A 144,179-nucleotide genomic window follows, 5' to 3' on the forward strand; every position below is an offset into this window, starting at 1 on the left:
TTAAAATCCTTTCCAAATTGGATGTCTGTTTACATGAAGGAGCACTTCCCTCAGGCCTCTAGTGCACAAACTAAATGGCTTTAAAAACCACTGACTTTCTTACAAAGTCAGAACCTTCCCTCATAAATGGCTAAATGTCTGAAAGGTTAGATGTAATTGCATGCTAAAATTTAAAAATTACTGACTGAATTCTGTCTCCATTAGGATTGTAGGTTTGAGCCCTGCATTTGCAATAGACATGGATTTTCTCTCCCCCTTCCCCCCCCCCCCCCCAGTTACTTATCCAGTGCTCTGTTGACAAACATTTAAAAGGTAAAGTTTGAAACATGAACTATCCCCTATTTTAAAGCAGAGGGCTTTCATCATTTTACCAGTCAGTCCAGACAAAGATCCCCACTACCACCATTGAGACTGCAGAAGCTGCATTATCTTGAGTGCCTGAAATTTCATGTGTTTAAAATGCCACATGTACCTCTGATGCAACTCTGCACTGCAATAAGCTGACCTCTACATCCATGGCAACCCTATTCCAAGCATGTCAGTTTTGATGTGTTTGTCACTTTTAAGAACCAACGTGGAACAATATCTCACTTTATGTAGGATACCAACTAGTCATCAAATGACCAAGACTTTTGGTTACTAGTGATTTGGGCTTGACTTAAACTAACATCATTCATGTAGCCTTTTGCCAGTCCCTGAGCCATCCACTCCCTGCACAGTTACTAGCTATTTAAAAAGAAAAAGTGAACAGCAATATTACTAATATATGAATTCTGTAACTGGTTTGTATTATAGTTTGTATTTTGTTTAATCTTTCATCATATAGGCTAATCACTTTCATGGTCTGGGAGCCTGAGGCACTACATACAATACTGTCCAAAGTGGGTAGGGAAGACCTGGTACGGTTAGAGCATGAACAGGTGCAAGACAGATGTGTTGCAAAGTCTGGTTAATCAAATAACTATCTGCATATATGATAGTTAGCATAGTAATATTAAGATATTTTTATAGACCAAGTCAAAAAATGGATGGACTGATTGGAAGTATCCTGCCTCAGCACTAGCACTGACTTTGTCTGCCCTCTGGTCAAATATACTCTTTTTTTTTTTTTTTTTTTTTTTTTCCCCCCCCTGTGTGTGCATCTCTGTGAATTCACAACCTTGTTCGTTTTTTGCCAGTGTGTGTGCTTAGCTCTCTCTCCCTACTTACAGTTAAGGTTAGGACAGAAATGTCTTCTCTTTGTCTGTAAAGCGCTATTCTGTATAAATAACTGAATCAAACAGCCGGAATCGTTAATTGTCTTTATACTTAGTACAATGCAAAACCAACTAAACTTAAATATATTGAACAAGATAGTGTGCCTGTCTATGCATGTGGACCTCAGTTGTGCAGGGGAAATGAGTGGTTAAGGGGGGAAAAAAGCCATGAACCCAAACCCCCTGATTTATAGAAGCAAATGCTAGCCTGTCTGCCCCAGCAAGGAACACTTAAGCATTTCAGAGCAATGCCCCATAAGATGTCACTACAGCCTCATACAGCAAATGCCTGACAGCGAGGATATGGCTATGAGGCCTGCTTAAGTGACAGCATTTACAAATGGAGGACGGTCACCCTGTGCACTCAGTGATGGCACAGCACTGCCTTGTGCTGTACAATTCTTGTGGGGGGCCAGCCCCCTGCTGTGACCTTGCAGGCCCAGACATGAAGACTCCCTGGCCAAGTGGGGGCAGGTCCAGTGCGTCTCCTTGTGCCGCCATTGGCCGCTGTGGTCCTGATGCGAGCACACCTTGGCCATTACGGTCTCAGCCTAAGGGGAGGAGCCCCTCCCACTCCGGAAAAGGAGCCTGGGCGGGGCAGGGATCAGTCACACCCCCTGCGCTTGGTTACCTAGGCAACTAAAGGAACCTGCTGGGCACCAGTATGGGCCTCCGTGATTGGCTCCAGCAGCGAGGGGCGGAGGCGGGAGCTCGTTGGCTGACGAGGCTGCTGATTGGCTGCGGCGGAGCGCCTTCCTGTCAGCTGTGATTGGTGTGGGGAAAGTGGGGGGGCTAGGCTGAGCTGGAGGCGCGAAGGCTCGAAGAAACTCAAGGGCCGCTGGAGTTGCCCCCTGAGGTAACCGGCCCGGGCGGTGGGATAGGCTCCCGCCACCCTGTGGACACGGGCCGGGGGGCGGGGCCAGCTGCCGCGGGGGAGCATTCAAAATGGAGGCGGGGCGGGCGTTCGCTGTGGGGGGGCTGTAGGAGACCGACTTCCTTTCACTCTCGGGGGAATTTCCCCTTGCCCCGGCCCGGGGAGAGCTCACGGCGATGGGCCGCTGGTGCGGGTTGGGGGAAGTATGTAGCGCCCCAACAATATCTTCCCCCCGGGGCGGGGGTCGTACGGGAGAGACCCCTGGGTCTATCTCCCCTCTGGCCAGGGAAGGGGGGGAGGCCCCTGCACACTTCCTTTTGCTGGGTGGAGGGAGGACCGTGCGGGGGAATCTCTGCAATCTCTCTCCACCTCTCCCCCCCATTTGCCATGTTTTTTTTGGGGGGGGGGGGGAGTGTGTGAAGTGAAGAAGAAAATAAAAAAGCAAAGAAACGTGTGAATCCTCCTGCCCCCCCAAAAGCTGCGCCAGGCTCAGTTCGGATGGGCCGGACACAAACTTTTCACGAGAGCGTCAGTATCGATACAAAACTTTTTACTGTTTGTCAATAGCAAAAACAAAAATATCAACAGAGAGCGGGGCTGAATAAGCCGGGGACCAGCGTCCTGCTAGGTTCGTTTCCCTTTCTACACCCCGCTCCCTGCAGTCTTCGGCTGTGTGTTTGTCTAGTTAGAGCTGAAGCGCTTCAGCTAGGGACCTTGTTTCCTTGCATAAAGCAAGTTTGGCAAACTTTGGGCACAATAAAAATAATTGGTTTTGCTTAAGAGGGACGGTGGGACTTTCTGAGTATATTTGAGGAAAAGCTTTCTAAACTTGGGACAAGGGACTGTCCCTTTTGGGGGAGCAAGGTTAGGTTGTAATTTGAGGGTAACAGTCCTCCTTTTTTTTTTTTTTTTTTTTTAAGTTAGATTCCTTCCTCTGGGATTGTTTATGATGATGCGGCATCATAACAATTGTCATGGTGGTCCACTGAGACCTTTCAGTTAGGGAATTAATCAGTGAAAGGGATGTTGCTAAATTTGGTCCCAAATATTAACTTTGTAAAAAGAAGCTTTTTGTATAACCTAACACCAGTGGGAATTGTTTCCTCAACCTTAAAAAAAATATAGTGAACAGTTATTTTTAAATAAGCTACCCTATATTTCCCCTTAATGTTTGAAATCCAAACATTGCATCTTTTGAACATGAAAGCGAAACTGACTATATACAATTTTCAACTCTTATTTTTCATTGTCCAAAGTGAGCGATGTGCAAGAAGTTATCACTGTAAATAGTGACAAGTAAATCATATTTTCTCTTTTAATAATTACATTATTAGTAACATAAATAAGAAATGTTTATTTAAAACATTTTATTTTTAAATGTATAGTGTCCCTTGTAATGTTTATAAATTGCTATAAAGATAGAAAATCTTATCTGGAAACCATTCTTCTCAGCCATATTACCACAGGATGCACTGTTTTGGGGTTCAAGCTAACTAGGGTGGGTTTGTAAAACTGAGGAACTGATTGTGACTATTAAAGATCCCAAAGTGCTATTCACAGGACTTGGGGTGCTAATCTAATATCCTGGCCAAAGTCCAGTTTGAGTGATTATATTCCAAAAGATAATACATATAGTATGTTAGTAATTATTATTATATCACTTAAGTTACAGAAAAATCATCAGATGGTAATAACTTGCTGTCATTACTAAGATGGGCTAAATTTGAACTGGTGACCTATAGGTGTAAAGCACTATATTCCTGCCATAGCCAATATCCTGAACCACCTAATCCCCAAATCACCTTAACAGTTTATACTCAGTTTTATCTGGTGCCTTATGTTATTTGCAGATTTCTGATAACTGCTGAGGTAGAACTGATTTGTCAAAATTTTTCATTTGTATTGCAGACATAAACTTGAAATAAATAAGGGAAAAGAACCCTGACAATGTCTTTGGTAGTGTCAGAATATACCATTGGTGGGGTGAAGATTATCTTTCCTTGCAAGGCTTACCCTTCGCAGCTTGCTATGATGAATGCAGTAAGTAGACTTGTCATTAAAATCTATTGATTTAATAGTTTATGTAGTGTTATAATTTTGAACCTGTAGTAAATTAAAAGTTTAAAAGGGAAGTTAGATATGAATTCAGAACCTTCAATACCTCCAGTGTTTCCATTACAATACAAGCAACAACATGCTGTATTTACATATATGTGGGGGAGAGCTCAGTTATATTTTTGGAGTATTAGGGTGAATACATACTCCTAAACTTTTATACTAAATATATTGTTAAATAGGTGTGCCCATAATGTATGCCTATTTAACTAGAGATTATGTATTAAGAGTTATTTGATATTGCAAATGCAGAAAGGGAAGGCTTCAGCAAAATGCCTGCCATCTTTTGATCAAAAGATACCGTACCAACCCAGTAAGTTTTCATTTTATTGAGGGAGTAGATGTTTTATCTTCCACATGTTATTAAATATAAAACTTCAGTTACGACAAGGAAGTATTTAATGGCCTGCCATCATTCTTTGCTCCTATGACATTAAGGATAAACAGATTCTGACTTGGGCCTGATCTACACAAAAAAATTAGGTTGACCAGCTACATCGCTCAGCGGTGTGAAAGATCTACATCCCTGAGCGACGTAGTTAAGATGACCTAACCTCGGTGTAGATAGTGTAGGTTGAAGAATTCTTCATTTACGTAGCTACCGCCTCTCAGGGAGGTGGATCACTTACTCGAGTGGGAGAATCCCACCCATTGGCACAGGTCGTGTCTACAGTGGAGCACTACAGCGGTGCAGCTGCAGCATTTCAAATGTAGACAAGCCCTTGATCAGGTGTTGCTGCTATATGGGGAGGAAGTTGACAGTCCCATCTGAGTCACTACTGAACCTATGTTCCAGTATAGTGAGAGATGTTGCAAATGTCTGTAGCTGAGAGAAAACCAAGACCAATTGACCACTTGTGGTCTTGTGAGTTTTTTTTCTCAAAAGTATGAACTTCTGAGCACCTCGTCAAATTCCATTTAGGAAATTACTTTCAGCTTGCCTTAAAAAAAAAAAATAAAAAAAAAAATCCCTGTGGTTTCAGCTAGAGATGTTCTTCACCTTCTTTCTTAGTTACTGTCTTGTTGCTGACACAGAAGATTTACTGCACTTTGCTAATGGGAGTGTGATATATATACACTCCTCCTCTTCCCAGAGACATGAAAATTTACTTGTTAATTCTTCTGAGCTGTTAACTTTTTATTTTTTTCCTTACAGATTGTTAAGGGGTTAAATTCCAGGCAACATTGTTTGTTGGAGAGCCCCACAGGAAGTGGTAAAAGTTTGGCGTTACTTTGTTCTGTATTGTCATGGCAGCAGTCTCTGCATGGTAAGTTATCTCAAAATGCCAATATGCCCAGTTTCAGTTAGCAAGGATTGTCTGCATTAATAGATACATTAGTTCTGTGGACAACCTCAGAAATCTAGTTTTAGGAATGGACCCAAATCTTGTCAGTCCTTATGCCAATGGTTGATGCCAGCTTTATGGAGAATGAAGATGGTAGACCTAATCAGTGTTATTTTCATATTAAAATGGATATGGCTTTGAATGTTATATTAAGGTGGTAATATGAATATCAGCATATTTAAAGAAAATGTTATTGCTTTTCTGAAATTATATGACATTTTGAACTGGAAAATGTGTGTTTTCCAGCTCTGTAAATTATTGTAATTGTTTTTGACTATTATTCTTTATTGAGTTTTCATAGTATGCTTAGTCTGTACAATACATAGAGGATGACGAAGTCCCTAGCCAAAAGGCTTATAATCTAAGTAAATTACACAATACAGACTGCACCCATAATTTACTAATGGACCAGATCAAAATGCAAGCCCAAATTAGTATATAGCAATATTAAAAAAGTCTTCCTCTGTTTTACTGTTTGAAAGAGTTTGTGCTGCCTTCATTGGGGAAAACTGAGTTTACATGTGTTTTCTTTATGCAGTGGAGATAATGTCCTTATTTCTGGCTAAGACTCAAAACCTGCTAAATTAGATAATTTTTCAGTTTTTCTTATACTAGCGTACAACCTTATATATTATGGTTTAGTATGGCTGGTATACCCATTCACAGGAACTGCGATGGATCTTAACTATATATGTGCGTCTTTTTCCTTCCTGTATAATGCTTACTCTATTGATTAAGATTGTGGTTAGTATTAACTCAAAGGGCCTATTGTACTCTTTTTGTAGCTGAATGGGTAGGGTTTCTGTAAATGACTTCCATATATCTGTTTTGTAAAGGTGTGCAACTGTTGTGGACCCAGTGACTACAAGTTATAGTGCTGACAAAATCTACTGTTATCTAATTATTCCTACAGTATGGAGAGAGCCTACTTCTGCAATATGGCTCTGTAGTTATGCTTTTATAACCGAAGATGAATGACCTTCTCCTGTCCTATTTTTAGAGAAGTCACTGGATGAGTTCTCATGTGAAAAGGAATGCAAAAAAACAGAGACTTCATTGCCATGTCACTGTAGATGCCATTCCCAGGCTGTGACTAATGACACTACTGCAGATGTGAACCAAGGTGCTTCTTGTTCTTTCACTAATTGTAAAGCAGCAACTCCCATAAAAAGTGAAACACCATCAACAGACAAAGGTAACTTCCTATTTTTTGGGGGGGGTGGACATCTCATATGGCTGCTCTCATTTCTCCTATGATTGCCAATGCCACACGAGTCAACAACTTATCAAGAGTGCTACTTTCATCATGCTTTCACCCGCCACCTTTTTTCTGGGTCATTAATGGCTCCTGGCTTTAAAGTTCCCCCTTCCTTCAAAGTATCCAAATCAAAAATATGTCATAGGATAGCCCTACAGATGAGCGTGTTTATGGTCTCTTATGCTCAGTAGTGGTTGCAAGTGTTCTCCTGCATTGCTTCTTACTAGTTTGAAGTTCAGGAGCCTATAGTCAGCTCCCCATGAGGTCTCTAGCACTGCACTATAATCCAGTCTACCAAAAGAAACCTTGACTCAGAAACGAGTACCTTACAGTTTTTACTAACTGTTAAATATTAACTTCTGGAATTTGGAATGCTGGGGAAGTAGATAATTGGGAGTTTGCATACTGGGAAAACCCTCATTTGAAGCCTCCTCTTCTTTTCCCTATGTGATTCACAGGATTTCAGTGAAGGAGTACTATTGTGCTTTTGCAATGAAGTATTTTACCCATGGCTTTTGCTATTGAGTGTAATCCACTATGTCCATGTGATCTTGCCAGTTTTTCTCAGCAGCAAGTACCAGGGTCATTGTATAAATAGATGGCACATTTTTTTCTTTTGATCCTAGCCTTTGGTGTAAAAGTCAGCTTTAAACTGCACTTCTCCCTGAAAGTGTTTTGCCCATTGTTGTGAAAGGATACACCTAAGCTAGCTTTAGCTGAAAGGGGGTGACGGGAATGTCTCATTATTTTCTCATTTTGTTTTCTTTATGCATTTGACAGCACTCTTACATGGTCAGTTGGCAGCGCTTTTCCTGTGTAGGCATTTTTCCTTTTATTACTGTGGGACTTTCACTTAGCAACAGGGAGTAGAAGAGCATTGAGAAAATATGAAGATGTGATTTGTAAAACCATGAAAAATTGGCAGGGGACTAGGATAGGTGTAGTACCTGAACATAATTTTTTTTTTTTTTTTTTTAAAGAAAAAGTGACTAGATTTCAAGTTGGCGGTATCCCTTTTAATAATAATAATAATAAACAAACCTGACTGACAGAGATGAGAGATTTATTGGAATGAGGTTGCCATCCCAGGCTTCTCATACAATTTCTGTGCTAAGTACAATATTGACTAACAAAATCTTAGATTAAATCTCAGTAAAAACTTCTGAATTGTAACAACAGTAGGACAATTGTACAGACTGCCTAAGCAGGTTGTGGAAACTCCTTCTCTGGAGGTTTTCAAAAGGAGGCTGGAGCCATCTGTCTTGGATGGTTTGGACACAACAAATCCTGCATCTTGGCAGAGGGTTAGACTAGATGACCCTTGTGCTGACTTCTGCTGCAGTCTAATCTTTCTTTATGCCTAATTCTACAATGAAGTCACATTTCTCTGTTACTGATGGTAATCTGTGGCCATTTCAATGATTTTGCTGTTGCAGTTCTGCATTATGATTTTAGTCATAGGTGCCAACTCCGTGGGTGCTCCGGGGCTGGAACACCCATGGAAAAAAAAATAGTGGGTGCTCAGCACCCACTAGCCATCTGCTGATCAGCTGTTTGGCGGCAGGCGGGAGGCACTGGGGGGAAGGAAGCAGAGTAGGGATGGAAAGGGGCAGGAAGAGGTGGTGAGAGGGTGGGGCCTTGGAGGAAATGGCGGAGCGGGGGTGGAGCACCCATCTGGAAAGAAGAAAGTCGGTGCCTGTGATTTTTAGTGTAAGGATGTGAGCTATGAACAGGATATAATCATTGCTGTTTGAAAGTAAAAATCTCTTGCGTTTGGCCACAATAGCAGGGACAATGATAAAAGATCAGTGGAAAGCTAAGAGAGATGTTTACATATAAGAAACTTTAAAGCTTTATCTGCTGTGACAGACCCTCTAAAAATATTGTAAGGATTAAATAGCTGGTTTTTCCTTACCAATATAGCCAAAATCAATTTTAGAAGGGAAACTAATAGCTAGTGCAATGCTTGTTACATTCCTTCTGTTAGGAGGCCTCCCTTAGACCAACCATTTTTTCCATGTTGCATAGTAGTAAAATCCTAAAGTAATGGTTCTTCCTATTTAAATTTGTCTGCATTGCAATGAGGGAAGATGGGGTCCAGAAAGGACTACCAATATTATAGTCCACCTTGAGTCTAAACTATTTTTTCTGAATAAGCTTCATGACTGGAAATATTATTTACATTTATTTAATACACTTTTAGTAATGAATACTCCTGTTACAGAACATAATGCAAAAGTCACACTGTCTTCAAAATTATCTGCAAAGAAATGGGCATCTTTACATAGAGATGAAAATGACGACTTTCAAGTGGACAGGAAAAGGATACGTTTATTAGAAACTGAGCAGCAGGTGAGCAAAGTTTATTGGCAGTAAAATAATCCAGGCATAGCCGAACAAGGTTGTCAAATATCAATCAACATTTCAATGCTAGAAGTAGAGATTAGTTGGTCACGTCACAGCCATAAATTAGATTATTACTTTTTTTCTTCATTTTTACTAATACTTGTTACAAAGGAATCCATTGTTGTATATGATTTTCACAATAACTTGTTATGCAGATAAATAACTTGATGTATGCTAGTAAATGGAGAATTTAAACACTCTGTCTCTATGAAGCCTACTCACCAATAGTTGTTCTTAAACGTTAAGACAAAAAAAAGAATTCTTAGGCATGAAAATGCCCTTCCACATATGTGCTAAAAATCTAATGCCTCTTGATATCCTGCCAAATTCTTAGCACTAGCTTTTTACATGGGATGAAATTTCTCTAAAGTTTGTGTTACATTGTCAATATTGGTATTACAAGTTCCTTAATTGTTTTTTATATTACTGAGGTGCACTCTAGTCATCATTGTATTGTGTTTTAATTTTGTATCAGAGAACTACTTTTAACTTTTTTGAAGAGTAATTACCATAGGTTGGATTTTTTCCTTGCCATTCATATTATGGATATTTCTATTGTATGTCTGTACAATAATTATACTAGTTTTATCAAAACCTATAACAATGGGAAATAATCACTGATATCTGTGTCATTAATTACTAAAGAAAAACTAAGTGTAGCTATGGAGTATTCTATTTATTTCATATATTATTCATTTTTCTGCTGGAAATTTCAGCAATAGAACCAGCTGCTGCATTTATGAATTACACAATATCTGTGTATTGGTTTCAATTTTTTTTGGCAATTTAGGATTTTTGAAGCTCTCTTCATACCCCACCATTCTCTTCTGCAGTCATTTCTTCCTTTGCCATGGAAGTCTTCTTAGTCTGGTGTAATGTATAATAGAAACTTGTAATAATTTATGTAATAATTTTCAGTAACTTTCATTTGTAAAACCACCTGCTCTTCTTGGCCCCAATCCTGCATTGGAATCCACTAGTACAGGTACCTATGCCCAGATACCTGTTTAAATCAGTAGGATTTAGGATTTACATCTCTTTGTAAGATTGTGGCCTAATTCTGCAAGAAATGTGTCCAGCTTCTATGATTAACAAGTATCAGGGGGTAGCTGTGTTAGTCTGTATCTACAAAAACAACAAGGAGTCTGGTGGCACCTTCAAGACTAACAGATTTATTTGGGCATAGGCTTTCGTGGGTAAAAACCTCACTTCTTCGGATGCATCCGAAGTGAGGTTTTTACCCACGAAAGCTTATGCCCAAATAAATCTGTTAGTCTTTAAGGTGCCACCAGACTCCTTGTTGTTATGATTAACAAGTACATCAACATAAACATCCATTTTCATCTTTGAAACTAGATGTACATTTTGCTTACCAAAGTCCTTGTGTGACTGAGGAGTCTGTAGGGGTGGTGCTGGTGGTGGTATAGTGTTATTTCATTAACTGTTTTGTCCAAAGAAGGCTCAATAAAATATCACTCCAAAATTATAGAAATTGATCATATTAATTTATTGCTTTTATTTAGCAAAACAAAATGATTTTTTAAAAAAAGCATTTTTAAGCTGTGTATTTGTCTTGATAACTAAGATGTACAAATGTTATAGTAACTTTTCTTAAATTATTAATTTTTGGTTAGCTTATGCTAGATGTGGTTAAACTGATGGGTATTAACAATGCACTGAGTTTCTGAAACAGGCACAGAATGAAGAAAAAATTAAAATTATAACAGTAACGTTTGACCACTAGTTTAGCTCTGATTTAATGCCACATCTTTGTCTGTTGTTGTACATTTGAGTATTGCATGTTTTCCTAACAGGTAAGAAAACGTCATTGTTTTGCAAAGGGAGTGCAGTTTGTTGATGCTTTGGAAGTTTATCAACAGCGAAGAAATGGGGAACTGACTGTTCACTCAGAAAAAATTGCTGCTTTCTCTCCAAAAACGGTAAGTAGCATGGGTCTTGTAGGCCACTTATTAGTTCAAGTAACAAAGACAAATTTTGTTGCTATAAAGAAATTGTGCATGAAAGGCCAGTTTACAAGATGATTTTCAGAAAGCATCCTGCTGCATCAGGATCTAGAATCTTTAAGTTATTTTGCTGGTTCATCCCATGATGCAGTCTAGAAAGGACTGGAGGGAAAGTCTTCTGGTAAATGCCTGCATCTCTGGAATGCTCTTTCCTCTCACTGTTAGTCTGAGTACTTCTGTGGAATCCTTTTGGGCAAGGCTGAAGGCTTTTTTGTCTCCCTTTTTGTTTGTGTGCTGGAGGTAGGATGTTGCTGTCTTGTCTTGCTTTTATCTGAAAAAGTAGCCCACTTAAAAACATAAGAAATTGCTATATTGGGTCAGACTAATGGGCCGTCTTGCCCAGTATCCTGTCTTCCAACAGTGGCTGGTGCCAGATGCTTCAGGGGGAGTGACCAGAACAGCGCAATTTATTGAGTGATCCATCCCCTGTTGTCTGGTCCCAGCTTCTAGCAATCAAAGCTTTAGGGACACCCAGAGAATGGGGTTGTGCCCCTGACCACCTTGGCTAATAGCCATTGATGGACCTATGTTCCATTAACATATCCAATTCTTTTTTTGAACCCTGTTATACTTTTGACCTTAACAATATCCCCTGACAACAAGTTCCATAGGTTGACTGTGCATTGTGTGGAGAAGTACTTCCTTATGTTTGTTTTAAACCTGCTGCTTATTAATTTCATTGGATGGCCCCTGGTTCATGTGTTGAGTGAAGGTGTAAATTACGCTTCCTTATTCACTTTCCATACCATTCACGGCTTTATAGACCTCTATCACATACCCCCTCAGTCATCTCTTTTCCAGGATGGACAATCCCAGTCTCTCTGTAATCTCTCCTCATATGGAAGTTGTTCCATATCCTTAATAATTTTTGTTGCTCTTTTCCAGACCTTTTCCAATTCTCTCTTACTGCATTATGAAATTTTCTGTCCTATTAACTATCCCTTTTCTAAAGGTTCCTAACATTCAGTTAGCTTTTTTGATTGTTGCTGCACATTGAACAGATGTTTTCAAAGAAATATCAATGATGTCTCCAAAATCTTTTTTTTTTTTGAGTCGTAACAGCAAATTTAGATCACATAATTTTGTTTGTACAGTTGAGATTGTTTTCCAAAGTCCATTGCTTTGCATTTATCAACACTGAATTTCATCTCCCATTTTGTTGCCCCGCCACCCAGTTTTGAGAGATCCCTTTGTAACTCTTCACAGTCTGCTTTGGACTTAACTATCTTGAGTAATTTTGTATCATCTGCAAACTTTGCCAACATGCTGGTTATCCCTTTTTACGGATCATTTATGAATATGTTGAACAGCACTGTCCCTGCACAGATCCTTGGGGCACTTTTGAAAACTGGCTGTTTATTCCTACCCTTTGTTTCCAATCTCTTAACCAATTACTGATCCATGAGAGAACCTTCACTCTTATTCATTCCTTGCTTTGCTAAAGAGCCTTTGGTTAGGGAACTTGTCAAAAGCTTTCTGAAAGTTCAATTACACTGTATCACCCTTGTCCGTGTTTGTTGACAATCTGAAAGAATTCTGATGGATTGGTGCGGCATGATTTCCCTTTACAAAGCTGTGTGGACTCTTTCCCCCAACAAATCATGTTCATCTGTTTGTCTGATAATTGTTCTGTGTCTGATAAAACTTGTTTTGTAAAGAGGCACAGGTGCGTAAAAAGTTAAAACTGATTACTGTTTTCTAACATTGTTACAAATTGTCACTTTTCCTAGCAGAACTTCCAAGAAAATGCAAGTTTCTTAAAGCAAACAGACTCAGAAATATCCAGTGGTATTTGCAGAGTTCCCCACTGGAAAATTGTTGCAATTTTTGGTGTTTGAGTTTTCTTCATTGTTTATTAGGAGGGAGGTGGTGGAGGGCGGGGAAGTAATAACAACATTGTTCAAGCTAAACCAAAATAAAAGGAATATGAGACATTCCTAAAGTCAGTCCTACAGCGCTGATGCAGGAAAGTTGGATCACCTCAATGATATGTGAGGCTTCTTAATAGCATTCGCATGACTTCTTATTGAAGGGCTATGCCAGAGTGGTCGCTACCAGTGCTAAAAAGTCGGATGAGAGTGAAGAGCTGCATGGGTTTGGCAGACAAACACGAGAGGAGAGGAGAATCTTTCCCTTGTTCAAAACTCCCATGGATACTCTCTCCTTCCCATTTGTCTTTTGGACTTTTAAGTAATTCCCAGGTAATATGCATCTCTAGGTAATCCAGCACTAGAATAAAATAGTCCTTTGCATTTCATAGTGTATTAAAATCCTGATAGAAGAATCAGTCAGTCTTTGGAAACACCCCTGAGCTGATGACCAGCTGGAGCCTCTTTTCTCTGTCTGATACACTCTCGGACCCTTTGTATACATCTTTATGAACAATGACTTAAACATTATTTTTTATTTTAACTGTACACTTCTGGGTCCAGTTTGCACCTGCCTTTTTGAACTACAAAACAAACCAAAAGTTGTAATACTAATGTAAAATACTGGTAGTTAATTATTTTCTTTTTTACAAAAGAGAACCAGTACTCTTGTTCATTTTAACGGGCAGTACATTTTATTATTGTTTTGGAAAGCTTCAGAGGTTTTCACGTGGCATTTTTAAATGCCTCATGCTACTGAAATCAGTTGGCATTGTGAAATCTGAAGGCCAGCAGAGTGTGCTGTTGGTTTTCAAATAAAAATCTTTTCTTGCTTTATTGACCTTCACATTGAAGGGGACAGTGTTGTGGATTTGCTTAAAAAATTGAAAGATGGTTTAGAGGTTCTAGAATTTTTTATAAGTAGTGACAGTAACTAAGAATTTGTAGTGTTTGAGGAGCATTTTGCAACTCATTTTTAAGATAATTTACTACTTACATTAAAATAATTTTAAAAAATCCACACTGAATAAGAGAATTATCTATTATTTTCCTTTGCATCAGAAGGAAATCTATATTACTTTTGGGTTAACATTTGAGCAGTGCATTATAATATGCCATCTATAGGCCTCCTCTTGCAAATACTTACAGAAATAATGCTTAGTACCCGAATAATCTTGTTGATGTCCGGAAGGCTACTCAAGCAATAATAATGAAGCCCAGAAACTTTGGGCCCATGTTTGTGGCTATGCTTTCCAGATTTGGTAACAATTTGCGTAGTCTCACTCTTGGGCGTTGATGAAGTCTGATACATTTATGCCTCTGGTCTTCTGTGGTGGTGAAAAAACTAGTATTGGATACAAATTTGGCACCTCCTAAAGTCAGGAAAAGTAAGATCATCTAAAACAAGACAGAGGATGTGTTTGGGATTAACAGTGAAGGGGGAAAATTCATGGGTGCAAAGTTTGAAGACCTATTTGGACACATCTTATGTAATATAAAAAAGAAACCATTAAATGTATTTTGGCATGGCAAATATGAAAAACTTTCTCTCATTGTACTTTTCTGGGAATGTCATTGGCACTGGAAGCAAATACTGCAATTTTTGTGTTCTATTCCTGAAAGAACAAAGCTGAACCCTATGAAGTTGGTCTCAGTAAGTCTTTTGAAATTCTTAAGTTTGCAAGACACAGGTGTCTCAGATTTTAAAGTCTCTGTTTAACTTCCTCCTAAATAATTTTTGGTTTTAAAATAATTTATAATCCAGTTCACAATTGCCACCTTGGAGTTTGATTATTTTAGTTCAGGACTCTGGAAGGCAGGAAAAAATGATGAACTAAGTTAGATAATGAATAAATGCACAATAGCAGCATTATTAACGAATTAATTATTTAAATGTCAAGCTCTAAAAAGTAAAATTAATATGGAAAATGAGACATCCATATCAGATGATGGGGTTTTTGGAGGAGACAAAAGGGTGAAATGCTGTATAGTGGAAGGATTCCAAAAATTTGAGAATTATGTAATTGTGTTGTAGCACATCATATTTCTGGATAAATGTATCAACTTTTCCTCCACATTTCTTATGGTTCTTCTAGAAATCAAAAGCGAAAAAAACAAATTCTGAAGCTGCTTAGAAGTCTGTATTTGGGCTCAAAGTTTGAGGCTATATATATATTTTGAAATCTAAGGTGCAGCTCTGAACTACTAAAGAAATAGAGTCCATTATGGTTGTTTAAAACAGATGAGATTTGAGTTTGCAGGATCGGGGATATGTGGAACAATTTCTCTTCCTCATTAATATGATTGTGCTAAAAATAATGGTATAAGTAGTTATCAGCTGTGAATGAGAAGTTGCAATCTATTTTTAGAGAGAGATTTGTGTTAATGGATAGTAGTAGTGATACTATAATGAATAGGAAGAGGGTGGGCTCTTCAAAAATATTGACATAAAAACAATAGAATGTTTTATGATGGCAAGAAAAGGAAGTGTAAACTATTCCTTGATAAACATTATTATTTATTTAGAGAATAAATAATATTACACAGTGCCTTACAATAGGCAGAATGTACCACAGAAATGATGATACCTCTGCTCCAAGAGCTAAAAATATCAAGGCATATGCAAGTAAAGTACATAGCAAACAAATTGACAAATGGTCATTATAGCATCATCTGAAATGGCTGCAGATGTTGGTAAACTGCATTAAATATTATAATAAAAGCACATGGAAACTGAGAACATTTCTTCCCTAACTATCAGTGTATACAGATCAACATTGCTTGGGAAGATGCTGATGATTGTTCCACCAAGTAGCAACACACATACTTACCCTTTTATTTCCTTACATTCAGGCAATGAGAGGCATACCATTCAACCCCCCGGGCCACTGTAAAGCAAAAAACACAGTTGAGAGCCTCTAATCATGTAAGAGTGAGATTATCAAGCAATAAACCCCTTTTGCCATTAGGATCTTTCAAGTTTTACATGTGGATAAATTAATGTGAAGTCTGCAGAAATTTAATTAACTCCTTTTTTGAACAGCCAGTTAAGATGCTCCTTGAATCACAGATATTTTGCAGTACAGAATTCTGTGAAAACTGCTTAGTGTAATTGATTGGGTGGTTAATGCATTGGTGAAAATGTTTCAAAACAGGCTAGGAAAGGTGCGTGTGTGTTTTTGTTTTTTAATTGAAAGATGACTTGCCTAAAGAGAATCTGAATCTCAAATCTGGTTGGCCAACAAGATCATGTGGCTTATTTTCATTACATAAAATATATTTTTAATTAACCTGTATTTGACAGGCTGCTAATCACACACAATTCAGAATCCTGGGTATTTTAGTAGACTAGAATATCTGACCTGTGGCGGAAAAATGGTTATCTATGTGTATTCTTGTTACAGTACAGTCCTCCAGGTAACCTACTGAGCAGAGCCAGAAGAATTTAGAAATGTAGTAGAGTAAACAGACAGAATAGTGAGATCACCCTCTCTCCCCCCTGCCACTTGGCATTTACAAGGGAGGCCAGATTTCCTGTCAGCCTCAGCTCAGGCATAGTGGTCAGTCAGCATATCTAGGATTTTTAAGTACAGGTAACCAATATGTTTGGTGGACAGTAAGTAAAGGTATCTCTACACTGCAGTTAAACACCCACGGCTGGCCCAGATCAGCTAACTCAGGCTCGCTGTGCTAAGGGGCTGTTTAATTGCGGTGTAGAGGTTCAGGTCCGGGCCTGCAGCTTGAGCCCCAATGTCTACACTGCAATTAAACAGCCCTTTAGCCCGAGCCCCACGAACCTGAGTTAGCAGACACAGGCCAGCTGTGGGTTTTTATTTGCAGTGTAAACAGACCCTAAATGTCACTTGGCTGTCTCAGGCTTTTCATTATATTAGGCTATACAAGACAACATTTTCCTGGCATTGTTTCATAAATGAAAAATACCACGGTTACTTTTAAAGCTCTTTGAGTCTAATATTTTTCCTTTCTTTTCTCATTCTGAGAATAGCGGGATGGGGAGATGAGGCAGTCCTCTGAGCATTGAGGATCCCTATTTATTTCCCCTCTGTTTTATACTCATTGACTGCAGGGCTGGCCTTAAGCACAAACAACTGTTGTTGGAGTTCCATGCAAAATCTCAGGGATATGCAGCCCAATTTCCTCCACTTCTTACGCTTTCTGGTAACAAGGCCAGATGGAAAATCAACTCACTGAAGAGTTCCTTCTTCCATCAGAGAAACTAGAGGGGAAATTCACAGTCCTGTGTTTCTCTGTCTCTACCCCCTTGGGAGTTTGGGGGCTTACTCTTGCTGCAAATTTTTAGGCCAGCTCTACTTTACCATAATAATGATACATATTAGTGTTTTTCTGTAGCTCTGGGATAGAAAGATACTTCTTATGATGGTGGGTGAATGTTATTCCCGTTTTCAGATGAATAAACTGAGGTAAAGGGGAGAGTACACGATTTATCAAAGACTACAAGGATGCATGTGGCAATCAGCAATAGAACGCAGTCTTCCTTATTCCTAGTCCCCTGCTTTAATAAATAGCTGTGTAGTCTCCCAAAGACCCTACATCAGGCCACTATTATTCTAGCTATGGCTGACACTTAGAAGCCTCTCGGTATCACAGTCCAACAAAGTAACTATTGAGCAATGCAAGATAGTCACCGTTCTTAGGAACTGAATGCATAGTTTCAGAAAGACTTTTAGCATCTGCTAGCACAAGAATCTATCCTGCAGAAATTGGAATTGGTCTTGATTCTCCTGAAGGGGAGTGCAGAGCACTATAAATTGGCCAGTTTACCTAAATAAATAATTTCCCATCTTAATATGTGATTTTTTTTTCAATGTTGAAATGGTAAGAGATTCCCGGAAGTTCAATAACATGGCCTTGATCACAATCTTTGGGAAAAAAAACATTTTGGCTTTTGGAGGACGTAGTTACTCTGAAGAGTTTCCATTTGCATAGCTCTGAATTGTGTGGGGAAACCAATCTAGCAGAGGAGTTGTAAAATGCTTTCTCTATTATTAAAGGGAAAATTAAGGTAATTTCCTAAATATAATAGTTTCCCTTGATCCCACTGAAAAGGTCTTGAAAAAAATCACTAAAGTATCCTCCAGTTACATTCCTATTTTTGTTGAAGTACACTTCAGTCGGCAATGAATCTAAAACATACTTTGCTGCCCAGAAATAGAGACAAAAGTGAAAGGCGCTATAATGATCTAGATAGATTCTTCATTCTTACTGGCTTTCAACCATGTCTTGAAACTCCTCTGTAGAGCAAACATTTCATGTACTTGCTGTTTTTTATCTACATTATGGGTTTTATTGAAATCTCATCAGTAATCATGATACATTATGTGCTTTACTTTGTATTCTGATGAGAATGTGTCATACAATTAGAACCATGCCATGTAGCACTTTATAATACTTTTGCATATTTGTGGAATTGTGTGATCTCTCAAAGCAACATTAGAACAGTTTTTGAGCTACAGCTGAAGAGGGAGCAGAATGATTTTTTTTAAAGGACATTGGTTTATTTTTAAAAGTGGAAGGGCATGAAGTTATTTACCAACTATGACCTTTATTTTTTTTTTTTTAAATCAGGGGGGATATTTTAAGGGGGAATTTATGTTTGATAGCAACAGGCAGTTCTGGAATAGTAAGGCCTCATCTACATTTAAAAAAATTTCTGCTTTAACTTTGCCAGCGGAGTTAAATAGACAAAATCCCCCCGATGTGCACACAGATCAGTATAAAAGTGCTTATGTGGGTATAGCTTATTTCATTTTACCAAAGTGGAATAAGCTATACCAGCATAGAGCTTATACTAGTAGCATCTGCATTAGGGCTTTTACTGGATAACTGTTGGTAAAAAAACAAAAACAAAACAACACCAAAACTATTGATATAGTCATGCCTGTAAAACTTGTTAAATGTAGACCAGGCTTAAGATTTTAATTTCACTTCTGGGTGAATCTAGTACAGTTTTAGACCCTGATCCTGTAACTGTCACTGCATAGGTGCATGGGTGTCCCAGGATGGAGCTAGTTGCAGGAGCAAGACTTAAGTTTAACATAAGAATCTGTCATATTTAAATTTTTGGTGATGGGGAAGTTCTCTCTTTATTAATAAAGAAATTTAATACAACTCTAAAACATTTGTAAACTTAAGCATCTGTGCCATTAATTTAGAATCTTAAAATATGTCATGTATTACATGAAAAAATGTATAGATGAAAAGAACTGATAGTTATTATTTATTTTTGTTGTTGCACTTAAAGATCCCAACCAGGATTGAGGCTCTATTGTAATTGGAACTGTACAAACACATAGTAAGAGAAGTCGTACAATCTAAATATTCAAGCCAGTGAAGGCCTTAAAAACTAAATATATAAGAAAAAGGTGTAGGATTCAACAGACAAGCAGAGTGATCAGGATGATGGTTGGCAAACATCCTGTTAGTTCCATGATTTCTTTGAAATATCCTCTTTCTCCTCTTTCGCTCCACTTACAGAACTCTTGTTGCAGCTGTCTCATCAACTAGCCATAAGGGTTTTTTTTTGGTGTGTCAAAACCTAAGGTTATTTTTAGCATTGGGTAAGTGCTAATTCTGGACTGAAAATTAATTTATATATTTGTGACGGTGTTAATACAAGAATACATACCATATACTTATTCACCACTCACTTTCTTAAACAAATTTTCAACTGTCATTTTTGGTGGGACAGCTACAAAACAAGGTATGTATGTGCTGCCTTTGATAGGTATGGAGGAGCAGTTAACTAATAAACACTCTTCCCTAAGCATTGCTGATGTGGATGATATTAGTGCAAAATAAAGTTAATATAAAGAGCTATGTTAATTTCAACACCTTTTTGTCAATGCTCAAAAATAAGGGGTTTATTCATGCAAGTATTTCTCCTTAATGTTGACTACGTGTGTGCCTTGATTGGAGGCTAAACACCAAATGTTTCCAAATGACGAAGAAGATTTCTTACTTTTTTAATAGCTTAGTAAAAACAATGGAAAGTTTTTAAAATTATTTAATTTTATATATGTTTTAAAATTTGGATAGTGTCTTTTTAGAATAAGTGTTTCTCTGTTTCTTACAGAGTTATTTTTCTTAACCAGTGGGATAATGAAACTTTCTGTGTTTAATCTCAGTGTTTTATCCTACTTGATCATTCCTGCATGCAAGGAAATTTTTGAAGTTAATGAGCTGTAATTTTCTTGCCAAATAATCCCTCTTTGTGACCTAACAGAGAAGGAATAGATTGTCTGTAGCTTAGAATTTTTTAAGTAGGTACTTGTATTTCCATTCCAAATGTTGTTTGAAAGCAAGATATGCTTTCTTCTGGTCTTGTTTGTTGATGCAGTGTATTGTTAAGACAGGAGAATGTTACAAGTCTGACAAGGCTTAACTGCTGTTATAATAGTTTCATTTTATAGCTGATACTTGTGGTATAAGTCCAAAATTTTCAAATTTAGATGTCTAATTCTAAGCACCTAATTAAAAGTAGCTTTTCAGAGGTGCTGAACACAAGAGCTCTTACTCACGCCTACTGGAACTGTGGGAGCTCTGTGAAATGTGTCTCTTTTTTTTAAAAAAAAGGTGCCTGAAAATAGATTTTTAGTGCCTGTAAGGTAGTCTCAAAAATGTTGGACTTAATGTACATCTCAGAATAATTTTTGTTATATTATCTCAGTTGTTACATTCATTTTAAGACTTGATCCAGCTTGTAACATAGTCCTGCTCCTGCAAACCTTACTCATGTGCTTAATTTTATTCACACGAGCAGTCCCAGTGTGGCTAATGAGGCTACTTGCATGAGTGTTTGCAGGGGCTTTATAATGTACAGTGTAGTATGGTTATAGGTAGAATCAATATAATCTACACATTTTACTGAGAACTCTCTTCCCTTTAAAATTGCTCTTGGTTGTTTTGGTATTGTACTAACAAAACTAGATGTAATAACAGCGGATGTCCTAAATTCAATTCCTTTGTTTTTTCCTTTTAATAATTACCATAATATTGCAACATCATATTCCTGTCTCCAAAAAGCCCCCAACATGGTACTGAAAACTCTGCCCATTGATTTGCTTGGGGTCAGCAGTTTTAAAACCTATTCTAATATCATCCTTGATCCTTCATTTTTATGTCAGGCGTTGAAAACAATTTGGCCCTGTCAATATAAGTGGCCAAATTGTTTTCAATTACATTTGAGGAAGAAGTGTGTGACAGCTGATTTAAGGCATGGCACAGTCTGTGGTGTAGTGCATTAGATCTTCTTATGCACTTTGTAATTGCATTGAAATTCATACATGGTTAAGGGGCTTCCCGCCCCATTGTTTTAAAAAGAGAGATTCTTTTTGTATACTGAGAGAAGTATTGGTGCCTATCTGCCATTGCTTGTTGCTGAGGTAATTTTATAAATATCCCGATGATAATGTTCTTGGTTTTTTTTTAAACAGATTATGTGATATTTATATAGCAGTAGCATCCAGTAGTGGTCCCAGCCATGATCATAGCCCCACTTTTGTAGGCACAATCAAACACATATGAAGGGAGTCTCTGTCCTAAAGAGTTCAGTCTAAGGCAAATGACATACAAAGAATATAGAGATATGGCAATCAAACATACCATTTATATACACATTTCCTTTACACAATGTTATAATTATTAATTTATCCCCATCTGTCCCTCAACTTAACTATAGTTAATTAGCTAATTTCATATAAGCTTTATATTTAGAGATGGTTCTTGAGAAGGGATTTGAAGAAGGAGAGGGTGTAATGGTCTTACAGATCACTCTAGGGAGGGCATTCCATGCATCAGTGGCATTTTGGAAGAGGGGCATTGGAATCTTTGTAAGAGAAGTTGATAAATAGGTGGGCGACGCTGGCATTGTTGGCAAAATTTGGGATGCCAGGCTGGGGAGTTGCAAAAAGAGACAACTGCAGGGAAGTAGGGTGGAGCAGAGCTGTGAAAGGTTTGTTTTGATAGTTAAATAATCTCTAAGGGCAGGTCTACACTACAGGGTTAAGTCGACCTAAGTTACGCAACTCCAGCTACGTGAATAACATAGCCGGAGTCGATGTAGCTTAGGTCGACCTTTTGCGGTGTCTACACCGTGCTGGGTCAACGGGAGTGTGTCTCCCGTCAACTTACCTTATGCTTCTCGTTCCAGTGGAGTACCAGAGTCGATGGGAGAGTGATCGGCAGTCGATTTAGTGGGTCTTCACTAGATCCGCTAAATCGACCCCCGGTGGATAGATCGCCACAGCGTCAATCCAGTGTAAGTGTAGACAAGCCCAGAGTATTAGGGCTTCTGTGCCTGATCCTGATTAGTGTATGCCAATAAAAATCTCCAAGGCTGAGACTTAAAGAAGTCCTAAACTAAGGCCATGTCTACACTAGTGATCTTACAGTGGCACATTTGTACCAATGCAACTGCACCACTGGAAGTTCGCTTGTGTAGCCGCTTTATGCTAACAGCAGAGAGCTCTACCATCAACATAATAAAACCACCTCAACGAGCGGGAGAAGCTCTCCTGCAGACATAGCACTGTGCACACTGCCACTTATGCTGGCAAAACTTATGACGCTCAGGGGTGTGTTTTTTAATTTACAGTCATAACCAGGGTAAGTGAAGTGCTCCAGAGCAGCCCAGCCTATGTTATACATAATAATGAACCCTCTTAAAATGGAAAAAAGTTTGTGTTAGCTGCAGAGTGCTTGTCTGCAGTTTTGTAACATTCTTGTTAGACGTCTGTAATTTATTACAACTTTTGGTAATCTTCTTTCTCCCAGATTGTGGCTGAGGCTGTAGCTACACTAAAGAGCTTACAGTGGCGCAGTTGCACCCAAGCAAGCTCTCTAGTGTAGCTGCGGAGAGAGCTCTCCTGTCGACTTAGCTACCATTGCTCATTAGTGGTAGATTAATTATGTCAGTGGGAGCAGCTCTCTTGCTGACATACAGGTTGAACCTCTTTAGTCTGGCATCCTCGGAACCTGACTGGTGCCGAACCAGAGAATTTGCTGAACCATGGGAGGTCAATACATTATTGTAATGAGCGGGTCTCTTTTTATTTTTATTTCACTGAGGCAAATAAACAGAACAACATACCGATGTGCCCTTTTCCAATTTCGGCAACAATTCCACCTTTTCCTGTATCGATACTGACACATGCGTACGCCTAGCAGCATTACCAACACTTCCACTGCTTGCTGGTCTCTTAGAAGACATATTTAGGGATAAATTAGAGCTAAATAACACAGAACACTGAGAGCAAGGACTGGCGGCTGTAACCAAACTTTGCCGGACCGCGGGAAACTTGGACCCACTCACGATAAGCGGACATCCGGCTAACTAAAATCATGCTGGACCATGGATGTTGCCGGAGCAGAGAGTGCCGGACTAGGGAGGTTCAACCTGTAGCGCTGTCCCCACCGGGGCTTGGGTCAGTGTAACTCGGGGGTTCTCAAACTGGGGGTCGTGAGGTTATTATATGGGGGGTCGTGAGCTGTCAACCTCCACCCCAAACCCTTCTTTGCCTCCAGCATTTATAATGGTGTTAAATATATAAACAAGTGTTTTTAATTTATAAGGGGGGTCGCACTCAGAGGCTTTCTATGTGAAAGGGTCACCAGTAAAAAATAGTTTGATTAAATTGTGTGGTGGCCAGAGTTGCTCTCCTGATTACAAGACTAGCCAAAACCCCAGTTATATAGAGGAGTCAGTGGGGGGTTATATATGTGACCCAGAAATATGGAGTACCATCTTTTTAATTTAACTGTAATCAAAACACAGACAATATTTCCTCATCCAAAAGCCTTTTAAATTTAGGAATTAATTCATGCAAAAACTCAAGTGTTAAGAAACAAGTGGAGTTAATTATGGGCATAATGTAATGTAACAATGTGTGGACGTGGGGAGATGGAAGAACTAACCAAAAGGAGGTGGCATAATGGAAAACATTCTGTAGGAAGGCAGCTTGGTTCAAAACAAAAACATGGGAATCAGGGAACTTGAGTTTTATTCTCAGCTTTTGCTGCATGACTTTGGGTAAGTTGCTTTAAGGAAGACCTTTCCACTGTCCATAAGGGGAAAGGCATTCTTAGTTCCAATAGCAATGCATGATTATTCTGTTCTTTTTTTAATCTTTATAACAATTAGTGAGTTGTAATGCTAGAGGGGGTGCCGGACTGACTTCACTAGAGATAAGGTGTTTATCGACAGAGTGACTGTAGCAAGGGTGCTGACTGTCCTAGCTCAGCATCAGTGCACCTCTGCTTTAATGTGCAAGGCCACTTTTGGGCTGAAAATAGAGTTTTGCCCTTACACTTCTCAGTAACTTTGTCACAGCTGTGGGTTTAAAAGGCTTGGCTGGCTAGTCACTTTCTTTTTCGTTACAAGAAAACAAAACATAACATGATATATCAAATTGCTTAATACTCACTGCTGTGGTGGTGCTGGCCAACTGAAACATACTGTGAGGAGAAAAAGGCAGCTGTCAACTCTAAATGCAAGCCAGAAATGCTTCTGCTTTGGATGAGCAAGCTTGATACACTCTTAATAATAACTACTGTTGAAAGTATATTAAAACATATGTATTAAGCAGCTTGTGACAATCTTTTTTTCCCTAAAAGAAAACAAAATTAATGATAACCTGTGGTTTTGCGTGATGTGATGACACAAAGGACAAGGGAGGGCGAAACACAGGAGAGAAAACTATCCGTACAGAATCTGAACTGCCCTCCACTCAGTCTACAGCTATCTAGTCTAAAATGGGCCTATACATTTTTATTAGGGCTGTCGGTTAACCACAGTTAACTCACACAATTAACTAAAAAAAATTAACTGCAATTAAAAAAATTAATCGCGATTAATCACACTGTTAAACAATAGAATACCAATTGAAATTTATTACAATTTTTTGGATGTTTTCCAACATTTTCAAATATATTGATTTCTATTTCAACACCGAATACACAGGGTACAGTGTTCACTTTATATTGTTTTTGATTACAAATATTTGCACTCTAAAAATGATAAAATAAATAGTATTTTTCAATTCACTGCATACAAGTACTGTGCAGTGCCATCTCTTTATCGTGAAAGTGTAATTTACAAATGTAGATTTTTTTTTGTTACATAACTGCACTCAAAAACAAAATATTTAAAACTTCAGAGCCTACAAGTCCACTCAGTCCTACTTTTTGTTCAGCCAATTGTTAAGACAAACAAGTTTGTTTACATTTACAGGAGATACTGCTGACAGCTTTTTATTTACAATGTCACCTGAAAATGAGAACAGGCATTTGCATGGCGTTGCAAGGTATTTACTTGCCAGATATGCTAAACATTCATATGTCCCTTCATGCTTCGGCCACCATTCCAGAGGACATGCTTCCATGCCAATGATGATGCTTAAAAAAAATAATGCGTTAATTAAATTTGTGACTGAACTCCTTAGGGGAGAATTGTATGTCTCCTGTTCTGTTTTACCCTCATTCTGCCATATATTTCATGTTATAGCAGTCTCGGATGATGACCCAGCACATATTCGTTTTAAGAACACTTTCACAGCAGATTTGACAAAATACATAGAAGGTACTAATGTGAGATTTCTAAAGATAGCTACGGCACTTGACCAAAGGTTTAAGAATCTGAAGTGCCTTCCAAAATCTGAGAGGGATGAGGTGTGGAAAATGCTTTCAGATGTCTTAAAAGAGCAACATTCCAATGTGGAAACTAAAGAACCTGAACCACCAAAAAAGAAAATCAACCTTCTCCTGGTGGCATCTGACTCAGATGATGAAAATGATGGACACATGTCCCCTGGAATGGTGGTTGAAGCATCAAGGGACATATGAATCTTTAGTACATCAGGCACATAAATATCTTGCGATGCCGGCTACAACAGTGCACTGCGAACGCCTGTTCTCACTTTCAGGTGACATTGTAAACAAGAAGTGGGCAGCATGATCTCCTGCAAATTGTTACCAAACTTGTTTGTCTGAGTGATTGGCTGAAGTAGACTGAGTAGACTTGTAGGTTCTCAAGTTTTACATTGTTTTATTTTGAATGCAGTTATTTTTTGTACATAATTCTACATTTGTAAGTTCAACGTTCATTATAAAGAGATTGCATTACAGTACTTGCATTAGGTGAATTGAAATAGACTATTTCTTACAGTGCAAATATTTGTAATCAAATATAAATATAAAGTGAGCACTGTACACATTGTATTCTGTGTTGTAATTGAAATTAATATATAAATGTAGAAAACATCCAAAAATATTTAAATAAATGGTATTCTATTATTGTTTAACTGCAATTAATCGTGATTAACTTTTTTTAATCGCTTGACAGCCCTAATTTTTATAAGCCCTGTTGGACATTAACACAAGGTAAACACATGCTCTTGTGATACTAGTAGTGTTTTGATTAAATGAACTAATTTACAATAGTTATAATAGTTAAGTCACTTTTGAGGAAAATACTTTATTTTCTTGTTTCTCTCATTTATATTCCAAATGCGCGCATATATATATATATAGTATTCGCTTTAACGTCTTTTTTAAGACTGACATTTTATTTGTCAATAACTCTGTGTTGATCTTTATTTTCATTTATTTCAGGAAAATAGATACAAACAGTGTACTATGGTGCTGTCCTCATAGTCATGATTAATTAAACCATTCAGTTTTATACTATTTACTGTGTTTAGCTTTTGAGCCCCATTTATTGCCTATAATCAATATGAGAGAACTAGTGAGAAGCACCTTCCAGTGCTGTATCAAGGGAATGTCTGTAGACATAATGAAGGCCGGGCCCTTCCTGTCCAGAGCAATTGACTATCTTTAGCCTCTTTGTGCCTGGGAACCCATGTTTGTTCTTGAACTGGGGATTCTTACAAAACAGTGCAGTTCTAGTATAAATCTAGATGAGAAATTATACCCTTGTTGTACTCTCTTGGTGAATTATGCAGAAGCATTGACTTTGAGAAACTGGGGCAGCTGTGTTAAGGAATCCCCATTTACACTAGGTAAAAAAGTAAACAGTAAATGGAGAGTAGTGTAACAAACACTTGGAGTATCAAAAAACAACTGTGAAAAGAATCTGTCTTAATGTGCTAGCCCACTGCAGTTTAACATATTGCTTACAACCTTCACAATAGAGTTTGAGTGACTTCAGTTACACATTCCAGGAGACTGGCAGTCTGTTACAATCAGAGTCCAGACTCTAAAGCAGGCTAATTTACAGCAATGGGATGAAGAAAGTTGTGGATTTGTATTACACACTCTCACCTGACACCGTATCTGATCCCTTACCCGCTGATTGACATCTTGAATGAGCTCTTTGAAGCAAGTTCCAGCTTAATTAAAACGTTTGCTTGGTTAGCAGTGATCTGTGAAAGCCTGTGATAAATATTGAATCGGGTTCACCTGCTGGTTACTGTGAGTGGATAAACAGCTGCTTTGTGCAGTTTAATCAAGAGACTGTAGCAGCAGAATACTACTCCTTTTAAAAGCGTTTTAAAAAAGAATAGCTGAAAAGCTCTAGTAATGTCACTTCTGATATCTTACTAGGGTGTGCTTGTGTGAGATTTCACACAACAGGTATTCACCACTGTATCATTCAGATGGCTTTGTACCCAATGAAATATAGAAGAAGATATCAAGAAGTCCTCTTATCTCTGTGCTTCAAAGATCATAGCCTCAGTGTTTGTTTAACCTTATTTTACACTTAACTCTCTCAGTGCATTTGACTCTTCTTTTATTATTCATAGAATCTCAGAAATGCAGGGTTGGAAGGGACTTTAAGAGGTCGTCAAGTCCAGCCCCCTGCACTGAGGCAGGACCAAATAAACCTAGACTATCCCTGACAGGTGTTTATCCACCCTGTTCTTAAAAACCTCCATTGATGGGGATTCCACAACCTCCCTTGGAAGCCTCTTTCAGACATTAACTACCCTTAATAGTAAGAGAGCTTTTTCTAATATCTAACCTAAATCTCCCTTGCTGCAGATTAAGCCCATTATTTCCTGTCCTGTCTTCAGTTGGCATGGAGAACAGTTGATCCCCGTCCTCTTTATAACAGCCCTTAACATATTTTAAGACTGTTATCAGGTCTCCCTTCAGTCTTCTTTTCTCAAGACTAAATGTTCCCAGTGTTTTTAACTTTTCCTCCTAGGTCAGGTTTTGATATTTGTTGCTCTCCTCTGGACTCTCTCCAATTTGTCCACTTTTTTCCTAATGTGTGGCACCCAGAATTGAGCACAATACTCCAAGCAGAGGCTTCACCGGTGCCGAGTAGAGTGGGACAATTTACCTCTTAGGTCTTGCATACGACACTTCTGTTAATACACAGCAGAATGATATTACCCTTTTTTTTTTTGCTTGCAACTGTTGACTCATATTTGGTTTGTGGTCCACTATAACCCCCAGATCCTTCACAGCAGTACTACCATCTAGCCAGTTATTCCCCATCTTGTAGTTGTGTATTTGATTTCTCCTTAAGTGTAGTACTTTGCACTTATCTTTATTGAATTTCATCTTGTTGAATTCAGACCAATTCTCCGGTTTGTCAGTCATTTTGAATTCTAATCCAGTCCTCTAAAGTGTTTGCAACCCCTTCCAGCTTGGTGTCATCTGCAAATTTTATAAACACACTCTCCACTCTATTATCCAAGTCATTAATGAAAATATTAACTAGTACTGGATCCAGCACTGACCACTACACAACCCCTTCATTCCTTTGGACGAAGGAAAAGCAAGCCCTAGGAATAATTTCTTTTTGTTGTAGGAAAATGAGGCACATAAAAAGACATTGCACCCCCAAAAATCTCAAACTCTCAGAAGTGGGACTGGTACTATGGGGAAGCCAGGCTTCGCAGTGATAGGGAAACTTGGACTAGCCAAGGAAACTGCTTTGTGGACACCAATTTAGAGATGGGAGGTCAGCTGAGTTTCAAATTTCACTTTTCCTGAGGGAGAGACCCAGATTCTAGTCTCAGCCTGTGCAGAGAGAACTTGGGGAATGTACAGTTTTTTACAGGAAACAAACCAGACACAAGGGAGAAAAGCCCAATGAGATGTTCTGAGTGACAGAGGGATTCCTTGAGTGGGGGCAACAGAGAAAGGGTAGAACTTGTTTCACGGGTTTTGGAAGCTCAGGAACATGCTGATAACCAAACCCCTGATATGAGCACCAAACACCATGACAAACTACACAACCAGATGAAAGCACTCTGGCAGAAACTGGATGATAGGACACATGTAGCCCAGAGTGGCTGTCTGAGCAGCAAGAATGAAGCAAGCAAGTAGAGATCATCCTTGGAAAGATGAGGAGGCATCTATAAGTGAAAGGACCCCTTGTTTTGGATTTAAAACTCCTACTTCAGGAATAAGGCCACCAAGAGCTGGTCCACATCACTGCCGGTGGGCATAATTGGGCCAGGATACCTTGTGGCACAAATACAAAGGAAAAGGCAAGTTCTTCTTCGAGTGATTGTTCATGTCCATTCCAAGCAGGTGTGTGCGTGCCGCATGCACGCCAGCCAGAAGATTTTACTATAGCAGCGTCCGTAGGGTCGTCTTCGCCGCCCTCTGGAGTGGCACCTTCATGGCGCTGTATATAGGGGCCAGCCGACTCTCCACCCCCTCAGTTCCTTCTTACCGCCGATGACGGCTAGCTGGAACTGTTCGGGCACAAGGTATATTCAACGGGGGGCCTGCAGTTGCGCATTGCCAATCAGCAAGCCATAGTGAGCCGGTATGGACATAACACGTGCTCGGCTTTGTCTAGGTTCGTGGACCTCCTTCCACAGGAGTCACGAACTGAGTTTTCAGCCCTGGTTGAAGAGGGGAGATTGATTACCCGGGCTTCCCTCCAGGCGGCCTTGGACGCAGCCGATTCAGCCTCATGCACGTTGGCGACTGGTCTGGTCATGAGGCGCAGAGCCTGGCTTCAAGTTTCTGGCCTCCCTCATGAGGTCCAACAAACGATCCAAGACCTCCCCTTCGAAGGGCCCACGCTCTTCTTGGAGAAGACTGATAAGAGGCTTCATAGTCTAAAGGATTCACGGACCACTCTCCGTTCATTAGGCCTAGACACCCCGGTCACCCAGTGTAGACAGTTCAGGCCACCACAGGCCCCACGGCCGTACCAGCCTCAAAATCGAGGGGATGCCTTGCGCAGAAGGGGAAGGACAGGCAGGAGGAGGCAACAACAGCAGCCCTTCGGCCAGTCATCTGCCCAACCAAGGCCTACACAGGGGCCTGGACCACCATTTTGATAGCTTGGTTGAGGACGGCCTCCCAGTCAGAACCCTGGATCCATCCAACCTTACCTTCTCGTCACGTCTGTCCACCTTCTGTCGTGCGTGGGCCCGGATCACATCGGACGCTTGGGTGCTTCGCACGGTAGAGAGGGGATATTCTATCCAGTTCTCCTCCTCCCTCCCGCCCCAATAGCCCCCCTCCCCCTTCCTCTTCAGGGACCCCTCTCATGAGCAACTTCTCCTTCAAGAAGTTCAGTCCCTCCTCGCATCAGGGGCAGTAGAGGAGGTTCCTCAGGAGCTACGGGGCAGGGGCTTCTACTCTCGCTATTTCCTAATACCGAAAGCGAAAGGGGGCCTCAGACCTACTCTGGACTTGCGGCGTCTCAACAAGTTTGTAAAGAAGCTCAAGTTCCGCATGGTCTCCCTGTCCTCCATCATTCCTTCCATGGATCCAGGAGACTGGTATGCTGCCCTTGACTTAAATGACGCATACTTTCACATTGCGATAATCCCTCAGCACAGGCGTTACCTCAGGTTTCTCGTGTGCAATGCTCATCTACAATTTACGGTTCTGCCCTTTGGTCTGTCGCAGCCCCAAGGGTCTTCACGAAGTGCATGGCAGTCGTGGCAGCCTTCCTGCGCAGGCAGGGGATTCAGGTGTTCCCTTACCTGGACGATTGGCTCATCAAGGGCAGGACCGAGGCTCAGGTGGTCTTTACCAGGCAGACCTTCCTTGAGCTAGGCCTCTTACTCAACGAGGCCAAGTCTCCAACCCCAAAAATCGAATTCATAGGGGCATTTCTGGACTCGACACATGCCAGGGCATATCTCGCAGAGGCCAGATTCCAGACTATGTCCAACATTATCCTCGGCCTCCAACGTTACCCGACCACCACAGCAAGAAACTGCCTCAAATTACTAGGGCACATGGCGGCATGTACCTACATGGTGAGACACACCAGACTCAGACTGCACCCACTCCAGTCCTGGTTGGCAGGGGTTTATTGGCCGGTCAGGGACTCCCTAGAATCAGTGGTGACGTTACCTCGGCCGGTGTTGGACTCCCTTCAATGGTGGCTTGACCCGCGGGAGGGCCTTTCCTCGACCCCGAGCCCTCCCTATCCCTGGTAACGGTCGCATTGGATCGGGGATGGGGGTGCACAACTGGGCGGCCTCAGAACCCAAGGCCTTTGGTCATGAGAGGATCTTTCGTTGCACATCAATGTCAGGGAATTACGAGCGGTGCGCCTCGCATGCATAGCCTTCAAATCCCAGCTGGCAGGCAGGTGCGTTTCAGTCCTCACGGACAACACTCCAACAATGTTCTATATCAACAAACAGGGTGATGTTCTATATCAACAAACAGGGTGGTGCTCGCTCCTCTCCCCTGTGCCGGGAGGCCCTTGCATTATGGGACTTTTGCGTACAGAACGTAATTCACCTGACAGCATCCTACCTCCCAGAGACGCACAACGGGCTTGCGGACGCCCTCAGCCGCTCGTTCCAGGGTCACGAGTGGTCTATCCGCTGGGATATAGTACTCTAAATTTTCCGGCTCTGGGGTCATCGCCAGGTGGACCTGTTTGCCTCCAGCGAGAACAGGAAGTGTCGTCAATTCTGCTCCATCATGGGACGCAGTCCGGGGTCTCTAACAGACGCCTTTCTCCTCTCTTGGGCAGACGGGCTATTTTACACCTTTCCCCCAATTCCCATGGTTCACAGAGTAATCCTCAAGGCCCACAGAGATCACGATCAGCTCATCCTGATAGCGCCTGCGTGGCCGCATCAGCACTGGTACACGTCTCTCCTGCACGTGTCTATGCGGGTGCCCCTTAGGTTGCCCCTACTACCGGACTTGATCACACAGGATCGCGGTTGCCTCCTTCACCTGAACCTGGAGTCACTCCACCTTACAGCCTGGATGCTCCATGGCTAAACCCCGTGGAGATGCAATACTCCCATCAGGTCAGGCAGGTCCTTCTTGGCAGCAGGAAGCCTTCAACAAGGACCACATACTTGGCTAAGTGGAAGTGCTTCTCGCTTTGGGCCACACAACGGGGTCATGCTCCTTTGCTCGCCCCGATCCCTCTTATCCTGGACTATTTACTATATCTCAGACACCTGGGACTGACTCTCTCTTCGGTTCGAGTACACCTTGCTGCCATCTCGGCATTCCACCCTGGAGCGGGGGGTACCTCAGTGTTTGCGAACCCGCTCGTTGGTCGCTTCCTCAAGGGCCTTGACAGGTTGTTCCTGCACATTCGTCAACCCATCCCTGCTTGGGACCTCAATTTAGTCCTGTCCGTCCTCACAGGCCCCCCTTTTGAGCCGCTGGCTTCGTGTTCACTGTTATATCTTTCATATAAGGACGCGTTCTTGGTGGCTATCACATCAGCCCAGAGAGTGTCGGAAGTCAGAGCTCTAACATCTAAACCTCCATACACTGTCTTCCACAGGGACAAGGTCCAACTCAGGCCGCACCCAGCGTTCCTCCCTAAAGTGATTTCTCCATTTCACATGGGTCAAGACATTTTTCTCCCGGTGTTTTATCCGAAACCGCACTCCTCTGCGAAGGAGTGTAGGCTGCATTCCCTGGATGTTCGCAGGGCTCTCGCGTGCTATATCGAAAGGACAAGATCCTTCAGGAAATCAACCCAACCATTTGTCGCCATGGCCGATAGGATGAAAGGGGCTCCCGGTCTTGTCACAGCGAATCTCGGCTTGGATCAGAACCTGCATCAGGGAGTGCTACAGTCGGGCCAATATACCAGCCCTGCCTATCACGGCCCACTCCACAAGAGCGCAGGCCTCTTCCGCTGCATTCCTGGCCCAGGTCCCGACGCAGGAAATTTGTAGAGCGGCCGCCTGGTCCTCAATCCACACCTTTACAGCGCACTACGCCATCACGCACCAGGCCAGAGATGATGCTGCCTTTGGCCGCGCAGTACTCCAGTCTGCAGTGACCTCCGACCCCACCGCCTAGATTCGGGCTTGTGAGTCACCTGCTTGGAATGGACATGAACAATACTCGAAGAAGAAAAAACGGTTACTCACCTTCTCGTAACTGTTGTTCTTCGAGATGTGTTGTTCATGTCCATTCCAATACCCGCCCTCCTGCCCCTCTGTCGGAGTGTCAGCAAGAAGGAACTGAGAGGGTGGAGGGTCGGCTGGCCCCTATATACAGCGCCATGAAGGCGCCACTCCAGGGGGCGCCGAAGCAGACCCTACGGATGCTGCTACAGTAAAATCTTCCGGCTGGCGTGCACGCGGCGCGCACACACCTGCTTGGAATGGACATGAACAACACATCTCAAAGAACAACAGTTACGAGAAGGTGAGTAACCGTTTTTTGGAAGCTGCAGGAGAAGATGGCCCCAGATGATAAGGAGAAATCTAAGAACCACATTAAATGGAACAGGGCCGGCTTTAGGGCGATTCAGCCGATTCCCTGGAATCGGGCCCTGCGCCCCTAAGAGGGCCCCGTAACGTCCCAAAGGAGCTGCCGCCGAAGTCCCGGCACTGTCGTCGTCGTCAGCTCAATCGTTGCTGCTGTCTTCGGCAGCATTTCGGTGGGGGGTCCTTCCTCCACGGCAGCGATTGAGCTGCCGCCGAAGACAGCGGCAGAACTTTAGCGGCAGCGCCTTCAAATCGGGCCCTGCGGTGCCTAAAGCCGGCCCTGAAATGCAAGAACAAACACAAGATCATGATCACAGATGTGGAAGAGCACCTGTGTCACAAAGAACAGCAGCGGCTGGACTTGGGGATAACTTGCACGAAGCATGGGGAAGACTCCACCCATCCACATGACCAGATAGCTGAGCTGCAAACTCATGTTGGAGAACTTAAAAGACAGCTGGCCCAGAAGGAAGAGGAAACGTAAGCAGCCGTGACTAAGACGGAAGAGGAAGAAAGCCAGAAGAACACGGCCCAGAAAAAAATCTGTAAATTGGAATCTCAGATTAATGAACATCAAGGACACCTTGAGCGAGTACATAGGAACAGAGCAAAAACCCAGAAGCAGGAGCTGAGGAAAAAGCTGAAGGTACTGGGAATGGAGCTAGAAGACACAGTAGACTCCACTGCTCCATAGTGGGAACTCACATTAAAGTGGGAACAGAAAATGTCTTTCGTGAAGAAGACCCTGAATGATGAGACAAAGACTCATGAGGCACAAACCCAGCCGATAAGAGAAAGGCAATTACAAGCTATGAAGGAGCTGACAGAACAGCTGGAACACACAACGTGAGTGACAGCAAACTTTGAGAAGGCAAAGCAGGCTCTGGAGAGCGAGCAGGCAGAGCTGTTCAGTGAGGTGACGATACTTCAGCAGTGCAAAGAGGACTCTGAGTTCAAGTCCAAGAAAGTAGAAGTCCAGCGCCAAGATCTGCAGGTAAAATAAGTTGACTGTAAGAGAGTGTGGCGTGAGCTGGCTAGGAAAGTTACCAGACATCAGTGCAAGCTAAACAATGTCACAGGCCTTCTGAGCTGATCAGAAAGCACATCGCTCAAGTCCGTGAAAGCTGCTTCTGGATGCTCAGGAGTTGGTTGCAGGAGGAGAAGTGCCAGACGCTGAGCCTCAGCACGGAGCTGAGGCAGATGGAGGAGGAGAACAGCTCCCAAGAGCAGCAAAAAAAGAGCAGGAGACCATGAGATCCACCTCCTGAGTATCAGAGTTACTCAGTTCTAGGAATGGAGGAGCAAAAATGTGGAGAAGAGAAGGTAGTGAAAGGACACAGTGTGTCTGGAAGGGGTGGGGGAGGGCAATATTACTCACATACTATCATGGGTAGAAGAAGAACACAAGTGGATACAATTAAATGAAATCCTAAAAGCCTCAGGCAAGGCTGTGCAGACCTTTATAATTGACACCCCAGGAGGAAGCTAGATGTTGTCGTGGACGTTCTCAGTGTGTGTATGTATGTATGTATCTGACATTTGCATTATTTATCATGAGTATTGATGTGGAAAGGTGGTTTATTTTGAGTCCCTCTACCTAGGAACAAAGGAATTGCCAAACTGGATCAGACTCATAGTCATCCTGTCCAGTATCGTGTCTCACAATGGTTAGCATCAGATGCTTCTAAGGAAGGTGCAAGAGACCTGCAGGAGGTAGATATTTGATAATTCCCTCCCATCCCCTGAAAGTCTCATCCCACCTCCTACTAGTTAGAAATTGGTTTAAGCCCTGAAGCATGAGGATTTTATATCTCTTGCAAACATTTTTAAGCATTAACTACTATAATTTTGGAAATTCTTGTTATCCATATAAATGTCCATTCCCTTAAAATCTTGCTAAATTCTACAGTGAAAATGATAAAATTTAACCATAGATGGTGTAAACAGTTGTTAGCTCAACTATTTTTTTAGCTCAGTGTGGATGGAGCCAAACTGTGTTATAACCAGTTATTTTAAAACGTCCTTGTTTAAACCAGTATTTTCTACCAGGATTAAATCACTTGGTATTTTTAAACCAGTTATCATAGTTTGGCTCTCTGGGCCAAGCAGTAACACAGATGGAGCACAATCATATTTAACATCTCTGGGTAAACTTGTCTGTTTTCATACTGTGGAACAGGGCCTTATGGATAAATTAGGTATTGCCCTTCATCTTTCCTTAAAAAAAAGTATGTTCCTCTAATTCTAAATAGTTTAATGAGTTATAAAATGATGATGTAGATAAAGTTTTTCTTTATCCTAACAATTTAACTTTTTTCCCAGTTACTATCTTTGTGTGTATCTAGGAATTCTTTCAATAAAAAGATTTAAAGCCCAAAATAGGTACTATATAATTTGGGAAATGCAGGAGAAAGATATTTATTGAGCACGTGTGGTGTACCAGACTGTTCAGATGCAGATGTGCTCCCTGTCCCAGGGGGTTTACAAGCAAAATAAAATAATAGGCCATACAATTTATAACAAACTCAAGAACATTGTTGGAGCAGCAATATAAATATAACACAAACTCAACCACAGAAGTCCCATTTGAACCCTTTCTTCAACTTCCTGCCAAATACAGATTAAAACTTGGGTCTTGTGGTTAACAAACTTGGGTCCTGAAGGTTAAGAAATTTGGGCTGTTAGTAAAATAAGTTTTAGTATACAAGTTAACTTTCTTTCCTCACTATTTCTCAGTTGCCCTGAAAGGAATATGACAGATACTTTTGTAGCTTAGCAAGCTCCTCTGCTTCCTGAAATGCAGATTTATAATTTTTACTGCAGTACTCCCCAACTATACAGTAATTACCTCTTACAGTGAAAAGTAACTAGGACTCTTTTTCCTCTTTCTACAGTAATGGAAGACTACAATGTCATAAATTATGCTAAGTCGCAACTACAATGGTATAAATAGCTTCTGGTACAGAAATGCAGAACCCAAAGGGTCACTTACGAAAATGTTTAAAAGCTCAGCTATTTCATACCTAATCCAACTTTTTTCTTTTTTAACAAGAAAATCTCTGCAGAAATTTGCATAAGTGAGTATTGCAAGATGTAGGGAGAAGTTGCTGCTTTAACCATCCTATTGCCTTAATTATTCCTGCTTTATGTTGTTTGATTTCCAGAGATATTTGTCAGTTTGGGACTATTTTACTGTGTTTTAAGTCATAAAATGGGCACTTCTTTACTTTATGGTCTACCAGAAATCTACCCTGCTGAAGTCCCAAACGGTAACTTTTTTAAGGAAGGTAAATCCTATGATGACATTTAGAGTCTTTTTATTTTAAAAGGCTTGTTTGGGTCCTTTGCAACAGAAATATAAGTATTGATTGCTGAGGACCCCAAAATAATTTATTTTTAAATATAAAAAGTGTGTGTGTGTGTGTGTGTGTGTGCTTGCAGCTCACATGCAATGCATCCTCCAGGAATTTTGCCCGAAACTTACCTTCCTCAGTGAAAGCAAATTTTGAGGGCCTGAACTAGTTGAACAGTAATATCCTTTTTTAATTGTTAAGCTTAGAGGGGCTGAATTTTTTGACTCAAAAATGTGTTTTTAGAAAATAAACGTAAAAATAACCCATTAAACCATGAAATTATGTGGCTGTATGCAGCTGGGTCATAAATTAATTGTACTCAAGCAGGGTTGGGGAATAGCTTGCCTAAAACAGACAATCCTCTTTACTGATTGAACCTGTATGCTGTTTACTTTAACCCACTTGTCACGCAACTCATGGAAACCCGAAACTTAATTGTTTTATGAAGTGCTTCCTCATGTGTCAATGCCTAACCTATAGGCACTTCAGTTATATTATATACCGTATAATTGAAAGATCTTTCCCAAAAAATTTCTAACAAAGAGCATCTGAAAGTGTGAACCTCCAGTTTAATGCAAATAAAGGGCTCACCTTCTCAAATAAGAGCCTTCTTAATGTGTGGGGTTTTTTTGTTGTTGGGTTGTCGGTTTTTTTTGTTATACAGGCACCTCTTTAAAGTGTTTTTTTTTTTCTTGGCTGATGGCGTCTGTGGTTTTCAGAAATGTTATGACTACTGCAAAGCAGTTATATACTTTTACTGGTTACTATAAAATCAGCCTGAGTTTACAGCTTTCCTGATGTTGGTTTATTTTTTTATTTTATTTTATTTTATTTTTTAGTAAAAGGTAACATTTTAAAGCTGCAATAGTGAGTGAAGTGCTTCTTAAAGCCAGTATTATGCCAATTTTAATCCTTTTAAGAAAAACTTTAAGGTCACCTGTAAAATACTGTAATTTATATACACCCCACACATATGCAGGCATTATGGTTTTAATTTTACCTTTTTAAAACTTTTTAATAAAAAGTTTCTTTGAATTTTATTTTTTCCCCAAAGATACAGTAAAAGGAATTACCACTGTTGGTGTTGTACATAAAGAATTTGAATTGCATTTTCCAATCATCTTGATTTTATAAGTACAGTATAGGACAGCAAATATTACTGTGCTTTGGAAAATTGTTGGTGTACTGGTCTAGATTTCTCTAAAATTTACATTTAGTAAAGTAAATGTTTAGGCCTCACATTATCCTCCCATAAAGGATTAATGGTATTGCATCATCTCTGAGGGGGAAAAAATGAATTCAAATGAAAGGGGATAGATATGGGCAAAAAGGCCTGCACAGTAAGCAAAAGTAAACTGATTCTGCAGCTTATTTACATTAATTTTCTTAGTATGTTAATAAATATCATTATTTCAAAGACCAAAATAGAATATAGATCAAAATATCACGATATAATTTGCATTCCAATTTTCTGAGAGTATAAACTGAGTCGGATATTGCCGCATATGTAACGTACACCACATGTCAGCTGTTTCCTGCTTCACTGCTGACAAGAGCCCCATTCATAACTCTCTTCTTTTTATCCTTTCAGTGAATAAGTAATTATTCAATATAGAAGGCAGGATATTTGGAACTGGCTATTTAATGTGGCAGCACACCGTAATGAAATCTGCTGTTACTGGCAACCTGAGAGGGGAATGTAACAATTCCAGCATGGCTGTAACTTTATCTGCTTTGACGGCCTGTTTATTTGGCACATCAGTGAACCTTTTATCCCAGTGAGTGACAGCTCCAGGAGGGTCACATTTACATCCATTCTATCATGTATTGTAATATTTAATGGCGGACAAGGTTGAGTGGGACTCAGGGTAATTTGAACTTGCTTTTCCACAGAGTGGAGGCTAAGAGACAGCTTGATCCCCAGTATTGTGGTGTAACACATTCCATGACTTAGCATTTGTTTATGAAGGATAATCAATTAAAAGCAGAGGGAAAAACTTTCAGCTGTCAAGTACAGTTTGTTGCTACTTGCGCCATCAAACTAAAAACCAAGTGCAAACTATTTTACACTGTTAACACGTGCTGGTCGGTTTTTCACTATTGCATGTACTTGTACAGACAAGATACTCTTCTTACAGATCTCTTAACATTTTCTTTGTGTCATCTACATAAATCCTAATGATTAGTCTTCCCAATAGTTTATGTTGTGGAAGAGACTGAGGAGGATGAGTTTCTCTGTGACAAAGTAATTGGAGTGAAAAAAAAACAAAAACAGTTGTCCTGCTATTCCAAATATTTTTCCTGGATTCAGTACTGTTAGCTAAGAATTATGAAACTCTTAAGGCGAAATGAGAGTATTCACTAGAATTGACTAATGGCATAACACCATGATGAGTGTATTACTAATGGAGTATATGCTTTGAAGCCAATTTAGTGAAATTTGATTTGCAGATGAAACCATATTAAAACAAAGTTTTCAGTATTAGTTTTAATTTGGTAGCCCAGTCAGGTCTTGATCCTACAAGGTGCTGCAGAGTCGTGTCCTGATCCAGCAAAGCTCTTAAGCACATGCTTAAATTTATGTATATGAGAAGTCTCTCTGACTTCAGTTGCACTAGTCACATGTTTAAGTGCTTTACTGGATTGAGGCCAGAGTGCTCAGCACCTTATAGGATCAAGCCCTCAATGGAAAAGTAATTTCCTTTAGCTGGCAGTCAGTATATAAGTACTTGTTCAAATTAAGAAACATAATAAACAATCCTTTTCCCCCACATTAATGTTTCTCACTTTTTCTTCATTTGTCTGCTATGAAACAAAGGCTGCCATCTGGTTTGAAGACAGCGTGTGTCTCTTGTATAACATGCTTTTTTTTTACTCAGTTCTTAAGGCCTGGGAACTCCTAACTCTAGGCATCCTGCATAACTTGCTACTAAACTGTCCTGGCTTTTTTCATTGTAATAATTTGTCACAGGTAAATTAGAGGTAATTGGCCGTGCATGATGGCAGAAAATGAACCTAAAGTAGAAAAACTTTCCTAGTGCATTGTAAAAATTAGTTTAAAATTCTCTCTCTTTTCTGGCACAAAGGAATAAACAAATTAAAATGTCATGTACAAAATAATGTTATTTTACTGGCATAGCACTTGAGTTTAACCACAATCTGGTTTGTTTAAATCCTGGAGAGACAGTGAACGGTACCAGTAAACCTTTCTATATGTAAAATTAATAGATGGTATAACCAAGGACATGCATCAACTTTGCTACTAAATTTCGTATGTTGATTTCGATGGTAACATTTTAATTTCCATCAAAGTAATGGCATATTAACCTGGAAAATATTATGCTGACTGGCAAAGAATATATAAAGAAAAAGGCAGATGGAGAATTTGGTAATTACTTACATTTTTTTTACTTGAGAGATACTCTCTTTTCTACGATAACTTTTTAAAAAAAAATTAAACTCTCTTAGAAATTATTTTGAGATTTTGTAATGTTTTATGTATACTTTTAACTTGAGTCCACTATTCAGAGTTTGATAGATTAATTAATGGGACGTTTTGAACCACCCTAGAGGAAAACGCTCAATGGTCAATATGGAGATTTAGTATATGCAGTTTGCAGTGGTAATGTCCTAATAAACTTTCCGTGTTTTGGTTACAGTCTCCTGGCCCCTGCACACAGTGTTCCTGTTCTTCTGCAAAAGAAAATGGTAAAAATGTTAGTAATGCAAAGAGGAAGGAAAATGGAGGAAAGCCACACATCCCCAAAATATTTTTTGGAACTCGAACACACAAGCAAATAGCTCAGATTACTAGAGAGCTGCAGAGGACAGTGTACTCCAGTGTCCGTATGACAATTCTTTCTAGCCGGGATCATACCTGTGTTCATCCAGTGGTATCCAGAAGTAGTAACAGGAATGAAAAATGCGCAGACTTGCTGGAAGGAAAAAATGTGAGTAGTTTTGTTTCAGAAAATGAGTATTTAATTAAAAAATATTAATGAAAGATTTAGCTGCCTGAGCAGCTGGATTGAGTAACATTCTAACTTCTTAATGGCACACTGGTTGGAAGCCCTTTTGTAACTTCTAACTCAGTTTGCATTAGACCATTAATCTTCAGTAAATCTTGATTCACAGCATCAAAATTTAAAAAAGTGTAATAGATTATGACAATGTATGATTATAGTTTTAATTTGGGAGCTTAATTATAATTGCAATAACCTTTGCTTTCTCAAAACTTATTTATTTTTTAAATTAAATTAAATAATCCATTCAGGCCTGATTTCTCTCTGCTTATTCTTTTATTTTATTTTATTGAGTGTATCTGGGCATTGAAGATGATTAGAATGCATGGGGGTAAAATTATTGTAATAATTCTCTAGTTGCAAAATTAAGAGGATAGGGACTTAATTATCTGTGTTATGTAAGTAGTAATTTAGAGCCTTTTCTCATGTGGATAACCCACCACAAATCTGGAACAAATAATCTGCTAATGATGCTAGCAGAGATACACTGTGCTTGCTCACCCTATGATAATAAGTGTTATTGATAACATAATTTGTTCATCATCATCTTGGTTAACCAAGTTTAGGATTTCTGCTTGCCATTTCAGAGTTGTTTTAAGACTATCTTGTTTCCTTTCCACTTTGCAGCCTACATTTAAAATAAATAAATAAAACTAGACTGCAAAAGCACAGCAGAATTTATTTATTTACAGATAATCTGCAAAACCTAACAAAATTGCCATCTTTTGCTGCTTCATAGTGTATATAGAAGTTCTGAAATGAATGTTCCAAAAAGTAGTGTGTTTCTGCTTGTTTACGCATTTAAAATATCAGATCTGGACTTCCCTGTTTTTGCTAGAGGACAAGAAAATAGTTGGCTTGGCTGCACATCAGATTGAACAAGACTAAATCTTAAGAAATTGAGAGGGGACGGGATTTTGATATCACTGTTAACACCGTTTTGTTTTATAATACTTATTTTAATTCAAGCTGCTGACAAATACTTAAGAGAAAAGCTCTTTGTGCATGTTTCAATCCTTCCCTTATTCCCTGTTCCGTCAGTTGTGAGCTGAGCAACTCTTATTCCAGTTTTCTAGTCCTTCAAGAAGTCCTGCAGCAAAACCTTGATCTTGATAGTTGTAAGGCAAGTCGAAAATTTTTTCCAGCTGCCTCTATTCCCTGTAAGGAAGCTAAAAAGGGCGCACACACTTTTTTTTCCCTTTGTTGGTCACTTTTAAAATATATCAGCACCACACATACATTGATCATAAATGTAGGAAGATTAGTTGGGAGTCATTCTATGCCAAAAATAGTGTGTCTATAAGCAAATTAAAGGTTTTAATAATTGTGTGTATGTACATCCAGTAAAAGGTTTTTGCTGGTTTCCAATGTACGACTCAGACTGTAGAAAACTATTGAGGCTGATAGGAACAGCTTTTGTTGTCTCCATTGGCAAATTGTTTTGAAGGATATATGGTCATACTGTACCTAGTTTCTGTTTTGTCCTCTGGTTGGGGCTTCAAGTTTATTTTGTATTCATCAAGTATAAGTGAGCATTTGCTTTTTATGCTCCCAAGTTCTAAGGGTAAATAGTAGTGGTAATGAGAGCCAATTACACTGTCACTTTAGGTGTCTGTGTTAACCAAGACTATATTACAGAAGTGAGCTGATAAGCAGATAACTGACAATTTGTGAGCGAAAAGGCACTAAGTGTGATAACATTTCAACTGACAATCTGCCCCTTAGGGTTGTGTTACACTGTTAAAAAGGGATGGGCTTTCCTGTTCATGTTATCAATCTTCATATGACTAGGCAGCCTTAATTGCCTCTAGTCTAAAGTATATATTTCCAGGGATTTATTCTCTTCTTGCTGGTTTTGTTTACTTAAAAGTTTATCAAAGAAAAAAATAGAATTCACAGCAACTAATTTTATAGTTTAAAAAAAAAAAACTGTACTCAGATTGACTAGAACAGAGAAATAATAGTTGTTTAGTTATACCTTAGGGACACCAGTGTTAACCAGTATTCAAATTTTAAAATTCTCCACTCCTCCCTGTAATTCCAGGGTATCATCTCCAACCCATAAATTAAGATTTGCCTGTCCAATCTCTCTCCTACCCCTCCAGAAAAAACAACAACAAATAAACCCAAACCAACCTCGAAATGATGTACTTGTACACCAGTGGAAGGACTGCTGTCAAAGTCATGAGCAGAACAACTATTATTTGCTTTTATTGTTAAACATGACACCCTCCTGAGCTATTAGCGCAGAGGAGACATACAAATGAACAAGCTCAGGTGGATTCTAATGTGATTTAAATTCACTAGACATTTCTGGTTGGTAATTTGATGATATAAGAAAGTTGATATATTGGTGGGTGGATGTGAATGTGCCATATTATTTTATTTTCTATCTTTCCTAGTTGAATTAACTATATGTATTTGGATTTATTAATTAATTGCTCATGATTTAGAATCCATCCCACCCTCTTCCACTGCCAGGTTGCTATTTGTAAAATAGATTAAAATTTTCTTTGGGTTCACTGGGGCAAAACTCTGAAATGTACCTTACAGATTTATGTATGATAGGTTATAGATCCTGTCATATTTGCCTGCTTCGTTTCTGCCATTATATTTGTTGTTGTTAAAGTCCAAAAGATAACAAGCACTTTTTAAAATACCTCAGTGATTGAGATGAAGTAAAAGATTACAAAATAAGGGGTTTTTTTGTTTTGTTTTTTGTTTTACAAAAAAATGTAAGTTCACGTGCATCATTGTTCCTAGGACAATATTTTGTTTTCAAACTTGCACATATTTCCTTTTAGGGCGGGTCCTGTGTTTACTACCATGGTGTCCATAAACTTAGTGAACATCATGCTCTACAGTTTGCACGTAAGAAGTGTCAGGCTTGGGACATAGAAGATCTAGTAAGCCTGGGAAAGAAGCTACGTGCATGTGCCTATTTTGCAGCTCGAGAACTCATGGTGGGGGCAGATATTGTATTTTGTCCTTACAACTACCTGCTGGATCCACAAATAAGAGAGAGTGTAAGTATATTTGTAAGTAGGGCTTGGTCTAAACTACGAACTTATGTCGATATAATTATGTTGCTCAGGAAAATCCACACCCCTTTGCCGCATAGTTATGCCGACCTAACCCTTGGCGTAGACAGTGCTATGTTGACAGAAGGGTTTCTTCTATCGACCTTGCTATCGCCTGTTGGGAAGTGGATATCTATGCTGAAGGGAGAAACTCTCCTGTCGGCCTAAGTAGTGTCTTTACTAAGTATTATAGTGGTGCCTCTGCAGTGTTGTAAGAGTAGACAAGCCCTAGATTTTGGTTGTTGCATTGACTGAAGTTTAAAGCGAGATGAATAAAGAATGTGATAAAGGCACATGGTCAACTTAAAGCCACATTCCTGTCTGAATACTTGCTAGTGTTACAAGTAACATCTAAATTAAAGAGATTAAAGAATATTTCTTTTCTTTTGCAATATCCTTATTTTGTACATATGACAGTACCTCTGGTAATAGTCAGTTTCACTGTTTTTTCCATTGTAGCTAATCAGTTGTGTGGATTTCTTACACAACAACAGAAGAGAAACTTCTAGGATGGCGTAACTACGAAAAGTGGGCATGGTGGCTTAGGGAAGGTGTAAAAAGTGAAAATACTTTTATTTCATTAAAAAAAATCACATTTCAACCTGTCTGTCCTTTTTGCTATTAATTATACAGTACCATAAAAGTATATTTTACAAACTCTCTGCCCCTATGGTATTTACAGATAAGGACCAAATTCTGTCATTTATGCTTGCACCAGGTTTCAGTTTTGTGAAAAACCTAGCTAGTTCCTATGCTACAGCAATTCTGTCAAGCTCTAAAAAATCACTTTTCATTGCTTGTACAAGTGACACAATTTGGACAGATTTTTTTTAAACATGAACCTACTGGCTGTTGTTTACTCATTTTACTGGACAATTGTTGTCTTTTGCAGATGGAGATTAACTTAAAAGACCAAGTAGTCATTTTAGATGAAGCTCATAATATTGAAGATTGTGCACGGGAGTCAGCTAGTTACAGTGTTACAGAAACACAGCTGAGATTTGCTCGAGAAGAACTTGATATCATGGTCGTCAACAACATCAGACGGAAGGACCATGATCCCCTGCGGGCTGTGTGCTACAGTCTGACAAAGTAAGGCCTATTTAAAACAAACAATAAAACAAAAAAACCTACTGTTTATAGTCCTTTTATGAATATCATGTACTAGAAGACACACTGCATAATTGACAAGAAGACTTACAGATATACTTCAAACGCTATAGTCCACAAGCCAGACCTCTTGTTTTTCTCATTTTGGGCACCCAAGAAGGATTTGTGGCATTTATGACAATTAATTGTTTAATGGATCACGGGAATATTTTCAAAAGTCCAATTTCCAGAAGTAACTTAGGCTCCTAAGTGCCTAACTCACTTTTTTCAAAATGGGATTTAGGTTCTTAGGTCATTCAGGTGCTTTTGAAAATTTTACTCCAAGACTTTGGGCAAATCCATCTAAATTTTCTGTGCATTTCCCCATCAGGCCAATCACAGGGATTTTGTGAGACTTAATGTTTGTAAAATGCTTTGTGAGCCTTCTATGGAAGGTGTTATATCAGTACAAAGTAGTGTTAAGTCAGCATTAGAGAAACTTATGTTCCCAGAGGAAATCGTCCCCCTTAAGGTAGAGAAAAATTCTATGCAAAGTGTTTCAAGTGTTCTGAGAGTAGACATCCTCTGCTGGTTTAGTAAAAGACAATTGGAGTTTGCTTTAACTAAAGGCAGGGCAGGTAGCAACGCCTAGTTAAGGCTACCCAACACTTATCATTTGCCTGTAATTTTGCCAAACACAAATCATTTGGGCTGATAAAATTTCCCAGGCAGGATGTCTGCCTAAGGCTGATTTTTTTTTTTTTTTTTTAAAGTTTCACCTAAAATAACTCAGCCATTTTTGAGAGCAAGGTCAGGGAGAAATGTTCTTCAATCTTACAACTGTTTTGCTGAGACTGTCTAGTGCCTCCATGCTTCAGAACAGGGACTTGAAATTTGTCAAGTGGGGACACCTTGGTGTCAAGCATCTCTGTGAAAATTTGCCCAAATCTGGTATAAGGCTCTGAAAAATTGCAGTGTGCACATGCTCAGTAGAGACATCTTAGTGTTTGGCAGCTAAATTCTCCAAAGATTCTGTCTGCACTGATCATGTGCTACCCTCTCACAGCTTCTGTCTGTGGCCAGACAGTGCTTGTTTTGGCCCCACAGACCAACTAGGCATGCTCTCTCCCTTGGCTGCAGGAGCTACGTAGGACTTTCCCTGCAATTGTTCTTTCCGGTAGCCACTGTGAAGCCATGCACAGGAACTGAGAGCAGGGAGAATCCTGTTTTCTCATTGCTCTCCATGCGGGTGCCCATGTGTTGTGGAGTGGAAAGAGGCAGCAACCTATCTTGAATGCACAGTGGTGAGGAACAGGGGCAAGGCATAAGGGATAGGAGCCTGAGGGGAGCATGGTGTGGTTAGGAGCAAGAACTGGCAGGGAGGAACAAGGACAGAAGATAGGGGAGAGGAAATAAGAACAAAGGGGGGAGGCGAAGGACAGGAGCTATGGAGTGGAGAAGATCAGAATGGGTGAAGAAGAACATGGACAAGAGTTGGGGGCAAGACAAGGAGACAGAGCAGGCAGGAGTTGAGTGAGAGGGGGACAGGTGTAGGATCTGGACAAGGTGGGTATAGAAGCAGAAGGGGCAGGGAGAGGCTGGGAGAACAGTGGCAGATGGTCTATAGCCACTAGAACTTGGAACTGAACCCGTTATTGATGAGTCTTAACATTCCTTTGCTGTCTAGCAAATAGCTGTGAAACCCTCTGGTAAAATGTCTCTCTCTGTTTCCATCTCCTTGTGCCAGGTCCTCAGAGAAGTAATAGCCTTCTTCTGTTACCAGTTACTCCATTAGCTTAAGTGGTAGTGGATGGTGTTGTGGATCTAAAGATCCCAACCCTGCTGATGTTGTGGAGGATGCATGTGGTCAGCGGTGAAAGTAACGCTGAAGACTTACCGGTATGGGGGCAGGGTTGGAGGGGGGTCAGTGTCCCCCAGCCATCCCTTCCAAGCTTCCTGGCTCACGCCACCTGGGGCTCCAGTGGTGATTTAAAGGGCCCAGTGCTCCGGCCGCTGCCACAGTAGCAATAGCGGTGGTCGGAGCCCCGGGCCCTTTTAAATCATCGGTTCCGGGGCAGCTGTTTCCTCCCTCCCCCTCATCGGCAGCCGGGAGGGGCAAAAGGGGCAGTGACATTAAAGCCAGCTGGGTACGGGCCAGTACCAGTGGCCACTTTTTACCGGTACACCGTACCAGCTGGCTTTTACCCCTGCATGTGGTTCTACATGATGCAATTTTGTTTTTTCAGTGTTTAAGTTTTTTAAAAACTTAGGTAATTTTGGTTAAAATTTCCTACATTAAAAGAATGCTAAGGTTTCAGAGTCGAGCACTTGCCTGTATAATCTGGACTTTTTGAGGAGCCTGAGAATAAGGCCGCCTAGGCCCCCAGCAGCCCAGACTCCCAGCAGCCCACCTGCCTGAGAGCTGGGCAGCTTGTGGAATCTAGAACATAAGAATGGTCATACTGGGGCAGATCAATGGTCTATCTAGCCCAGTTTCCTCTCTTCCGATGGTGGCCAATGCCAGATGCTTCAGAATGAGTGAACAGAACAGGGCAGTTTATCAAGCGATTTATCCCAGTCGTCCTGTCCCAGCTTCTGGCAATCAGAGGGCTAGGGACACCCAGAGTTATGAGGTTGCATCCCTGACAGTCTTGGTTAATAGCCATTGATGTTTCTTTCCTTCATGAACACATCAAATTCTTTTTTGAAGCCAGTTATATTTTTGGCCTTCACAACATCCCCTGGAAGTGAGTTCCACAGGCTTATTGTGCATTGTGTGAAGAAGTATTTCCTTATGTTTGTTTTAAACCTGCTGCCTATTAATTTAATTGGGTGACCCCTGGTGATGATATAAATAACACTTCCTTATTCACTTTCTCTACTCCATTTTTATAAACCTCTGTCATATCTCCCCTTCGTTGTCTCTGGGCAGTTTGCAAGTCATGGAGACGTGGATGATAGTCTGACAGAATATTAAAATTTTCCTGCAGAAAGTTAATTTTCTGCCAGAAAATTATTCCACAGAAAATGCCCAACGAACTCGAAGGGAGAATGGAAATTTCTCTGCTCCTGCTACAGAGTTTCTATGTGATGTTGAGCAAGTCACATAAATCAAAAAGCAGCCAACCTCCACCACCATTTCATTCTCCTTTGTGTTTTGACTGTACAGTGCCATATATAGTAGCTGCTACTGTAATTTAAATAATAAATAACTGGTACCCAACTGTGCATGTCCAAATATTCCAATTAAGTAATTGCCTCCTTCATCAGAAACCTATCTGAAAAGTGGAATAACAATAAGAAATAACAAAAGTGGCTTTGTTTATATTAACTGAGCTTATCTTAATTACATTTGGGACAAGCATTTTGTTATAATATTGGTCTGGAAGTGTTGCTCATTTAGGAAGTCCCTGTTTATATTAGAGATTAGGTACACCTTCAACTTCACCCCTTTTCTTTTCCATTTGGTGCCAAGGGTTAACATTTGTGTGCCACTGAGACAGAATAATTTCCCTGTGGCTACTAATTCTCCTTTGTTGGGTCTTTCAAATGTTAAACTTCTTAGCAGCAGGAGAAGAGGAGAGCAACAAGGCTGGAGATTTGACCGCCTCTGGCTTTTTAACCTTATCAGAAAAACTCAGGTTGATTCTCTTGTCAAGTCTGCCAACCGTAGGGAAAGCAAGAGACTGAGTGTAAATGACCAATAATTAGTATTCTCTTTTTGCACAAACTGGCAGCTCTGGGCCCGTTAAGTGAGTAACCAGAAAAATTCTACATCCGTTTAAAAAAGTCTCTTATGTTTGATTCTAAAAAGCACTTAAGCACATGTTTTAGTGCCCTTTCCTACACTTGAAAGGATTTGCCAGTTCCCCTAGTGGAAACACAGCTTATACTAGCAAAAGAGTTCTTGCATCCTGTCTTTCTTCCTCCGTGGCTGGAATGAAGGGATGTGGTTTAATTAGGCTGATTTAACTCATCTTGGAAATACTTAGCAATGAGCTGTATGATGCAGGTTGTCACTCTTTCCTTGATCATACCAATTACAGAGGTAATGAATTGTCTGTAAAGCATAATAGCTTAAAATAAGGATTGGTGCATGGCTACACAAATGTTTCCTAGCATTCCTGACAAATTAAAGAAACAAGTTATATTTTTATGCCCTTTTAAAATAAAGTTAAAAAATAATATATGGGGCGGGGGGGCGGGGGGAATGTCAACACTAAGGGACAGATTTTTCTCTGACATCCACCAGCATACATCAGAAGTAGCTCTAATTAAAGTCAGTGCAGTTCAAAGGTGTAAAACTAGCAGAAGAGAGAACAGAATCAGACCCTAAATGCAGAGCCCTCACCTTTTGATTAAAGATATTAAGTTAAAATAAGTACTGTATATACTCGTTCATTAGCCCGTTCGTTTATAAGCCGACCCCCCCGAGATGGTTAGGTAAAAATAGCAAAAACTATGACCCTTTCATAAGTCGACCCTATATTTCAGGGGTTGGCAAACTTTGGCTCCTGGCCCGTTAGGATAAGCCTCTAGCGGGACTGGACGTTTTGTTTACCTGGAGCGTTCACTGGCATGGAGCCCCTCAGCTCCCAGTGGCCGCAGTTTGCCGTTTCCAGCCAATGGGAGTTGCGGGAAGTGGCACCTCTCTGGGAAAGGTGAACTGCAGCCACAGGGAGCTGAGGGACTCCATGCCTGTGAACTCTCCAGGTAAACAAAACAACAATGTATTAGATATTCAATTCAATGATTCCATAGAGTTTAAAATCATCAAATTTTAGTGTAGACCTGTTTATAAGCCGATCCCCGCTCTTTGATGTGTCATATTTTACCAAAAATATTAGGCTTATGAACGAGTATATAATATCACAGGAGTATGGTACAATTTGTGAAGCTTATTCAATTTTGCTTCCTGGAAACAATCATACAAGATCATTGAAATTAATGCAGGAATGATTTACAATTATTATTCCTCTCTTCATTTGCAGTTGGCTGCAGGAAAGCTCTGGTCAGCTTAAAGAAAGGGGATATGAAACCTCCTGTAAAGTTTGGAGTGGAAAGGAAATGCTCACCATTTTGCACAATATGGGAATAACAAATGCTACATTTCCTATCTTGCAGGTAGAGTTTTCTGTTACAGAATTTATTATAGAAATGCATAATATTATTTGGTTTCATGTTTTAAAATACGCTTACACTACTTGTACTTTTTTAAATTCAGTCCAGTTTCTCAAAGCTGTCTTTAAAAAGTGTGCATGATGAAAATCAAAGGTAAATCCACAGAAACTAGTACAGTCACACCTGTGTAAAAGACGTGCCAGTGGCGAATCAAGTTCTAAATCTACTAGAGTAATTTATTTTCAAAGTCGCAGACACTGACCTTGTTACGATGATCTTATAATTACTTTATTTCTGTTCTACCAAAGAATAACTGTGATCAGATAAAATTATTCAAAGTTGTGACAATGTAGTGACTCTTAGTTCTCTCTTTACTGACGATCTACATTCAGATTGATTGATTAACAAATCATATTTACTGCATGCTTCAGCCAGTCATTTCTTTCTGTATGGTACCAAGCACATTGAAAGCACTGAGTTAAGTACTAAGATTTTTATCTTCAGTCTAACTTCTCTAGCTGCATTGAGATAAGTTGTTTTAAAATACTGTGGTGAACACTTTATTTGTATGCATTTGTTTTGGGAAGATTTTTAGGATGATATTAATGAAGAGTTTGCCTGTTGCAGAAACATTTTGCAGCTGTCCTTGAAAAAGAAGAAAAAGTATCAAATCTTCATGAAGGAGATGAGCTTATTGAGGTTCCTATTGTGAGCCCTGCCACTCAAATTGTGCTAAAAGGGCTATTCATGGTTCTGCTATATCTTTTTAAAGATAACAACAGGTTGGTGGAAATATATAGCCTGAATTGTGGACTTTTTTCATTCTCCTTTCTATCAGATATATTTAAATTGCAAGTGACTGCATTTTTGTAAACATCTGATTGTTTATAGGAAGATGGAAAGACGGCAATTATAAATATTTTCCCTAAGACATTTGGGTAGTTTTGGTGCGCATGATAAAGAAAAAAAGAGCACTTGTAGGAGCCAAGCACAGTGGAGGCATGCATAGTACAAACATGTTCCTGCTTCTTTGCCAAGTTGTCTCTTTCTCAACTATTCAGCACCTCTGCTATTTATTTCAGTGTCAGGTTTCTCCTGAGCGAAACCTACCAATTAAACAGGATTGTGCCAAAAAATTCTCATGTGGGTAAACATCCAGTAAGTAGTAGGTTGATATCACCAAATTAATTTTCTTTTTTATATAACTAAAATGTTGAGTATGGTTTCTCTAAAGGTCAGACTAGAATATTTTCTTGGCATGTTGCTTAACTCCAGTATGCAATTTAATTCTTTTAAATTAACATTGAAGTGATCTAAACTACTCTTTTGATACCTTCACTCTTAAAGCCACTGTAGCTATTAAATATTTTGTTTTAGAACTAATTCTGTAATCCACGGCTTAGCGATTATAGGGGCTCTTTATGTTTCTTAAATGGGAAGTCATATAACTTTTGAACTTTGTATCTTAAATCATAATCTCTGTTTCTAGTGTAGAGTACGTTATTCCATATATTGTATGCACAGTTGCCAACTCATTTTATTATAGGCAGAGTTTGGTACAGCATTAGGCTGGATGCTTAAGGTGGAACCACATTGTGTCAACACTGGTTTTGTTTTTTCAGAGTTTAATGCTGAACTCACATGACAGATATTAGGAAATATATTTAACAAACACAAGTGCAGGTTACATCTATTTACCAGTTATATTAATTTACTTTTGTATAGATTTGCAGATGACTACAGAGTTGCTTTGCAACAAACATATGTTTGGACAAATGAAAAGCAACTTGATATTCCAGATAAAAATGCTTTTTTTGTACAACCAAAACATCAGAGAAGTTCACGGCAGAAAACAGAAGTCCATACGCTTAACTTTTGGTGCTTGAATCCAGCTGTGGTAAGCTAAGTACAAAGTGAACCAGCAACTCCTTCCTGACCCTTATTTGATCACAAATACAAATATAATGTATTGATTTTACAATTTTTTTTTTTAATTTTCCCTAGGCCTTTTCAGATTTAAGTGGGAATGTCAGGACAATTGTTCTAACATCTGGTACGCTCTCTCCAATGGACTCATTTTCTTCAGAACTTGGTGTGAAGTTTACTATCCAGCTTGAGGCAAATCATGTTATTCATAACTCACAGGTAAATGTTTGCAGCATTGCTTTCACTCCTGAAACTTTAATATTCATTATAAATGGCAAGTTAAAATGAAGACCATATAAACTCGTTCTATTTCTATAACTCAAAATGGAAAGAGTAAAATAGACATTTACTTGCATTGAGAAAATTGTCAACTAAGTGTTTAAATGAAACTATACTTGATATATAATAATCCTAAATAAAAGTAGTAATAGTAGGAAAATATTATTTCACCAGTACAGCTAAAAAGTAAACACTACTGGTAACAGCACCTCTCACTTTGGTGACTTGCTACACTCCATTCTCTCTCTCTCTCTCTCTCTGTTTATTCATTTTATATTCTTGTTCCTTAGCATTAATCTGTTCAGAAATAATCTTAATATTTTGTTTACTTCAGTTTTTACATTCCCCTATTAAGTTAGTGTAAATATGTATATAATACTGAAATATTAATACAACAGGTTTGGGTTGGCACCATTGGGGCAGGCCCCAAGGGTCGGAAGCTGCATGCCACATTCCAGCATACAGAGACCTTTGAATTCCAGGATGAAGTGGGAGCACTTCTGCTTTCAGTGTGTCAAACTGTTGGCCAAGGGGTCTTATGCTTTTTGCCATCTTATAAGGTAAGGAAATTTTAATTCGTATTCTTCTCTTTTAAAAACCCTACTTAAAGATTTACTCTGTAACTTTTTATCCCTATACATCAACATAGAGACAACAGCAGTGTCCATGTTGGAATTGCTTGGATCCTGTAGTTGATTGGTTACAAGTTTGCTTTTGTGCAAGGTATGTTTTGTTTCATTATAGGAATAATAGGAATATTATTGTTTTGATCACAGTTATCCAGAAAAGACTGGTTTGGGCCTCAGTGCAAGTGTGCTTATGTGCTTTTGGCATCTGTTAGAAAGGGATCTCGGTATGAAAATAAATCTTGGATAGAAAGTGTAACAGTTCAGGGCAACTTTGCCCATATTCCCCCTCCATGGTCCAGCAAGGACACCTACTCTTAGGCTTCCAGCTCCCCAGCTGTCTCCTTTCTTGGGCAGACACACTTCTTTGTTCTTCCAGACCAAGGTATTTCCAGGCTGCACAATTTCCTGCCTATACTGTGAATTCCCCAGTAAGACAGACTGCCTAGCAGACCTGCTTTGCCTTCTACTCAGAGACTCTAAACAGCATAATTGTCCACTGGTTTAAGTTACCACACAGCTCTTTCTAAGCAAGTGCATTTATTCTTAAGGTAAAAGCATATTAAAAACAATGAAAGAACCTACATGGATGCTAATAAGCTTACTAGAAATCATCACCCCCATCTCCACAAGGGCTCTGGTCAGTATCAGTCCTTCCAATCCTTACAGAGGGTCCTGTCCGTTTATTGAATCAGAAAGAAGGCCCTGAGTCAATTTAAAATCAGATTATTTATCCAAAAGTCCTTTCTTGTCTGCTGGTCTCTAGAGAATCCAGTTGGAACCAGTATATGCCTCTTTCAAGGTGGTGGTGCCTCTCGGGACATTACAACCTGAATGAATTTGCCTAATACCCCCCCATTCCTCTTCTGCCTTCCCTCCCCCTCTTAGTTCCTGGAGGGCTGTGTTCCCCCTCCCCCATGGAATTGCATACAATCCCTGGCCCACAGTGGTACATACACTTAATACAGTAAGATTTAACTTAATTCAATAAGGTTTGTTCTGGATATTGCAGGAAATTGCCATATCTGTTGCAGAAAGATGAGATGTTCAGTGTTTTTCTTTGAACTGTCTCCATGGTCTAGCTTTTTAAAACCAGTTTTTAAAAAACTCTTACCATTCAATTGCCTATCATCAAAGGCAACTTTGTCATGTGCATTGACTCAGCATTTAGGATGCCTTTTGCATTTTCTTTATATGCAGTTTGTATATAATATACAGCTGTTTCATTTCACTTCACTATGGATTTTAGCAGTGTTTTATTGAATCAAGTGGAAATTGCACAAAGCCCACTGTCCCAAGGGATCAATTTTCTTTATTTCAAAGCATGTATTACTAATTTTATTGTTGATAGGAGGGTGTATCTTATGGCTAAGACTATACCCCAGTGATAAAAAACGGAAGTTCATATTCTTTTCCCATAGTTCTTATTGTTGTACAGAACTCAGATCTGAGGAACAGTATAAATGTGCAATGTAATTAGGAGTACAGGTCTGTTTATTTCATCAAATTGTAACTGTGGTGGGATTGCAGTAAACAATTTAGTAAAATCAACAGTGGTTTAATGTAAACCTTTTAAAAATCAAAACTGGTACCACTGGAAAAACTGCACCAATTTGGAGCCGCTGATGTAGTTCAAGATTTCTGACCGCTTTGCTGATGTCAGAAGTCCCACAAGAAAGAGTAATTTAAAACCTGAAGGAATGGATAAAAAGAAAATGTCCTTTTGTGTGACACGCTACATACATTATGTATATTTTAGATCAAAAGGAATACCAGTTCTTTATCTTGCCCAATGTCCATAAAGAGCTGCAGTCATCAGTGCAGTTACTAGAAATAACCATTAGGTGACCACATTAGACCATACAATGTAGAATTGGTAGAAGGCGGCAGACTATGAACTATAATCCATCATTCTAACTCTCAAAACCACATGTATAATGTGCAAGACTAGCAAGCTGAAAATAAATCTTAAATTGTCTTCTAATTTGATATCTAAAATTGAATCCCAGGCATTATTTCAGTTTGTGATGTATTTATGTAGAGCAATAGTTGTGACAATGGTACTGTGTATGTTGCGTGGACATTGGTTTTTGTGTGTATAAACAAAAGATATTTGCTAAAAAATTATTTTTTGACAGTAAAAATTATCTCCATTGAAAATGCTTAGAGACCTTGAGCTCAGAGTAATAACTGGCATATTTAGTAAGAATGAAAGAAATTGCTGATCAGCTCAGGTTGTCCCCTCCCCCTTCAAAACTCCCGTTGGCCTTATGGTTCACTGAAAGGACCACTGACAAAAAAAACATTAACTGCATGTCTATGCTGCAATAAAACACCGGTGGCTGGCCCAGGTCAGCTGACTTGGGCTCAGGCTGCAGGGTTATAAAATTGCAGAGTAGGTATTTGGGCTCAGGCTCAGGGTCTCAGAACCTGGGCTGCTGCCCGAGCACAAATGTCTACACTGCAGTTTTAGAGCCCCACAGTCCAAGCCTTGTGAGCCCAAGTCAGGTGACCCAGGCCAGACATGGGTGTTTTATTGCAGTGTATAGATACCCTATGTGTTTTTTCTTTGTGGAGGCACTTCCATGAACTTAGTGAAGGTATTGATAAATATAAATTGCAGAATTACTTTAAACACCAAAATATAGACAGACACCTACAAAAGGCTTAAATATAAATACTGTGTTAATACATTCATATGGGCCAGATTTTAAATGGAAAAGTCAGGAAATTGAATGGTTTCCCACAGCAACTTGAATTCAACCACTTAAACATATCTAGTATTTTGTTATACTGTATGTGGGGTCAACTTTTAGGACTTTATAAACAAAATATGCAATAAAGGCATTACAGTTACTATGGAACAAGTGATTTTTTTAACTTTTTTCACATTTAGTATCAAAATCATCCATGGAGTGTGGTGCTCCAGATATACACTCATATCTATTTATATATGTTTTGATTTATTAAGAAGTGCCTGCCAATATCTCTAGGCACACAGACCAAATTCTTCCAACTGAGGAGCTTATCGCTTCCCGGTTCTCTGAGCTCTGGTCAAGTGAAAAAATTCTCTTAGTTATTGGATTTGGGAGATGACGGAACCATGCTACATGATGCAGTTTGTAACTATACAATGTCAAGTGACTAGAGCCAGGAAGTAAGGAGTAGTCTATTATCAGTACCCATGTGTTGCACCTTTATTACATGGTCTCAGAAATAGAAACCATTTGTGGCAAAAGTGGAGCAAATGAAACCACCTGAATCCCCCAGTCTGGAAAGAAATAATTAGGAGTCAGCTATAATGTAAGTACATTTCTCTCTGAAGATTTCAAATTACTTTACAAACATTAATGAATGTGTCCTTGCAAAACCTTGTGAGGTAGGAAAGTGTTATCCCCATTTTACTGCTGTGGAAATTGAGGTGCCAAGAAATACAGTGACATACTCCAGATCACATAAAAAGTCTATCAGAAAAGAAACACCCCAGACTTCTTGTGCCCTGACCTTAAGAACAAGTAGCAACAAGTTTGAAAATGTTGATGTGCTAATAAGGAGATGCCAGTCAAAGACTGCATTAAACTAACCATATAGAGAGGAAGCTGGCTGCTGCTGATAAAACATCTCAGGTGAAATTTATGTGACCAATGCTCGTTGCTATAGAAACTAGCATCATAGTTATTTACTGCTTCCAGTGCTAACAGGTGCAAAAAGCATCCATTAAAGGGCTCAATTTTTCTGTCAGTTGCAAGTTTCAATTTACGTATACTTTCCTTTGGGAGAAATCAGAATCTATTGCATATTTCTCCTACTTCCATTGGATTGTAGTGGTGATTTGCCCTCTTTCTACTCAAGACTGGCCCTTAAAAATAAATGTTTAGAATCTATAGTCGTGTTTCTCAATGACCGGTCTGTCGACTGGCACCAGCCCCTGAGATCTCCCTGACAGTTTAGGAAGGCAGCAAGCACGTCCCTGATATCAAAAAGGTTGAGAAACACTAATCTGTAGGACATTACCCAACCATACTATAACCATTTTAATGTATATAACATTTTGAGCCTAAACTACTTTATAGTAACCCATTTAAGAAGAAGTTTTTGACAAGCAGAGAAGAGAGTTTCCAAAGCCTGTAATATCAGCTGTATTTTCTCTCTCCCTTTCCATATATTTTGTCATATTAACTGGACTAATAAAAGAATAGATATAGTAGTTACATATTTTATTATTCAGTTTGCCAAGCTTGAGTCATTCTTTAACTTTTCTTGTATCATATTTCCTTGTAAAAGAAGCTTATAATATCCCACTAAAAATGAATAATTTCTGTAAATTACAGTTATCAATCACCAGTAATACTGTGAAAATTCTGTATAAATAATCTGTATTCTGATTCTTCCTTCTTAGTGATAGATTCTTGCCTACAGAAGGTAAATATAAATATATTAAAAGGAACAAACACTTTTTCATTCCTGAAGGTACCACTGCGATATGATGATAGAACACTATGCTTGCACAGAAAGTATGCTGTTGGTCTAACACAACATTGAGAATATAAAATCTGTATATATGTGTCACACAATTGAAGTATTTCAAACATATGTGAGACTTTAGTGTTTTGTCAGTTGTGAACAATGGGAAGTAGGGATTTCACGATGGCTATTCATTGTTCAGCATGCAGGCTATATATTTACAATGAAAAATTAAATTGAAATATATTTTGTCAATTATGCCTTTTTCTACTAACTATGATTTCATAAATTCTGGATGTTCAGACTCCAAGCTGGAAGAGCTCTTTTTGAATGAAACCCGAATGAAGCAATTATGTGCAAGATTTAGCAAATTCTATGGCAGAAGTACAATGCCCTTATTCAGTGGAAATATCCTCCTGCTCATCTAAAGGAGTGACATCCTTTTGTATTAAAAAAACGTACCTTTCACAGCCTTTAGAGAGACACATGCATTCATTGAGAATGTCAACTTGGCACTAAGCTGTAAATGAAAGTCCAACTCCCTGAATCGTCTTCCTGAAGCAAAAGTATGATCAGCAAACTAGGGCTTTTCTGTTCTCTGTTTGATTAGTGGGGCAAATATTTCAAGACTGTTGCTCCCTGCAAATCCTCATTGAGAAACACCCTAATTGCAATCCACCAGAGTAAATTTTGGGGAATTTTTTCTCTACATTTTTGGAATGGGGCATGAAGACAGAGATGGTTCATTACATAGCCAAGACCCAAACCACTTGTAGATATAACAGTCAGCACCTTGGATTGTGCCCAGAAACCAGTTTGAAGCCACAGACTCTATATAGAGTACTGTTGTAATATTCTCAGCAAAATGGGTGGAGAGCTGCATTTTGTACTAGCTCAAAGTGTGAGTGGTCTTCAAGAGCACATACAGCTTATTGCAGGAATCTATCTGGAAGCCACAAGTGCATTGATATCCATACTAAGTAGCTGGAGCAATGTGTTTCCCTCTTCCACCAGCACCACTGCTACCTTATCCAGACTGATCCTCCATCGTCTAGCTCTCATTCAAGCGTCAGAGAAAATATACCATCATCAGATTGAGGGCAATGCAGCCAAAATTGTTTTGCTGTTACCCACCCTCTTTTCCTTCTTTCCTCAGATAGGTGCTTTTAGAAATCTAATTACATAGATAAAGGATGAAAAAGAAGAGTGAGAATAGAAACTGCTTTAATACACATGAGAGAGCCCTCTGGGCAGATGTGCAATTGCCCAGTACCTCCCTCTGAAAGGAAAAAATGGAAATGGAACCACTCAAGCGCAACTCCCATCTATTTTCTGTTAGTATCTGCAGGTACATCAACAATATCTCCATTGGCAGTAGTATCAAAGGCTGCTGAAAGATCTAAAACAATGCATGGACACCTGTGATTTAATTGTTAACCAAGATCAGCACAATATTTGCACCAAGTTATGGTTTAAAATCAGACTCGAATGGGGTCAAGAGTATCTGAGAATTCCGGTTAATGTTTTACCTGCCATGTCTACCAGTTGTTCAGTAAAATTCCCTAAAAAGGAAGATTCAGAATTGACATCTAAGATTAGTGTGTGTTTATATGCTGCTTTTGTCCAATATACAAGAGCCATAAACAGTTGTATCGAAAAATCCCCACTTGATTTCTCGTAGCAGAAACAATTCACCCTATGAATATGAAGTTTCACTTTGAACATAATATTAAATACCAAGAACTTATACTCTTCATAGCTTTTTAGCTGTGAAGAAGAGGGTTGTGTGTGCGTGTGTGTGTGAGAGAGAGAAAGATACCACAAACACACAATCTGAATTGTCTTACAAAAATATAAGATATCATGCACCTGTATGGGTATGGAATAGACATTCCATCTGCTACATTTTTGTTACTGTACTGTGATCTATGATCCTATATAGGGAAATAACTAATTGACATAACATAAGTGAGCCCAGGTCTCTCACTCCTGCGAGGATAGCGAGACAAGAAATTATTAAGCTAGCACCTAAGAGGGGTTATGAGTTTTCTTAAATAAATAAAAATGTTTAAAGGATTTTTGGAGTCATCAAGTGGTATATATTGTTAGCTCATGAACACACATTATTATTGTTATTTCTTCTTATAATTACTGCTACTTTTGTCCTCCCTTGCTCTTCCCTCTTATTGTTTGTTATATTCACTTACCTCATCTTGTTTTCAATTATATGGTAGTTCTGTGAGGCAGGAACCATGTGAATCTGTATGTTTGTACAGAGCCTAACACAATGAAGCCTTTGAGCAATACTGTAACGTGTGTGTGTGTGTGTATATATATATATACACACACAAATAATGTACTAAGAATAAACATTGTATAAAATGTTAGTTTTTAATATAAAATTTAGAGAGATGCTGAAATAGTTTAATTTGGTTTATATATGAAATATCAATAAATACCTACTTACAGATTTAAAATTTTCTAAGTAAAATAGCCTTATAAAATGGCTTAACCTGAGGGAAGGAGTTGATTGGCTGGTAAGTAAGTTCAGCTTCTGTGTATTTCAGTAGATCACCATAAGTTTGACCTTGTTAGCTACAGAATTTTATATCAACATGCTCACAAAAAGAAAGGAAAATTAGTGTGTGTGTGTGTGTGTGTGTGTCTGGTGGTGGGGGAGGGGAGACACAGTTTTGTCTTATGTTGTATATTCAGAGAACTGTTACTGGATTTAAAGTGCGTTAGTCTTAAGGGTATGTCTACACAGCAATGTAAACCTAGGGTTAATGGGACTCGAGTCAGCTGACCCGTGTCATGGAAACCCTGGGCTGAGCATCTACTTGCATTTTAACCCTAGGTTAAGGATTTTCTCACCCATTCTCAAACCTAATGCTCTGGCGTCCACACTGCATCGCACAGACCAGAATCAAAGTAACTCTATCCCAAAGTGCCTAGTGCTCCCCCTCCACCTCAGTGTCGACGCTCTAGCCCTACAAATGTGTTGCACTGTGGGAAAACTCTAGTAGGGAGGTTTGATTTTTTTTTTACCCTATTAAAATAGTATTTCAATAAATAAAAACAAGCCTTTTCTTAATAAAACCACTATTTAAAAAAATGCTGTGTATTACATATGCCAGATATCTGAGATTAATAACCCACTATAGTAAAATATACATATGAGATGGAAACAATGCATCTCACACAATTCTCTCATAGCTTTGCATCCTGTTCTTACACATTGAACCTGCAGTAATGTACAGGCAATCAAAATTCTGTCACTTTTACTTTGAAAGTGTTTTTAAATTTGGATAAATTTTACATTAAAATGCAAGTCTAGACAATTTTTGAAGGTTAGTACATCATTGGAAAACAAACTGATGATATTATGCAACAAAAATGCATTTATGTTAAAATCAGTAGCAACTCTAGCAAAAACACTCTATAAAAGAGAATATCAGAAAGTGAAAAGATTACTCAGAAATCTAAGATGCTTTTAAACAAGATTAAGATAAGGGCCATTAGGGTTCATGTCGCCGACCTGTCTGCATTAAGATACATCTTGCCTGGTGCCTGCATCTGAGATGATTCATTCAATATGTGTCATATCAAAGTCAAAGTACCCCGCAAGGAGAAGAATGCTAATGCTTATAAATTTTAGTGATGATCCATCATGATGAGTTAACTGACCTTTCTTTGGGATCTATTTACAATAAATTGTAATATTTTAGTCCCTTCTATGAGCCCCTGTTGATTTCCTTTGAATGTTGATTTCATAACTTTTTTTAAATAAAATTTAAAAATAAGACAATTGTTCAGTGTGTTGAGTTTCTCAGTTTACAAGCTTCACCAATAAAAAGAAAATTATTAATTAATTGAAGCATGAGACATAGTTTTCTTTGTTTTCCTCTTTCTTCATTTCCTCCTTTACCTTTCAAAAGGCAAATGTCTTCCATTGATTCAGACTTTAATCATATTTCCTCTCCATGTGATATTCAGGACCTTTTTCAATATGTTTTAACTTTTCAGTTGGTCTGGCAAAGTTCTGCTTGACAGTTGTAGGGTGATGGTGTGTACTGTACAGTACACTGTACCAAATAGCTGTATATAGTATGTGTAGAAGAGATTTCAGCAAGGTCATGGGTTCTAATCTAAAATGATATAAAATAGTTTAGGGTGGTTTTTTTCTTGTGAGTCTCTTAGAAATTGTTGAACTTGATTCAGGCCTTAAAACTGTTTTATCTAAAACCTATTATGAATTTACATCTGTAATTGCTGCTTTTAAACTGTAATGTATTATTGTGCATTGCATTACAGAACTGATAATTCTTTGAGGTTCATTCTGTAACTATGGGTGCCACATGCAGTCATTTTGCTTTGACAGATCAATAGCAAAAGCAGTAGTGATCATGACACAAGTAGAATAGATAATATCTGAAAACCCACCAATCCTTTGTTATATTGGATTCACATGAGACCTTTTAGCCATATATAATTTCCAGCAATTGAACCGTTTTTTGTTTTGGGGTGTATTTTAAAATGGAAAAGAATGTAAAAGGCTTGCAACTGGTTCATGTTTTTCAAAACAGTTTTAAAATATTATCCACTCTACTCCACTCTGATTAGGCTTCAACTGGAGTATTGTGTCCAGTTCTGGGCACCATATTTCAGGAAGGGTGGGGACAAATTGGAGAGAGTCCAGAGAAGAGCAACAAAAATGATTAAAGGTCTAGAAAACCTGGCCTATGAGGGAAGGTTGAAAAAATTGGGTTTGTTTAGTCTGGAAAAGAGAAGACTGAGGGGGTACATAACACTTTTCAAGTATGTAAAAGGTTGTTACAAGGAGGAGGAAGAAAAATTGTTTTTCTTTAAACTCTGAGGATAGGACAAGAAGCAATGGGCTAAAATAGCAGAAAGGAAGGTTTAGATTGGACATTAGCAAAAACTTCCTAACTGTCAGAGTGGTTAAGCACTGGAATAAATTGCCTAGGGAGGTTGTAGAATCTCTATCATTGGAGATTTTTAAGAGCAGGTTAGACACACACCTGTCAGGAATGGTCTAGATAATTAGTCCTGCCTTGAGTGAAGGGGACTGACCTAGATGACCTCTTGAGGTCCCCCGAGTTCTATGATTCTATGATCATATGTTTGTCAACTGCTAGACAGTGTGATATGGAGTTGTCTGGAGATCCAGACCTCCTAATATATAATGTACTGACTCAGGTTAATAATTTGAAAAATTATTTTACTTTCTGAACCCTAACAACTACAATATAAAGAGAAAACAAAAATATCTGGCATAAACTGGGCCCTACATCCCTTCAGTTCGTGCAGTACCTTTCTCTCCCATAGCCTCCACTAGACTGAGATCTTTCTGATAAGGCTGGATGTTGCATCCTAGAGAAGATTCTCATCATATCTTAATCTTAAAGACCTTTTCCTGCTGGCATTCACCTAGCCCTTCACTAGACATTACAATTGGGGGGAAAAAAGGGAAATACATCAGAATAATGATCGTCAATATTTACAATTGTAAAGTAAAGGGAGAAAAAAAATAAACTGACTAATGCTACTTCTAGGATATAGGTAACTAATGAACTCTGGTTCCACCAGGGAGAAGCCTAGAAGGTAACCCAATTCTGAGCTGAACTCAGTTCTTGAAATAGTAATCTCCTTAACCAGATGAATTTAATAAACACACTTTTAGGTCACCATCACAGGTGGAATTAAACTTCGAGATCAAGCTATAAAGATAAAAATATTGTTGCGTGCAATTCACAGGAGGTGTGGATTTTTCTGAAAGTTCATACCACCTCAGGTTCCAAATGTACCCGGAAATTGCAATACCTGGAACTTGTACACAGGGAAGGGTAAGAGATACAGTAACTCTGAGAATGCATTCATTCCCTTATAGGTAGTTCATTTGAACAAGGTTTACAAATGTACAACTCACCAGTATTCTGGAAATTTCACTTATTAATTTGTTCATTAAAACTTTTAAAAGGGAGTCAATACTAGTCTGCAACAAGGTTTTGGAATAGTCAATTTCTTGAATCTTGACTAATTGTCTGACAGATTATAAAGAGGGTTTTTGTTAATACCTGTCCTGAATTCTACTCCTTTCTTTTTGTGGCTTATTGCAAAACCAAATGATCTTAGAAGCAGAATCAAGCTGCAGCAACATCTTTACTTCACATATTGGTCTTGAATCTTGATTTAAATCTGATATTTCTTGCTGACACAGTACATCTTAACATGCAACTCCCTCTGTGAAGAAGTGGAGATTTTAGTGGTTGGTCAAAACAAAAGTCTGTCATGATATGTGTATCATAGGCTTTGTTTGAATTGCTATAATTCAGTAGAAATGTGTACTAAATCTAGAGAGAGGAATGGACTTTCAGTGTCCTCAGTTATAGACCGCTGATATATATCTCATAGCTTGATTGTGGGCAGTGTTCATTTGGGGGAAATAGCTTCAAATAGGAAGATAAAGCACAGTATGAAAGAATTTAGGAAAATGTATTGGCTTACAAAGTGGTAATTGTATGCACTTGCATGAGAACAGATATCCAACAGTTTTCTATTGGGAATAATCAAAGATAGAGTTTTGCAGGAAAGGTTTTAAAAAATCTTAGTTGATTTTGCCAGGCAGGCCAGCTATTCACTAATGAATACTTCTACAGAAGTTGAACATTATAAACTAAATCTCTCTCTTCTGGGACACATTCAGTTCAAAAATGAAACTTGAAAAGTTCTCTCTTGTGCAGCTGGGAGAGTGAAATTGTTTCAGTACTTTGCCATTAGACATTCATGCAGTCCTGTTCTATAAGTCATTTAAGTCCAAAAACTTGCACTGTTGCGGAGAGGCAAAGATTGTACGACTTGAAATATTGTGTTCTTGTTAAGAAAAATTTGGTTTCTGCTACTGATGTCAGTAGTTGCATCTAATGTCTTAGAACCTAGTAAGAAAACATTTGAATACATAGAAGAAAGTTTTCATAGTTTTTCCTGTAGCTATCAAGGTTTCCACTAAATGGTTTTGGAAAGATGTCTGTCTGGTGCAAGAATTCAGACTTGGATAATTTTTTATGTCCAGTGCAGTCTTGGCTTCATTACCTTTTACACCTTTGAGTCTGATGCATAAACCATTTCCCTTAAGGTACATTTTGCATCTACTGCTGATTTCAAAATAATGAGCACAATCTAAACTATTTTCTCTGCTGTCTCTAGTCATTACATTATGGGGGTAATGTTGCATGTAAAACCAGTACATCAGGAATTTGGAACTATTAGGATAAGTATCTCATTCTCACTCTATATCATGCTCACTTTATTAGAGACCCCCAAACTTATGGAGGATGATGGTTTTGTTTTTGAGACCATAATGTTGTCATGGTAACATGAGATCACAGCCTTGGATAGTTTGGTATATCCATTGTAAGCAGGTTCTGGGGTGGTATCTCATTGAGGTTTACTTGGAACGGACTATAGAAGTAGTTCTATATTTAAATTTCTATAACAGGATCATAAATCTCTAGTACAAAGTGGAGGACCTCTTTAGCTTGCTCTTTTATTTTCTTTGTTGAATAACTCAAACTTTTTCTCCCTTTTGCTTCTTTTTCTGTATGTGTTACAAACTTTTGGAGTTTTTAATATTTTCTATGGCCTGATCCTGCAAACACTGGATAAGTAGCATTCATGCAAATGGTGATTTTCATATCTTGCCAGAAGTACTGATTAATCAGAGTGAAAAACATTGCTTTAGTTCAGCAGCACTGTTTATTGTAATCATGACTTATTTAAACTTCCTATTGCTCATTTTCTTATAACTTCTGGATGTGTGTAACTGTCATTTAGTGTATGGAATAAATGGTCTAGGGGATTGTTAACAACCTGGAACCTTTCACCTCTTGATCACTAGCTCAACTCCAGTACAAGTTTTGTAGTCACCAAAATAAGTTAACCATTGGGTGCTGAACAGCTGTCTAATGTGAAATAAATTAGATAGTTTCAATCCAGTCACTAGTGAACCTATCCCCACATCTTGAATTGTTACTACTCTGCACTCAAGTAAGCAGTCTTGGGAGAGGCATTAAAGATTGTGTGGGCATAGACTGGTTTATCCTTTACTAACAGAGGTCAGGGTTGAGTCATATTAATAGGATAGTGTGGGAGAAGCATGCATTGCTAATCTCTGTACTGTACCTGCTGTGTGCATAATGGACTTCAGGTATATTTTATCTGGCACTTCTACAGGTACTTATTTTGCTTTAAAACAAATACTGAATTTAATTTTTCAGGTACATCTTTACATGATAGATTGTTAGAAGCTCTTAATTCAGATTTTGGGCTTAAGTCCTTTAGAACTCGTCCTATTATGTCTGTGTCATAGCTCATCATAGTCCTGTTTCATGAGAACTGAGAAGAGTAGATGGTGATGATGTGTGCTTAGATATTATTTTAGTTCCTTTCATTCGTGAAGGATCAAGCAGCTGTATAGTGACTGTTTAGGTATATGTCAGTCATTAAATTCTTGGCAGTAGTACACACCCCTTGACAAATAGCCTTGGAGTTATTAATTAGTTTTATTAAGTGAGGGATTGGTGGCCAAAAGAATGGGGCTATCCCCTGCTACCGCCAAAAAAGACTAGGAGAACCTTTAAATTCAATCTAAGCTGTCACCAGGGAGAAGTAGAAGTTAACTCGATTTAACCTTGGACAGTGTTGCACTTCTCAGGTGTTGCACTGCAGTATCTGCATTTGATATGAGTGCAAGTCCTTGAGCGTACTGTCTGCTGGTCCAGAGGAAATGTGCTACCAATGGGGCCATCCCAGTGTACTGCAGGCGAGCTAAGAATGCAGTTTTGGTATTAATTCTGTATGTCTGGCTCTTCTTAGTTTGAGACACCTTTTATTTTACTGAGGTTTGAGAGAGTTTTTAGTAGAAATACATTTTTTGAGAGTTGAATTGGTGGTTAGTAAATTTTTCAATTTCTTCTGAAATTTATCTATTTATAAAAATGAAAGGTGATGACAAGATTTCCATCAGAGGTACTCCCCACAAACAACCGTTGTACACATATTTCAGAGTAGCAGCCGTGTTAGTCTGTATCCGCAAAAAGAACAGGAGTACTTGTGGCACCTTAGAGACTAACACATTTATTAGAGCATAAGCTTTCGTGGACTACAGCCCACTTCTTCGGATGCATCCGAAGAAGTGGGCTGTAGTCCACGTAAGCTTATGCTCTAATAAATGTGTTAGTCTCTAAGGTGCCACAAGTACTCCAGGTCTTTTTGTGGATACAGACTAACACGGCTGCTACTCTGAAATATGTGTACAACNAGCCTGTTTGTTAGATTTCTTAAATTTATTTACAAGAACTATGTGTACAACAAAAAGACCTGGAGTACTTGTGGCACCTTAGAGACTAACACATTTATTAGAGCATAAGCTTTCGTGGACTACAGCCCACTTCTTCGGATGCATCCGAAGAAGTGGGCTGTAGTCCACGAAAGCTTATGCTCTAATAAATGTGTTAGTCTCTAAGGTGCCACAAGTACTCCAGGTCTTTTTGTTGTACACATAGTTCTTGTAAATAAATTTAAGAAATCTAACAAACAGGCTTTGTTTTCTTCCTGACTGTGACAAAAACAAAGATGATTAAAAACCTTTTGACAACTTTTACTTATTTAATGAATTAGGTCTATAAATTTACAAAAGATGGTAGTCTGTTTCGCTAGGCCTATTAAAAGCATTACGATTTGAACACTAGCTGTTAAAATGAGTAAATGGCAATATTACAAAGTTAAACAAATGCCAAAAAACATTTTCCAGAGTACTGGGATTGTAACAATACCATTAATGAGGGCAAAGAGGTTTTAATGCAATTTGCACATTCTAAAGTTTCAAAAAGAGGTTTTGAGTTAGTACATTATTAATGTGCTGAACATCTGGAACTGTGTAAGAGCCATAGACATTGAGCAAGTGCAGGGTTTCCCTACTAGGTCTGATGCTGACTGATTTCCTCCCTAGTGAGATGCTTGTTTTAAGAAGTTTGAGACAGTAAAATGACAATATCCAGATAAGAGAGAAACATTCCACAGTGTCTCTTTGCAAGATGTAAGGAAATAAATGAGAAACCATTAGGTTTGTGGAGTCAGAAGGTGAATTTGGGAGATTAAATATGAAAATTAGATTAATTCACACCTCAAGGCATAATTCCTGCTGTCACATTGGAACATTCCGATTTTGTTTTGGGACCTAATAATTACTTACTGAAATTATGGGTAATCTAGGTTGGATTACATGCTGGATGGTTTTTCCTGTTCCTGCATAAACATCTATTTGTTTGCTGATGTTTACTCATTAAACACTTTTGGGGACAAACATGCAAACTCTAAAGCATGCAAGTGACCCCACTCATATTAGTGTTGCCATTGACTTAAATGGGAGTAACCTTATTCACAAGTTTAAGTGTTTGCAGGTTGGGATACCTTTTTTTGCAACCTGCATGTTTTATTATAGAATATTTTTCCCTTTTAGGTGATGTATGAAAATGCTGGGAAAAAGTCAAGGTTATATAATTTTATGTATAATTTTCATTTATCTGTATAGTCTTTTACCATCTCTAATGACCTAGATTGTTTTAAATGCCATAATTATGGCTAATATCCAAGACTGAAGAACATCAGGCATTGGGACAAAAAACTATCAAGTGGAGCGTGAGCTAACTAGGCTTCTAAATAGGCTGGTAAACTAGAGATATGTTTGTAAATGAATACTGGTGCTCACTTTCTACATAGCATTTAATCAATATTCTTGAGGGTAGGGGATTCTCTTCCTGTGGAAGTATAGCCTTAATTTGTTTGAGCCAAACATCTGCAATTACATTAAGTACAAAAGAAACCTTAAAAAAGAAATGAAAAGGCTGTTGGGAACATTATGCTGTCGTATTTGCTAACCCAAATTCTGTATAAATATCTAACCAAAAGCCGAGAGAAATGGTGGAACTAAACAATATGTAGGAAGTGCCATGTGTCTCTTGGCTGGCACTGAGGACCTGATCCAACGCCAACTGAAGTCACTGGATTCTTTCCAGTGACTTCAGAGTGCTTGGTTAGGTCCTATGATACCAAGATGACCCCTTTCTGGCCAATGCTGATTGAAAAGGAGGGTCTATTGCCAGTTTCTAAAGCTGTGTCTTTTGCCTTATTCTATTTAGAAGCATAATAAAACTAGTAAAGTGATTTTAATTTGATACTTTATGCCTGGCGCAAGAGATGTTGTTTTGAGGACAAAAAAGGGGACCAAAGAAGCCAGCTTTTTAGTGACTTTAAAAAAAAATAAATCTACATTTGTGCCTAATGAAGAGATGCAATTTGTTACTAGTTGTCCATTGTTTTTCAAGACTACTCATTGGCGGATTTCTCTCTGATCTTTATCTTAGCTTCTGCTTGTTCCATGCATGGTTTCATGTCCATAAATTGTATATAACATCTTTACTTTCACTGTTTTTACCCTCAGTTTTTCCTCATTTAACTGTTTCAGGCTCTGCAATATATCTACCTTGCTTCAGGGCATTGCACCCATTTCACAGAACAATTTTCAGAGTTACTGTGCAACATTGGCTGACGTTAACTCCTGCAAGATAGGGTAGCCTTTACACCTTTTATTGTGATTCCTGAAACTTAAAGAAAGCTGCAGTTTCAGTTTCTCTCTTTCACTTGGACATAGTTGAAGAATATGGTGAAAAATTAAATTTCAGTTAGCCATCTGCGGTGTCTAAAATCACTGTGTGTGATAGGAGCTGTACCTTCAACCATCCTTTCACATCTGCACCTGAGGTGAGGGGGGAAAAGGAAATAGCAAGCCTGAGTGATATTAAATCCAGTATTGAGGACTGGAGACAGGAATTAATGAACATGTATGTTACTTGCGCACACACTGCTGAATTAAACAAGTTTTCTGTAACTAGTAATACAATTTCTGTCCTCTCATAGTCTGTTGTAAGCCCCCTACTTTAATGCCATCCGCTCATTCAAGTCATTCCGCCAGTCTTCAATTTAGGAAGGAACTGACAGTTCACATCCTTGTAAAATCAATTTCTGTACCATCCAGGAGGCCCGCAGCAACCATATTTCATTTGGCTCAGAAAGGCAAAACAAGTTCAGAATAGCACTTCAAATGAATAACTGAAATGCTGTTAAGTACAGAACCATAAAAAATAACTTAAATTTTTTAAAGCTGATATCTGTTTTGTTGTACAGAATAGTTATTATTTCTTCACTTGCCTCAGATCATTTTTTAATCTGTCAAGTTGGTTTCTTTGCTTGGTTGGTTACTACGAATGGCTACAGCAGGTATTGACCGTCCAGGTTTCATACTAAGAAAGCAGTCACAAAAAAGTGACCCCAATCCATTGGTTGATATCAGATATTTTATTTAACTCTTTTCCTGTCAATCCCTGACAAAAACATCTCTTGTAAAGTGACTGAGTTTCAGCAGAATATTTGTATTTGTTATGGCATGGCCGTAATAAGTAGGCCTTGATCTAAACCTTTTCTTTATTAGCAGAAATAATGAGAGAATTCCAAAAAGCTTCTGAGGATTCCAAAGGATATGAAAATCTTTGAGGGAATGGTAAACTAAAATGTTCAAGGAGAACATGGTGGGGTTAACTTCCTCTTTCCTTTTTGGGAATCCTGTAGCAGAAATAGAAATCTGAAGCTCTGATGGCATACAAACCTGCTTATATGGAGGAGTGGTGCAAACACCTGGGCTAGTTTAGAAAAGGCAATACAGTTTGGGTTGGAGGATCAGTCGTCCATCAGGAGATTGTATGCTCTGTTTGTAGTTCCTCTTTCCTTCCAAAACCTGGGTGTTTTGTGGATCCTGACTTCTTCCCTAGTCCAAGACATTTTAGTTGTTTGTGGAAGAAGAGATGTACCTCAAATGTCACTGGGGCAGAGATCAGTCACAGAAAGGAAATAATCAAGTAGCAAACTTTCCATTTCTCCCAGGGGAGTATAGCAATAGAAGCCATATTAGGTAAGAAGCTTCTCAATATAGCTGCTTTCTTTTGTGAGAAGAAAGGGTAAGAGACTCTCTCATTTGTTCACCGTATCAGAACATGCAGCATTTTTCATCATTTACGACGACACTAGTCACTGGATTAAAAAGCCAACACTTCAAGAACTTTTGTCCTTATTAAGATTACATGAGTTGCCTTTTTTTAGGAAGCATTCTTTGTCTTGCTGTGACCACTGCTATGTCTCTCTCGTGCTCTCTTTATAATTACCTTGATGTTATCTCTCAGGCTCCATGTAATTTCAGTTTTATTCTTTATTTGTGACTGCAATGAAAATAAAAGTCTAAAACATTTGTCAGTTTACCCTTTTTTGGTTCTTTATGCAATCTGTTTTATTTTTAATGCACTCATCAACATGATATCTAAGCATTATATAAAAAAATTCTATATAACTGAAGATTCTCATTACTCTCCTCCCTACCTAAAGCCACCTTCATAAATGAGCTTGGTACATCTTTTAATGAGAAATGTTGTCACCATGTCACTTTTATCTGGGGAAGATCATCTTGAAAACATGAGTCTTGCACTGGACTTTATAAGTGCCAAGAGATGAACTCACCCTGATCTTCAGAGGTGAAGTATTCTATAGCCAAGGATTCTGAACTCTGAGGTCTGTTAGTTGAAACATCCTCCATGAACTCACCCACTGCAGTTGAGCATGGAAGAAGAAGTGGTCTTTGAATTGCCTATTAAAGGCTTACCTGGCTCTTTAGAGATAATTACCAGGACCTTGACATGGATCTGGAGTGCAGTACCTGAACTGCAGGGTACTGCAGGGCTTTAAACTAGGTTCGACGGGGACAGGTGAGCAAAGCCCACAGGTAAGTGGGGAACATGGAGACCGGGGAGATGGGTCGGAAACGAGAGGGAGTGTGGGCTATATTGGTAGAGAGAAAGGAGAGTCAGGACAAAACCGGGAGGAAAGATCAAACCAGTATCTTAGATGCGTATATACAAATGCGAGAAGTATGGGGAATAAGCAGGAAGAGCTGGAAGTGCTAATAAATAAATACAACTATGACATTGTTGGCATCACTGAAACTTGGTGGGATAATACACATGATTGGAATGTTGGTGTGGATGGGTACAGCTTGCTCAGGAAGGATAGACAGGGGAAAAAGGGAGGAGGTGTTGCCTTATATATTAAAAATGTACACACTTGGACTGAGGTAGAGATGGACATAGGAGACGGAAGTGTTGAGAGTCTCTGGGTTAGGCTTAAAGGGGCAAAAAACAAGGGAGATGTCCTGCTAGGAGTCTACTACAGGCCACCTAACCAGGTGGAAGAAGTGGATGAGGCTTTTTTCAAGCAACTAACAAAATCATCCAAAGCCCAAGATTTGGTGGTGATGGGGGACTTCAACTATCCGGATGTATGTTGGGAGAATAACACAGCGGGGCACAGACTATCCAACAAATTCTTGGACTGCATTGGGGACAACTTTTTATTTCAGAAGGTTGAAAAAGCTACTAGGGGGGAAGCTGTTCTAGACTTGATTTTAACAAATAGGGAGGAACTCGTTGAGAATGTGAAAGTAGAAGGCAGCCTGTGTGAAAGTGACCATGAAATCATAGAGTTTGCAATTCTAAGGAAGGGTAGAAGGGAGAACAGCAAAATAGAGACAATGGATTTCAGGAAGGCAGATTTTGGGAAGCTCAGAGAGCTGATGGGTAAAGTCCCATGGGAATCAAGACTGAGGGGAAAAACAACTGAGGAGAGTTGGCAGTTTTTCAAAGGGACACTATTAAGGGCCCAAAAGCAAGCTATTCCGCTGGTTAGGAAAGATAGAAAATGTGGCAAAAGACCACCTTGGCTTAACCACGAGATCTTGCACGATCTAAAAAATAAAAAGGAGTCATATAAAAAATGGAAACTAGGACAGATTACAAAGGATGAATATAGGCAAACAACACAGGAATGCAGGGGCAAGATTAGAAAGGCAAAGGCACAAAATGAGCTCAAACTAGCTACAGGAATAAAGGGAAACAAGAAGACTTTTTATCAATACATTAGAAGCAAGAGGAAGACCAAAGACAGGGTAGGTCCACTGCTTAGTGAAGAGGGAGAAACAGTAACAGGAAACTTGGAAATGGCAGAGATGCTTAATGACTTCTTTGTTTCGGTCTTCACCGAGAAGTCTGAAGGAATGCCTAACATAGTGAATGCTAATGGGAAGGGGGTAGGTTTAGCGGATAAAATAAAAAAAGAACAAGTTAAAAATCACTTAGAAAAGTTAGATGCCTGCAAGTCACCCGGGCCTGATGAAATGCATCCTAGAATACTCAAGGAGCTAATAGAGGAGGTATCTGAGCCTCTAGCTATTATCTTTGGAAAATCGTGGGAGACGGGAGAGATTCCAGAAGACTGGAAAAGGGCAAATATAGTGCCCATCTATAAAAAGGGAAATAAAAACAACCCAGGTAACTACAGACCAGTTAGTTTAACTTCTGTGCCAGGGAAGATAATGGAGCAAGTAATTAAGGAAATCATCTGCAAACACTTGGAAGGTGGTAAGGTGATAGGGAACAGCCAGCATGGATTTGTGAAGAACAAATCATGTCAAACCAATCTGATAGCTTTCTTTGATAGGATAACGAGCCTTGTGGATAAAGGTGAAGCGGTGGATGTGGTATACCTAGACTTTAGTAAGGCATTTGATACGGTCTCGCATGATATTCTTATCGATAAACTAGGCAAATACAAATTAGATGGGGCTACTATAAGGTGGGTGCATAACTGGCTGGATAACCGTACTCAGAGAGTTGTTATTAATGGTTCCCAATCCTGCTGGAAAGGCGTAACGAGTGGGGTTCCGCAGGGGTCTGTTTTGGGACCGGCTCTGTTCAATATCTTCATCAACGACTTAGATATTGGCATAGAAAGTACGCTTATTAAGTTTGCGGATGATACCAAACTGGGAGGGATTGCAACTACTTTGGAGGACAGGGTCATAATTCAAAATGATCTGGACAAATTGGAGAAATGGGCTGAGTTAAACAGGATGAAGTTTAACAAAGACAAATGCAAAGTGCTCCACTTAGGAAGGAAAAATCAATTTCACACATACAGAATGGGAAAAGACTGTCTAGGAAGGAGTACGGCAGAAAGGGATCTAGGGGTTATAGTAGACCACAAGCTAAATATGAGTCAACAGTGTGATGCTGTTGCAAAAAAAGCAAACATGATTCTGGGATGCATTAACAGGTGTGTTGTGAGCAAGACACGAGAAGTCATTCTTCCGCTCTACTCTGCTCTGGTTAGGCCTCAGCTGGAGTATTGTGTCCAGTTCTGGGCGCCGCATTTTAAAAAAGATGTGGAGAAATTGGAAAGGGTCCAAAGAAGAGCAACAAGAATGATTAAAGGTCTTGAGAACATGACCTATGAAGGAAGGCTGAAAGAACTGGGTTTGTTTAGTTTGGAAAAGAGAAGACTGAGAGGGGACATGATAGCAGTTTTCAGGTATCTAAAAGGGTGTCATAAGGAGGAGGGAGAGAACTTGTTCACCTTAGCCTCTAAGGATAGAACCAGAAACAATGGGTTTAAACTGCAGCAAGGGAGGTCTAGGTTGGACATTAGGAAAAAGTTCCTAACTGTCAGGGTGGTTAAACACTGGAATAAATTGCCTAGGGAGGTTGTGGAATCTCCATCTCTGGAGATATTTAAGAGTAGGTTAGATAAATGTCTATCAGGGATGGTCTAGACAGTATTTGGTCCTGCCATGCGGGCAGGGGACTGGACTCGATGACCTCTCGAGGTCCCTTCCAGTCCTATAATCTATGAATCTATGAATCTATGAACAAGCTTTTAGAAGTAATCAGTGTAGTATTGACCATATAAAGCAATATTTGGATGGGTCACTTACCGTATAACTCTGAATCCTTGAAGGGAACGTTTAAAAAAAAAAAAGTGAAGTCCTGTACTGCATCACTACCCCTACCTACTGTAATAATGTCAGTGTGTGAATAATGTCAGTGTATGAAGTTAATCATTAGTTCATAGGAGGGATTTTTTTTAAAGCACATTTAGACTTAAACATTGCAAGCTTTTAAGTAAGCTGAAAAAGTATTATTGGACAAAACATTTTGTCTTCATTGCAGTCTTAACCTGGGTTCAAATTCTGTTTTTGATAACATGCTCTGGGTTCACACATCTACCTGCCTCTATTTGTGACACATAGCAAGGCAGACACCATGGCCTAAGGCATAGGGCAGACTCTGAATGAGCTTATCCTCCCTATTGCTAACCCAAGGGAACTACAGTGAAAACATGCAGCCACGGCCAGTCACAACAATCAATACATGATGATCCTCCAATTCCTTCCCAAATGACTTATGTTTGATGTGCTGTAGAAAGGGGAGCCGGAGGAGTGACACAAAGTGAGGAGTGGTATGGTCAAAGCAATGGGCTAGAGAATGATCTTTGCAGCAGCATTCTGAATAGATATGAGCAGGGTAAGACTGAATTTGTCAAGCCTAGAGAAAAGGATAATGCAATAATCAAGACCCAAGATGTTGAAAGCCAGGTCAAGGAATTTTTTGTTCTGTCTGCACAGCGCCTAGCACACTGGGCTTTTGGTCCGCCACTAGGCCTGCAAGTTCTACGGAAGTATAATAATGAAGAAACCCAAAGTTTGGTCTCGGTATTAGACAACAGTTGCTATGCAACGATAAGAGCATCTGAAACACCACAGGAATAACTGTGGTGACTATGTGATAATTATTACATAACTGTAACCCTGCATAAAGGAGATCTCTACTTTTCCCTATCTCTAAATTTCAGATAGTTCATTCTAAAATGTGTTCATTTGTAGCTTAAATCTCATCATATTCTGTTAAAGATTTGGGTTTGTAAACGATTTTAAAAAGAATGTTAAGTTCACTTTTAACTCATCCTTGTTTTAGTAGAGTTGTAATAGTGTAGTATATCTGTATGTGAGCAGCAGGCTCCTTATACAGCTGTCTGTTCACAGAATCATAGAATATTAGGGTTGGAAGGGACCTCCGGAGGTCATCTAGTCCAACCCCCTGCTCAAAGCAGGACCAATCCCCAGTTCAAGAACACATTTCTGTAATATCCTAAATGCTTTCCATTCTGGAGTGGTACTAGAATGAGAAGTGAGTGTATTTACATTATATATAATATGTGACTTACTAGCTGTCTATAAAGATGATTTTATCCTTTATATTTAGTGTTTGAGTCTGGATATGAGTTTAATCACTGTCACCATATTTTCTGTGAAAAAATATTTTTACAGTGTATTGTCATTGTAACGGGGGTCGACTCACTACTGTGGCGCCTCCTGCTGGCTGACCTGGGAATTAGCTCTGGTTCGCTGGTGTGCCTTCATCTAGTGGCATCTCACTACTGTCGCTTCTGCCATTGTCACTCTCAGGACTGCAGTGTCCTCTTCTGGACACAGCCCTCCAGCTGTTCCCCACTCGGTTCTCCCCCCCCCCTTCTGGGGGAGGCCAGCAGTCCTTTGTCCAGCCACTTGCCTCAGTGGCAGGCTACAGTCCAGGGTCTAGCCACCTGCGTCAGTGGCAACTGGGGCCCAAGGGAGGTGGGGACCGGCAGTCATGCACTGCGTCATCTCCAACCCCGCCATCTGTTTCGCAGGGCCACTTCCCTGCAGCCCTAGCACCTTCTCTGCCCTTGTATCAGGGCCTCAGTCTGGCAGTGGTCAACCAGGCGCTCACTCATGCTCCCTTGACCCCATCCAGTGCTGCTTGGACCATGGTGCTGTCTCTTCTCCCACCTTGTGGGCAGCCAGTCCTCCCTCCTTGAACTCCAGGGAGTGACTGAAGCCACTCTGTTAAGCAGTCCTTCTTATATGGCCCAACCTGGCCATGATTGGCTGTCTCTCTAAACCTTCTCCTGATTAGCTCTCTCTCCAAGCCCTTTCCTAATTGGCTGCCTCCTGTGCAGCCTCCCCAGGCTGATTTAACCCCTCTTCTGCCACAGTCATCTATTAGAAAACTGGAGTGTGCAACTACTCCCAAGGATGTGAAAATGAGAGCAGAGCCGTGGGTGTGGAGGAGCCACGGGTAGTCCTGACATAATGAATATGTACTGCAATTGGGCAGTTGACATGTGGGCCAGCTGCTAGAATTCCCTGGGGCAGCCACTGACAGCAGTTAAAATCTGTGTTTAATTTGCATAATGCTAATGTGATGCAGTTGGCTCTCAGGAGACTTTGAGGTATGGTTTGGGTGCTATCCTATCCTCATGCCATACATGGGGAAGGTTGGTGGGTACCTTTTACAGTTTATTGAACAATTACATGTCTTGAGTGTGACAAACCTCATTTCCCATGTAATTCAGTGATCAGCAGGGGCTTGCAATTTCTAAAGTGCCTGTGGCACTTGCTTTTTACATGGGGCAGATACTTTCTAACAACATCTGCATGGCACATAAGGGGGAATCTACAGTGACAGTCAGTGGCAGATTATTAGACACAACGTCTAAAAAATTACATACTATACTGGTAGATGAGTTTTTTTTTTCCACCTGAATTTCACACCCTGCATAGCAATGTAGTTTAATATTTTATTACACTGTTAGTTTAAATGTCTTGAACATACAGCATCAGGAAAATAAAGTAAAAATCCATTATTGTTTCTCACTTTTTGTTAAATTGCAGCAAGCTGAATTGGAGCATCTTGCTTAACGCATGGTCTGATTAGCACATTTTACTTGCACATTGTTCTTACTATTTAAGCAGGAATTACATGGGAAATGAGGTTTGTCACACTCAAGACATGTGCCACACTCAGTTTTTGAACGAGTCTAAGTAGCAAATAATAATATTTTGCAATCATTACATTTTTCTCCTCAAGTGCTTTCTACTGAAAAGAAAGCAGGAATAAAAACAAGAATTAGCAATAAATAAGAGTGCAACCTAGAAACATTTCTTTGTTAAAGAAAACTGCTGTATATGTCTTGCCTCGGTTGCTTTGACCTTACCATTGTTCTGTACCACTGCAGCCTACAGAGTTCCCGCTCCCTTTGGCATTTCTTAAAGGTTCACTGCCTGATGTGATTGAGATGTGAAAAATCAATGTACCAGTAGACTGATCACAATCTTATGATGTTTATATTCAAACTCCTGTCTTTGAGGTTTATTATTAATGCATTAATGAACAAAGGTAAGATGTCAGCTAAAGCAGATAAATTTGCAATGTTAAACAATTTATTGCAGTATTGATAGCTTTCCATGACCTTGTAAATGTATCTAGGTTGCATTGTGTCAACATTCATACAGCCCAGTGGACAGGTGTCGCACACCCCAAATGCAAATATTAATTTTCATCCTATAGACTGTGTCTAGTTTCTTATAACTGTACACATCACTATCTGTCAGCCTAGGACAGAGGCAAAGGATTGTATTAGCATATAGACTAGACTGATTTTCTTCCCCCTCCTCCCCCCTTAGTATTCTATCCAGGTCATGTTTGAGACAGAATGAAAAGGTTTGCACTGTTTCAGCCCATGCTATGCCGTTCTTTTGGAAGGAGGGGGAGGGGAACCTTTCAGTTTTACTTTACACTATCTCTAAATTCATATATAAAATCCTAATTTGTGTGTGTCTGTGTAGCAAACACTAACAACATTAACCAAGAGTCTAAGGTGGTCTCTTGTCACCTTGATGGATGTAGCTCCCGCACAAAAGAGAAAACAGCGCTGAGAATACATATTTAAGCAGCATATTGTGCATGAGCACATATAACAGCACATAAAAAAATTGAATTGTTGCACTTATTGAAAATCATATATTTGTGTGTCTTGGTAAACTTTTTTTGTTCCACTTTAATGTGAAGTTAATAGGCCTTTGATATCCATGCCTAAAACTAAGTTCCGAATCAGGTGGGAAGTAGTTTATATTTACATTAAAATTTAGTCCGTGGTATAGTATATTCAGTGCATTCTAATGCATATGGCAAATTCACAAAATAATCTTTTTTAAATTGTTTAAATATAAAGAGTTGCAAGAAAACAGATTTTTCATATTCAACACTTGTATAATTTTGATCATATTAATATAGTGCATAAACTCAAAGGATGTAAATAAATCAACAATTAATGAATGACTGTCCAGAATAATGCTGCCTTGTTCTTTCTGACTGTATTATAGTTCTTTTTGCTTGGTAGACAAAAGGGAGAAAACATGGGTTTCTTTTTCTTACTGTGCTAAGATACTGTTCAGAGAAAGAATATTGGCTAGTGGTTAGATCAGGACTTGGAGTCAGGATTCCTAGCTTCCTTTCCTGGCTCTGCTGCTGACTTACTGAGTGACCTTGACCAACTCTCAATCTCTCATGCTTCAGCTTTACCTGTTTGTAAATGGAGTTTGTTGTGAGGCTTAATGTTTATGAATTGCTTGAAAATTCTTGCATTGAAAGTCATGAGGAACAGTACAAAGTATTACTATATCTGTTTACTATAGAAGATGGATCTTACACCAAGATAGGGAAAGGGGTGGGGCGTTATTAATATAAATATTACAGATAATTTCAGTATAAAGAAAAAAATCACCATTTTCCATACCTTATCAGTTCTTTATATGACTGTTGAAGGCAACCAAAATGTCGTCATTCCACACCCCAAACAAAGGAAGACCCCAGTTGGATTCTGATCCTGTACAGTTGGTCAGTGGCACTATTCTCTTGTGTAGATTCAGAGTTTACTAGGCTTCTCATAGGCATATTGTCCAAGAAAACAGTTAACCTGTCCAATTTTGCACTGATATCTTTGCTCACAGTGTCTGTATAAGCAGAAGTCTTATTTAATGTCTTCAAAACAATGATTTAGGATGACTAAATTTTTGCTGGACCATTATAAAATTGCAGTGTCTTGAATTTGAAACTCCTTATAATTTATCTACTTCCTTCCTTCTAGGGTTCTTGATCACTGGGTTCAAGTCTGGTCAGAGAAATAATTTTTCAGAATCAGATATTCTCAAATCACTGCTATTCCTTTTCAGATTTCCTACCTTGCAGGAATGTAGTAGCATCTCTTGACATAAACAGTGTAGGATCCTAGTGAATGTTAAATATGACTGCTGAAAAAAATCATACAAAATAGATAAGGACTGGTAATTCCTTTCCTGCTACGTATGTATGTTCTTTAAAAAGGCTTTAGGCCAGATTCTTAAGTGGTAAAAATCAGCACAATTCCATTGAAATTCATGGACTTGCACCAGCATACACCATCCGAGAGTCTGGCCTTCAGTTTTCTCTCCTTAACAAGGTTATTGTGCATGAACATTGTGAGGTGGGTAACCCTTTTTTGTTGTTGTCCCTGTTGTAATTCATGCTTTAATCTCTAAGAAATTGTATCTGATCTCACTTTTTAAAATAGTATTGTTAGATACATTGGTCTTGTCTACAGTCCCCTGCAGTTTGAACTACAGGGATGTAGACATAGTATTTGTTAATTTTGGCAGATTTTTTTAAACTTTCCTTCTAATGAAGTCCTTAAATTATGTAGGTTTCAGAGTAGCAGCCGTGTTAGTCTGTATCCGCAAAAAGAACAGGAGTACTTGTGGCACCTTAGAGACTAACAAATTTATTAGAGCATAAGCTTTCGTGGACTACAGCCCACTTCTTCGGATGCATAAATTATGTAGTTTCTTGGTGGGTAAGACTAGTTCCTTAGTGTCTTCTACTTGATTAATTGCTATTGACTGAACACATGCTACTAATATTGATATCATTGGTAAGGGATCATCATTTGCACTGGCTTACTTGTAGAAAGTCTTTCGCGCTTTGCATTTCAGTATTTTAACATTGGTTTCATTCTGTAACTTGGGCTCAGAATTAGCCTAACTTATGTTCCGTGATTAACCCCACCCGCACACACCAGAGGCTTTTAACCAGCTTTGAGAGGCTAGTCTGATATTTTCCTTTTAAATTGTATTAACTTTCCTTCACATTAACCAGTCAGAGTTGACCACTACACAAAATTCTTGGTGATCAGGGATTGAAAATGGGTGTTTTTTACATCGAGTTCTGTCTCGGACTTGCTATATGATGTTAGGCAAATTGCTTAATCTTGTTTTTTCCTCTCTTCACTTTCCCATTCTGTAAATGGGGGTATCATACCCACCTTTATAAAGTGCTTTGAGATGTACAGATCAAAAGTGCTATATAAATACTTAGTTCCATTATTTTTTCTATTAACAAGAAAAGGAGACTAAAAGATCCTGCTATTACTCTCCTACTGTTGGAATCAGTTCCCCATGACACACATCCAGCTACTTCAATTTATTGTGTCAGCTGCACAGCATTCTCAGGCTTGGTTGGCCCAAGGCCTAGGACTACAAGTCTGTTTTGAATCAGTTTTCCCACATGGCACTGTGCTTCACTGCTAATGTGCCACTAAGCCAATCTTGTCTGTCTCTCTCATTTTTTTTGTTTGTTTGTTTGTTTTCTTCTGGAAAAAAGAGGTCAAGGGATGATTGAACTTTTTTTTTTTGACAACTGGTGAAGAAGAGAACAGCTCTGTGGAATGCTAACCTTGTTACAGAATATATAAGTTAAAAGTCATGTTTGATTTGGAAACAACTTCTAAATAGTCCTTTTAAAAATACTTTCACTGACAGCGTTCTCTGTAAAAGAGATTGTTGTCTCATTAGCAAGCAAAACAATATAGCTAGCCTAAGGTAAATGTTTATACACACACGTACTACTGTAACACAGAAAGCTGTTGTCTTCGTCGACTTTAAAACCACAAAAGAGCCAGATTGCTTAGAAATAACTGTGATAGCTCTAAATGATTCAGTGTTTCAAAGGTTTGCCAATTTGTTTTGAGAAAAAATATGTAAATTATATTGGGGAAAAGTACAGAGTTTGCATAAATGACTACTTTTAACAGTGGAAGCAAAATATTAACAGTGTTATTCTGGAGTCTTTAGTGCAAAACATTTCATTTTTCATTACTGTTGTCACCATTCATATTTTCCATTATTTAAGGGGCTTATTGAAAAATTGATGGTATGTTGGTACCAGAGAGACATCCTGTAGGTTGCAGTGTTGATTTATGGCACATGGAACACAGTTCAGTGCTTCAGTTTCCTGCTGGTGAGCGGCACTTTGTCATTGTCCCTAAAGAAAAATCATACCAGTGAAATCCCTTGTGTTTCCCCCAAGTTGAGTGATGCATACTCTTTCTTCAAAAATGATGATGAATTATTCACCTTTTATTGTGCTAGTGTGTGCACATAGTGATCCTAACCTTGTTCATAGTACAGAGCTTTTTACCATGTACAGGGTTTAGTTTAATTATGTAGTTGTGTTGCATTTTTTTAACACACTATATGTGCCAAGCCTGTGTGGGCCAGCCCAGATTTTACCCCAAGTTTCCTAGAGTATGCAGATCTCTCTCATGTAGGTCTTGGTCATAATGTTGTATGGGAAGAATATCTGGTAGTGTTTGCTTGCAGAAAATTGTTTCCTGAGAAATATAGATACAATATTTCAAAACTGAAAAAGATTTTCTTTTTCAAATGAGTTCTTGAAGTTTACAGATATCTGTCTGGTGTGAGAAGGTTTATCTTTAAGCTGATTCTCTGTTTTTGCAATAGGGTGCGAAAGGTCTAAATGCATCAGTCTCTTGGGATAGCACTTAATAGTAAGGATTTCCTGTTGAGAGTAGCTTTCTCTTGGGATGTGCTTAAAGAAAGCAGGACAAGAGGGCAGAAGATTCCACAATACAGAGGCCCACCTGTTAAGAATATTAAAAGCTTGTGTGATCTTTCTTCATAATACTGGAAGAAATTTAAAATGTCAGAATGTGAGATTTGGATAAAGATCTATTTGCTTTATCAGTGTCTCATTCCTTCTGTAACTTCAAGCAGTTCCCTAAGAGAAATACTAAAAATAATCATTGCAAAAAATGACAATGTGGACACTACATTCATTCTTAAATTCAAAGGTAGAACATATAACCATGCAGTTAACCACTGTGAAGGACTGATTAGGGCCTGAGGCCAGTAGGAGAGTGGTTTGGACAAAAAGTTACAGCTGCAGATAAATAGGTGACTCAGCAAACTTCATCATCATGAAAGTTTATTAAAGGAGATGTAATACCAATGGAACTAGATACAATATAAAAATGTCAGTATCCTGAGATCATCAGAGGATTACTTTCATGGAAAATAAGAACTTCACCATTTTAAGATCCTGTCTGCTTAGGCTGTGCATAGATCTCTTCTGAGAGGAAGGGAAAAGGCAGCTGATGTAGATGCAGTTATGATCATGCTATGATATATAAGCAACCTGGACTAGTTCTCGCAGACGGTCCAAATGGTGAGAGACATTCTATAGTAAGAAAAGAAAACTGCATTTCCTCTTGACACCTGTCTACCCAGAGCAGGGGTATGAAAGGTACTATACTGAGAAAAACCTTTTTCCCAATGGCCACTCCTTTCATCTCTGCCAAAATGTGAGTAGTATCTGAGAACAAAAGATTTACTTTTTGGAATTGCACAGAAGCAGAACCATACAGTGGAGGAGGGAGAGGGGAAGAATTGGCAGGAGGGAAGGGGATGTAAGAAATAAAACTTACTTTATGGTTATCCCTGTGAAGGAAAAAATATAAATTTGTATTTTAAAAAAATTGGCTGAAATTATTGTTAAAGGGCTTTGCATTTGTAGAAAGTGTAATGTTTTTGTAATTATACCAAATGGTCCTGCGAGAGCTGGCCACAGTGTTTTACATACAATTAGTAGTTCTAACAACTGATGTGGAAGACTTCCAATGGTATAGTAGTTGGTCAGTGGAATGTAGAACTCGTATGTCAGCAGTTCAAATCCAGGCCATGTTGGCAGTTGTTGAAAATTTTTATTAGATGTTGGTCTGTCCTGTTCTTTGAGAACAGGGGCTTACTCTACAAAACTCACCACCACAGGTGGCAATTGGTACCCTGTTTCCCCGAAAATAAGACATCCTCCGAAAATAAGGCCTACTTACAGTTTTGCCTCTCGTTGTAATATAAGGCATCCCCCCGATAATAAGACCTCCCCGATAATAAGGCATCCACCGATAATAAGGCATTTTTCATTTCTGAAAAATAAGACATCCCCTGAAAATAAGACCTAGCGCATCTTTGGGAGCAAAAATTAATATAAGACACTGTCTTATTTTCGGGGAAACAGGGTACCATTGTTGGCAGTTTTATTAGTGGGGCCAAAAATTGAATCACCATGGAGATTGAACTACCTTCTCACCCAAAGTTATGGTTTCTCAGGTTAAGGACAAGCACTTTGGGAAAACTTTCACTGCTGTAGCCCATCCTGTGCCTCTTCAGTGAATGAAAAGACTTCAGTTTCTAGGGTAACTAGGCATCTTTCACAAATATTAAATTTACATATGAAAAAACTGAATACATGTGCGCCAAGTTAAGTCTGCTTCACTTGCTGAGCTCATGGCAAACACATACCTCCTTACTCAGGCAAAACTAAAACTACCATTGATTTTAATTGCAGCTTTGCTGGAGTCAGTAAGGAGTGCTGGATTGGCACCACTTTAGTTAAAATGATTGACCTCTCCAGTGGTGATTGCCTCATTCCGAGGCCTAGGCAAGTGGATACATCAGTCTCTTCGTGAACTGGTATTATAGAGCTTAAAGTGGAATAGAGGTTTATGGCTAATGTTTTGGGATCTGGACTGATGAAAACACAGCAAAGAGATCAATAAAAAAGAAGAGCTGTCAGACAAATACAGAAATGTGAATGTGTAATTTCCCATCTGACAGAAAAAGGCAATGTACAAAATGTAGTTAAATATAACCTAGTATAAAATGTAAAGCAAAGCTATTAAAAATATTCCACCTCTGGTACAGTCTGATTTTTGTTGTTTTTGTTAAATAACTAATGTGTTTTAAAAAGCATTAAAGTGCTTATCACATGTTCTGGGCAAAAGCAAGCAACTTTTAATGTTTATAAAAAGCAACAACATTATTGCAAAGTTAAGTTTTAATAATTTTGATTTTTTTTACAAATTCTATACCATAAAAATGATTAAAGATCTGTTACTGAATTACTTCAAAAAATCTGTATCAGTAGCAGTCATCTTGTCCCTTGTGATTTTTTTTATGATGAATCTGTTTATAATCAGTTCTTGTAATTGAAATGTTGGAATAATCTTAATTATTGTAGTATGAACTAGAACATTATAAGAGCTTATTAGATTTATGCTTGAAATTAGTATCCCCAAATATTTTTATTTTTATGTAGTTATCTGGAAGAGTTTTACGTGCAACTCAGCCAAATGTGAATAGAGCACTAACTTGAAAGGTTTAAAAAAAACAGTGTGGAATTAAACTTTTTTTTTAAGTAGATTATGGTCTGGTTTTGTTCCCTCCTCCCCAATAAGATTTCCAGGCAGCTGGAATTGCCCTTGCTTGCCTTTTCCCTGGTCTGATGCTTGTGGTTGATTTCATGAACCTGTGGAATTTATGGCCATCTTCACAATTTATAAATTATCAAAGGGCTTGAAGAGCACAAATCCAAGTTGACAGCCTCTCTTGTCTCTCCGTGAATTTCATAATCATTGATGAAATACTTGTGCACTGTGTACGTGTACAGAGAGATGCAGCTGGACACAGTTTCCGTACAGCTGCATTTCTTTAAAATGCTTTTGGTACTGTGAGGTTAAAAGACTCTTCCAAAATTGTCTTGGGTTAGAGGCGGGGGAGGAGAAATAAGTTTCTAATAGTCTTGAGACAGTTTGTAACTTCCCAAATGTGGAACCAAAATTATATACTTAAACTTTCAGTAAGTTAAAAGTTCACCGTGATCCTCTTCATGTGTCAGAGCCTTGAGGCATTCCTTTTTTCCCTTTGTTTGATTCCTCTGATCTCCAGGTCCTTTTGTCACAGCTGAATGCAGACTGGATTTTAGGACTCCTTTTGGAAACAATCAGCATAATCAGTTATAGGGAGTGACATAAATTAATCTTTGTCCCACACTTCCCCAGAAACCCCAACCCTTGCTGTCCATAACTAGAAATAGAACCCAGAACTGCAGCATGGCAGTGTAGAGCATTATCAGTTGGCCATAATTTGTTTAACTAAAAGATTTTTCAGATGTATTTATAATTGCATGATAAATATACATTTAAGGACCTGTAATAAAAGGGAAATATTTCAAAGTATGGAATTTTAGCTGTTTTGAAAAATTACTCCAAAACTCCTCCCGACCACCTCCCTTTTATATAACCTGTAAATGAAATTATATTGATTAACTGATTCTGAAGACGGCATAGGATACAATATTGTATGAATGTTGTGCATTTTTGTGTCTCTCTTGTATGTTGACGGGTGGGCTGGTACGAGCCCCTTTTTGAGCAAGTGCTTGTCCTTGTTGTCCCAAATACACTATATCCATTTGAGTTTCACCAAAATTGGGGTTTTTTGAAGCTTGGCTGCCAAGCCACTGGGTTGGGTGCATCTGTATTTTCCATTTCTGAAGTTTTATGCTGACTGTGTGTAGAACTTCTGTTTGACCCTTCAAACACGTTTCCAGCCCACTGGAGAGACACTTTGATTTTGAAGCAATGCTTATTCAAAAAGAAAATTCTGGTAGCAAACACATGAAGAGCTCTGCATGGGAAAAGGCTTTTAGATCAATGTTAGTCCCCTGAGGATCTCTGACTTTTTGCACTAACAATAGTGCCGATAACTGTGATTTTTATTAAGGAAAGCCTAATGGCTGTTTCTCCACACCCCATTTCCAAGTAACAATTAAATTGATTCTGAGATGCTAGACTGGTAAGTTTGATAAAATGCACTTTGTAGCTTTACAAAACCGTCCCTGTACAAATGAGGTGAAGAAAATGTGGACATTCCGAAGGGTATGTCTTCTATGTATAATTGCAAGCTTTCAGCGGGGTACAGATATTTGTCTAAGGTTAGTGGTTACATAGGCAGTGGGAGAATAGGTTTATGGGCAGTCATTGGGTGATTAAAGAAAGCACCTCAAGATCCACTTGTTTTAGAAGATTATGATGTAGTATTTAAATACCATGATGACAAGCCCATTACAAATGAGAAGAAGGATGCACCACCTCATTGCTGTAGTTTGCAGTGTAATAAAAGCCAATGGTTATTTAACTGTTGATTAGATCCAAAGCTATTATCTGAATCCTTCCTACACCATCAGACGTCTCTTAGGGCATGAACAAGGTTCCATCATCCTTTCCTATCCTGGGCTGCTCTTTGCATATCCTCTGTGTTGTTAAATTCCACAAATGTTCCCTCTCTAAATGCTGCTTGATGCCCATTTAAAATCAGCATTAAAATATTAAATGCATATTTTATGTAAGGGATTTCTGAGTGACAGATCCTCAGGGTGGGGCATAGAAAGGAGAACAGTTAGCTGATAGTTTTGTGTTCTCCTTTAGATTCCCCACCCAAGGACCTATTCCTCAGAAACCAATCAACCAGGGGATAGTGCAAAGAAAGTGACTGTTTTCCCATAAAAAGCAATAGAGGGTCCTGTGGCACCTTTGAGACTAACAGAAGTACTGGGAGCATAAGCTTTCGTGGGTAAGAACCTCACTTCTTCAGATGCCATCCCATCTGAAGAAGTGAGGTTCTTACCCACGAAAGCTTATGCTCCCAGTACTTCTGTTAGTCTCAAAGGTGCCACCGGACCCTCTATTGCTTTTTACAGATTCAGACTAACACGGCTACCCCTCTGATACTTGTTTTCCCATAGTGTTCTGCAGCAGTATGATTGCTGCAGTTTAACCTGTCAACTTCCCTTTGCTTAAGATTTTGGCAATTACACTCATGTAGCCGTAGCAAATCTTTGGCTTTGTTGCATAGAATAGGAATCCCCTCGCCTGCCCCTGAGATGGAAAAAATGAAAAAAGGAATCTGGAAAGGGAACATATCTGTTAAGTAGGATATGAGGACCACAGCTCAAGGCGGCGGAGAGAAATGGTAAAAGATGCTGAGGAAACCTCTTCTCCCATACTTCACAAGATATTGGAAAGCTTCAGCGACTGTCTTAAAAAACAAGAAACAGCAGAGTTGGGAGACAAGCCTAGCTACTAGAAAAACAACTCTTGGGGAAGAACTTGCAACTGTTTTAAAATTACAAGTGGAAAAAAAATCAAATAAACATCCATCAGCTTCTGGGAAGATGGCAGATTCTACTTGCCTAACAAGATTTTCTGCTTTCTTGGAGGAAAGCCTTATTTCATTTATAGAACCATTAGAGAGTCCATATTTAAAGGGTTTAATAAAACATATATAGACTGCCTTGCCCTGCAAAAACTATTATTCCCCTGGGTAGAGAAAGTGACTGACTGTGGGCATTAATAGCCTCCTCCTGTGGTTTCTGGCATTATACCCCACTCTTATTTGTGTTTTTTCCAAACCAAAGTGCTATTGTTTTTCATTATAACCCTGCACTTGAGTTCATAGTTCCTATGAAGCATGGATGTGTGTTATATTTTATTTATTTTTATTTATAGGTATCTCAATAGCACTTGTTGTTGTATCATGTTTATAAAAGCATTTGAATACCATTTCTGTATATGAGAAAGATCCTGTATATGGCAAACACCATTAAAATAGAATAAGTAAATTTTATACGAAATTGTTTTATCCTTGCCAAATATTAATTATATTCATAATCTGCCTTTTTACATACAGAAGGTAGCCTTGCTGGTGTCATGGCAGCTGTCAGTTAAAAGACAAACCTGAAGTCATCAAGGGGGCCAGTAGGGGCTTTGAGTGTATTCCTCAAAGGGGAGAAGTAGAGCTCACATTACTGTGTAATCCATAAAAGTGGAACATTGGCTTTGCAGATGTTTTCTGATGGATCTGGATAAAGATGTTCTAGTACATTCTTTGCCGGTAGTGAGTGGAAGTTATTTCTTTTTAAAATGAGAAGAATACAATAGGATTGAATGGGTGAATTTCAGATTTTTAAAAAATCTGTGGAGATTTATACAGTGTCTACAGTTTAAATATATAAAATCTTTGAAAGTGGGGTCCTATTTATTGTTGATAGTGTGAAATTTAGAAGTGAGATTGATTACCCTTCTGCATATTAATTCTCCTTATTATCATGTAGTTTTTGTATTAACAAGAAGTTGAACCATTCTGTTTGTAAACTTTCTGATTCAGAGTTTCTAGTAGTTAATTTGTGAACTGGAACCAGTGTTTTATGTATTATAAAAGCAAAACCTACCTGCTTATTACAGGATAATGGATAAAATGTACCCATTTTGTTCTCTAGACATGTATACTGTCATGCTGTCTGAAATGGCTCATGACTGAGCGTGCCAACCTCAGGGCAGACTCTCTAAAAGCAGAGCAGATACCCCAAACTTGTATGTTCTGTAATTAGAGTTCACCACCCAGTAACAAATGTGAGCGCCCAAAGTATTAAAATAGTCTTATAATGGAGTCACAGACAGTCCCCTTAGACACTCCAGTCTATCTTGCCACCCTGGCAGGCTGAACTATGTGATAAATGGTCATTTACACCATAAATCACAAAATATTCAGGTTGCTTCCGGTTCCAAGAGGCCAATCACTTACCCCAGGTCAGGTTGTATCTTACATCTCATACCAAAGACAAAGCCTGTAGCCAATCCTGTAATAAACTATCTAAAGGTTATTAGCTGGGAAAAAGAAATTAGAGTTATTACCGGTTAAGGCAAGCAGGCGTATATACACAAATGGGTTTGTCTGTGATCCAAAAGGTGACATAGTTGTAGTAATCTGTCAGTGCAAAGTGTCTTTTGAGGTTAACCCATGCCAAGTAGCATGGGGACCTCTTTGTTTATGTTTAGGAATCTTTGACCCTCAGAATCCAGATAGCATAAAAGAGATTCAGTTTCTCCTTATCAGAGATTTTTATGCCCTCCACTTTGGAGCCCAAACCTGATGGGATGAGTTCATGTGTAGGTCTCTCCTTCCTGCGGGGAGTTAGGGATTGGTCCAGGTTCTAGAGGGAGCAGTTTGCACAGTCTGAAGCAAAGGACTGAGACAGCCTACAGTGAGTGGAGTTGAAGGGGGCAGCGGACTGACAAAAAGTTTAACTATGAAAAGCATAATCCTTATTACAGAGTTGAACTGTGAATTTAAAACTCTGAATATATGAAATCAGGTGGCTGTACTGCAGAATTGTTAAGAAAAATACTAGTGATCATTCAGCAGTAAGAGAAATAGTTATTTCTGTCCATTGAACCAGATCTACTTAATCCCCATTCATGTCAAATGTGTGTTGCTATTCTGGTGTCTTGAGAGGTGTGTTATGTATCATCAGACAAAATGATCAGATGAAGGAATGGATCTCTGGGTGTCTTGCTCCCTAGGCTGATAAAATTCAGACTGGGGATTGGTGAGAGAAGGGGAAGTGATGATAACCAATGGCAAAATTGCCCACTAGCCAATCAATCTATAAGAGCTGTGTTCACTCCATACTTTTTTTGGTTTTAGATTTAATACACATTTTCTTTAAGTTTAGAGAGCATGTAAAGCAAGCAAACTATTTGCTTACAAAGGGGCTAACCTGTGCTAATTTGGGATAACAAATGCAGAGACTGCAATTTGTTAGGTACAGCAGGCTTCCTCAGCCAATATGGCCTTATTGCTCCTAAAAGCAGAGGCTGTTGTTAAATGGTATGTCCATACTTTTTATTTCTAACTTTTTGTCAAGTCTATTTGAGATAATTTAAAAGTATTAAAAACTAGAGCTTTTAGGATCCAGAAGATGTCAGCATCTGACTCAGATAATGAAAATGAACATGCATTCACTGTGTCCGCACTTCTTTGGATTGTTATCAAGCAGAACCCATCATCAGCATGTCCCCTGGAAGGGTGGTTGAAGCATGAAGGGACATATGAATCTTTAGCGCATCTGGCATGTAAATATCTTGTGAAGCTGGCTACAATGGTGCTGTGCGAACACCTGTTCTCACTTTCAGGTGACATTGTAAACAAGAAGAGGGCAGCATTATCTCCTGCAAATGTAGAAACAAACTTGTTTGTCTTTGTGATTGGCTGAACAAGAAGTAGGACTGAGTGGACTTGCAGGCTCCAAAATTTTACATTGTTTTATTTTTGAATGGAGGGTTTTTTGTACATAATTCTAAAGAGATTGCACTGCAGTACTTGTATTAGGTGAATTGAAAAATACTGTTTCTTTTGTTTTTTTACAGTGGAAATACTTGTAATCAAAAATAAATATAAAGTGAGCACTGTATACTTTGTATTCGGTGTTGTAATTGAAATCAATATATTTGAAATTGTAGAAAACATCCAAAAATATTTAAATAATGGTATTCTATTATTGTTTAACAGTGCAATTAATCATGATTAATTTTTTAATTGCTTGATAGCCCTAGTAGAAATATATGAAAAAATGTGGTTTTGAGCCTTTTTGTGCATTTCATATGCCTTCGCTAAATAAAATTTACTTATACTGAATTGCATCCACTCTGTTTATTACTTTAAGAATCCATCAGTACAACACCTGTCACAGGTGAGAATTGCAGGGCGTAAGTATATAGAGCTGCAGCAGTGGAAAGCATAAATGTTTGAATTTAGAAATGCAGTTGCTTACATTGAATTGCACAAATTTCCACAGTGTCAAGTTACAACTAATATTGACAAATACTGAGTAATATGCATTTTATAAAGTTGTGTTTGGTATTTTTATTGTGCACTTTATTGGGGACATGTTTAGTATGTTTTAGAGCCTTTTGAAAAAATAGGTGACTGAATATTCACTATGGCACTCTTTGATTTTTTTTATTTTTTTTTTTGTATGTTTGTTTAGTTGTTGGATAAATTAAAAGATCGCTGGATGCATACTGGCTTATGGAGAAACTTGGAGCTTGTTAAGACAGTAATTGCAGAGCCTAAAGGAGGAGACAAAGCTGACTTTGATGCACTGCTCCAAATATACTATGATGCAATAAAATATAAAGGAGGAAAAGGTAATCGGATGGGTGAGGATGTCTGAATGAATTTTTAACTCACATTAAGTAGTTAATGTAGACTTTTCAGGTAGAAAGTGTGGTTGATATTTTAAAATATTTTGAAGTCAGACTAAGATGGTGTTGTACAATTTATTTTACTATATGATATGATATTTTTGGATTTGAGAGGAGTTGTGCCTGATGGTTTGTACGTAATGTATTCATATATTACACACACCAAGCCTTTGTTAAAATAATATTAAGGATGCAAAGTCAAGCACTATGAAGTTAGGAAATGCCAGTATTAACCTTTATTCAGCCCCCTTGTGCATCTATAATATGATACAATCTTTAAATACATTATCACATACTCCTGTTCACAGGAGCCCTGTGCTTTTAGTGATTGTGCACATATACGTTCTACCGTAGATGTGCATGCACCCAATTCACTCAAGTCAGAGACTTTTGCCAGCCTTCACCTCCGGTATCTACAGGCCTGGCTTTGCTCAGTATACCATCCAAGCAGATGTTCTCTGGACATGCTCATTTGCGTACCAGCAAGAGTGATTCAGTCCATGAGTTGATGGATAGATCCCCAGAATGTCTGCAAAGGTGTTCCTTTCTTACCACCACAGTTAACAAGGACTCTTGTAACAGATGTGTCCTCCAGGGGCTAGGATGCCAATTTGGGGCAACTTCAGGCTCAAGCACTTTGCACATCACAGGAGACTTCTCTCTACATAAACGTATTGGGGCTGTGAAAGTTTTATTACCACCATCAGTAATCAGGTGATTCAAGTTCTTATCGACAACACCACTTCTATGTTTTTTCTCAACAAGAAGGAAGGTCCAGGGTTGATTCAGCTTTTCCAAAAGGTGATCCATTTGTGAAACTTCTGCATAAAGAACACTTTCTTACCAACAGAAATGGGTCCAATGAAAGATATTACCTCAGCAAGATTCTCCTAATTTAACTGCAACAGTGGTCTCTCAGATAACTGGACCCTGAATTATTCTTATTGTAGACTTTCTGTCCAGTATAGACTAACAGACTTATTGGAGCATGAGCTTTCATGGGTGAAAGTCTATAAGGTGCCACAGGACTCTTTGCTGCTTTTACAGATCCAGACTAACAAGGCTAGTTAACTAACAACGCTCTGATACCTGTCCAGTATAGACTCCAGATGTGTACAGTGAATGTAATATTTACCCTGTTAATTTCTGAGCAAAGCCACCATTTTGCAAAGCATAGAAACATATTTACAGTGCACTGTTTTACAAACTTAACCTTATACATTTTATTAAAAAATACCCTAAATATCAGTTCAGTCAATACAGCATAATAGTAAGTAAGAGAACAAGAGAATACCATTATTGAAATGATAAATTGAAAACACTATTGCTATAGGTAGGTACAGTCTTTTCCCTATGATGCACTTCTATATTATATAGTGCCTTTTGCAAGCATAATATGAAAATTGCTAATTCAGCACATCAATATCATTTGTCTAAATTATATTAGCTACCATAATGCTTCTGTAAAAAATCATGTACTTTTATTTCAGCTCACTTTTTTAAACTGATACTCACTGCATTATGCTGTATTAACTTTAGTCTTGTCAAAGAATACTGTAAAACTGCGTTTTGGTAACTGATGATTTATTCCCAAAATGATTGCTAATTTTTCTTTGCTCTGTCCAAGATGGAGCACTTCTCATAGCAGTATGCAGAGGTAAAGTTAGCGAAGGCTTGGATTTCTCTGATGACAATGCCCGTGCTGTTATAACTATTGGTATTCCATTTCCAAATGTGAAAGACCTTCAGGTAAGACATCAACACTTAACCAAAAGATTTGTAACTTAAATTTATGTCATGTCTAAAATACTTCTTCATGTAAGGATTACTGTATTACCAAATTTGGTCAGGACTCTCACCTGACCTCATTTTGAATTCTTCAGCATGCTTTCTACATGGTGAAATTGGGAAGCTATGTGGCTTCTATTTTTAGATTTTAACACTTGTTAATACTACATACTACAATAAATTTATTTTAAGCCATTGTTTGAATACAGCTAGTCATAGTGTTTTTACATTCAAAGTGCCCATTGGCTCCATTTTTACCAGCTATGGCACAGATAAAGACTACTCCTTGATTTATCTGATACAGTAGGATATGTGATAGCTAAGATCCATTATAAATGATGGGGAAAAGATTATTTTTAATCTACTTGAGGTTGTTTCCTAAGAAAATAAATAACAGATACAAATTAAAGTAAGAATGTTAAGATGGGTAAAATAGGTTGAGAGGTAAATATATAGATATAACCTAGAGGTGAAAGATTTACCTACATTCTTTCATTGTTATCTTAAAGTTCTTTCATTGTTGGTTGCTGCATGTCCCCTCTTCAGTCCCCATTGCCTCCTTCAACATCATTATGTGTGTAACATTCTTCATTTAGCTTTTCCAAAGCTAATGTTGATGCTTAGCTTGCTTCTTTAAAGTGTGAAATTATTACATGAAATGAGCTCTTCCTGGAAATTGAGAACATTGCTTTTTTTTGATGATTTGAGGCATAGATCTTAAAGTGGCTTCTGAATGTAGTGGTAGGCCTAAATTAACTACATTTCCGGGTCAGTTTGTATCTTTGAGTTGACCAAAGTGTCAGCCCCTTACATTGCTTAGAAGTTATTCACGTGAGTATACTCACCGATTTTGGAGGGACTGCTTGTGAGTAAAGGGTTCACGTTTAGGTCCATTATGTTTTGTAAAGGGATTAAAAATAATAAAGTATGAAAGAAAGATGTAATGAGTAATCTGAGAGAGACTGACTTGCAATGTATGTACCCAAATGAAAAGTGTACCCATTAGACATGTAACTAATAGACTTTTTTTTTTTGGTCCTTTGCTATCCTGATTGTTATTTCAGTCCTTCCTGGAGTGGGGGGTAGTCAGTGGGAAGATTAAGTATTCACGAAGAATTGGAATCTGACGTACTGGGAAAACTCTGGCATAACACAGACAGGAGTTGTGGAAGCTTTGCCACATAATTGTCAGTGCGTCTTAGTCCTCATTTGCAATGCTTGTGTTATAGTTTTGGTCCTCTGTTAATCAAATTCAGTGAGAGATTTAGTTCTGAGGGCTTGTCTATACTTCCGGTTAAATCTGCACTGCTGCGATTGATGCAGTGGTATCGATTTAGTGAGTCTGGTGAAGACAAGCTAAGTCGATGGTAGAGTGCTCTGCCAATCGAGGTTTGTACTCCACCTCCCCGAGAAGCAGAAGGTAAGTTGGCGGGAGAGCGTCTCCCTTCGACATAGCGCGGTGTAGACACCACTGTAAATCAGTCTAAGTTACATCGACTTCAGTTACGTAACTGAAGTAGCGTAGCTTAAAAGTTGATTTACAGTTTAAGTATAGACCAGCCCTGAGTGCTTGCTAAGTCGTTTCCCTCAACTAGCTGGTGGCATATTTCCTGACACTCAGCCACTCCCCTGAAAGAAGCAGAAATGAGGAAACTCAATTAATGGACTAATTGAGAACCTGAATAAACACATGTCTTACAGCATGTGGTAGAAGTTGACATGCTTGAGACCTATTTCCAGTGGGAGCGAATTCCAAAAACAAGGGCATGCTACGGAGAGTGACATATCTTTGACATGAAATTCTATGAATTATTTCATACCTGTTCTATAGTGTTATTCTATCTTTGTACAGCATCTAGCAGAATGGGAACCTGGTCCATGACTAAGGCTCCTAGGTGTTATAGAAGCACAAAAAATTATAGTAATTGATTAGTTAGACTTCAGAATACATCAGCTTACATTTAGTCTTCATACTTTTAATTCCCTTTCCCTTCAACTATACCTCTTGTCAGCTTGCTTTATCCATGAATAACATAAAACTCTGACACATCCTCCAGTAAAAAATATCACGGGTTGCCTCATGACCAAGATAAATCAGATAACTGCCTTACTAAATGATACTAATAGATTCGTATAATCTAACTGAGGAATAAAGAAAATACAGATCAGAGTTCCCATAACTAAAAATTTCCCAAAGCATCTGAAGCCATTTCTTTCACTGTTCAGTTAAGCAAGGGCTGCCAATCTTAATACTGAAAATCGAAGCACAATATTTCAGTGAACAGAATATGACTGTTGTTTCTTTTTTCATATGGCCCTTTTGTAACTGAAGAAATCAGTGTGTTTTCCTTTACAGGCAATATGATATTTTGCTGTTGACATTTGTTAGTTATAATTTAGGAGTATTTACCACTTTTCAACTCTCAGCATTGGAAGTATTTTTCTTTTACTGCCATAATTGCTTTATGGGTGCCTGATTTACACCCAAAGATATATTGCTACACAGAGTAGAATTTGCTCTTGGTTTACCAGTAGCAAACAGACCAATGGAAGAAGTGTTCAGTGTGATGAAAAGTGTTTGAAGTGAAGAGAGAAGTCAAGAGTGTAGGCAACAGCAAAGCTGGTCTTGTGCTCAAAGTGAATGTCAATGACACACATTCACTGTTTCATGATAAACTCATTTAGCACAGTAACTTACTAGAAAATATCCACCAGTTCCAAGAAATATGCATGTTTTGCCCGTAATAATAATAAATATACCTATCTCATAGAACTGGAAGGGACCTTGAAAGATCATCAAGTCCAGCCCCCTGCCTTCACTAGCAGGACCAAGTACTGATTTTGCCCCAGATCCCTAAGTGGCACCCTCAAGGATTGAATTCACAACCCTGAGTTTAGCAGGCCAATGCACAAACCACTGAGCTATCCTTCCCCCCCCCCCCCCCCCGTTGAGTTAGAAGGTGGCAGGAGCAACATCTGGCCACATTTAAAAGTGTACTTTTGTCTTCAGTATGACTGTTTCACAACCCTAAAAAAATATTGCCACCAAAGTGTCCCAGTTTTTATTTTTTAAATATGGCACCATAATAAAATAACACTGTTTGTTTGGAAGTGGATGCAGGTCCTCTAAAATGAGGCAATTGTTTAAATACAAAATCAGTTTCATCCTCCAAGTACATTTTTCAATGAGCATCCTCTTCCATAACATCAAAACTAAGAGATACAGCAATACAGTGGAAAAGATTAGCATTTATGTGTCTGGTTAATCTCTGGTCACATATGAATACTAATTAATGGGCTAAGAAGAAACTCTTTGTAAAAAAAAAACAAAACAAAACACCACCACCACTATGGTCCCTACAATATATAAAGCAAGAGGGTCATCCTTATCAGTAAAATCCAAAATAAATAGGGATTTTCTATCTTTTGGGATCTGAGTATACAAAGGTATTTACATTAAAATATATCCATGTTTGCATTAAATGTTTTATACACAACTGACTTGAATTCTAATTAGAGGTAACTATCTCTACTAAGTGTAGAATTCCAGAGTTTCCACCCTTATGCTAAAGGGAGGCTGGCATACCATGAGATCAGTCAGGAATATAGAGGTTGCAGTACCAAATAAACTTAAGAACCCATATTATTCAAATTTATTCGTAACACTATTTATTAGTGTTCTCTGTGTGCCAACTAAACAGTCATCCAACTGTTGGTTCCTTTTCTTTCCCAGTGATAACAGCCACCACCATTACTACTACATAACTTTGAAAGGTGCTTTATAAAATAAACTCATACTGCTGTACAGAGCTAACAACCAAAATGAAATATCCCATAATAAACAAATAGTAGATCCAACCAAACAGTGGTATAAGTAAGCCAAATCAAACAAACAAGTAATAAGTTTGGACTTGACAGCCCAAACTGACTTAGCTTCTTTAGTTTTTGGGATGCATTCTGCATTTTAAGTGCATAATCAAAGATTTCTTTGTTGTCCAAAATGCATGTGTAGGTACTGCCTGGGTTTAAAAAAAAAAAAAAAAAAGTGCATCCTATAAGGACTAGTAAGATTATATTAGTTTAAGGTGCCTGCTAGCGCAATGTTCTTTCAGTGTTACTAGCTTAATCTTTTTTTAATCACTTATTACTCATCCATAACATTTTCCTCCTGGCTAAAAGCTTGGCACACAGTGTTTTAAACTCAAAATGTACATATACTAAAAAGTCTTGTTCCTCATTGTAAAGTTAGAGCGGTAATTAGAAATGTTTTATTTTAGAGACCTTTATATATTAAAATGAAGTTTTGCAACACTCATTCTGTAATGTGGTTGGAATCCTCCCAGATTGTTCCTGCAGTAGGTGATCTCCAAAAGTGGGTGATTTTTATATTCTAGATGGTATTGTATGCAACACTAAACTCAGAAGTGAGTCAAGGATAAATTATGATTACCTGTGTGTGTGTGTGTTTAATACATCAGCCAGATTTGAACTAAAATCTAGAGCCAGACAATACAAATCATTACTGTTCACTAAATACCAAACATCAATATTATGTTGAGATATTTTATAGTTTTAAAAGTTAGATTTAAGAAAACTAAATTTTTAAGCAAGGATCAAAACACTAGCTGCCAATTGCAAGTAGGCTGAACCTCTGAGTATATATATTTAGATATGCCACTGCACAAAGCACCACAGTGATCAATTCTAGATGAGAGAAGGGCATGCACCAGTCTCTTAGCATCAGATCTGAAGAGCTGGCTGGTGCATGGCAATGCTCCTAAGATAATACTGGGAAAGCTAGTTATTATTGTAGACATGTTGAGCAAAAGGCAACTTAGGTTCAAAGTGACATCTAGTTAGCACTACTTCTATGTAAATTCAGTTGAGGAATGCTTTACTTTGTCCCTAGCTTTAAGTTTGTCAGATATTTCAGAAAGTTCTGGATCAGCCTCACGTATGTTACTCCTTTTGCCAGTGGAGCTCAGATTGCCACCTTTATGGTGGCAGTTCTTCTCCCTGAAGAAGATTTGTTTGTGGCCTTCTGGGAGTGCATGCATGGCTGCAAAATAATTCTGAAATGCACTATAGTGCAGGAAAGAAATGAGGCACTCTAGTTGTTATAATGAAATTGGCTGATGTAATGAATTGCCAAAATCACAATTCTCACTTGGAACAGCAATTCCTATTTTGGAAAGATTAAACACTTAATATTACTGATTGAGATGAAATAAATTTAACATAAAACAGATACTTAGATTCATATATTCCCTTTTCCAGACCTGTTGAATTGTAAGTGCATGGGCAGTTGGGCCAAATTAAGCCTTAACCCATTGCCATAAATGATTGCGCTTTGCTGGCTATGTTACTGCATTTTACATTCGCAGTTAGCATCCAAAAATCTCAAATCCTATTGCCAAGGGGTTAAATAATACTTGGTCTGCAGAGAAATTGCCGTCCTGCTTATGATGCAGATTCAATTAATGGTTGTACTCATTTAATCAGGCTTAAGTCCTTTTTCTTTCCTTTATGGGCTGGGGCAGTGGGTGTCCTACTGTGGGGTTTTCAGGCATTTGAGACCACGCATTCAACTGCTCCTACCATGAAACACTGAAAACGGTGTGACAAAGACAATCAGGAAAAATATAGAGTTTGTACTGACCCCAGAGATAAGAATCCTGGATTCTCTCCTCTTCTTAGTGTTTGCCATAAGTAATACATTGCGATGGCTTTCCTTTGAGCCAGTTTACCTAAATCTTTGTGATCAGTTTGCATCAGAATTGGATTAAGGCACTGTTTTCTTTGGATACTGCTAATTTAAGAATTAGAATTTGTTTTAGGTAGGTGAATGCATTACTACTTGAGTCAGAAGCTAATTTACTTTCTCGAATAGCTGATTTATATGATGCACTGAGTCTCATGCAGATCAGTCTCTGATATTTAGTCAAGTTGTTTGTGGGATATAGGAGGGGTGTGGGAATTATTCTAGCCTCTGAAAGAGATTGATAATACATTCCACTCTCACATGGTTATTCTTACGTGTCATTTAAATATTTTGAGTGTCATTTAAAAACTCGGAGCTAAAATGAGAGCATGTTTTAAAGCAGTTGGGAGCTAGAATACGATGCTTTTTATTAGAAATTGATATAGCAGATATGTTTGTATGTATATAGAAAATCTTTGATTGCTCAGATAGACAGCCTACATATTGTAATGTTGAGCCAGACTTTGCCACCTTCCTCCGTATTGAGTAGTACTTTATTATGCAATAACCCTACTCAGAGTTGTTTTGGCTACCAATACGTTTCTGGTTGAAATTAAAGGTACTGGTTTTACCCTTTAATGCCCTAACGTGTTTGGGTCTTGGTTACCTGAGAGATCACCTTTTCCCCCCTTTCCCTCCCATGTCATTTGACTTTGGGGAAGCCCTCAAGCTGGAACTCCCTCATAGTAAATGAGAGGATGCTTCTGGCAGGTTATTCTCCTTGACAGGTCCTCTACGGTGGAATTCATTTCTCTCCTTAGTCCAGCAGAGCCCAGGTTTTTTTTTTTTTTTTTTTTTTTTTTGACATTCAAGGGATGCTTCCTTGCTTGCAGGTATCAAAGTAAGCTCGAAGTTCACAAGTGGAGTTTAGGATTGTGGTCCTATGATATAGTTGGGTAGCTTTTCTGTATATTTTATGGCAGTCAATTAATTGGAAAACTGAAGAGCTATAAAGTATTGGAAATTATAAAACTTTCTAAGTGTGTTTCAAATTTTAGGAGGTGGTTTGAATAGGCAGCAGATAATTCATAATAAATATAAGAAAATAATAAAGATATAGGTCACAAAAGTATATTGCTATTTAACTAACAGAGTCTTTAGACAATTAGAAATATGCTGAAGACAGAAGATACTGGAATTAATTCGGACTTCCTTTTTAAAAAAGGAAACGTAAGTGTTGAACATTTGTTAGGCAAATCCCTAAAGCATATCACCCAATGATTTTCTCTGTCACTAAAAAATGTCACTGGTGCTTTATGGAAATACTCTGAAACCTATGGAAATACAGTTGCAAGTCAGGTTATTAGATGGTTAATAAAAGGCCTCTTCAGGCTCAATCCTACAAACCCTTACACTTGCACATAGGTCCTACTTTTCTGAGTGATCCCATTAGTTTCACTAATACTATGTGCAAGCGTAAGGGTTTGTAGGATTGAGGCGTTAGAGACCAATGTTTTAAAAAGGCAGTTTGATGTTGGCTCATCTCCACTGCTAATATAACTTGTCTCTGATCAACCTGCTTTCTAAACATGTTTTATGATTTGTAATTTGATGCTAATGCTAGTGAACTGTGTTGTTAAAGAATATAAATAATGTGACTGAGAAGGCTGTGTCATCCCAAATTCATGTTGTTTGATGCTAAAATAATTTTCATTAAACTTTTGTTGTATGTTTGGAATTGTAATGTTATGGATCCAATCCTACAGTCTCTACTCAGGTAAAAGTCCCATTGTACACCACTACCCCGATATAACGCTGTCCTCGGGAGCCAAAAAATCTTACCATGTTATAGGTGAAACTGCGTTATATCGAACTTGCTTTGATCCGCCGGAGTGCGCAGGCCCACTCCCCTTCCCCCCGGAGCACTGCTTTACCGAGTTGTATCCAAATTCATGTTATATCGGGTCGCGTTATATCGGGGTAGAGGTGTATGTGGTATAATGCTAAATGTAATTTTCTCCATATCATTGGAGAAAATATAAGGTGCTACTTCAGTTAAGCGTGAGAGGAAAAAGGTTTTCAAATAATATGTTCAGTCCACTTAAATAATGGTAGAGATTTTAAATTGTAGCTCATATTATGTACTTAATCTGTTTGTTTGAAAACAAGATCCCTTTTAGGATATTATTTATTTATTTTAACTTTTTTTTTTCCATTTGGCCCAATCCAGAGTTCTAGGCACATATTGTTTTAAATGCATTAGTTTAACAGTCTAAACCTACCTTCTTCATATTATGGAAATGAAGATCACTAAGATTTGGAAGTATACTGGACCTCAATAAAAGAAAAATAAGATGTTTAGAAAAAGGACACTATAGGACCAATTCTGTATTATTTAAAATGTCTTCATATTGTTTAAGAATCCGGTTGCTACAGCAAAAATAAAAAGAGAAACATTCAAATACTAGGTAAAGCTCTGGTACTTTCAGTGGTAGAGTTTGGCTCAAAAGAAGCAGGAAAATATGTTTCAGAGCCAAAAATGACTTCTTTGGCTGTGACTAGGATTTCCTCTGCCTACCTCAGGGACCTGAAAATAGAGGTAGGAAAATTTGATTTTGGAGCCAAGTGTGACTTGTTTAGTTCAGTCATAATTTACTGTTCTTTCTTAGGGGACCTGAAAATAAAGAGACTTGCTATGAAATGTTGGTAATGGGCAACTCTGATAGAGCAAGCATTAACCTAATTTTCTCAGAGAAGATTTCTCGATTTCCACTTCCCAGATGCCTTTTTGAGCGTACTACAGTAGAGCATACTTTATAATTGTGGTACAGTTAAGTGAGACCTTTACTCAGCCAAAATATGTAGGGAAAACATTCAAACCCTTTTATATGAATAGATGTAAAAAGAAAATAAACTGGATAAGACTACACTTTCTGTGCATTGATATTATTCAACAACTGGAAGAGGGTTTGCCTTATAATGAGAATCTTTTACATATTTCCTTTAGTCAGCTGCTATGATTTGAATATAAGCTGTGAAGGCAGATACCCTTCTTATTGTTTCCAGAAGTGTAATCTGTGAGCCATGATGGAACACATTTGAATTTCATTTTTCATTGCTACGTACTCAGTGTTTTAATGGTGTAAAAAAAATCAGTTGTGCTATTGGGGTTTCTTCACTTCTATGATGAAGAATCAACAAATCAAAACCGGTGCCTGAAATTTCCAGTTAACAAACAGCAACTTTTCTTAATATTTAAACTTATTTCCATCCGTGTCTCAACCTTTTTTAGCTTGTATTTTTTCCTTGTTGTTCCTTGTACAGGGAAAGAGAAATTTACACTAGTTAAATGGTGACTGAAATACATTTTTATTCTGAATGAAAATGAAGCTTCTGTTCTACATGACACTATTGGTTCATTTTTCTTGCACTAGTGTAGACTATTTACCACTTCATGGAAGCAGTTATGGTCCTCATTTACCTATGACTTGCACACTTGAATCGATTAAAAAAATCAGTTAATAAAAACCAGATACTGTGAGCCATGCAAATACTAATTAAATAGCGAAATCCTAGAATTAGGAAATTTTCATTTTTAATCCCATCATGTTTTGGGAAAAGTAAATAGTCATTTTAAAATACAGGAGAATTGATACATAGTTACAAGTTTTTTGGAAATTTTGTTGCAAGGATTTTTGACATTATTTGAATACTATACAACGAAGTTTAAAGCGTCTCTTTAAAATAAACTGGATGTTTTATTATTGCTCTAGAGTTTTGGTAGTTCTAAGCAGTTTTGAATGTTTCTGAACAATTTTGCTTTAAAAGGGAAACTATCAACTTGGAAATTATGTTACTGACTTAAAATAGTATATCTGCTGTAATTGCAAGAAACACCTTATGTTCAGTATAACTGAAAAAACCCTGCAAAAAATCACTGTTTTGCTTACACTAAGTGATATCAAATGCAAAAGTGTGGTCAGTTTAATTGTTTCTTCTGTACAGTCAGTTTCTCCCTTGCTGAAGGGGGGAAACAGTAATGGGATCATAAAAAACCCTTATCAAAATTTTAAAGGAAAAACAAACATGAGATACTGTTCAAAGGGTGTTCTTACAGAAGCTGGTTTTAAAAAAGAATATTAAGTGACCTGATCTAGAGGAAGGGCAAGTGAATAAGGATATGCGTCCTATCCATCTAGATACTTATATGCCCCTCTCATTTCCATCACCATACAAGTATATTTAGTAATAAATTGAATAAAATACCTTCTTAAAATAGTAAAGATTGTGATGAATAGATTTGACTGTTTGTAGAGGATTGCAATGCACAACATTATATTAGCAGGCCCCCAAATTTACAACAACAGTGATTGGGGGACATAGTTTGACATTTCAAGAGGCATGTGTTCAAATTGTGAGTATTAAAAGTTTACTAATTATGTGTGTGTTAAGTTTTCAAGGTGATTGGCATTATGTGATTGTCTTGCAACCAGGTACCATAAATTACAATAACAAGCTGAAATAAAGTATAGTAACAATGGCAGTGGTGTATAGTAACAATGACTGTGGTATGCAAAAAATCACATCTTGCCAAGGTGGTTGGGAGGATATTGCCCTTGTTCTCAATTTTTTTCTCTTTGGAGGAAAATAAGTTAAGGTTTAGCCCACTTAAAATACCAGATGTAGACAACATTTTTGCTTTGGCGTGTGAGCCACCTTTTGTGGAGAATGTGGCCAAAAAGGGGTGTTAAAACTAAATTCAGAGTGCTTTTTGTTTTTGTCTCTAAAATTTTAAAAGCCATTCAACAAGTGTAAGCTGTGCTTGCTGTCAATTTTGCATATTAGCCTGAAGCAGAAAGAAATTTTAGAGAGAGACAATACACCATATGCCTTAAAGAATTTTTGTTTGTAAATACTGAAAAATAACTCCTCTCCCACCATTATTCCTAGTACTAATTATGCTGCAAAAAGTTTTTATGTAAATAAAAAATTATGGATAATAGAGGCTGGGTTTTTGGTAACTATCTGCAACATTTTGTAAAATACAGAATTTCTTTGGTTTAGAAAGATAACATTTTAAGTTCAGATTATCAGACAAGGCTAGTGGATGGCATTTCTCTTCTGTTGGTGCAACAGTAATGTCAATATGTTGGCGCAGATTAAGAGAGTCATCCCTAAATATATCCCTTAGTTTAGCCTTTGGACAAATAATAGAGCAAATCAAAACTTTTCTTTTACCTTTAATAGTTTACTTTTCTGATCCATGAAAAATTCCAAAGTGATTTTCTTGTGTTTATCTTGTCCTTAGCAAGTAGTGTTGACCTTTAAGTTTTTACTTTACTGTCAAAGAATGTTGAAGGCTTTAAAAGTGAAGCTATCACCTTGGGGATTTGTAAGGATGACTGACACTTACCACTTCACCTTAGACGCAGTGGCACTGAGCGTATGCAGCAGCGTTGTACCTCAAGGGAAGCTGTTTGATTTTTTTCACTTCTGCTTCACTGGAAATGGATTGAATTTTCTCTTCAGAGGAGAGTTTTGGTTGCATTAGATTTTAATCAAGTCACTAGTTCACAGTCCCTCAAAGCCTACAAGACTGAGATGAGTAGATGGGCCTGGGGTGAATGTGCTAGATGATTTGTCAAACCGCAAAACTTCAAGATCTCTGAGATGCCACATGCTGTAGTTGACAATACTAAAAGTGTTCAGTGACTCTAACATTATATAAGCCTTTCCTACAGTCTTTGTCACTGGGATTAAGAGTGAGAATACTTGGGAATGAATGAAGTGCTTCAAGTGAAAAGGCACTTTGTGGATCAAATAAGAGAAATATGTCTCTTCACATGTAGTTGTTAATACTGTTCTGGCACAGAAAGATACATAGAGAAATGATAAGATGCAGGATGATAATAGTTGTCTACAGGTACTACCTCATATTTATAGTTTTGAATTATGGGGTTAGTCTATCAAATTGCCTCAGTGATTTTTTTCTTTACAGCCTCTCTTCCCTGTTGTGACTTTATCTCATTCTATTTCCATTCTGCCAATTTCCTTGATTTTTGACTAGCTTTGATTCTATCTCCATTACAGGAGACATTGGCCCCCAAGTACTGCTCCATTCAAATCCCATGAACTCCAGAGCCCAGTCATTTTTGAGTTGTACTTTATGGAAGAAGCAGTCTGCAAAATGCAAGAGATTTGAATGATATGGTGCTGTGTTCTGGAGCTGCAGATATAACCACAGAGATGAGAACCGTCCCTTTCTTCTCGATTACTTGTTACAGAAAAAAAAACTAAAATGTGTATGTTGGAGAGTTTGAGATTTATATGGTGGGGACTGGGAGGTCCCTGACGTTCTAAGTGGCAGTCAAAAAAAGGGAGTTGATTACTTCAAATATTTTGGAGTTTAGATAGCTTTGCACTATTGGTGCTCTTTTATTTCACATTCATGCCCATACATTAAGGCAGATAATTTTTGTGGGCCTTTTAAACCTTTAAAAATAAATTAGATTTAAAAACTATTGTGAAATATTTATACTCTTGTAGTAAGATTAGTTTATAGCCTCAGTAAGCTTCAGCCACTGGTAGGCGATATGATTGCACACAGTTGAGCCTGTCTGATTTATCCAGCCCAAAGCAGTGTTACAGAATACTATGGGTGTCGACAGAGAGAGACACAGCACAGCATTCTATAGATAACCAACCAATACAAAGACTTGATCCTACCGAAAGATAATATTGACCCTTAGCATATCTTTGAACGCTATACACACAGAATACACACAGAAAAATGTGGCAACTGTGTGTGAAAGTGAAGTAGAATGATCTGTGTTAAGTAATCTGGATTTTATCTTTAGCACTCTGCAAGGTGTTCATTGGTATGATTACAAAATAAGCTATTCTACAGCATACACAGAAACTGGTTTGACAGGTTACAGGTGATAGGCATTTGCATATTTCAAGCCTTTGTTTGCCCATGAAATGACTGCACCAGTTTGCAAGTAGTGTCCTATGGTTAATATCTCAGTCTTTATGGGTTAATAAATTGAGACTGTGTTTAGATATAGCTTTTAGCGAGCCTACTGAGGAGTGAAACGTGTTCTGTGACGTGCCCTGGTCTTTACATGTTCACTACTTAGTCTTAATTCTCACAGATGTTGTTACTTCTTTTGAAGGAAAAAAATGTTAAATGCTACACTGTTTAATGCTACTTCTACTTAAAACATTTTCAAACAAAAAAGAAAATAGGGGATATGATTGTCTTTCACTTTCCTACATTCGCCAACTTTTATGGTTACTTGGCATTCATCAAGAGGGTGACTAGATGGCAAGTATGTTCTGAACGAGTATGAAGACAGACCCTAACTGGACACACAAGATTTTAAGAAGATAGATTTAAGACCATATTTTTTTAAATATTTTTTTTTGCTTTTTAAATCTGCGGTGGATGGATGTAGGGGAGGGAGTATGTATGTGTGTACCCATATAAATGCACAAATATATTGGTAGAGTGTCAATATTTGTTTAGCCTTATCCAATCTGGAATCATCCTATCTCTAGTCTCTTTAGCAGTGACTCTCAGAGCTCCACCAAGTGGTAGTATAAAGAAGGCGGCAGGTTTCTGGTCAGGGTTTTCATCAGTGCTGCCTTTGGTGTTTACATTTGTGTCATTACAATGCTGAGCTGTTGCCTTGTCTTCAGTGTTCCTTCTGTTGTGTATCAGTTTGTAATTTAAAAGGGAAGATAGAAGTGCTGTTATATCTGAGTGAGCCTGACTTTTTCACTTTTGGCAGAGACCCAGTTTTTTTTTTTTTTTTTTTTTTTCCGTTTTAGCAAAATATAGCACTGCATTTGGTTAAATAAAATACTGCCTCTAAAAATCTTGAAAATATGCCAGATAAAATAAAACACAACCATACTGATTTTGTCTATTTAAGTTACTCAGCATACAAGACCTTGTACTTTAGTTTAGCCATTGAAATTTATATTGTGATATTTATACTGATGCATGTGTTTATGGTATGCTGATATTGAATAGTAAACGCTCCTAATGCACATTCTCTCTCTTCCAGTTTGGTTTTGCTATAAACTGTTTAGGTCTAAGGCCCTATCCTTGGCTGAAGATAAAACCATTTTGCATGAGTGTCTGGTGGACAATGTGTTTATTTTTACTGAAGTAAAGTTTTCTTAATAGTTTTAATCAGTAGTTTTAACAGATTAGTTCTTACTCTTATTTATGGGTTGAACTCTTAGTCCTAAAGAGCTTATCATGAGTGTAAGACAGTGTAATATTTCTCATATATATTGTTTATGTGATGGTATCTTAAACTTCTAGTGTCGTATGCACTTATATTCACCTCAGTTTTATATGAAACTGCCATAAAGGGAAACTTTTTTTTATTTACCGAACATTAAACTGAAAGTACACAATTTAAAGGATAAAATGTTGCTGTGGCTAGATCATTCCACCATTGTTTTTCTCCAGAAGCTATTAATTCATAATAAGCTGCTATTTGCATGCCCTAATGTTGTATATTAAAATTTTGGGGGTTTTATTAAGTTAAATAAATGTGCTGCTCTCTAATACAGTGCAAGTGAAGACATTATACAGGTTTCTGCATGTAACTCTGTAAATAAACCTCCACTCTAACCTGCACACCCCAGTTACTCTCCTAAGCATCACCTCTGCACATGGCCAATAATGGAGTAGTTTAATGCTGTTTTCACCATGGGCTAGCAAGGCTATTATTTCTTGTATCGCCTGACTCAAAGATGAATCCAGGTCTTCACAGGTCATTTCACCTAAACCATTCTCCATCACCCTTCAATACCATCCCCAAAAGAGCTTGTCTAGTAAAATGCTTTTTAACTTTCTCTATTATTAGCCTTCTGCTTTAGGAAAGCATTGTAAAATACACTTGAATTGTAATATAAACTGCCGCAAAATCTTTCCAAATCACAGTAAGCAAAGTTTGTTTGTCATTTAGTTTTTGTTGAAACTCAGCAAATTTCCCAGTTAAACTTTCCATAATGGGAAAGTCTGTCTAATTAAGCATTAAAAGAACGAGTAGTTAACAGGTATAATGTTGTTAGACTTCAGCTAATGTGACTGTGACCATGACCTCCCAGATAGATCAAAGACTAATCTCTGTGACAGCTGCAAGATGGCAGAGCTTGCCATAGGCCTTCTGCTGCTGCTTGCTGAAACTATTTGTCTGTAAAGCATGCCTGATAGCTAAGAGTATATTTTTAAGGATGAACAGGTAAAAGTAAAAGGCTGTCTTTTGACATTTTAACTAATCCCTTCTAGCCTGTGGTTTACTGCACATTTAGGATATTTGCTAGCAGGAGAGACTGGCTTTTTCACATATGCATCATGTCATTTCGAATTGGGTGTTGATTTGATGCCTGATAATGCAGAGTTATACAATGAAATAGATTCTGATTGGATTAAAATGACATGCACTGGCCTTTTACCTTTACTAGACTTATAATGAATCCTTAACCCTCAGCAATCTAAATAGTCACTTCATGCTGAAACCTGATCTTTAGAGTGAGAGAAACGGAATACTTAGTTTTTTGTCATCCATTGTTCATATAATTGAGAGGTTAATATCTCTTACATTAATATATAGACCTCAATATTTGTTATCTGATGGGACAATGTTTCCGCTGACTCTATTTATATGAATATACCTCTGTGTGTAGATGTGACACTGCCTGCAATAATTGTAATTGGTGTAAAACAGAATGACAAGTTATTCTAATATTGTTTTACTAAGACTTTCAAAGTAGCAAGAAACTATAGAAATGATAAATGTATTAATGTTGACAAAAGACTTTGTGAAGAAATTCTGTTGAGAAATTTATCATGAGATTAAGAGAATTATGAAATACTTTCAGAAGAACTTTGTGACTATTTCATATTTTAAAATATTTATTTAGCTTTACCCACTACTTAGATTGTTTCCTAAATTTTATTCTCCATCTGAAATCCTTTAAAAGTACTGTCTTTGGTTATTCTAACTGCAGTTACATGTATGGTAATACACAGATATGTGTAATTACTGTTTAAAGTTTTTTGTGAAGAATTATATGAATGTTTACAAACTATTTAGGGGGGAAAGACTTCTGTATGTTTCAAAAATAACAAAGGAAACCTTATGCACCAGTCAATAAAATCTGAGTGACTGGAACAAATATTAAATCTGTGAAATCAAACTGAATTTACTTTCTGGCTGTAAAGATTGAATTTGTAAATTTGACAGGCTGTTTCAAAGGGCATAAGTACACAAAATAAAATTTCTTACCCAAATTCAAGTTGAAAGTTACCTGTCAGATGTGGTTAGAAGTCTGCTGTTTTCTCTCCTGAAGCGTGTCCTTTCAGATGTCAGTTTAAAAAGGTTAATACTGTGCAAAAGAGCAGTGAAAAGAACCTTTCTTTTGTAGTTTTATGTCTTTTTTAAACCAATACATTTTGAAAATATATATTGGAGCTGGATATATTTTCCAAATAAGAGATCATTCTGCACATTCTCAGAATGGATCTTTAACAAGCATTATCCCCTTGTTTGAAATGGGACGGCGAGGGGTTTCTCGTGCAATTGATATCAGCACTGCTCCTTGACTAGTGAGGAGAGGTTCCATTTACCTGGAGGAGCTGGCTTCTTCCTCCAGGAGGCTTACCACTCCTTACTGACCCTAGCCCTCTTCTCTAGCTGGCAACATACTACACAGCTGCTCCAGCAGTCCAGGGTTTATGTAAAGAAATGCCTTTGAATTCAGGTTATAGAGCAAAAATTTATTATTTATTTCATTTACTTTCTCCCTTTCTTTTTTAAAAAACATCTTAGTACTTCAGAAGTGTTCCCTCCTTTGCCCACACCCCAAATATTACATTTACTTTCCATGTATGCTGTGGTGTTTTAGACTTCTTAGTCCCAGAATATTAGAGAGACAAGGTGGGTGAGGTAATATCTGTATTGGACCAACTTCTGTTGGTGAGAGAGACAAGCATTCGAGCTTACAAAGCGCTCTTCTTCAAGTCACTTCTGTCAAAAGCTTGTCTCTCTCACCAACAGAAGTTGGTCCAATAAAAGATATTACCTCACCCACCTTGTCTCTTTAATATCCTGGGACTGACACAGCTACAACTACACTGCATACATTTTCTTTTCTGCAGTTCTGCCAGGTGTTCAGGGAATTACTCCCAATATTAAACCGTTGCACATGTCTGTCAGTTATGTATTCCTTGACAGAAACTAGCTGTGTTTGATACAAGTAGGTGTGTTCCGGTAGCCTGGTAAGCTTGGATGGTATGTGATTTTAGCAACTGGAGTACTCTGGTGCCTGCTGTAAGGAATGAAATGAGAATGGTGTTATATAGCATGGCAGGAGTCATAGTGCCTTTCAGTCTTAGACTACTACTTGAAAATGATGGAAATGACCAAATTTAGTGATTATCCATCCTTTCCCAGCAGGCCACTGAGGTCTGGATAAAGATATGATTACTGTATTGTGAGTGATAAGCTATTACTGAGTGAACCACATATTACGTATGAGTAAAATGAGCAGAGTGAAGACCATGAATTATACCTGAAAAACAGAAATATTATTTAGAATTTTAATAGAGAGCAATCAATCAAGTAAGTTTTGGATATTGTAGTGTTTTAGATCATTCATGGTTAAGTAGATACAATTTATATTTGTGGACATAAAAGCTCAGAGTGATTACACAAATCCTTTACAATGTTCAACTGAAACAATGTTCAGGATTGTAAACTTTATGTAGAATATATAAAAATTCTTACTGCCTTTTATTAGAACTGTTGATAAACTAATCTGTAATTTCTCAAAGACTGGAAAATAGGTCCTAAACTCAAACTATATTTTTTAGAAATTACAGCATCAACACTTACTGTACAACTGAAATATATAAACACTGATGAGTCTATACAGTAAAACGCATGTCCAAAATTATCTCCACTTTGCACATTCCAAAAATTTGTGATAAAACTTTCAATTTTGGATTTTATGATATTTTTGCAAAATGAGAGCTAGAAGTTTAGCATTAAAATATTATTTCAATTATTTGATGAACGGTGGTTCTTATGCAAATGACACTAATATTAGCTATTACCAGGCACGCAGCTCTGCCTTTAGTCTGAGACAGCACAAGGCTAATCTTAAGCAAAGAATGGTAATTATTCTTAATTGGTTAGTAGTGGTTTGTTGTGAACAAATAGAGTCTGAGATGGGCACCAAACTCACTTTCACTTGTGGTTTAAGCACAATCTCTGGAAAGGAAGAGATTTTTTTAACACAGTGTTCTACCTAACAGCCTCCTCCCTCACTCTCTCATACCCAATTGATTAACCAATTTGTTCTGTTTTTCATTTTACTATATAATTTTGCAAAAGGAAATATTTTAAAATAATATTTTGACTTTATTTTTAGGTTGAGTTAAAGAGGAAATACAATGACCAGCACTCAAAGACAAGAGGCCTTTTACCAGGTAGCCAGTGGTATGAAATTCAAGCTTACAGAGCTCTCAACCAGGCACTGGGCAGGTAAGAGAAACTGAATATTATTTAAATATTTTCATTTTTAAACTCCTTTCTTGAACATGATCAGTCCCTCATTCTTAGCACTGGAGGTATTTTTGCACGTCATCTTCATGTTATCCTTGGAATTGTTTAAAATACAGATATTCAGATTTCTTCTTTCTTCAGATAGGCATCAGTAAAATCTAACTGTAAGGGGTTGCCATAAACACGTCAAGCAAATACTAATTAGGAAACTGTATTGCCCTTTTAAATTCAGGAACTCTTTCATATTTTAGGGCCATGGAAGAATCAAATGCAAAGATTTCCGACTGACGCTTAAGTCAGTGGGTATCTTTCATTTCAAAGTAAATAACTCAGAACTATAATTCCTGCCTTGTAAATATTTCTGCCCTGAGTACTCTATGGACCAAAAGTCTTGTAACAATTAACATGGTTAAAAGTGGACTGACGTCTTGCAAATCAAGTGGCAAGATATTTGGCAAGCTGATGTTTGTGCTGAACAAAGATTGAGGAGTGAGAATCTAACCAAGCTGTTGTCCTCCGTACTGCTTTAAAGAGATTGCATGGTAACTGGGTTCATTTTGGCATGACTGCTGTCACTGAGACTTTCTAAAAGAGTAGTGTTTATTGCAACTAATTGTGGTCAAATCTGAGGTGAGGTCTACACTTGCAGTGGCATATAGAGTAGAGACACTAAACCCACAGCGAGAATGGGTATAAATAGCCGTGTAGCCAGTGCGGCACTGCTTCAGCGAGTGGAGACCTACTAGAAACCTAGAGTATATATTGGCTTTCTACATGCCCAAGCACCACCTCCCACAACCACCCACACCTTTCCCTCCTGGGGGGAGTCTTTCCTGCAGAGGGGAATGGCTCCAGCAGCAGGACACTATACTGCCAAAATTAGCAGTGTAGATGGGGAGGCACAGTTTGGGTGAATAGAGCCTATATAGTATTGTACTCACATACATACCTCCACCCTTCAGACGTGTCTTTACTCTTCTTGCCTAAGCTATGCCTCTCTCTCTCTGCTGCTGTTTATTCTCATGCTGTGGGGCTCTGCAGGTATGTACTCTACATACACAGCACCGAGAGAAGTGTGCAGTGCAGAAGTACCCTAAATTTGACTTAATACAGCATGCGAGGGATATATATGACGGGTGGGGAAGGGATTGGGGGAATATGGTGGAGAATAGTAAAAGATCATGATACATACTCATTGTTAGATATCAATCTTGTTAATTTCCTTTTAGGGAGTGAGAGTAATTTAAAAATAAAAAATTTTAGTTCCAGGAGGGTGCAAGAGTGGTGATCAGTGATGGAAGACTTACTGAAGGAAGTGAGTTTGAGGAAGAGAGTTTGGTTGTGTAGTATACAGGTTATTTTGTCTGTCTAAAAATATAGACATTTTCCACTTAAAATCTGTTGCTAATGAAAGGTCTTCATTGTATGACTAACCATTTTAAATGGATGCACTTTAATCTGAGCCGAAAGGGAAAGACAGATTCCCCTACTGGTGTATTTGGAAAAGGCTCAGTTTCATGTAAGGGAGAATAATTCTGGTTTATATTATAATTTGACCCAGATTTTATTATATTGAGCCTTGGAAAAGAAAAGCCAGTAGATTTCAGTGCATTTATAAAAAGAGAATATAAATCAAAATATAGTATTTGCTGACAGTCCTAGAAAGTGGTTGCCGCAGATAGGCAAGCTTCTTTCTGTAAAAGAGTCCTGCAGGGATTGAAGTGAGCAGAAACATGTTAGTCTTGAATCTGGCACTTTTCTCTTAATATAGTGCTGTTACCGTATATGAAGTAACATAAGTCCATGAAATGTAATAACAACCTCTGGGAATATACCAGATGGTGTGCATGACCAGGTGACAACTGGGCGATGAACTCCTTGCAATGCTGCTTTACTAAACGTGTGGGATATGTTTCCAGTGGGTATAATTCATTTAAATGGCAAGTTAAAACAGCACTTATTAAAGCACTAAAAAATGAAAAGCTCGGAAGGAATCTTTTGCCTTGAATTGTTTTGTTAGTTTTTTCTTTCATGGGAGGCTTTAAAGATATTCAAGAAAAAATTCTTTGCTGAGCTAGTTATGATGCTGTGAATTAGAAGATCTGGATTCTAATCCCATCTCTAGACACAGTGACGTTGTATATCCAATCAGACTTCTTTTTGCCTCAAGGAGTCTGGCGGCACCTTAAAGACTAACAGATTTATTTGGGCATAAGTTTTCGTGGGTAAAAAACCTCACTTCTTCAGAAGTGAGGTTTTTCTTCTTTCCTTTTCTTCCATGAAAGCTTATGCCCAAATAAATCTGTTAGTCTTTAAGGTGCCACCGGACTCCTTGTTGTTTTTGTGGATGCGGACTAATACAGCTACCCCCTGATACTTTTTGAATCAGTTTTCCTTAATTTGTAAAATGAGGATAATGTTTATGTATCTCTCATGGGATTGTGTGGTCCAGTTCATTTATTTTTGTGTAATTCTTTGAAAACCCTTATCTGAAAGACACTGTAGAAGGTCAATGTATTATAAAAATAATTGATTCATATAAAGTGGCACTTCAGGATTGTTTCAGAAAGCCACTTTTTAACAAACTTTTAATTACAGAGTCAACAGCCATCATTACCTTGCATCTTGATGTTTTCTTTGTATAGAACGTTATTTTATTAAAACCTTGCCAGAAAATACTAAAACAAGTACATAGTTCTATAAATCTTTGTACAACCACACTCAGTGCATTCCCATACCTTGCCCCTACATTCTTCTATACTCTCCTTTCAGTACTTATCCTATCTTTCCCACAACAGTAGATTGCCAAACAAATAACATCTGTTGTAATTATTAGACATCAAGTCCTCAGTTTGTGAAATAATGTGTGACCTCCTAGTTTGTGTCATCAAATGGTCACTCTTGTGATTCTATGAATTGTGTGAAAAAGCAGTTTCTATGCTTAACTATCTTCTGATATACACCTCTACCCCGATATAACGCCACCCGATATAACACCAATTTGGATATAACGTGGTAAAGCAGCGCTCCGGAGGGGCGGGGCTGCGTGCTCCGGTGGATCAAATCAAGTTCGATATAATGCGGTTTCACCTATAACACAGTAAGATTTTTTTGGCTCCCGAGGACAGCGTTATATCGAGGTAGAGGTGTAGTTTTTACATTCCTTCTGACAGATATCCCTTTTGTTGGAGCTCAGGAAAGCACATCTGACACATCTTTGCATCTTTTGTGCTTCCAACTGTATGCAAAAGAGAAATAGTTTCCAGTTTTAGATGCTATTTTATTTAATTATAATTCTTTTTCATTGTTCTCCTGTAGGTGTATTCGTCACAAAAAGGATTGGGGTGCTCTTGTGTTAGTTGATGATCGCTTCAGGAGTAACCCTAATAAATACATAACTGGTAAGATATTCAGATTCTCCTGGGAAAGATCCTAGTATTAGGATGTTGAGTTGGGAAATCTAGACTTCAAGAGGTGATTTCCCAAAGAAATCTGTTATGTGGGGGGAGGCTATAACAAAATATATCCATTAAACTCGGTTCTGTGGTTGTGCAGCTAGAATTCTGAACAACTGTAAAACACTGCTTCTGGGTGTCAGGCTTAAAATGCAATGAAACACACAAATTAGTCATTCTGTTATTTTAATTTAATTCCCATTCAGAACATGCTGGTAGTAAGATTTGTTGAGGAAACTTCAATTTACCGAATTTAACTGACATATTCCAAAATGAAATTTATAACATATTTAAGAACTATTATCCATGGTAAATATAAAAATAAAGGTATCGACTTTCATTCATTTGTATGAGTAGTTTTGCACCCATAGTGAACTGCAGGGGCTAATGTTAGCAGTTAGAGGTTTAACCAGCTGGTTTGTAGACATGAACAGGTAGAGGCACCGCCGTTCCTTTCATAGCATCGTTGAACATTTGTTTGTGCTGTCATGATCAATTCAGTTTCTTCATGTTTAGTAAAATTAATGCAGCTAAAACAAAAATAAGGCTTACATGACACTAGTCAAGGAGAAATTTCTTAGGAATAGATTGCATAGCTTCATTGCCCCTTCTCCATTTATAAACAACCACAGTAAAAGGATAATGTAAAGGAGATAATTTTCATGTCCAGTCAGCAGGTGGAGCTCAGATTCTGCCATATAAGCAGTTTTCTGACATGTTGTTTTGTATTAGGCAAATGCTTAGATAACTGAAGAGAGGAAACAAAAGGGAGAAAGCAGAGTATTGTAATTTACACACTCACACTAAGAGTTTGTGAATTTGGTAAGCGTAATTTTTTTTCAAAGAATAAAAGCTAATTAAAAAACCTTTTCTAATATAGAGTATTTTTAAGGGATTAAAAGGTGTATTTTTAATGTTTATGAAAATTAATTTTCTCAATCTTCAGTTTTCCTGATTCATCAAAACATTTGTTTGTTTAAGATTTGTGATATACAATAATTATAAAAATTAATATTGGTTCATGTGAGCATCTTGTATGATATTTTTGGAAGTATTAAATGATTGTGATTCTTTCAAAAAAATCTGACACTGTTTTTAATCTGCAAAACCTGCAAACTATTTAAATACTGCTAGATTTTTGTCATGCAGTGAAACAGCTGTAATAAATATATAGTCTATACATAAATTCCTCTTGTAATCATTCATGATCTTTAAATTAATAGCACAGGAAGGAAAGCAAGAGAAACATTACACGGATATCAAAGGACAACAGTAGTAACATTTTGGAAGGCTTCAGCGTTGCTGCTGTCCTTAACAGTAGATATCAGTTTAAATTTATTTTAAGAGAAGGGTAGGTGAAAAATGAGAAGATGGGGTAGAGAATTTTTTAAACCAAATGATAACATCATCTGTACTCTAGTTTTTGAAAAATGTTAATAGAAAACTATAAAAAAAGCAAGACTTCAATCCTGTAAACAATCTCATGCTTAACTTTACTCACAGGAGTAGTTCCACTGAAGTCAATCTGACTATTCCCATGAGCGAAGCTAAACATGTGTAAGTATTTGCAGGACCAGGGCCCAATTTAGTAACTTGAAATAGCTACTGTATATAATCTAGATAAAGTAAATTTGGTTGTAGTGTACCAATCTTTTTTTCCATTAGGATTATCCAAATGGGTTCGTCAACAAATCCAGCACCATGAGAACTTTAGTACTGCACTTGAGTCGTTGGATGCATTTGCTAAAAAAAATCAAGAGGGTGCTGGTTCTTCATCCCAGTGTAATAGTGAATCTCTGCTCATACATTCAAGTTCAAAAGATCTGTCACCAACTTCGTTATGGGAGGCATCTATTCATCTGTCACCAGATGTTCCTGTTGAAAGTAAGGTGCAGAATTTGGTCCTGGAAGCTCATTCGCCTACGGCAATCAACACAGTTAATCCTTCAGCATCCAGTCAATCAAGTAACAGCATGGCAACAAAGAAAAGTATGCTTATTTCCCATGTTAAAACTTCATTAACAGTTCTCAGAACTGATATTTTTCTGTAGGCTATAAAATTGTGCTTTTTTTTTTTTTTTTTTTTTGAAAAAGACCCGTTAAAAAAAAAAAATTTATGAAGTGCTGTGCTGTAAAATGGCCACTTCTCACAAATATATATAAGCTTAGCTCAGGAGATTAAACGATTAGTTGTCATACCATCTGGTTGTCTTAAAACTAACAACTTTGATAAGTTTGTGGTGTAATTTTAAAAATGTTTAACTCTGACATTATCTTGGTTCTGTACTGAAAAAATATGAAGATAATCTGAAGATAATTTACATCTACCAATGTCGACATTGTAGCAAAAAAAAGTTGAATTCACATATGGAGTCATTGTTTTAATTTTACTTACTCGCATCTTACTTGGAGTTGAGTCTGAGCTACAATCTTGGCTCCGGATTGTTTCCAAAGTTTAGAGAATTGTACTTCACGTGTACTTCCTACCTCTAATAGCTTGGCTAAATTAATATTCTGCATGCAAATTACATCAACATTTTGTTGATTACATTGATGTAAAATCTGAATTTAGTGGCTCAAGCTCATCTGTAGTCCTAACCATTTATGACAAATAAGAGAATTTGCAAATAGAGAACATAGTAATCTAAAGTGAAAAATACTGACTGTGACTCTTATCCTACAAGCTCAACACACACTTTAACTTTAGGCATGTGAGTTGTCCCACTTAAGTCAATGCATAATTATTTGATGATCTGACCCTTTATACTGGATTTCATTTCACATAATAACAATAATTCTGTAAACTTAATAAAATTCTGTGCAAAAAGTTTATTGTAAAATAAGGGCAAAAACGAAATCAATTACTATTGTATTTTGTGATTTTCCACAGACGGTCAGAATTTTGGTGTAGAAAATCATTCTCACCAAACAGTGCGGAGAGAAAAACATATAGATTCCAAACCAAAAAGTCCTGCCATCAAAAAAGAAAAAGAGAAAAGGAATAGTTGGACTAATTCTGACCTTATGAAACAATACTTCAGCAATAAGCCACTGACTTCAACACCTCTGCCTGTGAATGAAAAGCAATGCATCTCCAAAGCTATGTGCAAACAAAAAAGGAGAACTATTGAATCTAGTCAGCCTGTTGTTAATGAACGCCAGTGCCAGTTGTCATTGCTTACAGAACATACACCAAGTGGACCAGCATTACAACTGGAAACAACTAGTTCCTCAATATGTGAAGCTGCAACTGCTGAAGAACATCCTGCTGAGCAGCACCTCTGCACTAATAGAGTCATAGATCAATGCATCGAGTTATCTCCAGTAAGAGGAAAAATTGAACTTTCAATGTTAAATGTAACCATAGAAGCAGAAGCTGAGGATGACAGTATCTATTTTACACCTGAACTTTATGATGATATAGAACCAGAGGAACAGCAAATTGAACCATTAATTCAAACGTGTAATAATACTGTGAATCAGAATGAACATGGAGCTTGCATTGTAGCTGAAGATCTTTTTGAAATCAGTACTTCAAAAGTAGTAAGCTCAATTGGAGAAATAAAAAGTAATGATAACATGAACACAGAATTAGCTATAATAATGCAAAATGACAAGATTAAGGGTAATACAGTTATTGATGCTGAAAGTATTACTAGAGTAGGAGAAGTAGAACAGAAAAAATATCAGGAAATGGACACCAGAAAAAAGAAAAGTAAACTTTCCAGATCACGAAACAAAGGTGTGTCTTCCTTCTCATTGAGCAGTACTAGTCCATAGCTACCATGTTTTACAGGAAATTTAGAAATGAACTTCATTATGAATCACTTCTATTTCTGGTAGGCTTTTTTATTGACTATGTAGCCTCACTAGTAGAGAAATGGTGGAATTGTACTTTCATTTTATCTCTATCTGATTTGATTTTTTTTAATTTTTTGTATTTTGCATATGCAAATAATACTGCTCTGCTGTTTTCTTCAGACTTCATTAAGATTCTTCTTCACAATGTATGACCGAAGAGCCAAACAAGACCCATGGAATCATAAATTGTAGACCCAATAGTATTATACCTTAAACTATAGGGTGAGGACAAAGTTGATCAGTTGTCGATTGAATTCATCTGGTGTTGAACACTAGCAAGCAATTGCTGTTTAGCCCCCAAGGAAAATAAAACTTCAAGCAGATATAATTCTGTGCATTTATCTTAGATTTAAAAAAATTAATATGCAGAATATGCACATTCCTCGAGCACCAGGTAATTTATGAGAGCAACCCTAGATTCCCAAATTAGGGGAGCCATTTTCCATACCTTCAAGTCTTTCTTCACAAAAAGAACACATCAGCAGATGAGTAGTATTGAGCAGACTGCTTGAAGGTTAATGGTACTAATAACATTATTATGTATTCTTCCTTTGTTTCATGTGTAAATAGAAAGTTGAGATAAGCTAATATCACTGACATCTCTTCAAAATTTGCTGCTTTGATGATCTTTTTTATTTATGGTCAGGTTCTGAGATGTAATGACAGCCAAACAAGAGTGCACTTTTTTCTACCTTATAAATGCACTTCTTATGCTGTATTTGACCAAGTAAAATATACATGAACTTTGAAACTTTTCTGTGTATATTTTATTTTGAAATATTTCAAACATTTTTGTTGATTATATTGTGCTAAATTTTGGTCCTACTGCCATTATTACAGAAAACCAGAGCAAAGAGAGTTCATGTTATAAAATAAAGCAGTAACTTCTATTAGACATTTAAAGAACACAAAATTTGGAATAATTATTTCCAGGGCTTCACGTGTATCCCAGGTTAACATGGTGAATTAACTATTTGACATTGAAAATTAATGCAGAAGGAAGGATTTTGCTGTGATGAAACATTATGATACACACGGTTGAGAAAAACTAGTTTTTGTTTCTATCGTTATATTAATGAAGTACATTTGTGTGGGGGGACAACTCCTGGGACAATGTAAAATATTTATGTGGACATTTGTATATTTGGCACAGGAGTTGAGTTGGAATTGCACATGTGATGTTTTCTTTAATAATCAGACTAAATAATGCTATGATATCCCCTTGTTCAAAACTGTACGTTTTCTTGCATCAAGTATTGTGAATTAAACAACTTCTTTTCTTTCTATATTAAATATTGCTTTAAGAAGATGAAATCTTATGTGTGCAAGTATGGTAAAAGATGGGTAGAATATTAAATCTCTTTTGCATATACTGCGTTAGATTATTTAGCACTAACCTATAATTGATTACATGACCTTTGGCTCAAATTCTTGTTTCCTCTATTGCAGCAGATAAAGAAAAAAAAATTACATAAAGTAAAAATAGTCTCCTTTCACATAAGAACAGTCGCTATACTCAAATTTAGTCTGACTCATAGTTGCTCCACAAAATCCTAATGCTGCAGATTAGTATTATATTTACTTTATTCAGCTGATCTTTAGAGCCCTGGGTGGATACAAATTTATATCCATGGATATAAATCGGTATCTGCAGAACCACAGGGCTCTCCCGGGAACTGCAGTGCAAAACGAGCAGAGCGTGGGGCAGCCACTCCCAGGAGCCAGTGCGCGCCGGCAAGTCCTCTGGCACGGCTGTACCGCCCCAGCCCCGCCTCCTGGGGGCAGGCACCAGACTCACCAGCAGTTGTCCCTGGTCACACTAGTGCGTGCAAGTGGCACACATGCCCCCAGACTGGAGATGTGGAAGGGACGGGGGCAGGGCTGGGGGTAGTACAGCTGTGCCAGACGAGCTGCCAGTGCAGGGCACTGGCTCCTTTGTGTGGCGGTCCCACGGTCAGCTCCTTTCATCGCTGCGGTTCCCAGGAGAACCATGTGGTTCCGCGAATACCGATTTATATCCGTGGATATCTGCATCTGTGGGTATAAATTTGTATCCGCACAGGGCTCTACCCATCTTCAGTCAGTAGTAACTTTTGTTGTGGGGTTGGTGGATCAAATGGCTAGTGATTTTCTTTCTCCCTCTCTTCATGCCAGCAGCTAACATTGGAACCCCTTATGTTAGATTTATATACTGGTGACTGAGCTTCTTTTCATAACTCTTGCAAGAAACCTAACGGTTGGTGTGTGCGGTGGGGACTTCTTGTTCGGGCCTACTGCAGTAGTTACCATTCTTGATCTAAATGCTACTCTTAGTTTTATGGTTCATCCAAAATGCCTAGTTCTCCATGGTTTGCCAGGCTTCTGCTCCTTGTGGGGTTTTGAATTGCTACTCTTAAAGGCCTCGTGTAATCTTCTCCAGAAGGTCACATGGAAAATGCCTTTTTATATTTTTGTGTTTAAATCTAAATGTATAATAAAAATCTTCTAGCACTTTTGGCTTTGTGCCTGAATCACAAGTACCCTCTCTATCCTCTTTCAAGTCTTTCAGAGGAAATCTTTCCTCTCTTTTCTTATCATAAGGAGCCTCTGGACCCTTCCTCTCCTGAATTTTTGTCTTGTCTTGTGTATGTCTTGTCTTATCTTGTTTTGATTATAAACTTTGACGCATGAAACTGGTCTTATCTATGTTCAAGCACTGTGTTAATTTGCAGTTGCTATATCAATATATAATATCATAATATATAATAACATTGACTTAGGAGAAGTGCCACCTATTGAAGTAACATCAGCATTCCCATTAGATACTGGGTTTTCCTTGGAGTTTCCCATTCAAATATTCACCAGACTCATCTTAAATCCTGACTGTTACGCAGTTGCTTGGGAGAACTGATGGGATCGTAGACCAGATAGTATTGCCGCGTTTTTTAAATGCAAAAACTATAAATTCAGCCCTACATGCTTGCGCTCACACACAAGCTTCTTGTTCTCGTATATATACATCAATGGTTGAAAAGCATTTTATTTTTAAATTGATCAGAGATTTGTGGTGACTCAAAACAACAAAAGTAAATTGGTTACTTAGCTGTCTACTTTGCACGTAAATTTTTTTTTGTCGTAAACTAAAACTAACCTAAAACTGTGTTTTGGACTTCTCAAGTCAGTGAAATCTAAATTATAGAAAGTATCCTATTATTCTAAAACAATAATAATATTAATTTCTTTTGTGCGTAAAATAATAATCGAATCCCAAATTTATTAAAGGACTGAATGTGCAAAGAGCATGCAAACGAAGAACCAAGAAAGCTGCTAGTAGGGGAAATGGCTTCATCTGTGAAAGAAAGGTACAATATAAAGAGTAGATTGAATGAAGTTATTGAATATGGTAGTGGCAACTGTTAACATATAAGAAAAATATATATACTACCTTTTTCCTGTGAGGTGAAATAATGTACAATGTGCATGGTTCTGTATGGTTTATTAGTTGATTAATATAATTATTGTAATGTAAATCTTCAATAAGTAATGTAGAGACACTTTTATTTCCGGATTAAAAAATTTGTAGCAATGAGCGCTGAGCGCCTTATTAGCATCAGTGGTTCTTGAGGATATTCAGCACTTTGCAGAATCAAGACCATAGTTTGTAATAGATGTCTCCTTTCTACATAAGCACTCTTTACTATTTTTGATTAGTGTGTAATTTTTAAGGCAGGGTTTTTCAAAAGAGCCTAAGATCCTAATTCCTTTGAAGCTTAATGGGAGTTCAGCACCTAACTGCCTTAGGAGCCTTTGAAAAATTCCAGACTAAGCATTTTGTAGCCTGTAACCAGATTGCCTCTGTAATCTTATGTGATTCTGTAAGTTGAGAATGGTCAGTACTTGGGTTGAAAACCTCCAAGGAAACCCCGTCTCCTACAAGATGTAGTATTGGTGATTAAGCAGACTATTCTCTTCCCTTATATAGTATTAAACTAGTACACCACCCGCATGGTGCAAGGGAACATTTTGACACTGTAAAGTCCTTTTTAGTCTGAGACTTAAAACTAAGTCACTAGGTGCTTGTGGTCATTAAATGTCACTGGCCATTTTCTTGAGAGAGGGTATTAGTCCAAATGTCCTGGCAGCTTCTCAGCTGACGGAACTCATGTAAACTCTAAATATCAGTAATTTGTAAAGTACCTCTGGGTTCTTCTGGAACAAATGATGTTATTTAAATATATTATCAACTAGCAGTTTTGTTAATACCATAGATTATAAAATACAGACACTGCATCTCACATTCCAGAAGCCAATAAAGGAGCAACATGATGTGGAGTAACCCTCTGGTCTGGTCTAGTACAACATGCAATCCTACCTTTAAAAATGTACTGTTTTAGTTATATTTTCTTCATAAGTTGTAGTCTGCTATTTGTTAAAATGAACTGTTTACTCATGACTGGTAAATTAATCTTTTAAAGTACTATTTGAAGAGCATTGATTGTAATTTTGTGCCATAAAATTAACATGTGCTCTCATTCTACTGATGTTCTATAAGTTCTCCATTACTTTTTTTTTTTTTTTTTTTTTTTTTTTAAATTCCAGGGCTGCAGGCTGCAGCCCTTACCACATGAATATAGGTGATCAAGTCTGTGGCACTACCTTTATAAGTAAGAGGTGCAGGATTGGGTCCTAAATGCTTTACAAAACCATACTTTATGGTGTGCTCTAATTCAGGAAATAATAACCTTTTCAAATATATTGAGCTATTCAGATTAAAATATAAAATAAAACTCCAATATACAAGAAAACTACATTGATGCTTTACATTTCACTGTAATTTAGAGAGAAACATCTAAAATACAAAATTTGTTAATTTCTTTGAATAATACATTTTAAAATTTGGCACTCAATGTTTTGTTTGGAGTCTATGATGCCAAGTCTATTGTTTTATCTTATTTGGTCTGCTGCTCAACCTCTTTTTTGGAGACTACAGTATTATAAAATATCTCATATATAATATATATTAATTAGTCTAGTCATTTTTATTATTTCATATGATACATATTTTACCAATTAATGTAAATTTTAAAGCAATTAAATATTGATTCAAATGGATCTGTGCTTCTAATATTATTTATTTATATTGAAGCAATAATTTTCATTAGTATATTACTTGATAGTAATGGTTTTTATTTTTAAATAATTATGACCTACATATTTAGACATTAAATGTTTAATACATTAATTTATTTATTGCCTTATTATATTGTGGAAGGAAACACACAGCCAACCTTGCAGGTCAGGACTGTATTGTATTGTCTGTGAAGCTGAAATATTACCAAGGGCAGAGGGTAAGACCTGTTCCAGCTCATTTTCACTTTGCTTTTGGGGCTAGGGGGTTGTACAAATTTTTTTTTTACCTTGCACCTCTGAATATTGAACGTACGTTGTAGAATAATCCTTAGTTAACCAGAAGGATAAGGTAATTAGTAAATTAATTATTTCTTTAAGACCGATTTTAGATTTGCAGCATTTCTTTTCACCGATGTTATTACAGTAAAGCAGCTTCTTCGTTTTCACCTGAAGTCTCATTGCAGACAACAGACCCTCTTAGAATGTGTGGAACTGTAGTCTCTGACTGACAAATAGCATTTTTTATTATCTATCTCACTGACCTTTCCCTAAATTTAGAGACAGGCTGGTGAATTACCATAAAAGTGGTGGCTAATGGAAGCAGTCTCACTGTTGCTCTGCCTGTTTGATAGTGTTTTAAACCTCAACATACTAACCTGGCTTGCAGCACAGCTAGCATCTATTTAAGTGGAGTATGCCAGCTAATTGGATAGCACAGTCTGTGACAGTTGGTTCTGGCTGGCAGCATCCCCAGATTAGAGAGATCAAGGGGCAGGGGTGTGTTTTACCTCCCAGCCCTGCCATATTTGCCACCTCTGTTAGGTGTTGTCATTATGTGGGATGACTATGGCTACATGAGATGTGGTGGTATTTTGGCAGCATAATTTGAAAAAGACCAAAAATGTTTTTGATGGAAATACATGCCTTCCTGCATAACATGATCTTCTTGTCATTCTTCTTCCTTCCTGTCCCACTGCTTACTTTTGTCTATTTTTTAACCCTCACTTGTTGTGTCATGTCAAACATAGATTATGAATTCTTTGTTTGACTATGATTTAATTTGTTCTTGTGAGACATCTAACCGTCTTTTGGACTCCCAAACCTTTATGGTAATGATAATGGTCTTGCTCGCTAAGGTTGTAGAGTCATGCTACTAGACCACATATACTAGTGGCATAGCTAGAGATGTTAGCATCAACATTCATTGATGACGACATGGAAACAATGAGACACATATGCCATAGTATGGTTAAATGCAGAGGCTGTAACCTTATTAAAATTCTTAACCAACAGGGACCATTCCTCCCAACTACACGTTTGGGCTGTTCCAATGCAGATTTCAACTTGGCACCAGTGGCCCTGGGTTCTACAAACCTGAGGGGAGCTATGAAGGCCATGTCCCGCCCCCTTAACACTCTCAGGCCTACTCAGGGAGCCTGGCTGGCCAGTCAGAGTCCCAATCCACTCCCCACCTACGAACAGGAGGTAGGAGAAATTAGATGAGGGGAGCCACATGCAGCATGACATGTGGAAACATGCCCCCTCATTGTGCAAATGTTATACTCTGGGCCCATGCCCAAGAAGCCCCTTGGATTACAGGGTCTTCCTCTCAGACCCTTTCTAACTCACCAGCCGTACTAGAACCCACTGAAGTCACAAAAGGCAATATAATGGACCTCGGAGATACTGGATGGGGGTGAAAAAATCCACACAGCAGTTTGCCAATTTTGCAATATGGGAAAAATTCCTTCCAGATCTCCAAACGAAGTCTGGCAATGAGCCTCTACCCTGGTATCTAAAGAGATCTCATCCATTAGATGGGGAGAATATGGCTATGCCTATGCTATGAGCTAGGGGTGTGATTCCCTGCTCACATACACATACTCATGCTAGTTTTCATTGAGTGTAGTGTAGCCACTGTAGAACGGGTAGTGGCAAGACTGTGCCACGTACTTACTCACCAGTTTCAGGCAGGTTTGTACTCAACATGGCTAAGCCATGCCTTCCTTGCCAGTTCCCCTGCTACACTGCTATTTATACTCAGGATTGTTCAAGGAGAGCTACTGTCTACACAAGCTGGGAATCACGCCCCTCCCTCCTAGTGGAGACATAGCCTCCGAGTGGGACTTGAATGGAACCAAACTGGCAGCTTGGCAGCAGAAAGCAACAGAGCTCAGAATGGCTACTCCCGGCAATAAAAGTAAGGAGAGACCACCCTCCAGAGCAAGTGAGGGCTAGGCACATGGCTCTTCCTAACTCCCCTGTCCAATACCAGTTGCAGTAGGCAGGTCAGAATCCATTTCCTGGCCACCAGATGGGATAGCCTTCCTCCTCCCATCATGGAAGGGGCTGTGGAGGAATGAGAAAGGAGCAGCACCCTCTCCCATACACTTATTCTTCAGGGATGGGAAGGGGGAACCAGGAAGAGCACATAGAGCACTCCCCCAGCTGCTCCTACTCGGTGATCTCCAGGTGCCCCCTTAACCCAGGGGTAGAGGAAGTGAGGGCTGTCCCCACTGCTTCTGGATCCATCAAAGTTAAACCTGGCTAGTAAGATGAGCATTATTATATGAATACAGAAAAGCAGGCCAAAAGTAGTAAAGGATCATCCACTTTCAGAACGACCTGCTTTTGGGGCTTGTCACAGGCTGGCTGGTTCTTTAAGGTGAATCAGGCTCAGCCTTGCCTGTGATGTTGCTATTATCCTCCATGGGATCCTGATCTGGTAGCTTAGCATAGTGACTCCAGCTGTGCAAGGATCAGGGAGGACTGCATAGAGAGAGAGGAGGAAGGAAACCCAGGAGAGAGGAGCAAGGGGAGTTTTTTCCCTGGGAAGAGGCTGGTGAAGGCAGGCTGGAGAGACCCACAGGGAGCAGGTTAGGCTCCTGTGGGAGGTGCTGACATAGGGCCTGTGAGAAGCTGCCACCATTCCCAGGCAGGAGAAGCAGTCTGCTAAGAAGGAGGACATCCAGAGAAAAAGCCTTGGGAAGCAGTGCTCAGCCAAAGCAGCGAAGAAGGAACTCTGCAGGCGCCAGGAATAGTGGTCGAGCACGGGGAACTTCACAGCCTGAGAGGAGTAGAAGGATCTTTTGTTTGGATGTTGGCGTGGATTCTTTAGTTGGACTTTTGTTACCCTGAAAGGGAACAGAACTGGAAAAGGGAGCTGAGCCACGGAAGACATAGCCAGAGAGAGAGGCTATCACAGGGCCAAAGAAATGGCTAACGGGCGCTGGAGATGTCAACTCTAACACCAGGGCACTACTGCGGCACGTGGAACACTTAGAGGGCAACATGGTCTAATGTCATCAATAAATTCCTGACCTTTCATCTGTTTCTTAAACATTAAATTGTCTGTTCTTGTGCCTTTGGCAATTGATATATAGTGAAGTGGAAGTGTGGTACAGGAAATGAAACCATTCTGAAGCTCTGGGGTGCTTTAGCATTGGTGGGCACCAATGTGTCTATTGGCAGCAATAGGTTTTTTACTGTTTAGATTAGACTCCTTTTGTCAGTTGATTGATGGAAGTGTAAAATCTGTCACATTTTGATGAAAATTTAACATAAATGCAATTTATGGAAAACAGATTCAAACTCACTCATCAGGTTAGTATTTATACTAGGAAAAAAACCACTCATTGATAAGTAGATTTGGGATACATTAGAAAAATAAAATAAGGTCACTGTCCAAAGCCCATTTAAATCAATGGAGGTCTTTTCATTGACTTGAAGAGGTGTTGGATCTGGGCCTAAATTACCATCTTGTAAATGTGGAAAGTTTGCAGTGTATTCAAACTGTATTGTATTCAAAACTGTGTGTATAAAAAGAATACTTTAACCTCTACTTTTTTAATTTTAGGAACTTTGAAAAAAGCTTTCTGCAGTAATGCAGAGCTGCAAATAGTCCAGAAACTCTTCAGAAATACAAATGTAAGAGCTACAGAATCTCTTAGCAATTGCATGTGTGAATTAGGTGCCATTTCATAAGATGATAATGTGGTGTTGATCATCACAGATGATGCAAGTCTTAGTCATCTTAAAGAAACTTTGAAGGTTTATCAAACTCAAGTGAAGTATGAAGGTAAATCTCTCTGATGGCTAATACATACCCCATACTGATTGCCAAATCCTTATTCATTAAGAGCTCACTTCATGTCAGACTTATCATGTGAGACCCCCCCCCTCACATTCATGGAATTTGAATTAAGTGCTGATGAGACTCATGGGCTCTTCCTTTTAGGTCGTTGGCAAGTGGACCCTTTAACATTTGTTTCTCCCAGGCTGTATACCTAGTAGTCATTGCATTGAGCCAGGAGTGAGTGAAATAGAAGTACTTATAGCCGATACACCTTTCATAGTGCTCCAAAAGGATAAGATCTACCCAAATTTCTCCTTGTAATGATGTCTGAATTCCATCTCAACCAGTCCATCAGCCCCTCATTCTTCTTCACTAGGCATTGTAACTTACCAAGGAAAGCAAAGCTACATAAATTAGATGTCCGGTGGTATTGCAGAATTATTACCTGGATAATAAAAGATCTTTTTGCAGATGTATAAAGTTATTTTGGCATTTGGGGACAAGTCCAATGAGGAATCAATATTTGCTTTAATATCTTAATTGGTTAAACTTTATTCAACTATGTTAACCAAGCAGGTATCCAGTCCTGCAGGCCACTTCTGTTACATCCAACCAAGCTAGCTTCCATGATGATCTTGAGAAATGTCTTCTCTTTTGAAATCTGTATAGCTGCCACACCAGTTCTACCCTTTTGACTAGGCAGTTAAGACTGATATTCTTTACAGGAAAGCAGTTGTTTAACAAAGGAGTCCTCACACCTCTTCTAGAGTGTAGTTACTGTTAATGCTAGTCAACCTCCCAGGACTGGGGAATATGCAGAAGCAATTCTGTGTGGAAAAAGGAATGTTACTCCCTTGTAGATGGAGTGCCACACTAAATTCATTGTTTGGTGTAAGCAAGCATAACTCTATTGACTTCTGTTGAGATGCGTCTGTTTACACCAGCAGTGAATTTGACCTGTTGCCTTCTAATCCACACCAATGCATCTTCTCTTCCTCAATTCTTCATGTCATTCCATGGTATTCTGAATTGGGGGATCTGCAGAGGCAATATACTTGGTGAGATCTAGTTACAGGTAACTAACTTTCCTTTTACTGCACATTTAGCTGATATATACCAAAAGCAAAGAGAAAAGATTTTTGTTAATGTATAGACTGCTTTGTTACTACTAGACTGCATAGTCTATTAGATATGATTTTGTCAGATGATTCTAATTGAATGAATTATTCTCTTATTAAAATTATTAAATATTACAAAGTTTTCCTCTTCATTACTTTTCTCTCTCTTACTTATTGACATACTAAAAACTGAATGTCCATTTGGATTTTTCACATGTGAAACATTTCACAAATCAAACTTGTAATATTACTTTCTTTTAAGATGTCTCTGGATGTATGTATGAAAGGATTTTTTCTTTCTTTTTGGAAGACTTGGACACAGGTTTATCTTTAAATGCTATCTGGAATGTGAAGGAATGTTCTCTGACCAGCTATTTGCAATGCAGAAACTGTGTCATCCGGTCTATTTCTCCGTGTCCTTTAATAGGAGCTGAAATTATTGATCTCAATAACAATGCACAGTCATGGGTAAGTTCAATTGGTTCATATTGTGTATCAGAGGTAGCAAATGAGTTGTATGTATCGATTGAACATATCTAAATGCCAGTTTTAAAGAGAGTGAAAATATACTTTTAAATAGGGAAAAATGTAGGTTACTTAAATCTTGCTTCTACCAGATAGGTTTGAAATTATTTACACTAGAGTGTTTAGTAACTGAGATTAGGTCACCTTAAATCAAGACCTTTTTCAGTGTCTGTAGATAATTTGATAGACTGTCTATAGTTTTAATTTTATTATCAAAATATCCAGCATTTACTAATATTTCATATAAAAGGAGCACTGACTGATCTGGGAACAAAACAGAAGAGCAAAGGGTCATAAAAGGTTGTTACAAGGAGGAGGGAGAAAAATTATTATTGTTAACCTCTGAGGATAGGACAAGAAGCAATGGGCTTAAATTGCAGCAAGGGAGGTTTAGGTTGGACATTAGGAAACTTCCTAACTGTCAGGGTAGTTAAGCACTGGAATAAATTGCTTAGAGAGGTTGTGAAACTTCCCCCCATGTTAAGTTCTCCTCACACCTTCTATGGGTCATCTCGATTATCACTTCAAAGTTTTTTCTTCTGCTGCTACTGATAGCTCATCTCAATTGATTGGCCTCTTACAATTGGTATGCGTACAAATGGTATACAACTTCCACCTTTTCATGTTCTCTGTATGTATAAATATCTTCTGTCTGTGTGTTTCACTCTATGCATCTGAATTATTACCCAACAATATAAAATAGCTGATCACTGTAAGTTATAATAAAATGAGTTCATGATTTACCAAGTTTAGATGTTTTGAACAGTAATCTTTTATTTTAGTGTATTTTTAAAGTGATGATTTTGTAACTTATGCTAGGAAATATGAAGGATTGCGTGTGCAAATGAGAGCAAGTGTTTCACCCTTCTGTTGTTTTGTGTGAGAGTGTAGTTTGTACAGCCAATGTCAGCCAATATATAGCTGTGGAATCGGTTGTCATTAAATTTATATATTTCGTATTTTTATTAATGTGCAGAATAAGCTAGCATTATAGTCTTAATCTACTTCCAGGTCTTAACCTCTCCCTTTCCTTTTTAACTGGAAACATACCCATTAATTGATGTTTTAGTATTTTTACCCAATGTGGACCTATTTCCAAATAATTTTTCCTAATATACCTAAAACTATTTAGAAAGTACAGTAATAAAGTTCTTGGCAAAAAGTACTGCTTTTCCTTTTTTTTAGTTTTCCATACTGTTCAAGAAGGTGATAATTAACATGTAATCCTCCTCTGAAGATTGTAATTGAACTAGACCACTTTAAGTATTACTTTATTCTGTGCATCGATATTCTGATATAGTACAATAAAGCACCCAATATACAAAGATTGTGCAAAGTGGTAGATCCTTATTTTCCTGCAAGAAAAAAGCTTGATTAGGCGTGTATAATGGCAAAGGTAACATTTTATTAACTCAGAGGGTGACTGTCTATGGAGGAGTAAAATAGGAAGTGAAAATCAGAAAAAGGTGGTCTAGTAATTAGAAAATATCAGAGGACACATAGTTGGTTATAACAAAAGGGCATTACAAAATCTGGTAACCAAACAGTTGGATATTGACCCAGCAACTGGGCTGCAAATGAGCGACAGGTCTGTTAATTCTTCTTCGAGTGATGGTCCTTATGTGTTCCCCACTGTAGGGTAGGCACACACTCCCCCATATGCCCGAGACTGGAGAATTCTAGCAAGTAGTGTCCGTTGTCCACACCTGTTCCCTTGTTGTCTTCATGCTCCGAGAGTTGGACATTCTGGTAAACCTTCCTTCCCCTCCCCTGAGGGCATTCAGCCCAGAGGGGATCAAGAATCTTCTACTACCAATCTTATCTGTCCAAGTAGGGACCCCCTCCTCGGGACTGATGGTATCCAATGCCTTATGGGGTCAACCATAACCTGTTTTTTCACTCCTCATATTGGCCTTAGTAGAGGGCCATGGGACCCGTTCACACAGCATCCGGAGTCCGTGCGATCCAGTAAGAGCCTTACCACCCCTCCCCTCCAAGAGGCCAACCTGAACCTATGGAGGAGGAAGAGGATGAACCAAATCCATTCATACTATCAGTACCAACAAATATTTAATCTTCCTCTCCTAATGAGGCGGTTGCTCCAGCCTTGCCATCTCCTCCAAATGACCACCGACCATTCCAAAAGCTGCTTTGGAGAGTAGCAGAAGGGCTGTAGATCCCCTTAGAGGAGGTCCAGGTCCACAACTCACGCTCCTGGACATCCTACAGGATCTAGCAGAATAGCCCTGCCAGTTAGTAAGTGAAGAAGGCTGGAATGTCATTGCCTTGGTAATACTGTCCGCTGCTTCCTTGTCCAGGCTACTGAGCTATTACAGCTGCTCAATCCTTCTGTTCTTGGAGCTCTGGTGTTATCAGCACTAGCAGAATGCAGCCTGCTAATTCAGCAGACCTTGATGTTACTCTTAAAAAAAAGACCACAGGCACAGTTTGGTGACAAGGGCAAGCAGCTAGATTTATTGCCCTCAAGGCACAGTCCAAGCATCCCATAGAAGCTACACTAACACATGAGTACCCTGTGGCACGTAGCGGCTCAGTCAGCAGCGGGAATTTCTACTGTCCCCTCGACCACACAAAGATGAGGCACCCCAACATTTATAGATGTAGACAAATAACTTATATACCACCTTACGTGTTTCATGACATCTGCTTGTTACTTCCCCTTGTAACCTTGCTCCAGATGTCTTGGGCAAAACATTCCTATTCATCACTTCCGTCAAACCATCTTATCTTGTGTTAGGTCAGGGTGTACCTGGGCTAATCTTTTGGAATGTATTCACATACTTACCCAGTGCCTGGTACTACTTAGGAGTGCCTGTGTTTTAGCAACACTAGCAGAACCTTTGCCAAGTTCATGTACTGGACAGTGAACTTGTAAGCATCTGCTTCAATACTCACCTGACTTTGGTTCACAGCTCAGCGTGGCCTTTCTGAGTGTGGTTCAGGTCTTTCACCAGGCCCAGTGCTCCAGGATCTCTCTTTCTACACCACCAGTCAATGAGGTCATATAGGAACTGGCAAGAACTCTATGGCACTTGCCAGTTGCCTTTGTCCCTACCTCTAAGAGGGCAGAAAAGCTGTTCTATGTCATGGCTAAGGGAGCAGAGTTCTTGTTCTCCAACCCTGCCCCAAACTCTCTAGTTATCCAAGCAGCCATGGAAAGTTTCGGACACCACCACCCAAGGGCTACCCCTGCAGATAAGGAGACCAAGTGTTTAGACCTTATGAGGAGAAGGTGTTTCCTTCCACCAACCTCCAATTTAGAATTTCCAGCTATCAAGCTCTCCTGGCAAAATATGATCTTTTAAAAATTATTCTAAGTTCCTGGGCTGTAAAGACAAGTTACCCCAGGAGTACATGGCTCAATTTCAAGCTCTTATTGATGAGGGTAAATTAGTGGCAAGGACCTCATTACAAGCTGCAGTCGATGCAGCTGATACTGTTTTGAGATCTATGGCAACTGCTATAAGGTTGTGCTGCGCTACACTCTTAGGGGCTCCCTATAGAGAATTTTCCCTTTAATGAGATCAATCTTTTCCACCGGAAGACAGACAAATATTTGCATTTGCCAAAAGACTACAGGACAACTGTCTGCTCCCTAGGTATGAATACACAAGCCCCATAAGCTAAACCATTGAGTTTCTCTCCCCACCTCCTCCCAGCATCCTTTCCCTATCCCTCTTCAGGGACCACTGTCATAATAAGATTCTCTTTCAGGAGGTAAAATTCCTCCTCCAACCAGCCACAGAGTGGATACCTCTTTAACATAAGGGAAAAGGGTTTTATTCCAAATATTCTCTAGTCCCCAAAATGACAAGAGGGTTGAGACCCGTCCTCCACCTGAATTATGTCTATCCTCTTATCCCGCTGCTTCCTTGAGTACTATGGAAGAATTCGATAGGATAGAGAATGAGTCATTCTTTTTGCACCCAAATGGCCCAGGCAATTCTGGCTCCCAGGTCTCCAGCATATGTCAGTCTGGCTGTCCATCAGTATTCATCCTTTCCTGGATCTTTTGGCTCAAGGGAATGGTAAAGTCATACATCCCAACCCAGAAGCTCTTCACCTCCTGGTATTTAGATGGGCACTGGAGCTAGAACGTTCCTGGTCCGAAACTGTGCAAGCCGTTCTTACAAATAGGAGTGTTGTGGAGCGCACCACTCACCAGTGGACTGGTGCCTCTTCCTGGTACTCTGGGGATTAGCTTGAGGCTGATGCGTTCCCCCACCCCCATGGTTTTTAACACCGTCACTCCGCTGGTCTGCAGCTCCTCCCACAGCCTCAGGAATCCAGCATCCTCTTCATGGCTCAGTCCTCCGGCCATGTCACTGTCCATGTTCCCCAACTTCCGGGGGAGGTTTAGCTCCTCAATAGTCCTAGGAAATCTTCCCGCTCACTGCCTCTGTGCCTCTTGCCAGTGACTGGTAGGGGAACCCAGACCCACCCTCTTCTTCAGTTTCCGGCCCAGGGACCTTCAGCTCAGCAGTCTTGGCCTTCTCTCTCTGGCCTCATTGCTCTATCCCTGGGCTTCTTCCTACCACTGGTTTCCCTTTTCTTCCTGGGCCTGCCAGTTCCCAAAGCCTCCTCCCTCTTCCTAGGGAGTGACCGCAGCCTGCAGTCTCCACTCACTTCTTCCTTTCTCCTAGGGGTGTCTGCCTTTTCCCAGCAGCCCCTTCTGCTTTAAGCTCCTGGGTTGCCTAATGGGTTAATTGGTTATCACCCCATCACAATCAGAAAAGACTCCATGAGAAAATGTTATCTAGCCAAGTGGAAGCATTTCTGTCTGGACCCAGCAGCTCTGTATGTCTCCTGAGACAATGGGTATTCCTCATATTTTGGATAACTTCCTTATCCTCAAGATGATGTTTCTTTCCCTTAGCTCGATATGGGTTCACCTGGTGGTAATCAGTGCATGTCACTGTCCATCGAATGGCTACTCTGTCTTTACTCACGCAATCACCTCCAGTTTCTTAAAGGGCTTAGTTAAAACTTTCCCACTGGTAATAAGCCCAGCTCCTCAAAGGGACCTTAATTTAGTACTTTCACCCATACCAAGCCACCTTTCAACCCCCCTTGCTAGCTATTGAATGCTTCATCTGTTTATGCAAGTTGCTTTCCTCGTTGCTGTCACCTCAGTCAGAAAAGTAGGTGTACTGGGATCCCTAACAGCAGACCCTCCTTATGCTACATTTCATAAAGACAAGGTCTTGCTATGACTACATTGACATTCACCCCTAAAGTAGTTTTGGAATTTCACATAAATGAACTTATCCACTTAACTGTGCTATTCCCAAAGCCCCAGACCTCTAGCTTAGGGAAGAGACCTCATTCCCTCGAAATGTGAGGAGGATCTCCAAGTAGATCTCTGGCTGAATCCTAATTTATAAACCTGCACACCTTCCTCCCCAGGTGAAGTAAGGGCTCACTGTATGAGAGCACAGGCTGCATCAGTAGCATCATTCAAGACATAACTCTGCTTTACGTTTGCAAGGCAGAAACATAGAGTTCCGTGCACACATTCACGAGATCATATACCTTGGTCCAAGTCTCCTCCACTGGCACATCCTTTGGGATGGCGGTTCTACAAGCAGCCATATCACCTGCATCCTCACACTCTTTTCCATTTTGAGTACTGCTTGTCAGTCACCCACAGTGAAATACATGTAGGGACCAGCACTTAAATAACTTTCCTCTTCTTTACCCTTTATAGCTGGAGTTTTTTTGAGATGTGTGGTCCCTGTCTCTATTCCACTAGCCATCCTCCCTTCTGCTTCGGTTCCTCTGATTTGTGGTTAGCGGAGGAACTGGAGAGGTGTTGGTCCATGTTGCCCCTTATATCCTAGGTATGTAGCAGGAGGAGAGTGAGGATGCAGGATGCCAACGGACACTACTTGCTAGAATTCTCCGGTCTCGGAGCATGGTGCACAGTGTGGTACCGATAAGGGCCAATGTATTTTTAAGAACTCGGCATAGGGTAGGCTTTATTTGCAGCTAGAACATAATTCAGAAAATAAAGCTACTACAGTCTCCCTTTATAATGACTCATAATTCTGAAATAGCTGCAAGGCAATAGTTTTTAGATGTCATATCTATCTTTGGCATTGGTAAATGTAGTAAGGAATAATATGGTAGGTTATAAAAGAGCAACATAGACTCCCAAAAAATGCCCACATCTGGTTTTTGATGGAGCATTTTGAAAGCTATGGGCATTCAGGAAAGAGGCAGCTAATCTCTTAATGCATGTGTTTGTTTCAGAGAGCGACTCAGGAATGAACCTTGTCATGTTTGATAGACTTGCGAAACAACTGTTAGAACTTCAGTAACACTTTGCACCTCATATGAGTATTTTAATGTTGTATGACAGTACCTGTATTTCTTTAAGTGTAAGCAGTTGACCTGCATGATGGTGATGATGGGTATCAGGGACGGAGATGCTATTTGTTTCTTTATAGGCTTAGGACAAATGATAGTAAAGGTAAATGTAGTTTCAATTTTAGCATCATTTTACTTTAACCAAATATCTATTTTTTTTAAATTGGGAATTCATATATTTATTGTAAACAAAGATTCAAAAGAAATTGAAATGATTATTGTATGCTACTAAAAGGAAAATCAGCGCAAGCACAAATGTTTTATCGTGCGGAAGCTGGGACTCCGTTATTTTCAGCTTGCATTTGCGTGTTCTTGAGTATGAAATTCTTGCTGCTGTTGAGCAATGTGATTGAAGAGAGAAAAATCAACACCAAAGTTTAACACTGCGGCCTAGTCCAGGATTTTCATGCCTGTTGTCAATTTGAGAGATCAGATGTCATCTTAAATTAAATGTCCTCCTCTCTTTATAAATTGGGAACCAAGGGGTTTTTCAGGTAATAAAAAGTGCATTGTTATGGCAAAACAAGTTTAAAATGTTTTCAGTTGAATTAGGATCTGGAGTTCAGTTGTTCTATAATAAATAGCCTTCTAACGAAGGCCTACCATATTTTTTCCATGAATTTAACTTAAATTTAAGTCTTAATTGAATGGTTACCATAATGTAATTCATTTTTTTAATGTATTGTTTAAACTAGACTTTAAGAAAGCATCCATTTATATTCAAAGTTCAGTAGGCTAATTCAGCGCCAAATTTCTTTGCGTTTGGTTAAATTGTGCTTGCTGTTGATCTAGAAACTTCCATTGGCTTGTACAAGCTACAGTGTGGTTTATGTGATATCAACACCATGTGAATGATCACAGTAACCATTTTTATTCCTGAAAGTTCTCCAAAGAATTTTACATACTTCCATGTTCTCTTCTGTGTTAAAATGATAGAATGCTCATAGATGAGAGAACTTTGAAACCTATAGGAAATTTTTTAGTGCTACAAATCAAAAGCCTGGTGCTTTGAGATCCAGCCCAGCTAATGTAATAAATTTTCCCTCGCCTATTAAAAGTTAAACCAAGCTCTTTTGATAAAGATTTTTTAACTTATTAAGCAGTTGTTACTGTAACTGATTAGACAGTCAGCTGTTGAGACAGTAGCTTTTATATAACAGGATATTGTTTTGTTCATCATGTTACCACATTTGGCAAACTTTTATCTTAATGCGCCTTTCGGGAATACCAGTCTGACCTCAATCTGAGTAAAGCCTTAATAGTCGACGTGAGGGATGCTTGCAGGAGGTGGCGTGGTCATTTTCGCAGACTGTATATTTGTTATCGCATGTTAATCAGATTCATCATTCTGTTTAATAAAGATTTCATCTGCCACGCGAATGCATAATCGGCTACGTCTGAGTGACTGCCTTTTGTCTTGAGCAGATTGCTAAAACTGCATTAAGCATCATTAGACAAAAATGACGACCTTATTAATTTGTCCTTTATGTGTTTTCTGGCAGATTGGACCTCATTATTATGCAAACACAGTACACAGAGCAGCATCAGAAGTAGCTCATTAATGTTTCTTTCCCTTAGTTTGCAACAGATTTTTATTGTGAAGTGTGCATAAAATAATTGCTAATTATGTGCATTAAATTGTACACTGCCTTTCTTAATTATGATTTTTTTAATGTTTTGAGAACATTGTAGAACACCACGAAGAAGCCACAGGGTAACAGTACTGAAGCAAGTAAGTCATAGAAACTGAATTATATACACACACATTTTATTGCCCCTTTTCCTGCCTGCAATTGTATGAAGAACAATTAGGACAGCTATGGATTGTTTTGCAACAGATTAATTTATGTAGCTTCTTCTTTTAAAAGACAGTGAGAATTAGTTGTCAAAAATTAAAGAAATATTCATCAACAAGTAAACACAGGTAGCATTAAAATTTCACTTCTGGAAGAAATGAAATCTTGTGGCTAGCAGACATTTTTGATTCTTAAATTGTATTTATTGAATTAAAATGGCTTCATTATTTACACCCCATCATATTTCAATAACAGTTTTAAATATTTCCTTTTGTGTTATATTTACCCACCTGTCTTTTGTACTTCCTATAACCTCTATTTATAGTATAATTCTCCTTAAAATATGTAAGTACATAGGAAATTAAATGTTAGGATTTGGCATTCATCTGCGGTTTGACAACTTTGTCCTAAGTGCGTAATTGGTTTAAGCTGGTAGTGCTTCATACTTATCCATAGCACATCTTCTGTAATCTGTCTGCCACTGTAGCTGATAAGACTTGGCCACAACTGAAGTTTTTGCAGTACTAGAAATGAAATCCTGATCCATTAAGGGTTTGCATGGATTTAGCTTTATAATCTGGTTTAGAAATTGTGAGTAGACAGATCTAGAAGGAGACTAACATTGTTTTCAAAAAGATGCAATGAAAATCAGTAGATCAGCTTAAAGTTTCATAGTAAACTCTGGTTGACAGCATAACGTATGTAATATAATGCCTTTATTTCTGAAAGAGGAAAAAATAGTTTTGTTGTTGTTTGTTGGCCATTTTATCATCTTTAACATTAATTACCGTCAGAAACTGATATATATAACAGAATTATTTGAATGGCAATTCTCCTTTTTTGGTACTTACTATAAAGCATGTTAGGTTGTTGGTTTTACTGATTAGTATTACAAAGTAAATCAGTATTAGTAATTGAAATATTGGATGTCTGATCCTTATTTACTGATAAAAGTTTAAATAAACAGTGTATGGCAAGCTAATTGGAAACATGTTTATTCATCAAAGTGTACTTTTGTATTTTTATTAATAGGGTGATTTTTGACTATGCTAATGGACAGATTTATTCTGAGCTATAGTGAGCAAACATCTCGTTATTATACCAGCATCTCAGACATATTGATGATATCTACATAATTCATTATCTGATTGATAGAACACATATGCATGGAAATGCTGTGGCAAAATTCATGATTCTTTATTTGTATTAAAATGCCTTACTGTTAATAGGGTTTTGATAAATGCCTTGGAAATTTTCAACAAGAACACTCTATAGCACTCTTTTGTGTAATTTAAAAATTGTATAAGAATTGTGCTGTAAAATTGCACTTTTAGTTGTTTTAAATCAGATCTACAATATTAAATGCAGTATGAGACATATGTATGTAGTATGAATTTTAGTATGTAACTATAGAGACTTTATACATATAAAATTATGTAAGTGTATATGTGTGCACACACTAGAACAATACAAACAACACAGTAACAACATACAAACAACATAGTAACAAATCACTCAAACAAATGTGCATTGGTAAGCAGTACTGTAAGTGCTGTAAGTGGAGTAAGGCTAAATAGGGCCTACATCCACTAAAATTTCAGGCATGCTGCAAAAATGTTAGTACTTTACCCAAATAGATTTTTCCTCCCACTCCAAAATCCTTGCTTTTCTTCTCCTATGAGACAGGTTAGCCGTTCAGCAGCAATCAGTTGTGCTCTGCACCTATGCTTGCTTTGCCTCTCATTGCCCTCGCAGTTGTCCCTTTTAACAAAGGATTCTGCCTTAATCCACTCTTTTTTATTCCAAGATATAATTATATTTCATACAGAAACAGTATAATTCAACCTCGGGATTATACATCCCCCTCTCCCACTCATAAAACAATCAAACAACAAGGAACAAGACCGTCCCTGGCATTAGCAGATGTAACACAATTGAAGTCAGTGTAGTTGTGCTGCTCATACAAAGGCTGAGTTTAGTCCGAAATCAGAGACGCAATCACTCATCTTTCTTCTGTTGATTACACTACATCTTCCAGAAGAGAGAAAACAGTTAGCTATAGCAAAATCTGCATGCACAAAGCGCTCTATCATTTTATTTTTAATTTATTTTCATGTTTAACTTTGTAAACCATTTTTTCATTCTGCCCTTCATTCTTTTGCAATTTAGTAATTCAAACGCATGGCAGGGTATATTTGTTGAGCTGGGCTTCAAGAGGACATAGGCCACATTCTTACAAGTGATTCCTGGGCACTTTTCTGAGGCTTAGTGATAGTTCCTGGGAAGTAGCATACTTAGGATCTTGGCCTAGCAAGCCATAGAATAGGAGGGCTCACATGAATCATAGAATATCAGGGTTGGAAGGGACCTCAGGAGATCTAGTCCAACCTCCTGCTCAAAGCAGGACCAATCCCCAACTAAATCATCCCAGCCAGGGCTTCATTAAGCCTGACCTTAAAAACCTCTAAGGAAGGCGATTCCACCACCTCCTTAGGTAACCCATTCCAGTGCTTCACCACCATCTTAGTGAAAAAGTTTTTCCTAATATCCAACCTAAACCTCCCCCATTGCAACTTGAGACTGTTACTCCTTGTTCTGTCATATAGTACCACTGAGAACAGTCTAGGTCCATCCTCTTTGGAACCCCCTTCCAGGTAGTTGAAAGCAGCTATCAAATCCCCCCTCATTCTTCTCTTCTGCAGACTTAAACAATCCCAGTAACTTCAGGCTCTCCTCATAAGTCATATGCTCTAGCCCCCTAATCATTTTTGTTGCCCTCTGCTGGACTCGTTCCATTTTTTCCACATCCTCCTTGTAGTGCGGGGCCTAAAACTGGACACAGTACTCCAGATGAGGCCTCACCAATGCTGAATAGAGGGAAATTATCACGTCCCTCGATATGCTGGCAATGCTCCTACTTATACTTATGAGCTTAGTTTAAGTAGGATGGTCATGCCCTAGACATTTTTAGAAGCGCTGTATGTGAACTCTAGGAAAGAGGGGCTGGGGATGATCTGGAGCTGTTCTTCCCCATGCCCCTTCTCTCTTTGTCAATAGAGCTTCATGCTCTCCTCTACTGCAAGGCATTGAAGGGAACAAATCTGAGTAAAGAAGGACACGGGGCATCATAACTTCCTCTCTGGAAGGCAGAGGCAATATAACATGCTTCCTCCTCTTCAGGAATCTCTGGAAGTCCATTTGCACTGGTTCCATTGGGTTACTGGGGAGAAGCCTGAGAGCAGATGCTTTGTGATCGCTCAGAACCAGTAACTCAGTATTAAATGGATACTGCTTCTTTCACCCCACACCTTAACGTTTCTCTGTACCTCCTATGTATATAACTCTCAATGTGTCTCCTATTTTTGAGCCATTTTGCAGAAAGATACAAATCCTATTACAGTCTTCTATATGTGAGAAGCACCAACATATAGGAGCTTTTTGATAGAAACACATTACTGGTACTTACTTTTTTCAGTTCTTAGTAATCAAACACTATATGAGTATAATTTAGGTTATGTTGGTTTCTGGTGTTTTATGCAGATATGAAACTTTGCATACTTCTAAAAACAAGCAGCAGCAGAATATTAATTGTTTTTGTAAATATTTTATTAACTTAAGAACATAAGAGCCATATTAGGTCAGACCAATGGTCCATCTAGGCCCGTATCTAAGGGAATGAACAGAACAGGTTAACAGCTTCTGGCAGTTGGAGGTTTAGGGATACCCAAAGTAGTTTTCAAAACTTCTGGGCTGCTCTTTTGTTGTTGTTACTTTCCTAGAGTCATAGGGCTAGATAGTGAAAGCCTAATTGGTGAGCACGGAACAACTGAGAGTAACTGATAAGCAGGGTAAATAAAGGGCTTACAATATGACCTATAAAACCTAGTGAAGAGAAATGACCTATGGGTCAAGCTAGTCCATCTCCTCTGGTCAATGCATTCCCACCTTGCATTTTCTAGTGCTTTGTCCAATCTGATTTTAAATGTTCCAAGTGATAGGTCTTCCATTCTTTCTATAATTTCTTAGACCTCATTGACAGGAAATATTTCTTGATAGATAAACTTAAGATTTCTATCTATCTATCTCTATCTATCTAACTAAAGTAAAGTGTGTATGTATGTATGAGGCGGTTAAGAGGGTTAGTCAGAAGATATAGTCTGCAGTGTTTTCAATGTGTTGATAACACTCCGCTTTATATCTGTCTCTTCTGATACAGACAATGCTTTTCAATAATGCTGAGCAAGCAACAGCTCCCAATGGCCTCAATGGCAATTGTTGTCTGTTTATCACTGATAATCAAACCACCTCAGGCGTTGTCCAAAGCCCACCAAAGTCAGTGGGAGCCTTTCTGTTGATTTCAGTGGACCTGATTTTAGGCCCTTATTTTGGAAAAATCTTAGCCGATGTATTTAGTTACTGCTGCGGTCATCCCTGTAAATTTAAAAATCCCAGTAGTTATTACTTCCCAATATAGAAGAAGATTGCTATGTAATTACAAGACCACAGATGTATCCATGCATAACATGAAGAGAGATTTTAATTCATAAACTAGAAAGAACATTATAAAGAAATAACATTTTGTCATGAAGAAAATTCAGACTATGATGTGAAATTCTGTCGTGAGAACAAACTGATGTCAGATTTTAAATAGACTAAAAGTCTATAAAGTTTCAATGTCATTTTGATTCAGTGACATAAATGTACATTACAAGAACATTGATAAAAGCAATTTGTGTAGCATTTAAAGCCCCAGTTCTGCAATCACATTTGTGTGAGTTGGGCCTTGTGCCCATTTGGATCCAGCTGCTGACTGGGAGCTGTGATTGCAGATTATCTTTTATCACAAAGATAACCCATTTGACTGTAAGCTTTCTTTACAATAGTAGTCTAAGAATATGATAGCACAATGAAGACTTAGCTAGATTAATTCAGTGCACACAATGGATGTTTATATGCAGTAAAGCAGTGCAAATAATTTACAATGATCAATTTATTCATTTTTTGTGTCTAACAAATAATCTGCAAGCCAGTTTTAAAATCCTCAAATTTAGACCCTGACCCTACAATGAGCTCTATGAAGATACAGCAATCTGCAAATTACTGAAATTGAATACAACATTAACAATCTGTGCTGTGTTGATTACATGATATTTTTTCTAATCAACACAGTACAAATTGCAAATTCTGTAACTCAACATACCATTCCAAATTCCCTTTCTGCAAATATTTCAGGCCTAAAATTATAATCACTTAGTTTATTTTCCTAATATTTTATGTATTATCTGATGTTCACGATGCACAAGAAGTCTTCATATTTGTGCCATAAGACTTTGTAATAATATTGTTTCAATATCAGTATCTCTAGCAGTAGTTAGGTTGCTAAAATTCTGTTTCCTAGTAATTCCTAGTTAAATCTTCGATGTATAGATTGGTATATGAAGCATGACAATCATTTAGGGAGAAAAAATTATTTGTTTTACAGTTTGACTGTTGTGGTCTGAAAATCCAAATTCACATTTCCAAGAGTGCAGTCCAAATTAGTTGTACCGACCACCATTTAAATTAATCTTTCATTGCAATTTTGAATTGAAAGAAGCAAAAAGTAAGAGCAACCAGCGTGTAACAAGTTGCATTTAAAGCATACAGGAACAGCTGCTGAGCTTACAAATGCAACATTCTAATTGTTTTATATTCTAATGAGCAGTCATTGTTACAAGCCAGTATTTTATACTGATTATGTTGCACACATAGTGCAGCTGCCACTGACCCCTCAGTCAGCACTAACAAAAAACCTCTTTGTTATCAGTATGGGAAATATCTGCTGTTGTGGGTGTGAATTCAAAACAGAGTAACATTCATCAACAGAAAAAAAT

The 144,179-nt window shown here is 38.4% G+C and overlaps 1 protein-coding gene across 1 annotated transcript; it reads left to right on the forward strand.

Moving 5' to 3' along the window:
* Positions 1-2,013: 2,013 nt before the first annotated feature.
* BRIP1 (BRCA1 interacting protein C-terminal helicase 1) lies at positions 2,014-120,607 on the forward strand. The gene is made up of 20 exons (XM_034752655.1): positions 2,014-2,112; positions 4,039-4,170; positions 5,402-5,513; positions 6,592-6,786; positions 9,074-9,201; positions 11,070-11,195; positions 40,847-41,137; positions 44,014-44,235; positions 45,182-45,381; positions 50,370-50,502; positions 51,127-51,281; positions 52,225-52,396; positions 52,504-52,644; positions 53,103-53,264; positions 91,682-91,841; positions 93,526-93,647; positions 111,844-111,956; positions 115,296-115,378; positions 117,098-117,421; positions 118,323-120,607. The coding sequence occupies exons 2-20, from the start codon at positions 4,078-4,080 to the stop codon at positions 119,210-119,212; spliced, it is 3,822 nt and encodes a 1,273-aa protein (XP_034608546.1). The 5' UTR covers positions 2,014-2,112; positions 4,039-4,077; the 3' UTR covers positions 119,213-120,607.
* Positions 120,608-144,179: the final 23,572 nt, after the last annotated feature.

The sequence above is a fragment of the Trachemys scripta genome, chromosome 18, assembly GCF_013100865.1.
Source record: "Trachemys scripta elegans isolate TJP31775 chromosome 18, CAS_Tse_1.0, whole genome shotgun sequence".
NCBI classification, from domain to species: domain Eukaryota; kingdom Metazoa; phylum Chordata; order Testudines; family Emydidae; genus Trachemys; species Trachemys scripta.

What these genes read in the sequence shown, in the direction of transcription:
- BRIP1 (XM_034752655.1), top strand. Translation starts at nt 4,078, where the DNA reads ATGTCTTTGGTAGTGTCAGAATATACCATTGGTGGGGTGAAGATTATC. An exon ending in ACTTGCTGGAAGGAAAAAAT is followed by an intron (nt 41,138 to 44,013) that starts GTGAGTAGTTTT and finishes ATTTCCTTTTAG; the next exon opens with GGCGGGTCCTGTGTTTACTA. An exon ending in CAAATGTGAAAGACCTTCAG is followed by an intron (nt 93,648 to 111,843) that starts GTAAGACATCAA and finishes CTTTATTTTTAG; the next exon opens with GTTGAGTTAAAGAGGAAATA.